This window comes from Ambystoma mexicanum, chromosome 2q (genome assembly GCF_040938575.1).
Source record: "Ambystoma mexicanum isolate Mex_15411 chromosome 2q, UKY_AmexF1_1, whole genome shotgun sequence".
Lineage (NCBI taxonomy): Eukaryota > Metazoa > Chordata > Amphibia > Caudata > Ambystomatidae > Ambystoma > Ambystoma mexicanum.
Window position 1 is genome coordinate 1,349,399,051 of NC_090924.1, and position 144,179 is coordinate 1,349,543,229.

The following is a 144,179-nucleotide window of genomic DNA, read 5'->3' on the forward strand; positions in this document are numbered from 1 at the left end:
TCTCACCTCAGAACAGGTTATCATGCCTTGTTCTTTCTGGAGAGGAGCGCCAGCTACCTTTTTTGAAATACTGGAAACAGCGAATGTTACACTCGCAAGAGTGCACGCGGAGATCCGGGATGAAAAGGAGGGCAAGGGAACGGGAGCTAGGTGGAGGGTTCAATGGAGCCAGGAACCAGGAACAAGAAGTTAACGAGAGCGAACTTCAGCAGCACACCTCAACCACAGTAAACAGTAGCGTTGAGACACGCAGAGCCGAGGGGGCGTGGCCGCTTCATAGAACGTGATGCGTGTGACACGGAAACTGGTGAGCAGCGTTCCGTGGTCGGTGGCCATGTTGGATGTACTGCTGCGTGAAGGCCTCTATGGGTCAGGGACCAGGAAGTCCAAAAAGGACGAGACCGATGGTTCATGACAGCATGCCTCCTCCAAAGGCCTGTTCCTCTGGGTTTGCCCGGGTGTATAAGATGGTACCTTTTGAGTAATCTGGGTGCCATGACCCACAGGACGCGCCCCTTTTGGTCTTCCTGGTCCTTATCGCAACGGGCCTTGCATTCCCTGACACCCCCAACATGGCCATCCAGCGTGACACGCCTTTGCGGTCTATATGTTGGACGTAACGTATTCTACTAATAGACCGCACCACCGCGGCTCCGCGCGTCTCAATGCTATTGCCAAGTGGCGATCAGACGTGTGCTCCATAGTTCGCAGTATTGCTTTCCTGGTTCCTAGCTTTTCTACTTCCATTTCTTGCCCCTTTCCCTTTTCCTCTTGCTTCCTGGACTCGTGCACCATCAGCACGTCTTCTTCATTTCCCGGATCCCCGGATTGCTGAGCCCGGAATCTTAAATGCATGCTGGAGTCGGAAGAGACTCGCTCAGCCTTATTCAAGTCCAGGTCTGTCCACAAGAAGACACCGCCCACGCAGTCCAGCAAGGATCGGTCTCAAGTGAGAAGGGGGGAACTCCGTGACAGTTTGAGACGCCTACCGACCGCACTCGAAGTCGACATGGAAGCGGCCGTCCAGGACCTGATGCGAGGTATGCAAGAATTAACCACTGAGAATTTAAAGGCGGAAAACGCTGCTCTCAAGCAATTAGTTCTATCCCGTGATTCAGCCGCAAAAGAAAGTGTGTTACTGGGCAGCATTGTTGACAAATACGATGAGTCGGTAAAAACCCTTCGTGGATTCCTGGACTCATGTTTGGTTCACTTTACATTTAAGCCCTATTACTTTTCCACTGCCAGGGCTAAAGTGGGGTCCATAATCTCTCACCTTTCCGGAAATGCTTTAACCTGGGCTACACCCCTAGTTAACTCTGGCGACGCTCTCCTAGATGACTACGATGGTTTCATACGAGCCCTAAAGACCATGTTTGATCGCCCAGAGCAGGTCTTTAGTGCCCAGGAACGCCTCTTAGACTTTCAGCAGAGATCCCAGGATGTGCTCACCTATGTAACCCGCTTCAAGCAATTGGTCAAGGAAGCTGATTGGTCTCCGGAGGCAAGTTTTACCCTTTTCAGGAGGGGACTACATGAGGAGATTAAAGATGAGTTAGCCAGAGTGGCCCGACAAACTCATTCCAGGCTCTTATGGACCTTGCCATGCAAATAGACTTTCGCATGCAGGAAAGGAAGGCAGAGAAGAAAAAAATCTAGGGGAAACCCTCCAAAGGTGTCCTTTGAGAGTACCTCCAAATCTGACACAAACCCTGGATCAGTCACCGAACCAGAACCCACGCAGATAGGAGCCTTCCGTGGACCCATATACCCGCAAGAAAGGATGAGTAGGATTATTACGGGGTTGTGCATGTATTGTGCCTCAGACAAACACTTGGTTAGAGAATGCCCTTTGGCCCCTCCTCAGCGTTCGGGAAACGCCAACTCCCGATCCTAGATGGAGCAGGGCTTCGGGAGAGAGATGTTTGCTCCACATCAATTCCATCCTTGAACTCTCCTGGACAAAACAATCTAGTGATACTACAGGCTTTCCTATCAACCTCCGGGAATAAGACCTATCCTTTTTTGGCCTTGGTAGACTGCGGGGCTATGGGAATATTCATTGATCAAGATTGGGTTTTTAGTCACCACATCCCATACGAAACAAGAAGCATCATGCAGCCGGTGGAAGCGATCGATGGAAGACCCCTCACTTCGGGGCTCATAAACCTGCAGACCAAAGAGATCCAGCTTTCAATTAACCACCACCAAGAGCGGATTCAATTCGACATTATTAAGTCAGCTCATTACCCCATGGTACTGGGCATGCCCTGGTTACAGAAACCCAATCCGTATATCAATTGGACAGCAGGATCACTATTCCTCGGCTCAGAGTTTTGTATGTCTCACTGTCTAATCCTGGATCCCTCCTTGACCCCCTCCAAAGAACCACCAATAGACCATCAAGCACCTCTCATGGTTCCAATATCGTGCAGGTCCCTAAGGCCTATCAGGGATTTGTTGATGTGTTCTCAACTGCCATAGTCCAGGCCTTACCCCCTCACAGGCCTGAAGACTGCGCCATAGACATGGATCCCTCAGCAGTGATTCCTTTTGGCAGGATGTTCATCCTTTCTGAACCTGAGAAAAAGGCCCTCCGAGAATACTTGGATACCAACCTTGAGAATGGCACCATAAGACCTTCAAAATCTCCAGCCGGAGCTTCATTGTTCTTTGTTCCTAAGAAGGACACTAAGGAACTCAGACCCTGCCTCGATTATCGTAAATTAAATCAATGCACCCTCAAGGACCGGTACCCTTTACCCTTAATCTCGGATATCCTGGAAGCAGTCAGAGGCGCTGTGATTTTCACGAAACTGGACCTCCAGGGTGCCTATCATTTGATTCGTATCCGGGAAGGAGATGAATGGAAAACAGCATTCAGAACACCCTTTGGTCTCTTCGAATATCTGGTCATGCCCTTTGGATTAGCTAATGCCCCAGCAGTCTTTCAACGTTTTATGGACAAGGTGTTCTCTGACATGCTATTCCTCTTCATCATCGTCTACCTGGACGACATTTTGATCTACTCCAAGGACCTTCTAAAGCATGAAGAGCACGTAAAGGCAGTACTACAACGACTCTGTGAACATAAACTCTTGGCCAAACCCGAGAAATGTCTGTTTCACGTTGCTTCTGTTCATTACCTAGGATTTATCCTTACTCCAGAGGGAATTGGCATGGACCCTTCAAAGGTAAAGGCTATATTATCCTGGCCTGCTCCCACGTCCGTGAAACAAGTTCAATCCTTCCTGGGGCTTGCCAATTTCTACCGGAAGTTTATACCCACCTTCTCTGAGATTGTTCAACCGATTGTTGCTCTCCTGAAGAAAGACACCCCCTTTGTCTGGTCTATTCCGCAAGATAAGGCATTCCAACTCTTGAAGACAAGATTTACTCAAGCTCCCATTCTGGCCCAACCCGACATTGATCGACCATTCCTTGTGGAAACGGATGCCTCTAACTATGACATTGGAGCGGTGTTGAAGCAAGAATTTGAGGATAAACTACAACACCCCATTGCTTACCTTTCCCGAACCCTGACTCCCAGTGAGACACACTACTCTGTCCTGGAAAAATAACTTTTAGCCATCCGCCAAGCCTTCACTGAGTGGCGACATCTACTCCTGGGAGCAAGATATCCAGTCCAGGTCCGCACGGACCACCAAAATATTCAAATTCTACAGTCATTAGAGTGTCGGAGTCATTAGAGTGTCGGAACAGTCGTCAGGCTCGTTGGGCCTTCTTCTTTGGCCAGTACCAGTTCCACATCACTCATGTTCCTGGGTCACAAAACTTGATTGCTGGCGCCTTATCTCGACGGCCTGACTATGAAACTACCGAAGATAAGGCCTATCCTAAGATGTTTCCCCACACGATTTTTGTAGCCCAAGCAGTCAACCTCCTGGAAGAAATCCGAGTACATCCCCCAATCCTCTGAACTCTGGAAGTATATATTTCAAGAAAGAATCGATGGAACCTGAGAGTCAAGGAAGGATATTTGTTCAAGGCCAACGTTCTGCTCATTCCTACACAAAAATTACAACAAAGAATAATAAACCTCTGTCATGATAACCTTCACTCCGGACATCGTGGCATCACCAACACCCTCCACCTCATACAAAGACAATTTTGGTGGCCTAAAATGAAGACTGACGTACAACTATGCGCCCAAGCCTGTGCAATCTGTAGTCAGAATAAACATGACAACAAGAGGCCGGCGGGTCTTCTGCTACAACCCGCACTGCCAACAAGGCCATGGGAATTTATCGCTACAGACTTCATTGTGGAATAACCGCCTTCCAGAGGGTATACCACCATCATGGTCACCATTGACTTGTTCACTCATATGGCTCATTTCACACCCCTCAATAAGCTACCATCCTCATCTGAACTGGCTGGAATCTTCCTGGAGCACATATTCCGCCTTCATGGACTTCCTTCCAAGATAATTTCCGATCGAGGACCTCAATACATCTCACAATTCTGGAAACACCTCTGTCAAATAATAGGAATCCAACGTGCTCTTTCATCAGGTTATCACCCTCAAACCAACAGGGCCACAGAACGTGCTAATCAGACTCTGGAACAATATCTTCGATGTTTTGCTACTAAGGTTCAGGATGACTGGTCGCTCTTGATACCCGTGGCTGAATTTGCCTATAACAATTCTGATCATTCAGCAGTTAAGACCAGTCCCTTTTATTGCAGCCAAGGATTCCGTCCATCAGTTCTGCCCTCTGTTCTTCCACAACCCACACCGGTACCTACTGTCGACTCCTGGATTGAAACGCTCATCAACATACATAAGGAGACCAAAGAACACTTAGAGAAGGCCAGAACACAGACCAAGAGATATGCGGATTCCAAAAGAAGACCCAGGCCTTCTTATTCAGTTGGAGATCAAGTCTGGTTGTCCTCGAAATTACTACCCCGACATCTACGGCCAAACAAATTGGCCCCCCGGTATTATGGTCCGTTTTCCATCAAGGAAATTATAGACCCAGTCTCATACCAGCTCAAGCTACCAGAATCCTGGAAAAAGATTCACCCAGTTTTTCACACCTCCTTATTAAAACCTTACATTCAATCCTCCCGGAAATCCTGCAGACCCACTCCTGTGGTGGTGGACAATCAACGGGAATATGAAGTGTCCCGGATATGCGACTCCAGGTATAAACGGGGTCAGCTTCAATACCTGGTTGAATGGAAAGGATATCCCCCCAGTGAAAGAACTTGGAAACCACTTTCTAATCTGAATACCCCTCGACTGCTCAGAAGATACCACCTCATACACCCAGGCAAACCTGGAGGAAAAGGTTTTCGGAGGAGGCATGCTGTCATGACCCACAGGACGCGCTCCTTTTGGTCTTCCTGGTCCTTATCGCAACGGGCCTTGCATTCCCTGACACTCCCAACATGGCCGTCCAGCGTGACACGCCTTCCGCGGTCTATACGTTGGACGTAACATATTCTACTAATAGACCGCACCCCCGCGGTTCCGCGCGTCTCAATGCTATTGCCAAGTAGCGATCAGACGTGTGCTCCGTAGTTCGCAGTATTGCTTTCCTGGTTCCTAGCTTTTCTACTTCCATTCCTTGACCCTTTCCCTTTTCCTCTTGCTTCCTGGACTCGTGCGCCATCAGCACGTCTTCTTCGTTTCCCGTATCCCCAGATTGCTGCATCTCAGAATCTTAAAGGCACGCTGGAGTCGGAAGAGACTCGCTCAGCCTTATTCAAGTCCAGGTCTGTCCGCAAGAAGACACCGCCCACGGAGTCCAGCAAGGATCGGTCTCAGGTGAGAAGGGGGGAACTCCGTGACAGTGGGGGCATTAAGGTTTGTGAATGGTTCCCAGGTGCGTTCACTGGGAGGGTATCCTTTCCATTCAACCAGATATTGCAGCTGACCACGTCTGTACCTGGAATCACATATTGTGGACACTTCGTGTTCCAACTGGTCATTGACAATCACTGGTGTAGGCCTTGGAGCAGTCCTGGAGGACTGGACGTATGGTTTCAGTAGACATGTATGAAACACTGGGTGGACTCTCTTCCAGGAGTCTGGTAGGCCGCAGGGTTAAGGATCTCCTTTATGGAGAAGGGACCCTAGAACCGGGGGGCCAACTTATTTGGTCGTAAATGTCGGGGCAGTAGTTTCGAGGATAGCCAGACCTTATCACCTACTGCATAGGAGGGCCCTGGTCTTCTTTTCGAGTCTGCATAAAACTTGGTAGTAGCTCAGGCCTTTTCAAGGTGTTCCTTGGCTTGTTTGTGCACGTTGATGAGGTTTTCAATTCAAGAGTCGAGTGTAGGGACTGGTGTAGGATGTGGAAGCAAGGAGGGGAGAACCGCAGGATGGAGCCCTTGGTTACAGAAAAAAAGGCTGGCTTTGACAGCCGAGTGATCTGAATTGTTACAGGCAAATTCAGCCACAGGTATCAAAAGTGACCAATCGTCCTGGACCTTGGTGGTGAAACAACGAAGATATTGCTCCAGGGTTTGGTTCACACGTTCAGTAGCTCCATTGGTCTGGGGATGATAACCTGAGTAGAGGGCCCGTTGGATTCCTAGTATATGGCATAGGTGTTTCCAAAATTGAGATATGTATTGGGGTCCCCTATCTGATATGATTTTGGAAGGGAGTCCGTGAAGTCGGAATATGTGTTCCAGGAAAATTCCAGGAAAATTCCAGCAAGTTCTGAGGAAGATGGTAGTTTGTATAAGGGCGTAAAGTGAGCCATATGAGTGAACAAGTCGATGGTGACCATGATAGTTGTGTATCCCCTGTAAGGTGCCAATAAAATCCGTAGCAATGAATTCCCAGGGCCTTGATGGTAGTGTTGGTTGAAGCAGGAGTCCCGCCGGTCTCTTGTCATGCTTGTTTTGATTGCAGATTGCACAGGTTTGGATATAGCGTTGGACATTGGCTCTCATTTTAGGCCACCAAAACTGTCTTTGTATCAAACGGAGAGTATTGAAGATGCCACAATGTCCTGAATGGAGGGTATCGTGGCAGAGGTTCATGATCCTTTGTCGCAGTTTTTGTGTGGGAATAACCAGGTCATTGCCTTTAAACAGATACCCATCCTTTGTTCTGAGATTCCACTGATTCTTTCCAGTGAATTCCTTCAAGACCTCGGAGGACTGGGTTTGAATTCAAATATCTTCCAGGAGGCTGATTGCTTGGGCTACAAAAATTGTGTGAGGAAACATCTTGGGAAAGGATCGATCTTCAAGAGTTTCATAGTCGGGACGTCGGGACAAGGCATCAGCAATTATGTTGTGAGTCCCAGGAACATGTTGTATTTGGAACTGGTACTGTGCGAAGAAGAAGGCTCAGCGGGCTTGACGACTATTCCTACATTCCAGGGATTGTAGCACTTGAAGATTCCAATGGTCCGTACGGACCTGAACAGGATGTTTTATCCCCAAAAGTAGATGACGCCACTCTGTAAAGGCTTGACGAATGGCTAATAGTTCCTTTTCTAGGACAGAATAATGAGTCTCGCTGGGATTTAGAGTTCGTGAAAGATAAGCAATGGGGTGTTCTAATTTTTCCTCAAGTTCCTGCTTGAGAACTGCTCCGATGGCGTAGTTAGAAGCATCTGTCACCACTATGAAAGGTCGATCGATGACTGGTTGAGCCAAGATGGGGGCTTGTGTGAACTCCAATTTTAGTCATTGGAAGGCTTTATCTTGGGCTGCTGACAAAAGAAAGGGAGTATCTTTCTTCAACAGTGTAATGATTGGCTGAACTATCTCTGAGAAGGACGGTTTAAATTTCCGGTAAAAGCTGGCAAGCCCTAGGAAGGATTAAATCTGCTTCATGGTGGTTGGGACTGGCCAGGATAGTATGGCTTTTACCTTTGAATGGTCCATTCCGATTCCTTCAGGACTGAGGACGAATCCTAGATAACGAACAGTAGAGACTTGGAAAAGGCATTTCTTGGGTTTAGCCAGGAGTTTATGTTCACGTAACCTCTGTAGGACTGCCTTAACATGCTCTTCATGCTTGAGATGGTCCTTGGAGTATATTAGAATATCATCCAGGCATCCAGGTAAACTATGACGAAGAGAAACAGCATATCGGAGAACACTCGGTCCATGAAACGTTGGAAGACTGCCGGGGCATTGTCTGAAGGGCATAAGCAGATATTCAAAATGTCCAAAGGGTGTTCTAAAGGTTGTTTTCCATTCGTCACCTTCCCTTATACGGATTAGATGATAGGCACCTCTGAGATCCAGTTTCGTGAAGACTACCGCTCCTCTCACCGCTTCCAGGATGTCCGAGATTAAGGGTAACGGATAACGGTCCTTGAGGGTACATGGTTTAGACCACGATAATCAAGACAGGGCCTAAGCTCCTTGGTATCTTTTTTGGGAACAAAAAACAACGAAGCTCCTGCCGGAGACTTGGAGGGTCGTATGGTGCCATTTTCTAGGTTGGTATCCAAATATTCTCATAGGGCCTTTTTCTCTGGCTCGGATAGTATGAACATCCTTCCAAAGGGGATTACTGCCGTAGGCTCAGTATCTATAGCACAATCTTCTGGTCTGTGAGGGGGTAGAGACTGAACGATAGCAGTTGAAAACACATCTGTGTAATCCTGATAGGCCCGAGGAACCTGGATAATATTTGAGACTGTGAATGGGCCTTGCTGTTTTGTGGGCGGCCATTCTGGGGAGGATGACGAGGAATCCATGGCTAGACAATGAGATTTACAATGTTCAGAACCAAGAAACAAGGACCCTGCTGCCCAATTGATGTATGGGTTGTGCTTCTGTAACCATGGCATGCCCAGTACCATAGGATAATGGGCAGACTTTATGATGTCAAATCTGATATTCTCTCGATGATGGTTTATGGAGAGCTGGATCTCTTTGGTTTGCAAGGTGATGGGTCCTGAAGAGAGGGGTCTTCCATCGATAGCTTCTACAGGCTGCATGATGCCCTGAGTTTCATATGGAATGTGGTTGGTAGTGACCCAATCCTGCTCTATAAATATCCCCATGGCCCCACAATCCACCAATGCCAGAATAGGGTAGGTTTCTTTCTTGGAAGGCGATAGGAAGGCCTGTAAGATCACTAGATTGCTTTGTCCAGGAGAGTTCAAGGATGGAATAGATGTGGAGCAAACGTCTCTCTCCCAAAACTGCGCTCCATCTAGGATCGGGAGCTGGCGTTTCCCGAACGCCGTGGGGGAGCCAAGGGACATTCTCTCACAAGATGTTTGTCTGAGGCACAATACACACACAACCCAGTGTGAATCCATCGCATTCTTTCTTGCGGGGATATGGGTCCACGGAAGGCCCCCAATTGCATAGGTTCTGGGTCTGTAGAGGGAGCAGAAAATGCCTCAGGTTTAGAGGAAGGTTCTATGGAGCCTTTTTGGCAAGTCATCTTAGTCTTCTTTTTTTCCACCTTCCTTTCCTGGATATGGAAGTCTATTAGTAAAGAGATATCCATTAGAGCCTGGTAGGAACTTGGGCGAGCTGCCCTTGCTAGCTCATCATTGATTTCCTCATTCAATCCTCTTCGAAAAAGGGTAAAGCAGGCCTCCGCGGACATGTCACATAGGTCACATATCCTGGGAACCTTGTTGGAAGTCCAGCAGCCGCTTATGAGCACTATAGACCTGTTCTGGGCGGTCAAACATGGCCTTTAAGGCTTGTACAAAGCCATCATAGTCATCCAGGAGGGCATCTCCAGAGTTAACCAAGGGCATAGCCCAAGTTAGTGCATTCCCTGAAAGATGCGAATCAAGATAAACACGAATCAAGGAATCCGTGAAGGTTTCTTGATGAGCCATCATATTTATCCACAATTCCGCCCAGCAGTACACTTTCTTTGGTCGCGGAATCACGTGATAGGACTAACTGTTTTAATGCGGCATTCTCTGCCTTGAGATTCTGAACTTCTGTTGTTAACTCCTGCATGCCGCGCATGAGGTCTTGCACAGCCGCCTCCATGTCTGTATCACTGTCGGTTTGTTGGCGTCTCAATCTGTCACAGGTTTCCCCCCTTCTCACCTGTCTGTGTTCTTTCTTCGATGGAGTCTTCCTGCGTACGGTACGGGTCTTATATAAGCCCACGCGAATGTCCTCAGCTTCCAGCGTGCGTTCTGCGATCCGAATCCTGGATCGTTCAGAATGTCCAGGAATTCCTGGAAACAGCGAAGCTTACACTCGGCAGAGTGCACGCAGAGATACAGGATGAAAAGGAGGGCAAGGGAAAGGGAGGTAGGTGGAGGGTTAAATGGAGCCAGGAACCAGGAACAAGAAGTTAATGAGAGCGAACTTCGGCAGCACACGTCAACCACAGTAAACAGTAGCGTTGAGACGCGCAGAGCTGCGGGGGGCGTGGCCGCTTTATAGAACGTGATGCGTGCGACACGGAAACTGGTACGCAGCGTTCTATGGTCGGTGGCCATGTTGGATGTACTACTGCATGTAGGCCTCTATGGGTCAGGGAAGTCCAAAAAGGACGAGTCCGATGGTTCATGACAGTATTGAATCCCGCTCTCCTATATTGCAGACCCATCTTTAACCAGAGGCCTTACCAAGGGACCGGGAGAGGGTTCGAGAGTGAAAATCATCCAACCAGGGCTGGGTGGCGTCCCCGTGGATACCAGGTGAGCGTAACAGGACGCAAAGCCTCAATAATATTATCCACCTGGGCGTCATGGAGACTTCAGAGATTGACCAGTTAGCTCAGTTGTTGGGGCAGTTACGTGCTGAAGTACATTCAGCCAGGCAAGAAACCAATGCTCTTAGGAGGGATTTGATTGTTACTAAGGATCATACCGAAGAAATAAGTAGACAATTGCTCCAATCACAGGCAGAACAGACCCCATTGCCTGGTAACATTCCACCAGCACCTGTACGAACTTCTACCAATCCAGTGCAAATAACCCTTCCTGGGGCAGTTCCTTTAGCTCCACCTGAATGATTTACAGGGGACCCCAAGAAGTATGCAACGTTCATGAACCAGTGTCGTCTTCATTTCCTTTGCAGACCTGGGGCTTTTCCTAACGACCAAGCGCGGGTTGCTTTTGATTTGTCATATCTGAGCGGCAGTGCTGCGGATTGTTCGGTACCATTGGCAAGTCAGGATGACCCGTTGTTACATGACTTTGGGGGTTTCCAGATGGAAATGGAAAAACTCTTTTCTCATCATACCCAAGGCCAAGCATTAGACAACAAACGTTAGTCACTCCGTCAAGGAAGTCAAGACTTGCTTACATATATAGCAACATTTAACAGACAAGTCGTTGAAGCTGGATGGTCTGAGGAAAAAAGTACCACACTATTTCATCGGGGTCTACGAGGGGAACTAAAGGATGTCCTTGCTCAACTGGTTAACCCACCTAAAGACTGTGCAGAATTCGTCAACCTTGTGGTGCAATTAGATCACAGATTACAAGACCGAAAAGCGGACCAGATAAGGTTAGACACTCGAGCAGTGTATGTCCGGTCAAAGGATAATGTTCCACGTACTTTGGAAAACAGGGTAGAACCCATGCAAATCGGAGGTGTATGGCCCCCTTTAACTAAAACTGAAAGAGACAAGAGAAGGCAACGGCAATTATGCTTATATTGCAGAAAATCAGGCCACTTGCTCAAAGAATGTTCAGTGAAACCACCAAGGAGAACTGTTGGAGCCACAGAGAAGGAAGATAATAACAAGGAGTCGGAAAACTACCAAGCCCGGCAAGCGTAGAGGTCTGCTTGTCGAGGGAGAAGGATGAGCCACAGACCTCAAACTTTGCATTACCAGTAATTTTGATCAATCACCAACCACTGTCTCGGATGCATGCTGTCGAAGCATACATAGACAGCGGACCAGTTGGGAATTATGTAGACCAGGATATGGCAGCAAAGATGGGGCTTCCCTTATGCTCTAAGTCGACTACTGAAAAAGTTACTACTGTTGATGGGACAGAAATAGCTTCCAGACCAGTAACCCAATGTACAGCAGCACTAACCCTACTGTGCCAGGATGGACACCGAGAATCTATTGCATTCAATCTCATCAAAGCTCCTCAGTTTCGAATAATCTTAGGGATGCCATGGTTGGTAGCTCACAACCCTCTAATAGATTGGCGTGCCAAGAAGTTGGCCTTTTCCGATGATTGTGCTTGCACCTGTTATTACCAAGAAAAGGGGAAAACAGGCTTATGTACATCTGCTACTCCCAGTACGCCAGTGATTGTACTAGGTGTGACTAGTACTCTACCAAATGAATACCAAGATTTTCAAGACATGTTCCAGAAAGAACAAGCCAATACTCTACCACCGCACAGGCCCTACGATTGTCAGATCAACCTCATACCTGGTACGCAAATTCCTTATGGCCGAATCTATGCACTTACTGAACCAGAAAACCTCCATTTGAAATCTTATCTTGATCAGTACCTGGCAAATGGATTTATGCGCCTCTCTAAATCACTGGCAGTCAGTCCCTTAGTCTTCGTACCTAAGAAGTAAGGAGATTTGAGTACTTGCATCGACTATCACGCATTAAACCAGATCACAGTAAAATAACGTTATCCACTGCCCCTTATTCCCAAATTATTGGATCAAGTCAAAGACGCCCAAATCTATACCAAACTGGACCTTAGAGGGGCGTACCATATTGTTCGAGTGAAGAAAGGAGACAAATGTAAAACTGCCTTTCTTACCAAATACGGCTTGTATGAATACCAGGTAATGCCTTTTAGACTTTGCAACGCCCCGGCTGCATTCCAGTACTTTATGAATGATATTTTGCGGGAGTTCATTGACTTTTGCGCCCTGGTTTACATTGATGACATCTTAGTTTATTCTGCTACAAAAGAAGACCATGTCAGGCATGTCCGCTCCGTCCTTACTAAACTCCGCCAATATCAACTGTATGCTAAACTCGAAAAATGCTCTTTTCATGTCACCGAAGTGGAGTTCCTCGGTTTTATTCACACACCAAAAGGTATCAGAATGGATAGGCACAAGGTAGATGCCATTCTTAACTGGCCGTCACCAACTTCATTTAAAGGAATCAAGAGTATGTTGGGCTTTGCAAACTTTTACTGCCGATTCATCCCAGATTTTTCCCAAATAGTGCATCCAATTACATCCCTATTGAGAAAAAACTATAAAAAGTTCCATTGGACCGAAGAAGCAGAGAAGGCCTTAAGAAAAAATTCACTTCTGCTCCAGTTCTACGGCATCCTCGCCCAGACCTCCATTATATAGTTGAAACAGATGCCTCTAGCATGGCTATGGGAGCTGTTCTCTTGCAAAGGGACCCAGGAACTGGCCAGTTACACCCTGTGGCCTTCTGGTCACGAAAAAATTCTCACCTCCCGAACTCAACTATGCTATCACAGACAAAGAACTCTTGGCTATAAAATCAGCTTTCAAGGCATGGCGACACTATCTCCTTGGTGCTAGACATACTGTCACGGTCATAACTGATCATCGAAACCTGCAGTACCTAAAAACAGCAAAGGCTCAATCATCCCGTCAACTGCGGTGGGCTCTTTTCTTTGCTGAATATGACTATGTGATCACCGACCGGCCAGGAGACAGAAACGGAAAGGCAGAGGCCTTGTCCTGCATGGGTGTTGATGAAAAGGTATACATAACTCCAGATCCAGTAGCCATCATTCCAGAAGACAAACTCCTGGGTCTTACGACAACATTGACACAGGGTGAACTCCAAAACGAGATCCAACTCTTAATGGATCCCACTCTCTCACAAGAGTGGTGTACTCAAGGAGAACATTACACCATTAAAGACCAGTTGCCATATTTTAGGAACCGTCTATACCTGCCAATTAAAGATTTGCAAGAGCAGGTTTTTTGGGGTTATTGCGACTCCCTGATTGAAGGTCCTCCTGGAATTGCCACAACTCTAGCTAAACTAAAACAAAACTATTAGTGGCCCACATGGCGTAAAGACATCATCCAATTTATCCAATCTCGCGGTGTGTGTGCACAAAACAAGTCCCAAAAGCAGAAACCAGGTGGTCTTCTTCAACCATTGGAAATTCCTCCCGCACCATGGCACACACTGTCCCTTGATTTCATTACAGATCTACCTTCCAGTCAAGGATTCAACACCATCTTAGTAATTGTAGACTTGCTCTCTAAAATGGCACACTTTATTCCTTTTAAGGGTCTTCCAAATGCATCTAGTTTAGCAAAAGTATTCCTGGAGGAAATCGTACGGCTACATGGCTTTCCATCGGTCTTGATCTCAGATCGAGGTAGTCAGTTTATATCCAACTTCCGGAGGAAATGCTGTTCAATGGCCCAAATTGAAATTCGACTATCCACAAGTCACCATCCGCAAACAGATGGCCAAACAGAACGAACAAACCAAACCCTTGAGCAATACTTACATTGCATGTTACATCAAGTGGAAAGAAATTGGAAGTACTTGTTATGGATAGCTGAATATGCCTATAATAATTCATTACACACAAGCACTGGACAAACCCCTTTCTACACTATATATGGTAGACATCCACGTTCTTCAGAAGTGGATCTCCCAACCCCTTTGGAAATGCCAGCGGTTAAAACCTTACATACGACTATTTCCCAGGCCTTCAAAGAAGGAGCAGAACATTTACTCCAAGCCAAGAACAGACAAAATAAATTTGCTGACCAACATCGTAGTAAAGCCCCTGACTATCAAATTGGAGACAAGGTCTGGTTAGCATCAAAATATGTGCCCATAAAAGGGACTCAGACCTTTCGTCCCTGATATCTGGGACCTTATTCTATTGGATCCATAAAAAAATCCAGTGGCAGTTAAATTAGCCCTACCACCCACTATGCAGATTCATCCTGTGTTTCACGTATCACTCCTGAAACCGGTACAACCTGGTACTCGGGTTACAACACCACCAAAACCAGTATTAGTTGATGGAGAACCAGAGTTTTAAGTAAAGGATATCCTAGATTCAATATACACCAGATCCAACCTATACTTCTTAGTTGATTGGAAGGGATACAGCCCTCAAGACAGATCATGGGAACCTAGTGAATACATCCATGCACCTCGCTTAATTAAAAGGTTCCATTAGAATTATCCAGCCAAACCAGGATCAGGCAGAAGTGCCAGCTGCGAGGGGCTTTGGGGGAGGGAGGGTGCTGTCATGACCCTTACCCCTGGCCCTCACTGGCAAGTCAGCCTTCCAGTTAGGGCCAGGTCAAAGGCGTTAAAACCTCATCCAAGACTCTCTTGGAGTCAGCCCTGGCACCGCTCATAACTGTAACTCACCACCAGATGGACTGGCCGGGGCGTTGAGAAGACGGAGTACCCAATGAACCGGGAAACTTCTGTCACTGCTGAGAATAGTCCAAAAGGACCACTCAGACTGGACTACCTCACTTGAGGCAGCTCTTTATGATAATGGACCCCCTTGACTGTACAAATAGAACAGGCAGGTTGGTGTATTACCCAAAAGAGTGGGGAAAACCACGCCGCAAAACACAGAGCTGCAAGAAACAAGATAACAGGTTATGCTGGAATAAGAACCAGAACTATAAGAGGTCTAGAAAGTAGGAAGTACCTGAAAAGGATTGGCAGCTAGTTGAATAGAAGAGATCTCAAAGAAGGAAAAGAAGAAAAGGTCACACAATTGAAGTTCTGTTCAATGGATAGATTAAATAGGAGAATATGGAGAAGCCTTACCCCCCTGGTTGATGTGAATGTCCAGAAAGAAGACAACGGAAGTATAAAATAATAAACAGAAAGGGTTAGTAGAGGGTGACTTCCTGAACGGCACGAGGGTCGCAGCTAGAGTCGGGATGGTGCAAGGAATACAGCAGAGCGTCCAACTTGCACTAGCGGTAGGAACCAGAAAATCCAATTAACTCAAACAGGTTGCTGTCATAGATGACTGAACGTAGAGGAACACAAAAGTCACAGGTGGCTGACTGTTCTTACCGTGGAAGTATCCTTGCAGATATCAGGAAGATGGCCAGTGGAAGCGAAACTTCAAAGAAGTATATGTGAAGCACCACCAGGAGTCTGGGAATGCACAGCCACACAGAAGAATAGTGGCAGAGTAGCGAGTTCAGGAATCTTCGCGATTGGAATCCGCTAACCGAGAGGGAACAAACAAAGGCAGGTCAGAAACGTCGAAGCACAGCCGGTGGATCCAAATGGCAGATAAGGGACGCGCGTTAGCAAGGTCGGTAAACAATTCCAGGATCAAAAATACAGGAGAGAGTTTGATTCAGCACCAAGGGAAGGCGGTGAAATACAAACGCTAATTAGAAGCGCTGAGCTTTGTGTCACGTGGTTATTTATGCGGAAGAGGGCGTGAGCTGCCTACGCTCGTTGGTCCACTGAGGCAGGCATCCGTCAGCTGATCGGGGGACTGCCTCTCAGCCGTACGACGTGGTTTCCCCAGCAACCGCCAATGCTGCCAGAACGGGGAAGCTCAAAATGACACCCGATCCTTCAGGCGTCAGCAATGCTGCGGGCCGAGGCCTGTGGAACGGCGCCTACGTATAACAAAAACCATCATGAACACCAACATTATAATGGGACTATTTACTTGGGACTATCTAACTTGGGGGGGGTTCAGCCAACATGGAGGCACACACATAGCTCAGTTACAAGGAACTGAGCTATGTGGTCTCGTCTTTTGGGTGTCGCAGGCCTGTAACTACTTTACCTGGACTACTTTGGGTGTGGCAGGCCTGGGACTATTTTGCCTGGACTACTTTACCTGAGACTATTTAAACTGCACCCAAACAGCAGAACATGCTTCGCGTTATTCTGCTGTGGGCAGCGTAATGCTCACCGTGTCCAGTTCTTTGATGCCAGCTTACCTGAAACCAAGGACCTGCAGAGAAAGAAAGAACACTACGAAACTTACCTGGAACAGTATCCCGTCTTTAATCCATCGCCGACTTCAGTTCCACTCACCTGAAGGTACGAACTCCATCATCCGGCACCGCATGCATCCTGGAATATCATAACCTGGAAAGAGGAGAAAGAAAGACAGCATTATTAAGCGTTTACTCACGTTTCCTCCCAATCGAAGAAAGCCACACAATTCTTACCTGGGTAGTCATCTCCTGGTCAGTATCATCGCTGGAACATTACGGCGCTCGGCGAGGAGCATCGCAACCTGCAAGGAAAGAAAAGACACAGGTTAGCAATATAAAAGGCGAAACAGCGCTGCACATCGGGTATTACTCACAGGACAGCATCATGCACACCGCGCTTTCGCCTACCGGCCCATGCTCATCTTCAAACTGCATGACAACACCAAAATATCTTTCCGTCTGAAAGGAAAGAAGCAAGACATTATTATTCAAACTAAGAGGAACATAAGAACTGCATATAAAGACTGTAAAGCAGCAAACCTACGGAGTCACTTCAGGTCTGGATTCCCACAGAGGGGCTTGCACCAGTTAAGTAACTCGGTCGCTGCTCGCCCCCCACATCGATGCGCCCCTGCCATGAGGAGCAGGATGGAGAATCCGCCTTTTGCAATATTAAGGTGAGGAGAAGGCCCAAGGGGAGGAAGGAGTTGAGGCCAAGCCAAGGGAGGTGGGAAAACATAAAGACAATCTGGTATTGAATCCATCTCTCCTATATTGCAGACCCATCTTTAACCAGAGGCCTTACCAAGGGACCGGGAGAGGGCTCGAGAGTGAAAATCTTCCAACCAGAGATGGGTGGCGTCCCTGTGGATACCAGGTGAGCGTAACAGTCCCACCCTCCTTGTGTTCTCGCAGAGGAGCTCTCTCTAGGTTCGCCCTGCTCTCGGTTCCCCGCTGTCTCTCCCCGGCTTCCCGCTCTGGGCTCTCTCTTCTCACCTCTCTCTCAGTGGTCCATCTCCCGCTGGCCTACTGCTTGGTTTCTCGGACTGCTATTGTGGCTTTTTACGTGTCACTCGCTCCTACTTTCCTCTGGGCATATTACCATCAGAGCGGATTCTCCCTGTCATCCAGACTCCGGAACTCCCAGTATGGCCAGACCTGGAACCTGCCCTCTCCTATTAGGGCAGACATTGTAAAACACTCCTGTTGGGTCCCCTGGTTTACCCCCTGGTCATCAGCCTGCAAAATCTGGAAAGGAGACTGCTTCACCACTCAAAGGCAATTCGACAAGGGTTTTTTTGTGCCAATTCAGGCTTTTTCCCCTTTCTTTTGGCTTTCGCGGGAGCGGGGTCAGTGGCCTGCTTACTCCTCAAGTGACCACTGTGGCATCTTCCCGAGGCAGATCATATTTCCACAAAAAAAAGACTACCGCAGGCGAGGAAAGAAGAAGTCAACTCCACTTTGGTCCAGCAGCTCAGGTGAGGAGGTGGGGGAGTGCACTGAATCTAATAGCGAGTCCGACAGTTTGCAATACCTGAAGTCAGTAATGGCCACCGCAGAACAACTACAGGAACTGGTGGCTGCTGTACAAGGCCTCTCCTTAGAGGTACAGAACCTCAAGACTGAAAACACAGTATTACACCAGTTCAGCCCTCAATTCCCTCAAGCAGCAGGAGCTCCGTCTCCTTCACATCCAGCAAAGGATGAACCTATGCAGATTGGCCCTGACCAAGCTCTCTTAACTCCGGAAGAGCGAAAACATAGGAGAGACACAGGGCTTTGCATGCATTGTGGGTCAAATGACCATCTGCTCCGGATTTGCCCCAAGGTACCTCCTCAATGCTCGGGAAATGGGCCTACTCTGTCCTAGAAGGGACGAGTTACCGAGGTCGTTCCGGAAGTCCCTATGTCTCCTTGGCAGTTACACCATTCGAAACCATGGAAGATTTGTGACTTATGGTAGTTGCTTTGCAGATATTGGTGAAAAGGCAGAAGATCGACATCCTCGCTCTTACTGATTGTGGAGCTGCAGGGAATCTTATAGACACCCAGTGGGCTGCCAAAGTTGGCATACTTTTCATCGAGAAAGAGGAAGATCAGAAGGTAGAAGGGGTCGACAGTAAACCTCTCAGCTCCAGGCCCATCACCCACACCACAGAGGTTCTTCAAGTCACCGTCTTGCAACACACCGAAAAGAGGACCTATGATCATCCGCGCAGCCCACTTTCCAGTCATACTGGGCATTTCATGGCTGCGCAAACACAATCCGACAATCGATTTGGCCAATAACGTTCTTGGGTTTCACTCTTCCTTTTGCCGACAACATTGTCTACCAGACTTCCATTACGAAGTGGTTACAGCGGTGCCGGTCAACCCTACAGGTGCTTAGGCAGTACACTGCATACCAGCGGACCTCAAAAATATGAAGAGGTATTCATTGACAAAGTCACCCACGACCTCCTTCTTCACCGTCCAGAAGACTGCTCCATCGACCTGATGCCAGGAGCTTTGATACCATTTGGCTGCATGTTCTCCCTGTCATTGACCGAAAAGAAAGCTTTGTGTAAGTACTTGGATTCCAACCTAGAAAACGGCCTGATCCAGCCCTCCCGATCACCAGCTGGAGCGTCTTTGTTCTTTATCCCCAAGAGGGACTCCCAAGAGCTTAGACCTTGTATTGACTTCAGGGGACTCAACAAGGTCACAATCAGAGATGGCTATCCTATGCCCCTTATCTCTGATATTCTGGAAGCAGTCCAGGGGGCCACCATTTTTTCCAAACTGGACCATCGAAGCACCTATGTAATGCTTGTGCGAAAATGTGAGCCAGAACAGCATGGCGTCGATGCACAGCCGTTTTGGACACTCATCTCCCATCACAGTAATAAAACCTGCATTTACGCTGGCCTCACAGAATAAACGAGCAGCAGCGAAAACAGAGCAAGGTGATATAAACATTATTGCCGAGTGGACTTACTGTGGGGAATAGTTATTGTATTGTCTACTGAAGGACGAATATAGAAAGGGAGTCGGAGCTTCCTCCAGGTGCATGATAAGAGGTTCTGGGAATTAATGCAAAGAGAGGGGCGCTGGGTTTTTCCACTTGTAACTGTTTTTTTTCTACCCTCTGTCCCTTCGACTTGTGATCTGCTTTTCGGCCGAGTGCGAACACAACTGAGGAGGGTGGGGAAATGCCCCCATAAAGGAGAGTGCATTGCATGGCAAAAGTTAGTTGGAATTTGAACCCGTGGGTGATGCAGTCCCGCTGAGAGGGAGGACGCTCCGCCTCAGACCCCATTAGAACCAGTGATCTCTTTGCTTTCCTGCTGAGGAACTAAGCAGTGTTGTGGTGGCCAAGATGAAGGTGTCTTCTGCTTCCTGTCGTCTCTTATATCTATATCTTATATCCATATATTTATATATCTAAGTGTATGTTTGTTTATCTGTATATATAACGTGTGAATAAAGGGCCTATAACAAACCATTTGTTTTATGGTATTGAATAGTTTATGTGTGGTCTTTTGCTTGTCTGAGTCCAATAACTTGCTTTTGCTAGGGGGCCGGGGAAGCACAAGTGTAAGTGCTCACATCTCGTGGCCAAACAGGCGCAAAACATTTTGGTGCTGTGAGCAGGGTCTTTGTGCTGATAGGATGCCAAAGTATCCTGCTAATAAATTGAAGTTAAAGTTTTTGGACTCGGAACAGCATAAATTATTTTTTTTCCCTCCCATTTCATTTCTCTTTTTTGTCGAGAGGAAAAGAAAGAAAACCTTGGTATATTAGTGTGTTTTTGTTGTGGTATTGACGTTAGGGAAGTGAAACATCCATTCAAATACAATGACTTCCCTGCTTAGGAAAAAGGTGGCTCCGCTGGCGGAGATTGTCCAGAGGTAACTATCCTGGTGGTCTAAGTGGTCTAAGAGATTGCACAAACTTGGGCATGTGGTGCAGGATTGAGTGAGACCTGGGATACTAGTATAGGATAGGCAAGTCCAGCCGAAGGGATTAAATGTTTACAACAGGTCCCAATAGAAAAGGGGAAGGAGTGTTTGGCTCTCGGGAGAAGAGGCTGGATTTTGTTGCATGCTTTTCGAAAGATGCATCAACTGAATATAATATTGCAAAATAATGTTCAGAAATTAGAAAAGGAACTAGCTGCTGAAAAACAAATTGCGTTAATGCAGCAACTTCAAATGAAATTATATCACGATATAGCAGATAAATATCAAGCTGTGGCTGAACGGGCTGCGGTAAGAGTAGCTTGCTATAAATATCGGAAGAGAAGAGGAAGGGTCAATTCTCGTAAGGTCGCAACTGTGATTGCCTCCGCAGGTGTGGATTGAGACGCCGATCAGTGGGATGGTGATGTTTTTGATAGCACTACCACTAGTAGTGATTCCGAACCAGATCCTGTAACAAAGCCTAAACCGACATGTAAAGAGGTGACAGTTAATCCCGTAATATGCAGAAAATGGGGTTGTCACCCATTGAATCCTGGAGGTGGTGTAGTAGACATGACTGCTCTTGAAGATTATTTACAACAAGAAGTCAGGGAAATAGTCAACAGGCTGAAACAGATGGCGGGTGAATCTTTGCTGGCTTGGATCGTCAGAATGTTTTATGGAGGGGCTGCGGGTCTTCTGGTAGATACAACAGATTCTGCTAGATTTTTACCCTTGTCGAATGATGTTCAAATACAGGAGATGGTAACGGTGACGGTGGGCAATTGTCCCTTCTGCAACTAGCAGCGCAAGGATGTAATCACAAATATCCTATTACGTCGGATTGGCCGACTAACGATAAAAAGTTTTACACATTGAGGGAAACTATTCAGAGAATTAGAGAACATGCTATGGAGGAGGCTATTCACCCAGAGCATATGGGGTTGGTGAACTTGTCAGTTTCTGCTAGAAACCCTTTAGTTCAGACAGCCCCTCCCACATATAAAAACGTCATAATGATCTTACTAGTGGGTATGACTGGTAAAGTTACTGATAAAGGGATCAATGCAATTAGACAGCGTGCGGATTTAGGTGAATGGGAAAAGCCAGAGGAATGATCTCGGGACAGGGAGGGGTGAAATGAAAAACACACTCCTGGCAGGAGGTTTAACAGCCGAGATTCTCATGTATCTAGGAAGGATACGTTCCTGGCTTTGTTGAAAGATGGTGTGCAGCAAGAGGATATTGATGGAATTGAGCAGCGTGATATGTATTTATTGTATATAAAACGAGGTCTGGATGGGAAGAAGAGTTACAAACAAGTGAAACGACAAGATGTACGTAAACCAAAAAAGGAGGCGTCCTTTTGGATCGTCTCCTGAGGGGGAAGACGATGAATCCTCCAATAAATCGATGCCTTCCCAACCAACTTATGCTGATTTGATGAAAATGGTTAGTTCCATGGTAGAGAGAGAATCTAAGGGTTCACACTCTAAAGATGAATAGGATGGGGGTCAAACTCTGGTAACAACAGCCCATGTTAAGGTAGTCAGACAACCTCATGTAAAAGTGAAACTGTTTTGGCATTCGAGTAATAGACAGGAGGTTCGAGCCTTAATTGATATGGTTCCATGTGATTTAATCGCCTGCAGTTTCATCGCAGGATTTTTTACCGCTGATTTTTTTTCGAAAAAATCATCTATTTTTTTATTTTTGGGGGGGGTTATCCCCCTAAACCCCCGATCCCCTTTCATTATTTTTATATCCCCGTACACCCACACCCAATTTATATAATTTGTTAACCCTCCCAAAAAATGTGATGAATTTTTTCCCCAAAAATATCTGCGGTAAAAACCCCCGCGAAAAAACATCCGCCGATGAAATTACGTCGTACCAATTGATACCGTGGCAGAAGCCTCTTTAATGCATGGAAACCCTTACAGATTTAAAGGAAAACAATTTATGATTATGGGATTAGGAGGTAAGGAAACCTCAGCAGTGAAAACAGAAGTCGACATGAAAATTGGGCAATTAAAAAGAGACATATATTAGGTGTTAAGTGTTCCCCTTACAGAATATATTATTGGATTTGATATTCTAGAAAGATTAACCCTAGGATTAGGAGGCAAAATGTACCAATTTGGGGTGAGTGCATTTACTTGCACGCCTGTAGTGGTTGGTCAGTTGAAGATGCCCCCTGTGCAGGTTCCGATAGCAACGATAGCAACTAAAAGAGTATCCATGAAACAATATTGGATTCCCGGAGGGCAGACATAAAGTTCAGAAACAATCAAAGGATATGTTGAGGCAGGCGTATTATGTTCTGTAAATACGCCTTGGAACAATACCATCTGGCCTGTTAAAAAACCAACCAGTAGCTTCAGAATGACAATTGATTATCGCGAGTTGAATAAATATACTCCTCCTCGGGTGCCGGCGGTACATGATGCCATAACATTGGTTGAAAATGTACAGAAATTTGAGGGTACTTGGTACGCAGTGTTGGATTTGCTAACGCCTTCTTCACCGTACAGATTGCGGTTGATTGCCAAGAGCAGTTTGCATTTTCGTGGAACGGGAGGCAGTATACGATCAATCGTTTGCCTATGGGCTAAATGCATAGTCCAACAGTTTGTTACAGGCTGGTGGCTGTACACTTAGACAAAATTCCATGCAAACCAGATTTACAGATTGTGCATTATACCGACAACATATTGATTCAAGCTAAGGAAGTAGTTGACTTAATCCATATGTTTGGAGATGCTCGAAGATACACATTTTTTGGTCAAAAATCAAACAGGTATGAACAAATGCTGGAGTCACCAGGTATGAATGGTTCCCGAAGGAATGTCTCCTGGGCACTTACCCCAGACTGAGCAAAATAAAGCACATAGTGCAAAGCATGGGTATGGTGTGTATACTAGCAATGAGGGCAATAGGAATAGGGCAATTCCACAATATGCTAGGTGGAAGTCAGAAATGGAGAGATGGGCTGCAGCTGAAACAGAGACCTCAGGGTGTGGGGACTGTTGGAAATGCTGATGATATTAGTGTCACATTTAAAGCATGGAAAGCCCTAATAAGAGACATGTTGGGCCTCATTACAAGTGTTCAGGTCCAGAATTAACGCAGCCGGTATAACCATACCGGCACCGTTTCCGCATCCGCCTAATCATGAACTGCGAACCCGGAAATAGCACCACCTCCAACCGCCACCACGGAGTTAAAGCTCCCAAAAACTCTGCCTGCACGGAAACTCCTCCGTTGCCGGTAATACGCAACACTGCGAGCATCACAACTAGCGCGGACATGGAAACACCAACAAAAAAATGGCAGTAAAAGCGTGATCACGGTGGCGGTACCGCCGCCACAGCGAACATGACGTTAAACTGTGCCTGGTGTCCTGAATCAGGCCACAGGTGCACCAAATCAGCCCAGCTGGACCCAGCAGGCCACTGGGTGCGTACAAAAGGGCCACACCCAGCCCAACTCAAAACAGAACCATGCAGGCAGCAGCTCTAGTAGCATTGGGACTGGGCCTACTCAACCAACAGGCAGCACAGCACATGATGGCAGTAATGTTGCAGAGGAGGAGGAGGTGGAGGCGTAGGAGGCGCAGGCGGCAACCAGCTAACCCTGTACCCATGGCAAACCCCATTGTCCAGCCGGCAGCACCCTGCAGGCAGCCAGCAATACCACGCATCAAGGCCTCACCCTGGAACCTCACCCCAGGACAGATGCACACATTATACCGGCTGGACCGTCCAACAATCCTGTTCATCACTGGCCTGATAGAGGACGACATCAGCAGCCACATAGACACCCCCACCGCCACCCCCCCCTCCTGAAGGTTGTGTCTGTACTGCACTTTCTTGGCACCGGTACCTATCAACACACAGTCGGTGAGCTGCACAGCCTATCACAACCCTGTTTCTCAATAATCCTGGTTCAGGTACTGGATGCCCTGTTGCGCCATGTGTCTGAACAGATTGCCCTACCCCGTACCCTCCCCCAGGTGATTGCCACCAAGTTGGCAATCACTTCATAGCAGGCATGCCAAATTGCATAGGTGCACTCGACTGCACCCACGTTGAGCTGACAGTACCACGTGCAATTGAAATGGTGTTCCGCAATAGAAAACAGTACCACTCACTGAATGTACAGATGGTATGTGATGCGACGCTAGTGATTACACATTGCTGCGCACGTTTCCCAGGCTCAACCCATGACTCAATGGTACTGCGGAATTCAACATTGCCACGGTACATGGAACGCTATGCTGGACAAAGCACATGGCTATTGGGTGAGTACAGCTGCCAATGCTCCGGACCTGTGTAAGTGGTGTGTGTGTGTGGCCAGGACAATGAGCTACGTGAGTGGGCTGCTGCGACTGCACATGCATCACCCCCCGCCCATCCACTGAATAGACAGCAGAACCCAAACTTCACAAAGCAACACATGACAGGTAGCCACAGTGTGGCCTTACACACCCTGCCACCTGACACACACAGCCTGAACTCCCGCTGGGACACACACTTGGAGCCACAGCAAACCCCCCTCCCCCATAATATGCAACACAGCACTCACAATGCGAATGATGGCTGTACATGAGACGTCCTGAATCGCTTAATGCCATACTCACAAGCCACATGCACCCCAATGCATTGGTCAATGGCCAGCTGCCAACCCCCACTATGATGGCCATAGAAGATTAACACCCATCCGTGAAAATACTGCTTGACACATACGCATGAATGAACAATGACACAAGATTGCACTGCATCTGATGAAGACATTATACTACCAACACTGACATGTCTCCCACATCTACATCCCATGTAGGAGATTCCAGATATGCACTCACGCCATGGCTGATGACACCTGTACGGAGGCCAAGGAACAGGCATGAGGATGCGTACAACAGGGCACATGTCCACACACGTGGCATGATTGAGAGGACATTTGGACTACTGAAGGCCCGGTTCCGCTGTTTAAGCAGATCTGGCAAATCACTGCTGTACAGCCCAGTGAAGACGGGTAAAATTACGCTTGTTTGTGCCATGCTGCACAATCTGTGCCAGCGCAGGAACATTCCAATGCCCCCAGACGGAGATGATGAAGATGGGTATGGTGACGGAGACGGAGATGGGGATTGGGATGGGATGGCACAACCACCTCCTGGGGGTCCACTAGATGGACAACGAGCACGGGATGCACTGATTCGCATTTACTTTTGAGGGACAGCACATCCACAGCATTTCAGGGATATGGTGATGCCACTAAAGGAATAAAGGGTATTTCCGTGACCAAATTGTAATTGTCCCTACGGGTTGGCCATGTGTTTTCAGGCATGGATCTGTCGATCGTAGAAAATTTCCTATGGACCTTACCCTTTTTTTCGTCCACTAAGCAATCGATAAATCAGGCTGCTGTGCGCCAACATTATGTGATAATCCTATCACTTGCCCCATCGCCCTGGCTGACTTGCTTTTGCGGCACTAAATCATATCCCCCGCCCCCGAGCCTGACATCAACAAAGCATTCATATTCCCTGCCTCTCTCCGTGACGTTACTGGGCTGCGTAGCCAAACGCGCCCAGTCGACTTCTACGCGACTTCACACAGAACCCGTAAAACAACACAGATCAGCTCACAACACAGCGCGCCACAATTTGGAATATGAAACTGTGGTTTAAAAGCAAACAGTAAGATTGTACAATTGGTAAAGTACATTTATTTGACGTCAAATGTTTAGAGAATATTCAGCGATTCGCATTTGTCTTTGCTCTCGATCCGCAAAAGTTCATCTTGAGTCACGCGCTGTTCCTTTGCGGTACACAGGATGTTGCTTTACGATAAAAGAAGCACTATGGACGCACTGATAATTGCAAGGATGTTCCAACAACGAGGCACTACCCCCACCGTAACGGTTGGTATGTTGCTTCTAGCCTCTAGTACCGCGTAAGGGCATATTGGTCCTTGCCAATCGTCCCTTAAAATGGTCAGGTTGGTGAAGTTGTTGACATGGAGCTGCACCTGGCAGCTGAAGAACCCGTCGGCCGGGGTCTGGAAAGGATGGCATTGGCAGTATGGAAGGATGTACCTGTATTAAAAACATGAATTAGTCTCTCCAGCCGATCTTCATTAAAATTATTCATTTCATTTATTGGGCCTGAAACTATTTGCTAGCGAGGATAGTGCAACGGAGTATGTTACGTTATTCCCACTAACCCACCCCCTCTCCTCTGCCTTTTTCAGAGCCGCCTGAGCGCCAGGGGACCACTTCGGCGTTGATAGTGCGTGGTACAAAATGCCACATTGAACAAACAAGTCCAATTTAACCGGCCTTTAACGCTACGCTATTGTTAATATATTCCGGGATAAAATCATCTAAAGGGTTACTTACATTAGATTTTCATTTTCCATTGTCTAGGCGTAATGCAGTCCCTAAATACCACTCCGTCTTTGCCAACGATCTTTCTTATAGTGAACAAACATGAAAATCGGTCTCGTTTCTGAAATTTCATCCTTATCATCTCTTACGTTATTGCACCCCTCCTTCAAAAGAAGTCTTTAGGCACGGTGCCTGTCTGTCAAGGTCAAAAAACAATAGAACCTTATACTGCGAGTCATGGGCCACTCCGGCCCACGAGCAATAAATTGAAGCAGCTGACCTTCACTGTGAACGTGCATACATTCTTACTTTGCAACATCCTGTGTAAAGCCATCCCTGAGAACTTGAATTCTACACTCCATCTTTGTATATTGTCCGCATGCTTTGCAGCCCTAGAGAACCATAGATATGGAGATAATTGTCTATTTATGTAAAAGTGAGATTTATCGTTTGTTTAGTGGACGAAAGGTCGGGTCAGGTCCATAACAAATTTTACTGCGATCGACCGATTAATGTTTAAAAACACATGGCCGACCCTTAGGGACAATAAAAATTTAGGACCGGAAATACCATTTAATTGTACTGCATATGAAATGAGAGATGTCCACTCATTATGGTACTTTTCAAAGGTGTTGTATTTTCGATAAACCAGGTAAGAAAATGCATTGTGTAGGTAAGCTGTACACCCGTGCCCACCCACCACCCAAACGTACGCACCCCCAACCAGGCCCCAAACAACTAACCCCCTAATGGACCTCCCCCACCACCCAAACGTACCCACCCCCCTACACCCATGGTGTCCCCAAATGTCATGTTGACTGGCATCCCCTCATGCCACTATTTACGGGTGCGCTTATGCGGTGCCGTGTCCTTGCTGGCGGCTCCAGTCACCCGACTAGAGTGCCTCTGTGTCCTGGCAGTGGCAGAGCTGGATGGGGGGGTGCTGGCTGAGGTGACCGTCGGTGTGACTGTGGGCAAGCGCCCTTGAAACGCCTGCTGGGCTACCAACATTGACTGAGCAATGCTGGATTGCACACTGTTCCCTTCCCTGAATGGCGTGCCAGGGTGACAATGGTGGCCGCAAATCGTCCAATCGACCTGGAGAGCCGCCGCACCGACGTAGTATTGCTCTCACGCTGCAGCCTGGCCTCCTCCCGCTGATGCACGGCCTCCTCACGCTGCAGCCTGGCCTCCTCCAGCTGACTTTCCACCAGCTGCGTCAGGGTGGCCTGTTGTTGCTCAAAGTGCTGCAAGCGTGTACTGAGCTCAGCCATGGAGGGAGTTGGGGAGCGCATGGGGCTGTGCAGTTCTTGGGGGCTGAACTGTAGGCCATGGATGGGTGACACCTCATCCATGTTGTCTCCCTCACCCTGTTGTACTGCTTCGGCCTGCATGGCCGGGCTACTTCCATCACTTGATGCTGCCTCCTCAGCTGTGCAGATGGGCTGCAAATCATCATCATCCGGGGCTAGGGTGGGTGCCTGCATGGGGATGGTGGCGTATGCTGGTGTGCCTGATGTAGCCGGTGTGCCTGATTTAGCCGGTGTGCCTGATGCAGCCGGTCCTTGTGTGCTGGAGCAGCTAGCATCATCCTCCTGGGCAGAAGTGCTGAGTTGGGCGCGTGCAGATGGCCGCTGCGTTGCCTCTTGGCCGTCGCTGTCACTTGTCTCGACTGTGGGGATACAGAGGGCATGCTGTTAGTTGTGTGATGTTACTAGATGTGTCCATCACATGCATCCGACATGATAATCCATGAACACTTGCATGTACACACTTGTGACTATTGATGCACTCAGGTGTGTGTGTGTGTCTGCTTTCAGTCAGGCACGCACTGTGTGCATTTCCAGGGTTCATGCTTTGGGGATGTTTTACTTGTCATCTGGCCAGTCAGTGGGTCCATTGGGTCACTCCTGCCCTGTTGGGGGGGGCATTGTGAGTGGGTCCATTGGGTCACTCCTGCCCTGTTGGGGGGGCATTGTGAGTGGGTCCATTGGGTCACTCCTGCGCTGTTGGGGGGGGCATTGTGAGTGGGTCCATTGGGTCACTCCTGCCCTGTTGGGGGGAGGCATTGTGAGTGTGTCCATTGGGTCACTCCTGCCCTGTTGGGGGGGAGGGCATTGTGAGTGGGTCCATTGGGTCACTCCTGCCCTGTTGGGTGTGGGGGGGCATTGTGAGTGGGTCCATTGGGTCACTACTGCCCTGTTGGGGGGGGGGGGGCATTGTGAGTGGGTCCATTGGGTCACTCCTGCCCTGTTTGGGGGGGCATTGTGAGTGGGTCCATTGGGTCACTCCCATTCAAACTTATGGCTTTGTACTATGTGCACTTACCAGCATGTGCAGGTGGGCTCACTCCTGCCTCTGCCTCTCCTATGCCGTGGATGCCTTCGAGGTGCATGACACTGCTGCAGCGCTCCTCCCACGGTTGCAACTTGAGAGGGGATGCAGGGCCTCCACCAGTGCCAGTGCTGTGTTGGCGGTGTGCAGTCATGAGGTTGCGCACCCGGAGCCTGAGGTCATCCCACCTCTTATGGCAGTCCTTCACAGAGCGTGTGGTCACACCGACCACTGTGCACTTGCGTGCTGCCTCCGCCCACACCTCCTTGCGCCGTTGCTGAGTAGCGCGCTGCTGGTCTGCACTAAAGAGCATTTCCGTATGCTCAACAATGTGGTCCACCAGAACTGTGAGCTCAGCCTCACTAAAGCGCGGCTTTCGCTGTCTGCGTGCTGGTATCCTTGATGTCATTCGATGAGTTGTCAGTCTCAGGGAGGTAATCTGACCTGTGGTGTCTGAGGATGGCAGTGGATTATGCTTTGTATAATGGCCGCCTCTCTGTTTCCGTTTTTTTCCCGCGGTCATGCTGTTTCCGCTTCCGGTGTTGGTGTTTCCGCTTCCGGTGTTTCCGTGTCGGCGGGGGCGGACACGGGTTTAGCACAGTTTTCTGTGGCGTAAAGTCCATGTGCGTGGGTGTTTACATGACGGCGGTGACTCTGTTTCCGCCTCGGTGTGTTGCGCGCGACCCAAGTGCCGTAATCGGCCCTTATTTCCGCAACCTTGCGGTCGCGGAAGTGGAGTAACCGTCGTCACGGAATCACCGGATTCCAGCATAGCCGACTCGTAATGAGGCCCATGTTCCTTCCGTCTGACGATAAGCCCCCCTGAACACATGGATATGAACAAATGTATATTTGCCAATGCAAAGGCATGAATAAGGCGATAATCCGACTAAGCTGTCACCCTTGCGCCTATTAAAGATGGACTGGAGATACATCCCCATAACTACAAAGCGGATAAATCAGCCTGCTATGGTAGAAGAAGACAGTTATTGTTTATTGTTAATTTTTTGTTGAAACTCTATTACACAGTTGTACTGTAATGATGTTTATGGTTAAAGAGCAAACTGCACTGTACAACTAACAAATGCCAATAAAAAAAGTTTGAAATAAAAAACAGTTTATTGAGTTGTTCGGATTTTGCAGGCAGCACATTACACATCTGGGGAAGATTTTAGCACCCTTTTACAAGATTACACGTAAGAAGTTTGATTTTGTATGGGGTGAAGAACAGGAAATGGCATTTGCATTGGTGAAAAATACCATTCAAAAGGTGCTTGATTTGTGGCCATTAAGGGATGGTGAGGTGGAATTGAATGTGTCCACACAAGATTCCTATGCAAATTGGAGCTTATGGCAAAAACAAGACAGAAAACGAGTGCCTTTAGGATTCTGGAGTACAAAATTACCCGATGCGTGTGATAGATATACCCCCTTTGAAATACAATTATTAGTGTGTTACTGGTCACTCATAGACACTGAACAAATGACACTGGGTCATGATATAATCATCCGATCGGAAATACTGATTATGCAGTGGGTATTTAGTTCCCCAAAGACGTTCAGAATTGGTCATGCACAAGAAGCTAGTGTTATCAAATGAAAAATTGTACATTCAAGATCATGCCAAGCCTGGTAAAAGTGGTGTAGCTAAAGTGCATGAACAAGTGGCAGGTGTTCCACTATTAGATCTTAAACCGGAGGGTGAGAGGATTACTGAAAAACCTCCAGTTGCATGGGGTATCCCATATGGAGAATTAACTATTGAACAAGTTGAACATGCATGGTGTCACGACCCGGGTCCCTGATACATCCCAGGCCTGCTATTCAGCGGATCCCTGGTACAGACGGTTGCATAAGAGGCCCCACCCACTGTTTCTTTCATGGAAGGCATTGTGGTCGGTGCCATGGAGATGCTGGGTGCCGCGCACCATGCCCACCCGGGCCGCGTCCTTTGTTCATCACGTGTGCGCCGTTCCTCAGTACTAGCGTATCATGTGACCACTGCACCCGCGGTCCGGCGTAACAGACGCATAGTGATTGCCCAATAAATAATGTTTCCGGCCACGTGACTGCCCTTCTAATTGCATTTCCCTTCTCGTAAGTTGGAGCTCCGTGACTTGTGTTTTGTCCTTGATTCCTTGATATCTTTGGACATCTGCTATAGCCCCAAGACCCGCCTCAGTCCTTGCCCTCTTGGTACTTACTCTGCTCAGCTGTTGCCGAATTCGGAACACTTCCTGGATATTATTTGCCTCGTGATTTTGGTCTCTGGTTTGCCTGACTGGTTCTTCGACCCGGTACGTCCCTGGGACTGCTTCTCTACTTGAGTCTGCTCTGGTGCTGTCTGTTTGTGTTCCCAGTGTGTGTCTGCTTCTGGATTGTTTCTCCAGTCCTTAACCGGGGTCCCGAGTTCCCCATTCCTTCCTTTATCCACTACCCTTCCCCAATACCCCACCATATTCTACCAGAACAATAACAACAACACCTTTGGACTTTGGACACTTTGCTTAAGTGCTGCCTCCCGTACCCAGCACGAACCTCGTTCTGTATGGGTTAGAAGTCCCTACTAACCTTCCCTGTGTCCCGTCGTTTTGGCCATCTCTGGATTCTGGATCAGGATTGGACTTGGGCACCTGCCTTCCCCAGCATTGGTAAATACCCAGTGTGTTCAGCCAATATAGTCTAGACTTTCAGGGTAGCACTGACCCAGTGTTTTCTGCTCCCCTCAGTGGAAGCCTCGCTGCAGAACCACAACAGATCCTCGCTTAGGTAGCGGCCCGACCAGGAGTGGGTGTCCCAACGCTCCATACACCAGGTGGGTACAGACTACATCTATCCATCCTGAGCCTGCTTGTATGGTAACGACATCTAACCAGCTGCCTTGTTCCCATACAGCCTGGTAGTCCTCCTGGGTGGTCAGGTCATACAACCTTTCAAAGAATATTTCTCTCTGGCTCTGGTTTCTTGAGCAGTGAAACGTATTGTTGGGAAGGTTTCTCTCTGTGAGGGAGGCCTTGTATTGAACGGTGAAGAGGAGATAGGAGCGAGAGAGTGAGGGGTCTGTGAACTTCCTTTTCTGTAAGTACTCTCCGTGTATCCTTTGAAGAGTGTATTCCGCTTGGGGTTCCAACACATGGTTTACTGATGGCGCAGCTAAATATATGGGAATTGAACAATATTGGAAAGTGGTGGCGATCCCAAGATGAAGAAGGTGCTCACCACCTCAGGAAAGGGCAAGAGTAGCCACTTTGCAGAATTGTATGTCGTATATCAAGCACTGAAACAAGAAACGCCTGGCAATTGGCATATTTATACTGATTCATGGTCTGTTGCTAATGGGTTGGTAGTTTGGCTGCCAACTTGGAAAAAGAATGGATGGAAATTTCATGCAAAAGAAGTGTGGGGAAAGGAAGTATGGCGAGATATTGCTGAAATGCTAACGCATACTACTGTGACGGTATATCACGTGGATGCACATTGCGCAACAGACTCATTAGAACGTTGGTTCAGTTCTGTTGCAGATGAACATGCAAAGATTGAAATCATGAACTTGAGGGGCGAGGAGGATGATTTGGAGGGAAATGCCAAATGGGCCCACCAGAAAAAGTGGACATCTCGGAGAGAAGGCTACTATCAGGTGGGCACAAGACAGGGGAATCAGCATCCCATTAGAAATCGTGAAGACTGTGATTTTGCAATGTCCTAAATGCCAACATCAGAAACATCAATCTATTCCACACATAATTCATGGTACATTGAAACGTGGTAAATTGCACGGACAGATTTGACAAAGTGATTATATTGGCTCTATGCCCACAAGTAAGGAGTACACATTTTATTTATTTATTTATATTTGTAAAGCGCCTGGCAACCCCGTGGCATCACGGCGCTGTTTCAAGAATGTGACTTAGTTACAAAGGGTGGGGTTGATACATATGTTATGCATTGTTTACAGACAGTGTTACAGTGGTCGTATACCTTACAAGTTGGCATGACGAGCGGGAGCACAAAGAGGAGTCTGAGCATGTAGTACAGATATTGTGGCGGTTTACACAAACAACAATGTTTTTATTGCTTTTCTGAAGACCCTGTGGGATTCAATGCCTCTGATAGCGGGAGCTAACAGGTTCCAGTTGGTCGCCGCTAGAACTGGGAAGCTGGAGCCGCCTGCTCTAATCCTGAGGCTTTTAGAAATGGAAAGTCGGTTAGTATGGCTGGATCAAGCCGGTCTGCTTGATGGGGGCGCAGAGAATCTTTGCGCGAGGTAACGAGGTGCTGTGTCATGGCGACATTTGTGGGTCAGTGCAAGGGATTTAAAGAGGATGCGTTCTTTATCGGGTAACCAGTGGACGGATTTCCTGGTAGCTGAGATGTGGTCTCTTTTAGAGATCCCTGTGGCTGCTCTAAGTGCATTGTTCTGCACTGTTTGAAGTCTCTTGATGTTCCTTGCTGACGTGCCTAGTAGGAGTGCGTTGCGGTAGTCTAGGCGTGATCCTATGATTGCTCTGGCAATGGTGAGGGAGTTTTGTTGCGTAAGGAAGGGCCTGGCAGCAGTGATAAATTTCCAGTGGTAGGCTGCCGCTGACGAAATTGCATTCACTTGTCTTGTCATGGTGAGATTGGAATCCAAGTAAACTCCCAGCGTATTGACTGACTGGGATACAGGGATACGAGAGTTGTCAATGAGAAAGGAGTCATATTGGGAACCCATATTTTTGATTGTGGTTGGCGAGCCGATGATAAGAAGTTCAGTCTTTTCACTGTTAAGGCAGAGCCAGTTTTCAGCCATCCATGTCTGGATGGTGGTGTAAATGGAATTGAGGGTTTTTTGGTCGGTCTCATAGTCGCCCGTAAGGGGGGTGAGGACCTGTGTATCGTCGGCATGATTGGTGTATGTGATGCCCATCAGGTCGAGGTATTTGAATAGAGATCTAGTGAATAGGTTGTACAGAGTGGGTGAGATGCAGGACCGTTGCGAACCCCACACTTAATTAGATGTGGTTGTGCGCAGGCTTGGTGTGAGAAGACTTTCATTGCTCTACCACTGAGAAAGGATGCGATCCACGCAGTGGCATTCAGTGAGAAATTGCCAGCCATTGAGAGGTGGTGGCATAGGGTGTCGTGGTCCACCAGGTCGAATGCCGCAGAGAGGTCGAGGAGTAGTAGGAGGGCCGGTTTGCCTGCATCTCTGAGGTCATCAATTTGGTTCTTGAGATCCATTAATGCGGTTTCTGTGCCATGGTTGGGGCGAAATACCCGACTGTCGCAGGCCAAGCAGATGATGAGTTTCTAGGTATTTCTGGACTTTGATGTATGCTGCTTTGTCCAGAATCTTCAGAAGGAAGGGGACCGTCGTGATGGGCCTGTAGTTCCCTGGTGATTTTGGGTCAAGTGTAGATTTCTTCAGAAGTGGGTGCACCCAGTCTTCTTTGAGGCAGGAGGGCACTTGGTTTGATTGGAAAGAAGCGTTGATGAAGGCAGTGAAGAACGGTAATAGAGTAAGGGCGCTGTCCTTGATGAGCTGGGCAGGGCATGAGTCACCCTTACAGTTGGAAGGCTTGATTGAGTTGAGTATGGTTAGGACTTACCCTTCTGTCATCTCCTGGAATGAGAAGGCTGGAATTTCGGCTGGGGTGTTCTGGTGAAGGTCGGAAGAAAAGTTGTAGCGTTAAGGCTTTTTGCGTCTGCACATATGGGATTGATTGCTCCAAGATCTGGCTTGGCCCTAAAGGGTATTAAAGTATTGGGAGGGAAACGAGATTTGACTTTACGCGGTGAGTCAATTAAATCCTGCTGGGACATATTCAAAGATAATAAGATGGCATATATACGTTCTTTGAATCCACAATCGAGACGGGACACTCATTGGCAAGCATTGACTTAAAATCCTCATACAGGGAATTTGGAGGAGGGGAAATCATTTTACTAAAGGTAGTAACCATCCGCCAGAGATATTTGTCTGCTAAAGGATATAGGCCTAGTTCATGTAAAATGATTGCATTTGGTAGATAACCTGGTAAACCTAGGATCTCTTTCCAAAGTTTACCTTGTAGAAGATTTAATAAAGGCCCCAGCTTCATCAGACACACGTCGACGGCATAAAGTAAGATGGGCTCTACTTTCATGGTGTAGTATTGTAAGAGGGGTATAAGTGAATATCTACAATACCTTCGAAAGATAATTCTCATTTGGGTAGCCAGTGGGTGGAGCTTGGAATTCAACACTAAGCGCCATCCATCGATAGACATCCTATTCGATAGGTGATAACCCAAGTAAACAATCTCTTCTTTTCTCGTGATAGATTGTGTGCCAATCACAAAGTTAAACCTGGGTATTTTTTTTTTTTGCAGCAAACACAATAATATGAGATTTAGCTGTATTTATAGTCATATTATTCAACAAACAATAATCATGAAAGATCTTAAGTTTATTTTGGAGGCCAAAAGGAACCCTATCGAATAGGATGACATCATCCGCAAAGTCCAACCAGTCAAGACGTAGTTTGCCCAAGACTACCGGAAAGGAATTAGAGCCACTCCAAATTTTGTCTATATCGGCCAGGTAAAGATTAAATAATACCGCCGCCAGATTACATCCCTGTTTGACACCAATGCATGTGGGGATGTTGTCAGTTAAGAGCCCATCAGAATTACAGAGAACAGAGAAACGAACGTGGCGCGGGACGACAACGAGCGCTCTAGGGAAATCCAGCAGCAGGAGGCACACTACAGAGGTTTGGTAGTTAAAGGGCTGAATGAAACTTCACAAGCTTTGACTGAATTATTGTTAGACAATAAACATTTTTGGAAAGCTATTTTGCAAATCAGGGCAGCTACTATTTGTTCATGAAGCATAATTTGGGTTGTGAAACAGTGGAAGACATGTGTTATTTTGACCTCGGTGACCATTTCAGTTCTTTTGAGAAACCTATTAAGGGTATAAAAGATCTGGTGGCCTAGGTGACACAAGATCAAGAAGGAGATTGGTGGGAAAACTTGTTATCATGGATTCCTGTAGCGCTGCGTTCTGCATTGCTTTGGCTTTTTCGGTTTGCTATAGTAGTAATTTGCTTTTGTTATTGTACTTTATGTATTCCTAATTTATGGAGAATGATTCAAAGGTTTTGGGTATCCTTTGAACGCCCATCAGGCTATGGGAGTTGAATGTACAAGTTGTGGAGTGTAATGCTTGTGCAGAAATGCGAGCCAGAATAGCATGGCGTCAATGCGCAGCCATTTTGGACACTCATCTCCCATCACAGTAATAAAAGCTGCTTTTCTGCGGGCCTCACAGAATAAACGAGCAGTAGCAAAAACAGAGCAAGGTCACATAAATATTATTGCCGAGTGGATTTACTGTGGCGAATAGTTATTATATTGTCCACTGAAGGACAAATACAGAAAGGGAGTTGGAGCGTCCTGCAGGGGCATGATAAGGTGTTCTGGGAATTAATGCGAGGAAAGGGGTGCTGGGTTTTTCCACTTCTAACTGTTTTTTTCCACCCTCTGTCCCTTTGACGTGTGATCTGCTATTTGACCGAGGCCGAACACAACTGTGAAGGGCGGGGTAATGCCCCCATAAAGGAGAGCGCATTGCATGGCAAAGGTTAGTTGGAATTTGGACCCACGGGTAATGCAGTCCCACTGAGAGGGAGGATGCTCCGTCTCAGACCCTGTTAGAACCAGTGATCTCTTTACCTACCTGCTGAGGGACTAAGCAGTGTTGTGGTGCTCAAGATGAAGATGTATTCTGCTTCCTGTCTAACGGTTACGTCTCCTATATCTATATTATATATATCTAAATGTATGTTTGTTTATCTGTATATATAACGTGTGAATAAAGGGCCTATAACAAGCCATTTGTTTTATGATATTGAATAGTTTATGTGTGGTCTTTTGCTTGTCTGAGTCCAATAACTCGCTTTTGCTAGGAGGCCGGGGAGACACAAGTGTAAGTGCTCTACCCACGTGGCCAAACAGACGCAAAACGCCTACAATCTGCTTAGAGTCCAGGAGGATGATGAATAGAAGACAGCGTTTAGGACTCCCTACGGGCACTTCGAATACAAAGTCATGCCCTTTGGATTAGCCAATGCCCCAGACATATTTCACATTTTATGGACAGAACTTTTTCCGACCTCTTATTCCATTCAGTCATAATCTATTTAGATGACATCCTGGTATTCTCTCACTCCTCACAGGAACACTCAAAACATCTACGGGCTGTGCTCCAACATCTGAAAACACACCATCTACTCATCAAGCCCGAAGGGTGCCTATTCAGAGTGTCCACTGTGCCATATCTAGGTTTCATCCTCTCCAGCCAGGGTATTATGATGGACCCTAAGAAGGTCTTGGCGATTCTCAGCTTGCCTGCTCCGTCCTCCGTAAAAGAAGTACAGAGATTTTTAGGCCTCGCAAACCTTTATCGCAAATTCATTGCTAACTTTTCGAATGTGGTCCTACCTATCACGGGGCTATTAAAGAAAGCCGCTAGGCCGTTCCGGTGGTCAGAGGAAGCTGAGTCAGCGCTATGACACCTTAAAAGTCTGTTTTGTTCCGCACCCATGCTATGCCAACCTGACCAGTCCAAGGCCTTCATCGTAGAAGCCTACGCCTCTGCCAGTGCAGAGTCTTTATTCAAGCCCGCATCTGCGCACCATCAAACAACGCGGCCAAACCTTTCAAAATCAGTAAAGACCTGGCCAATCCTGCAGCAGCCTCCTCTTCTGTCACACCCACCCAGGTCCTTTGCACGGCCCTGGCTGCACACTTCACTGCAAAAACCCAAGATATCCTTTCCACTCTCACTTCCACACCACATCATACACCAACACCTCTGGAGCTTCTCTTGGCCCCTCCACCACTTCTCCTCTCTTCTCTCATTCCCATCACACCTGATGAGGTCACCAGACAGGTACAGTCTATGAAGGCCTCATCCAAACAGATGGACCCCTGCCCCTCCAAAACCATTAAGGACAACATCGACTCTCTCACTCCAGCCTTGGCTGATCTCTGAAATCTCTCTTTTGCCACTGGAGTTTTCCCAACTTCTCTTAAGCACTCATTTGTGCACCCATTGCTTAAGAAACCCTGCGCCGACCCCTCCATTCCGGCAAACTTCCAACCCATCTCTATCACCCCTTTCCTGAGCAAACTCCTGGAGAAGCTGGCTATCTCTCAGCTCACCCTCCACACTGAATCTGCTGTTTGCTTCCACGACCATCAGTCTGGCTTTACAGCATCCAGAGGCACATAAACTGCTTTTCTGAATGCCTGTGAAGACCTGTTTTCAAATCTTGACACTAACACTCCCTCTGTCCTCATTCTTCTTGACCTCTCGTTTGCCTTTGACACAGTAAAGCACAACATCCTGATGGCACGTCTCTGTGACATCCTGGGAATCACAGGTCAGGCTCTGGCATGGTTAACCTCCTTCCTTTCCGACCTCCCATCCGAGGTGGAACTTGGGTCCTTTCTCTCTACTATCACTTTTTAAACCTGCAATGTTCCCCATGGTTCTAACCTATCCCCCTGGTTCTTCAATGTCTACATGGCAGCCATGGCATGCTTGATTGACACTTTTATCTCTAACTTCCAGTGTTATGCGGATGGCACGCAACTCTCCTTCAGGCTACCCTCAGCCACCGCCTCTACCTCGCTCATATCTGACTGTCTGCCTCAACGTCAGTAAGACTGAGATTGTTTGCATTGGGACTCCTGCTCCCGTTTTCCCACTGTCGCTCTGGCCAGCCTCCCTTGTCCCTGCGCCCACACCCTCCTGCGAGGCAAAAAACCTTGAGGTCATCTTCAACTCCACTCTCTCCTTCTCCACTAACATTTCGGATATTTCCAAAAAGTCCAACTACCAGCTGCACCTCCTCAGAGGTACTCTTCCTTTTCTCAGCTTCCCGCTTAGGAGCTGTCTTACTTCAGGAACATGATGGAGTGGAACACCCTGTGGTGTACTTGTCTAAGACCCTGATCTCCAGCCAAGGTAATTTCTCCGTCCTAGAGAAGGAGCTGCTCGCCATGAAGACAGCCTGCGAAGAATGGAGGTATCTCCTTCAGGGTGGTACACACCCCTTTGTCATGCGCACAGATCATAAGAATCTTAAAACACTACTACGCTTGGAATGTGTCAACTCCCGTCAGGCAGGCAAGATGGGCCAATTTCTTTGCCCAGTACGATTTTGTGATCACGTACTTACCAGGTAGCCAGAACACTGTAGTGGATGCCGTATCACACCGTGATGCAGTTGATCGCTCGTCAGAGACCAAGCCTCATAAGTTCTTTCCCAGAAACAGAATAATCCTCCAGGTATCCACTTTCTTCCAGGAAGTCAAAGAGGCCGTCATCAGTGCTAAGCCAGCACTGCCTAGTAAATCCGGTTTACTCGTGGAAGAGAAGGACGGTCTTCTCTTTGTTAACCACCGGCTGTACATACCCAGTGAGAAACTTCGCCTCACCATATTGTCGTGGTGTCACGACCACAGCACTGCTGGGCATCGTGGCAAGAAGGGTAATTTGGAACTAGTCACGCACTCCTTCTACTGACCTGGTCTGTCTTCTGATGTAGGAAAGTACACTAAGTCCAGCCTGATGTGCACAGAAGTAAACACTGCATGCAAAGACCCATCGGCCTGCTGGAATAGGCTCCTCCGCCTACTAAACCCTGGAGCCATTTATCCACCGACTTCATTGTATAGCTCCCAGCCTCACAAGGCTGTACGTGTATAATGGTCACTGTGGATTCATTTTCCAAATTGGCACACTTTTCCACCCTACCTGGCATTCTATCCGCCTCTAGCATGGTGGAGGTGTTCATCTGAGACATCTATCACTTACATGGGCTCCCAGAGAAGATCATGTCAGACAGAGGCAGGCAATATACCTCCAGGTTCTGGAAGGCTCTGTGTATCAGACTTGGCATTGAGAGGGCTTTATCATCTGGTTTTCACCCCCAGACCAACGGCCAGACCGAACGCCTCAACGGAACTCTGGAACAGTATCTTCAATGTTATATCAACAAACAACAAGACAACTGGGTCTCTCTGCTCCCCACTGTAGAATTTGCTTATGATAACTCTGTTCATTCGGCCTTGGGGATCAGCCCTTTCTACTGCACCTATGGGATTCATCCACGCAGTCTGTTTCTGTTTTTTTCAACACCCACCAATATACTCTCTATTGAATCCACTTTAGCAGCTATCTCGGAAGCTCACCACACAGCTAAGGACAGTCTTTTGGACGCCCAACAAAAGTATAAGGCCCAAGCTGACCGTCAACGTTCTAAGGGCCCCGCTTGGAGTGTGGGTTCCAAGGTCCAGTTGTCCACCAAATATCTTTCTCGCTGGGTCCGACACCCTAAATTGTCTTCTCGTTACTTGGACCCTTATGAGATCATTTTCAGGATCAACCCAGTGGCATACCGACTTAGACTCCCCAAGAGTCTAGATCGCATTCATTTAGTCTTCCACTTTTCCCTCCTACGCCCGGCTGAGGCCGAAGTGGCCTCCTGGTCCATTCCCCGACCCACATACCAGTCTGCCCCAGTGCCTGAGGAATACAAAGTCTCGCAGATCCACTATTCTCGTTACTGAAGGGGGCGCTTGGAATACTTGGTGAACTGGAAAGGTTATCCGGACTCCGAAGACTCTTGGGAACCCAGGTCCTTCGTGCATGCCCCTGTTTTGCTCCGTAAGTTCCATCGCGCCCATCTGGGTAAACCTGGGAATTCCTGGGGTGAAAGAGGGCATACTGCCACGCGCTGGCTCATATGGGATTGTTGGCAAGCTTACCACCATTAATCTTTCCCACCACATTCCTCAGCCCGCACCACTTCAAGCGGTCTAGTCTTTCCCCAGCATGGCCACCGCCAGGAGGTTATTATTCCCAGCCCTCCCGGCGCGTTGCAACCCTGCGCTTTTTCTCACTCCTGTGGGTTTACATGCTGAGTATCTGTTCTTAGCTCTGCTGAGCTCATCTCCCTCTTTTCTCTCTGCCGTACCCTTACAGCTCTCTCTCTCGCTCCCCGTGAGTTCCACCCTCCTCTCACGGAGGAGCTCTCTCTCTCTCTCAGGTTCGCCCTGCTCTGTTCCCCGCTGTCTCTCCCCAGCCTCCCCCGGGCTCTCTCTTCTTACCTTCTCTCTCTCGCTGGCCCGCCTCCCGCTGGCCTACTGCTTGGTTTCTCATACTCCCACTATTGTGGCTTCTTACGGTCACTTGCTCCTACTTTCCTCTAGGCATATTACCATCGGAGCAGATTCTCCCTGTCATCCAGACTCCAGAACTCCCTCCAGTATGCCCAGACCTGGTTAACTGCCCTCGCCTATTAGGGCAAACGTTGTGAAGCACTCCTATCCCTTCCCATGGATTACCCCCTGGTCATCAGCCTGCAAAATCTGGAAAGGAGACTGCTTCACCACTCATAGGCAATTCGAAAAGGCTTTTTTTGTGCCAATTCAGGCTTTTTCCCCTTTTCTTTGGCTGTCGCGCTAGTCGGGTCACTGACCTGCTTACTCCGCAAGCGACCACTGTGGCGTCTTCCTGAGGCAGACCAAATCTCCACAAAAAAAAGACTACCGCAGCCGAGGAAAGAAGAAGTCAACTCCACTTTGGTCCAGCAGCTCAAGTGAGGAGGTGGGGGAGTGCACCGAATCCGATAGCAAATCTGACAGCCTTTCACTCACTGTGACTCATTCCCATTGTCAACAACTACTGGACTGCTGTGCTGCACTTTCTGTGCCGTTCCCCCAAGTCTGTTCCTGTTTAACTGAAAATCGTTTTCAACTTGCATCCTTCCTGCATTGAAAGTGCCTGTTTGTTTGAAAATCATATTTTAGCAGTGCCTCAATCCTACTGTTGACCTTACATCTATTCCCCTTTGGCCTACTGTGCCAAGTGGATAGGTTCAGAACTGTACTTTTCAGCATACTTTCTGCACTGTATTCTTTCTGCTTCAGCAAAAACTCAAACCTGGCTGTGTGCACTTGTTGCAATGTGTTTCTTTCTGCCTTATCTAGGATTGAACTTGGCTGTGTACTTGCTGTTACCATTCTTAAAATCGCTTCTTGCTGGGTGCACAACTGTTACTTATTACCTTTTTGCAAACAGCGGTTGCTGATGAGTACATCCTGCATTAGGTCCTGCATGTCCTACCTTGTCCTCAGTGCCCTCTGTACCCTCTTTTACCCCAACCCCTGTGTTTGTTGCCCCGCTCCGTCCCCAAGGTGCCTCAGTATATCAGCCTGGTAAGTGTCCTCCTCACCATTGCAGCTAGCTATGTCACCATCTATCTCGGCTATCTTTTCTAACTGCTTCTCTATTTCCTATCCCTCTCCTATCACTAAATCTGGCTGGAAGAAATTTAGCAAGGACATACTGGGCTCTAACACAGGCCTTCCTATTGCAGATACCTATGTCACGGCTTCCACCAGAGAGACTCTCACAGACATCCTCTTTGTTGTTACCTCACCCGACCTATGGACCCGGCACATGGTCGCCTTTCTCTCTCCTATCGCCTCTTCTCCCATTAATGGTGGCACCCGCTGGGAGGTCCTCCTTAACCTCTTTGCCATTTCCAGTGTCATCATTAATGTTTATCTGAATGGAACCATATTGGTTTCAGGATCCTCAACCCAACCTTCCTCTCTTTGACAGGCTCCTACCTCACCTCTCAAAACTTACCTCTCCCCCTAGACAGGCTCCCTTGCCTGCTGTGCCTTACTCATCCTCTGCACAGGCTCCCTCGCCCACTGTGCCTTCCTCCTCCTCTGCACTGGCCCCCTTGCCTACTGTGCCTTCCTCCTCCTCTGCACAGACTCCCATACCCTCTCTGCCTTCCTCCACCCCTGCACAGGCTCCCTTGCCTCTGTGCCTTGCTCCACCCCTGCACAGGCTCCCTTGCCTGCTGTATCCGCCTCCTCCTCTTCACAGGCTCCCTTGCTTGCTGTGCCTTCCTCCTCCTCTGCACAGGCTCTCTTACCTGCTGTGCCTTCCTCCTCCTCTGCACAGGTGCCCTTGTCTTGCCTCACAGTCCTGGCTCCCTTGTCGGCCTTAGCTCCTCCACCATCCTCAACTATCCTTCTGGCTCTCTTGCACCCTCGGGAGGGACCAATGTCCCCTGCGCCTCACCCGTGGAAGACCTTCAAAGATGGCAAGATGCTCCATATTGCCACGCTTAACTCTCGCTCTGCTGTCAAACACTCGTCTGACATCTACAGCCTAATTAAATGCATGGATCTAGATGTGCTCGCCATCACAGAGACATGGTTCAATGACAGCTCTGTCATGAGCTTTGACACACTCCTCCCTGAAGGATACAGGATCCTCTCTGTGCCCAGGTCCAAGGGGCTAGGAGGGGGAGTGGCATTGATCTTCCCAGAATGGATACCTGTGTCCATCATCCCCACTCAGACCTACTCCTCCTTCGAGTGCCTAGTCTGCAGGCCCTCACTCTATCCTAAATCTTCTCTCCATATGGCCACCTTCTATCGGCCCGCCAGGGCAGTCCACTCTCTTCCTCTCAGCATGGGCTGACCTGGCCTCCTCTCTACTCTCCTCCTCCTCTCAACTCCTCCTGCTTGGTGACCTCAACATCCATCTGGACTCTCCTGACTCCTCAGGACCTTTCTGCAACCTCTGCGATTCTCTCTTACCTTCTGGCTCCATTTACACAGCGGGCCACACTTTGGATGCTCTCATCTCCACTGACATCCCCCTCTCTATCACTCTCACTACCTCTCTCTCTCTCTTAGACGGACCACTCTCTTCTCGCTTCACACTTGAAGCTCTCCTCTCCTCTTGCAACGACACACCCCGGTGCAGCCACTAGGTTTCAAAGTCACCAGACCCATGAAAAGAGTGACAGCGGCTGCCTTTGTCTCCCCCTACTCTCCACCTCCTACTCCAGTGGCTGACTCCCACCCTGACACAGCCCTCGCTAACTTCAATCTCTCTATCTCTAACACCCTTAATACTCTTGCTCCTGTCATGAGGGTCTGACTGCAACCTTCCAAAAAGTGCAACTCTTAGTACGACTGGCTGCCCTTAAACACAAGTGTAGGGAAGCTGAGCGGCAATGGAATTTGTCAGACGGACCCTCTGACTAACTGGCCTGCCGCCTCCTTCAAAGGCGATATCGACTCTGCATCCACACCAAGAAAAGAGTCTTTATTCAAGCCTGCATCTGCGCGCCATCAAACAACGCGGCCAAACCTTTCAAAATCTGTAAAGACCTGGCCAATCCTGCAGCAGCCTCCTCTTCTGTCACACCCACCCAGGTCCTTTGCACGGCCCTGGCTGCACACTTCACCGCAAAAACCCAAGATATCCTTTCCACTCTCACTTCCACACCACATCATACACCAACACCTCTGGAGCTTCTCTTGGCCCCTCCACCACTTCTCCTCTCTTCTCTCATTCCCATCACACCTGATGAGGTCACCAGACAGGTACAGTCTATGAAGGCCTCATCCAAACAGATGGACCCCTGCCCCTCCAAAACCATTAAGGACACCATCGACTCTCTCACTCCAGCCTTGGCTGATCTCTGAAATCTCTCTTTTGCCACTGGAGTTTTCCCAACTTCTCTTAAGCACTCATTTGTGCACCCATTGCTTAAGAAACCCTGCGCCGACCCCTCCATTCCGGCAAACTACCACCCCATCTCTATCACCCCTTTCCTGAGCAAACTCCTGGAGAAGCTGGCTATCTCTCAGCTCACCCTCCACACTGAATCTGCTGTTTGCTTCCACGACCATCAGTCTGGCTTTACAGCATCCAGAGGCACGTAAACTGCTTTTCTGAACACCTGTGAAGACCTGTTTTCAAATCTTGACACTAACGCTCCCTCTGTCCTCATTCTTCTTGACCTCTCGTTTGCCTTTCACACAGTAAAGCACAACATCCTGATGGCACGCCTCTGTGACATCCTGGGAATCACAGGTCAGGCTCTGGCGTGGTTAACCTCCTTCCTTTCCGACCTCCCATCCGAGGTGGAACTTGGGTCCTTTCTCTCTATCACTTTTTAAACCTGCGATGTTCCCCATGGTTCTAACCTATCCACCTGGTTCTTCAATGTCTACATGGCTGCCATGGCATGCTTGATTGACACTTTTATCTCTAACTTCCAGTGTTATGCGGATGGTACGCAACTCTCCTTCAGGCTACCCTCAGCCACCGCCTCTGCCTCGCTCATATCTGACTGTCTGCCTCAACGTCAGTAAGACTGAGATTGTTTGCATTGGGACTCCTGCTCCTGTTTTCCCACTGTCGCTCTGGCCAGCCTCCCTTGTCCCTGCGCCCACACCCTCCTGGAGGCAAGAAACCTTGAGGTCATCTTCAACTCCACTCTCTCCTTCTCCACTAACATTTCGGATATTTCCAAAAAGTCCAACTACCAGCTGCACCTCCTCAGAGGTACTCTTCCTTTTCTCAGCTTCCCGCAGCGCCTCGCTGTCTCCAGAGCCCTGGTTCTCACAAGGCTGAACTACTGCAACAGCCTCTTTCTGAACCTCCCTGCCTCAGCTTTGCACCTTCTGCAACTCATCCAGAACAGAAATGCAAGACTTATCCTTGGCTTCAAGCCCAGGGGCTGCATCTCTCAGATGCTGAAATCCCTCCACTGGCTCCCTGTAGCTGCAAGGATCAAGTTCAAGACCCTCTGCATTGTCCACAAGGCTTTCTGGGGCTTGGGACCTACCTATCTGCAACAACGCCTACCTAAATACTGTACCTCCCGAGCCCTCTGTTCATCTACCTCCAACCTTCTGCGAGTGAGCCGGCTCTCCAAGCACCAGTTCTCTGGAATAGCCTCCCTGCCATCCTCAGTCTTGAGCCTGATCTCCTTAAGATCTGGAAACTCCTCAAGCCATTCCTCTTCTCCTCTTCCTTCTCTCTCCCTCTACCCTGCTAACCTCTCTCACCGACCTATCCCTCTCTCCCTCCTTTTTCACACAGCTTGCTGACTGGCCGCCGGGTGTACTTCAGAATCTCACAGGTCCCTGGCACCCTCACCAGTCCTCTTGCACTTGCCTCATCTCTACTGCATTTGGTCAATGACCCATGAGAGTGTCATCCCTCAGCACTTAACCCAGTTTATTTGACTGACTGGGCGCACTTGGATTCCACCCCCCCTGCACTTGTCCCCTCCTCTCCTGTACAGACTGTGCACTTGCACGATCTGATCATACCATGTCTTGAAAATCGTCTATCTTCCCTGTCTCCCCTCCTTGCATGGTGACGCCTTAATGCACTTGGAAAAAATGCAGAATCATCGTCGGACCTATTTGCTTTTATCTACACTGTTAATGGTATTATATGCACTTACTCTGCCTGTGCAGACTTGTATCTTTCAGAAATTCAGGGGCCCTGAATAACTGTTGTTTTTTCCCCCTTGTTCCCTCCCTCCTTGAGCGCTTTGAACCACTTGCCTTGTGTATAGGCACTTTACAAATAAACATTACCATTACCATTACCCATACACCATTCAGCTCCCATTGATTCCCCACATCAGCTGATCCCCAGGGACAATCTCTATCTGATTTATACCCGGGGAGACCAGAACTTGCCATGGAAATCTTCAAAAAGCTCTCTAGCCTACCCCCTTCTCAGTCTCCATTTACCTGCACCCAGCCATACAGTCAGAAGGGATTTTCCCCTGTCCTGGCTGAGTCTCTATTCAAACAGGGTTTGGGGAGTATTCCTGGCTCTCCCCTTTTCCCAAGTAGTTCCTTGCCAGTTCCAGGTGTTCTGCTGCTGCCCCACTGCTCCCCTGTTGGTAGGGTGGGAGTTTGATGTTCCATTCAACTTTGGAAGGGTAAAGGCCAGTCCATTCCAATTTGGGTAATGAATCCATTTCCCTTGCTCCAGTCGGGGTCTTCTCCTTCGGGCACCAGTGCACTGTGGTACGTGAAGTCCAATTTTTCCTTTGTTTTACACTACATCTCAGATTCCACGATCTATGCTAGGTTTCTGAGGAGTCTGCTGCGTGCTGGTCTTTATATTATCTGCAAGAATAGAAAAAGAATCCTGGCCAAGACAGAGGCTAATAGGGATTGTTTCAGAAGGAAGGGAACCCATTGACATACATGGCTCAAGAAATACCAGGGTGCACTGGGTCCCCCTCAACTCCCATGCTTCTCTGGCAGGGTCATGCCCATGGCCCTGTCATAACATCTAGGAGGAACCATGGAAGCATTCCTATACCTAGGTTACACCACCAAAGGCAAGGTAAGTGTAGCTGTAGGGAAGGTCTTTGCATCTAATGTCAGGTAATGTGAACCTGGGCAACTTCAAAATGGATATGCAAATCATCCCCACAGACCCCAATCGAAATGGACATGGCCCTACGTAAATCCAGGCCTTTGATGACAGCTGCTTTCCAGGGAGGTTGTAGCATTGGAGGCCCCGGGGTCGCAGTTGCAGAGCGTTCCTTGTTTGACATCTTTGACATCTAGGTCTGGTGGTTCTGTGCTGCACAGGAATACACCTAAAATGTGCACAATAAAGGCACCACTGCCACCTAGCTGTCTGCGCTACACTAAGTATGGGAGAACTGCCCAGAGAGTGAAAAAAGAGAAATCATGGTTCGCCTCAATGGCGGACTCAACGACTCACCAAAATGAAGTGAGTTAAGCAAGAGTGAGGTTAAAAATATCCTCACTACCAGAAATCAGGTCATGGTCTCAAAACAGCACATATGACGGCGGTCCTATTACAGTACACAGGGAAGCTGCAAAAAGAAAAATATTTTCTGACACCTATTTACCTGATTGTGTTTTGATTGCTTGATTACTAGTACTCTGGGCGAATTTCTAATCACCTACTGACATCTGCCCTATGAAGACTTGAACACTTAAAATCATCTGTCTTCCTACAACAGCTTGCTTGGTTTGTTCAATTGTTGGGGCTTCTTTCTGTCTGGATTGTCCCAGAAAAGCTATGAGGTAACTGAAGGGACTGCTTGGTTAAGTGGGAGGACTTTAAGAGCTAATAACTTGGGAAACAAAAGGGGTGGCGTCCTGCCACTGTCATTTATGGCTTTACTCAATTATTCTGAGTAAAGACTTGCTGTTTATCATGATTTTTTGGCTGTAGAGAAACAATTTACGTTTGCAATCTTACAGTACTAGAAGAGCAAAGACACTATATTGAGTACACATAGCTTTTTATTATTTAGCTAGTGGCTGGAGTGCAGATATAACCCAACATTTAGTTTTTTGTGCAGGTCGAATCTGCATTTTTGTCATATACATTTTGTAAATTATACAAATGAGAAGAACAAGGACATGGTCAGTCCAAAACAGAGTGGACAAGACAGGTACACAATTAAATACATATGTGGAACAATTGTTTAGACAGTGTGAGCAATTGCAGTGCATCTTTCTTTCAACAGAAAAAATATTTGTGCAAACAGTATCAGGAAAGGCACAGCATTGTTAAATACATTCATATTCAGAAGGTTGACATTCATAAGTCCTTCAATTAGGTTTCTTTGAAAAGCAGAGAGCATAAAATGGTCAAGAGTGTTTTTTTTTACGTGCAGAGGGGTGACCTAGTCATCCAAAGCTATGAAGCATGACACCTTTTCTGATTTTCTCATGGTTACATGAAGGATCGTTTGTGGGTGCCCTCTTCTTTCACCTACCGCGGTCATGCCATTAAGCAAACTCTCTTCAGGCTCCCTTCTCTGCAGACAATCTCAAACCAACTCCACAGAGGCTGATAGGCTAGCCACCTGGATCAGCCTTCCTGTTTTTTTCTAGGGGGATGGTTCCATGGTTGACACCATTTGGGGTCCAGCCTTCTCTTCCCACAGTATTGCTTTTTAGTATAATCATCAGACAGAGGAACCTGGAGGATGGAGCTCCAGTGCATCCCTACCATGGAGCTGCGCAAAGAATCGTGAGCTACGTAGTAACCCAGCGCCCTTCCTTTAATACCGCCAGGGACAGCAATCTCTGACAGCCTACTGATGCCTAGGTCAAACATCCATAAAAGCATAATAGGGTTAATCATATACTAGCGAACGGGTTCTGTAGACAGACATGACAACACTCTCATTAATTGCTGGAAATGAATGATTCTGTAGGTCGCTGTTCCGCCTTACACTGGTGTGGTGCAGTTTGTTGCGGTGCATTGCGGTGCAAATATCTCTGAAATCGTGCCTTGAAACGTGGTTTTCGAGGTCAAACAGGGACGTTGAGTTTTGTTCCTAGTGTCGGGACTGATTGAGAAACAATATTTTTTCGTTCACTTCCCAGTGAACATGGTTTACGGCTTTGTCGGCAGGCACCCTCTCAATAATCCTCACGAAAAGTAATTTCACCTGATGCAGCAAAAATGTGGAAACGTATGGAATGCAACCGGTTTATAGTCTTTACATCGAGACTGTAGCATCAAAATGCCACAGCATCTAAACCAAAGCATTTAGATGCTAAATGCTTTTAGCATTTAGCATCTAAAAGCATTTTAGATGCTTTTCCAAACCAATGCATCGACAGGGTATCTATTACATGTAAAAGGGCTTTTCCATCTAAACCAGTTCATCAAAACTATAAATGGACTGGTTTCAATGGAAATTTACTTTTACATGTAAAAGATAGCTTTTCAATGCATTTTTTGTAATGTTAAAACGTCACATGGAGCTGTCCCGTCCCGAAATTTCGGCACTGGCCAGCTCCTTGTAACATTTTTATGTTTTTTTTGTATATTTGGGGGTTCCCCCAACCCTCCCAAACCCCCACACCGACCCCCCCAACCTTAACCCTAACCCTAATGTAACCCTTAATCTAACCCTAGCCCCAAACCTAACCCTAGCCCCAACCCTAACCCTAATGTAACCCTTAATCTAACCCTAGTCCCAACCCTAACCCTAATGTAACCCTTACTCTAAACCTAGCCATAGCCCCAACCCTAACCCTAATGTAACCCTACTGCAAAAAAACAAATATTACTCATTTCGATGCTACCATCGAATTACAGTCAACGAAAGAGTCTTTCGATGGTAAGGATTTTCGTTGCATATAATTTGATGGAGTGGTGTTAGATGAACTAGCATTCAATGGAATGACTAGATACCAATGCAACCTGCCTTCGCCTCTCAGGTCCATTTCCTCTCATAAATGTATTGTTTCCCTTCCCGGTGAACATGGTTTACGGCTTCGTCGGCAGGCCACAAACAAATTTGAACTTTTGCAGAAATTTGGGGAAAGGGGTGGGGTGTCCAAATGTCACGTAGCCAGTAATGTCCTGAGGGTCCTAGCAGGTATCTATGCAAATGTGGGGGCTGATTGGTGAAACGGTGTGGAATTGTATAAGGAGCAACGCTTTGTGCCACAAACCCACACACCACTTTTATATATATATATATATAGAAAATAGACAGCCTTGCAGAATCCAATGTGAATGCACACTTTTTCAAAGACAAGAGGATACAATTAGCAATGGTCTCTTTTCGCCTAACCTGGCACCTCCACGTTGTGAAATAAGTGCATGTAGATATATTGATATATAATCAGGGCAAACCATCCCTCCATAGAACTAGCATGTCTTTTGTTTGCACTGTATCCATTTACTGCCCCCTCCCACTTTGCAAGGCAGCAAACCAGCCTAATTATCTATCCTCTTAAGTATGCTTCTGTCTAAAGCCCACGTGATAATCAGGGGATTAGTCTTCTTTGCCCTGATCTAGAAAGAAGCTTCCAATCAGGGATCAACATGTTCCTTGGCCTTTGTCGGATGCCCAGCCACGCATCCTATAGCCCCACAGAATGAAGCTGACAGAGGCTGAAAGTGATTGGCCGCGACAGGGAATTTTGTGCGCTCTCGGGAACAGCTTCACAATTTCACCAGTAAACTTGAAGAGGGATAAGGAAACGGATATCGGTACGAAAATAGGGGTAATGTTCTTACACACTCGCAAAGCCACAGGCATCACGGAACCATCAGGTTCGAGGTAATTCCTCACATTTTATCCCCCACAAAGGACTCCCTTCCGCACAGTGGCGTGTCCAGACTCTTTTGACTGGCGTGGCTCAAGTGGGGCGCTGACTTATGCAGGGGTGGCATGAGATTTGCATGCAGACACACATAATGATCATAGTTTAGGATAATGGGGTTGCACCTGTGGTGGCCAATCAGATTCCAGGGGTAGCACGTGCCACCCCAGGACACTCCCTGGACACGCCACTGCTTACGCAGTCCCAATGGCAAATAAATCTCATGCATTTTAGGGGAATTCTTGATTGAGCGTTATATCCCCAGAACTACTTTTGTTTAGCCAGTTCTGGCCAAACCCTCCTTCCCAACACAACAGTATTGATTTTAGATCTCTCTCTCTTGCTATGTACCTACCCATCCATCAGTCTAGCTAGCTGTCCTTCCATCGAGTTGACATGCAGAGGCAAAGAGTACTGTCATATGTTGCCATTGTTGCTGGTCAGGAGGCAGCGCCTTGAGTGACGTGTGATGCCACTCCCCAGGAGTCATAGTCAGGATTGTCTAACAAGTGGGGACCAATACAGTGACATTAACATCTGTAAACGCCCACACAGCGCTGCAGAGTGGGCACTTAGAGAAGTTGGGTGGACCAGGCCCCTGCTCAGGCCGTACCATGTCTACGCCTCTGCCACTCACTTCCCTCAGTGATGGTAATTTCTGTGGTTTTTGCCGTGATCTCGGGAGACTCTTTCCCATGTCCTCCCTTCCCATGAGGATATTGTTAAAGACTCATTGACAAAGCCACATGTTTTGGTTGTTTGTGAAGGCATTTGCCATCTGCCACCTGTTGCCATCATATTCATGGGTCCTGTCATCCTTTACTCCTTTACTCTGGTGCTCATGTTGTATGCCAGTATTTTAGTATTATTTTAAATTAATATACTTTCAGCCAATATGACTTTGTATATACATATTTAACATACGAATTAAATACACATAAAAACCTTACAGCATAAATCAGCACACAATATATCTCCGTCCTTGTTAAAGACAAAACATATAAAATCTCCAAACACTTCTGATAAAATTTGATCAAATGAAAAATACAGTTCATGTCATTACCTTCTATTAACATATTCCGTAATCGTGGCATATCCTCTCCACGCAACATGTTACTATATGATGTGATACACTGAATCCTTAGGGTACTCAGACTTACGCAGTCCTTCATGATGTGCTCAGATGATTCCATTATCATTTCACCACATAGGCTACATAATCGATTAGCCCTTGCTATTCCGATTTTACCACCTTCAATTTCCAACACTCTAGTAACATTAAACTAAAAAAACAAATATTGCCTAATAATAGTGCTGATATGCATCTATGTACAGTGGCACCTGCTTAGTGCCATCCCACTGCGGATGAAAAAAACACTGTTTACATTCGATGCCAGGCGTATCATGTCTACCTCTTTACTGTAATCAGTTAGAAGTCACCTCACCCACCATTTCTTTTGTGTTGACATGGTGACTCCGTCTGTGCTTACTCCAAATTCAGCCACCCACCTTCTGTAATAAGACAAAAGCTTCCCCAGGATCCCAAACCTCTCATAGTTGCCTGTATTTCTAACAGCAGAGGAGTACTCAACCATTATGGTGTTATTGTCAAGGCTCATACATTTTGCATAACACATAACAGCTTTTTTTCTCCAATACGGCAATGACACTTGTGAGGTCGAATTCCAAACGTATGTATTCAAAAGGTAATGATTTAGGCATTATGAACAACAGTCGAGTATTGCAGCAAGATGGTCGTGATCGAACAACCACCCCGCCTACCAATGAATTTGCTTATCACACGTGCAATTCTCATTCAATTGGCCTGCGTCTCCTTCACCTGTAAGGCCCAATTTAGCTTGTCATCGACCACAACACCCACATATTTATAGTTGTTAACCATGTCCACAGGTGGGTTATTTTTTTTTATTAGCAAATCACAAGAACAAATCACAAGGGAACAGAAAATCCTGTCTCCTTCTCGTATAGTCAGCCACTAAACGTCATTTTGTCCGTAATTGGCCTTACATTGTTCCCATTGAAGAATATGTGAATCGCAAACAGTTTCTTATTTCAAGATTATTTTCTCAGCATCTAAGCGTTTCTTTAAGACTTGAAGGAACGTCACCAATGGAAATGACACTTCTTTAAGTGAACTCTCAAACAGGGCTTTCCACCACTCTTCAACAGTCAGTGTTTGATGCCTACTGATAATTGAGTCAAAGGAAGTTTTTCTGTGTTGAAGAAACATCAGGCAGAACATTGTTAGGTGTTTTAAAGTCTCTTTCAAGTCACCACAGAATCTGCATATTAAAGACATGTCAGCAAATTTCATCCAGATGCTTAGGCGTTCTTTAGTTGCCATTACGTTGAGCCTGAAATGCATATAGAGTTCTCTCGAGTACTGGTCAGGAAAACAAGTCAAATAGGTTTGCGTCTGTCCATAAGCTCTTGCTTCTCCAGGTACATCTGACATCAGTTTTACTTTCATTCTTAGATCGCAAGTGTTTATCCAGTCTGCCCGCCACAGTTTTTTTTTTGCTAGTTCCGGATTGTCGATCAAGGTATCTAAGGTGATGTCGTGCAGTTCCAAAACCTTAAGGCAGAGTGCATTCCATTTTGAAAGGATCCTGTATGTTTTGTCCAAGTGTGGTCTGTGTAGTATTTGAATTTGTGGTGCAGGAGTTTCTAACATCGTTTTTCTAAAGAGACTCAACAAGTTCCACGAGACTCTTGCTTGTATCGAGATGTAACCCAATTCGTATCTTATACAGACCGTTGATAGACCCTTGGGCAAATGTAACACTCTTGACCAGAAGATATTTTCAAGAAGAACTCCATAGTGAGTTGATACATCCAAAAGCATTTTCTCCACCATAAATCAGGGCCGGAATAGCTTTTTGTTGGAAAAACGTAATAGTTGGCTTCAGTGAAAATTTCCCATATTTTTTGTTTATCAGACTAGCTTGACATGCTAGCTGACGACATTTACTTTTGGATGCCTCGGCCCATGGAGCATCATTTCGGCTTGCATTTAGCTTCATTCCCAAATAAATTGTGTTTTTCACAATCTTGAACTGTTCGTTGTCAAGATACCAGTTGAATTTTCTTCTATTCATTCTGTTAGTTGTCAATTTTTCAAGAATTAGCACTTCGCATTTTTGTTTGTTTATATTCAGTCAATTTTTTGTTAAGATAGGTTTCAAGAATCATAAGCTTCCGTTGTAGACCTATTGGGGTGGTGTCAATTAAGATGAGGTCATCCGCATATGCCAGATAATTGATGTGAGTACTATGAATTCTCGCCGGGAACACATTTGCACCGTTAAAGATGTCAGTAATATCTGATATAAACAGGTTGAAGATTATAGCTGCCAAAGGGCATCCCTGTTTGACACCTTTAAAGGTGTTAATTGGAGCTGATAACGTGCCCTTTCTGTCCAGTCTGATTTTAATGGTAATGTTGAAATGCAGCTCATGAATTGCAGCTAGCAAACAGGGTGGACAATTCCATGCATGTAGTTTTTTCCACAGCAGCTCTCTATGCTGTCGAATGCATATGAGAGATCTATTAGGGCTAGGTAGACTTTGGTGTTAGTCCTATGAGCTTCTATTTTCAGCAGATTTAAAAGTAGCAAATTCACTCTGCATCCTACCCCCTTTACAAATCCTGGTTGCCTTGGGTCCACGTGATTTGATTCTTTGGCCCATTGTAGTTGTTTTTGTTGGAGGAGGTTTGCATACATTTTCCCCAGCACATCTAGCAAGGCTATCGGTCTATAGTTTTTCGGATTTCTTCTGTCGCCTCTCTTAAAGATTGGAACAATCACGGCGCTCTTTCATGATTTTGGAGTGGTACAGCACTTAACTATTCTTTCAAACAAGATGACACAAAAATCAGCCCATTGTTCTGGATGACGCTTGATGGTATAGTTTGTTAGGCCGTCTGGGCCTGGTGCTCGAGAGGCATTTGCGCTTTTAATTACTTGTAAGATGTCATCTCTTTCAAACACCAAGTCCCAGTAAGACAGGTGTGGTGCTTTCCACGCCTCAGTTGTGTCATCCTTACTGAAAAGGTTAGTGTAGAACTACGCCCATTCGGCTTCTGAAACTGCGTTAGACTGTAATGTATTTTGTGGGGCTAAATTGTTGTTTATCAGTCTCCAAAAATCGGCAGTGTTTTTGTTAGCCATTTTCGACATCAGTTCAGAGTCATTTTGTAGCATGATGATTTTGTGCGACTTGATCCAATTTTTGTACACTTGTTTAATCAATCTTTTACATTCTGTGATGTTAACATTCGACATTCCTTGAACTTTTCTTAGATCGTGCCGCATAGCTCTTTTGCGTTGTAGAATTTCGAGGTCAAATTTATGCTTCGGAGCAAAGTCTGCTTGTCTTAGGATATTTGAGCGTTCTTTGAATTGAGACAGCAGATGTTCGTATTCGATAGACTGCCCACTCGTTTGGAGTTCAGATGCGATTGTATTTACTTCGTCATCTTGTAAACAAAGGCTAAGTCTGCCCGCACCGGTTCTAACAGCGTGCGGCCAAGACTCCTCTTCGCGTTGTGTGTGGTGAGTGAATCTTAATTTCACCATGTCATGATCACTATGTAACATTTTGATGACTTCAAAGTGAACAGTTCTTGTATGAATGGTTTCTGAGACAAATATAAAGTCCAATATCGAACTTTGTTCCATTCTACGCCAGGTCGCTTGAGCTGGAATGTCACCGGTTGTATTGCCATTCAGCATCATTAGTCCACGCAGATCCATTTCCATGTGCCATAACTCTGATAGCTGAAGATGGTGACTGGACAATTTCCTAGTTTCACTTACTTGATCCTGCTGAATAGTACAATCAATGTTCAGATCGCCACATATAATTAGCTCATCTAGATTTTCTTTATCCATCAGATCATCGATCGTAGCTGAGACTTGGTCAATAAAAGTTACCCCTCCTGTTGCCGAGTGATTCCAGTATAGGTTTATAATATAAAGTAGTGGAGCTAAAGAATTCTCGAAGTGGAGTGAGCTGATGGCGGATACCTAAATATATGGTGAAATGTTCGTAGATCTTAAAATCCTGAATCCAGAGGTTTTCCTCACGGCCAATATCAGGCCGGCCATATGTCTGCCCTTTGCCTGCTTAATTGCTGGGTTCAAAACTGTCTCGAACCCTTCAATGTTTGGGATTTCACATAACAAGGTTTCCTGTAAACAAATTATATCGAGGCCTTCTGCCCATGCAGTGGAAAAAAGATGCAAGAAGCCTCTTGTGTTCCAGGAACCCATTGTGTAGTTCTTAGAACCACCGTTGGCCTGGCGTTATTTACCCTGGTTCGTGTTCAGAGTCCCTGCGACCCAGGTCCAATCATTAGCCTTTTCGACTAAGGTGGGTTATCCATCGGCCAGACTTTATGAACTTTACATTTTCTATTACCCGTGAATGCCATTATTTTGGTTTGACCAATATTGATGCGAAGGCTGTTTTTCCTAGAGAATGTAGCGCATCTAGCATATGTTGTCCTCCATGTGGTGTGTGGTCTAATAATGGCAGGTCATCTGCATAGCCGAGCCAACCTATGCTCATTGACCAGACTTTCACTGGGGTAGCAGCACAGTTGAGAAAGGCTTTGGCTAAGTCAGCTAAATAAAGATTAAGTAGGGTGGATGCCAAGATGCAACCCTGTTTGACACCCCTAGAAGTAGGGAGCAGACAGGATAATCTACCTTCACCATTCAATCAGACTCTGACACTTGTATCACAATGCAGCTTCATGATCATGGTTAACAGGCCATGAGGAATGTTCCATGCAACCAGTTTGGTCCATAGTCGATTCCTCATGACCGTGTCAAAGGCTGCACTGAAGTCTATATAAGCTCCATATACTGGCAGATGCTGTCTAGACCATGCATATTCAAAGCCAATACCAATATTATCAAGTTATGGAGAGTGCTTGAACGAGCTACGAAACCAATATGATTAGATGGTAATATCTTAGCCTCAACTATCCCTTGGTTTAGCTCATTTAGCAATATTCTAGCAAATATTTTTGCTGGGATGTCCAACATTACAAGCATTTGTAGTTGCTCGGATCTTTCCAGCAGCCTTTTTTATAAACAGATAAGATATTACTTTTTCTCCACGTAGTAGGGACTTGACCATATTTACCAATGTGTTCAAATAAATAGTACAATGCCTGAGCCCAATAACCAGGCAACATCCTTACTAGACCATTACATGTTCCATCTGGTCCGAGAAGTATGTAGCTTCTCAATGATCTTCGTGATGTCTGCCACTGAGGATTTGCATATCCATGTCACCTTAATATTAGGATCAACAGAATCTATTGGAACTGCAGATCCCAGTGTATTACCCATGTGGGTACTCCAGACCTCCTCAGAAACACTATTGATTGGGAGAATCTTTTTCACTGTCCCCTAATTACTTGTCATATACCTGTATTATTATTATCGTTTTTAGCATGGATTGCTAGTTGCATGCAAACCTCATGTTTGAAGCTTATGCAGTGACCTCACAGCCATCTGGTTTTCTGCCACTGAAAAGGCCACAGGCAATTCCCTCTCGCAACCCTTTCTGGTCTTGCCGTCTTTCTCCTCGTATTAAACTGCCATCTAGGAATGTCCCCCTAATTACTTGTCATATACCCATATTATTATTGTTTTTAGCATGGATTGCTAGTTGCATCCAAACCTCCTGTTTGCAGCTTATGCAGTGACCTCTCAGCCATTTGGTTTTCTGCCTCTGAAAAGGCCAAGGGCAATTCCTTCCTTGCAACCCTTTCTGGTCTTGCCGTCTTTCTCCTCGTATTAAACTGCCATCCAGGAATAGCTGCTTCTTTGTGCGTTTGGTCTTGCTCAGACGGTGCTTTCGTGCTCTGCCTTTTATCCATGTGGGGAATTGTGATGGAAGTTATGTGTGTGTAGTTAGCAGTAATTGCCTGACCCTTGTGTTGGGACATGTCAGGTATATGACTCTGGTGTTAGTCATTAGTCCATTATCAATCACAGTGAACTGCCCATGAGAAAGAGTTTGTGTTGGATGGGGAAAAGGTGTCATAAGGAAGGGGATACTGTGTCTCACCCTTCAGTGTCCCACTTCCACTCCCCAAAGACCTCCCATCCAGGTGATCCTCCTGCACTGGTCCACCCCAGGAACTGGATCCAATAGCGATGGCCATGTCGTGGCCACCTGGATGACAGATCCCCAGGGTCTAGCGGGTGAGACACCTTCAGGTTTCTCACACAACCCAGATTGGAAGGCCTTGATCAAGCTTTTCCAATAATGCTTTTAGTGCTGCAACATTGCTCTTATTGGCCACTGCATTAGGTGGATCATAGATGTTAATGATCACCATCTCACTAGTACTCGGGAAATCACAAGTAATCTTACCCAATTGTACCATGGGGGTAGGCCCACTAGATTCAACTATTCTCCATGGGTCCTGAACAGAGACCAGTAGCCCCCCTTTAGGTCTCCCAATGAGGCCTTTTATGGCCAAAATTTGTGACATACTTCTAACATCTATCTCACATGTTTCCTTCATCCAAGTTTCTTGGAGCACAACCATGCTGAACAAGTGTATGTTTTCCAGCAAACCCCCAGCACTCGAAGGATGTGCGAACTCCCTAATGTTCCATGAGCACAACAAACTATTGTCATCGTAACGTTTGCACAAAGTGAGATTTAAAGACCGTTGGCAGTCATTGCCAGTACCCGTCACACTTCACAATTACATTATCATTCCATTCTTTACAGCCACTTTTTGCTCTGTCTGTCATCATGTTTTTTCCTCTGATTAAAATCTGATCTCAGAATATGTGTTTGACCCTTACGAGCCTCAGGCCCTTACTTCTCTTCAGGGCGCATTCTGTTTTTCACAGTATTAATGTCTGTGCTCTCACATTTATACGCATATCTAAAGATGTCATTTTTCATATTTCACAATGTATTCCAGTATTGTTTCAGACGTAAACCAAATATTAGAAGTTGTCATGTTTTCACCAACTAATTGGTCTACAATTCGAATATCTTCTGTGGTTATACTTCTAAGCGGAATAACACAATCTAACACTCTCAACACAGCTGCTCTGTTTAAGGTAGGATACCATTCAGGCTCTCCAATGCCTGTCAATTGTAACACTTTGACCCTTTCAACTTGAACATCCACAGCTGTATACCCAATATTTTTGGTCTCGTGGTGTCAACAGGCTTTTTGGCATGAGTTTGCCGGATATTGTCCTCAACTATCTCCACACCATCTCTGTGGTATATACGTGCACAATTCGTTTCCACCACACCAATTGGGCCCTGAAAGAGGCAATGTACGTCTTCCAGCACACAGTCTTTTACTCCTGCACACGGTCTTTACTTTTTCTTTTTCCGTGCTTTGCACACGGCTACCACACTTCCTTTTTTACCATTCTCACTCACTTTCCCACACTCATTGACCAACCCAACCATATACTTTTGGATGTCATTGGCTGATTGCACTTCACTCATCTCAATCACATCATGTTGGTCTGCACACTGATGTTTTTGTTTCTTGAACATTATTTTGCGCACACCTCTTTATTTTTCGCTTTGGTCCTCCTTCCTTAACCATTTTATTTTGTCACCCCCTCACTATTCCGATTTTGTGCATAACTAATGGCTTCAGACTCAACATCAGTTTGTTCCATGTCACTCTCATACTCAATACACACATTTTGGATCCTAGCAGGGATCCTGTTGGTATACATTATAGCCTGTGAAATTTTCTTTTTTTTCTATTTTATCTTATGACCCCAAGTCACAGCCACTTTCCTCAGTTCCACCACATCATGCACATTGGAACAAGCTGGATATTTCTCACTAGCTACACTCCCCACCTCACCAACCTTCAACCGGCTCAGACTCACTCATAATGATCCCAACATTAACATTGGGTGTGTTGGTCCCTTGATCTCTGAGTATCTTTCTTCCTTTATTAATGCTTTTGTGCAATAATAGTGATTGTACATCTATCTTTTTCTCAACTCTCTCACATCTTTCGACTAGTGTGGTGAGCAGCTACAAAAACAGCAAACATGGCCGTGAAAGTGATACTTCCATTACTCCCATAAATAGTGTCCAATTCTGGTCGCCACCGCTTGATTTTCCTGCAATGCCCGCTTTTCACAGCCTCTCTCACCCACATAGTATGGTGACATCAAACCCTCACCATAAACAGTTTGGGTTCCTACGTTGGTCTCTACTGCACACTTCCATTGATAAGGGTTACTCACATGTTGTGCGTCTTGCTCTGGCAGTGGAGTAGATGCTTGTATTATTGCTGTAGCATGGTTCTGTATCACCCGCTCCGTGTCACGCCTCTACGTTCCATGAACACATCTCACAATACAGCTCCCACTATCTCCACCAAAATACATGCCAAAACACACTCTCCCCTGCAGGCCTGCCGGCAAGGAATGGGACAAACTCAACCACGCCGGCCCTTGCCATCTCAGCGTTGGTTTTCATTCCGGCGGTGGCGGTTGCCATGGAGACGTGCCAGGGGCATTCTACAACGTCTCCGTTGCCGGCACCTGAGAGCTCCTCCTTCAGCACGTTCCATCACGTGACGGATGATGAGAGTCATGTGATCATCAGTGAGCGTTCAAAAGGGAAGGCGCTGACTGCCCTTCAGCGCTTCACAGCTGATCCTGTTGGGCGCATTACGGACTACGGATTCAGATTACTACCACTGACCTCGGATTGATCTTGGACTCTGATTTTGGGCTTCTTCCTTCACGGTACCGTTGTTTGGAACTATTTTTTACTGGATTCGACCACATTTCCGTCCCTGGATTGCTATTTGGATTGCCCTTTTGTTATGAACTATGTTCTTGGATTATGCACTTTTCAACTGATTGACTTACGTTTTCTGGCTTCTACGTAAGGTGGTGATTTCATTCATACTAAGTACTTTACTAACCTGCCATCTGGTCATCACCCTTGCTGGCTGCCTCCGACAAACATCTTTACACCATTATTAAGTCCCAACCAACTCCTAAGGGTAAGCCTTATTGTAGACTCATTACACATTCATATACAAGTCTGGGGTTCTGTGTTTATGACCTAACTTCGTGTTTGCCTTACAGTGGTCATAGGGGGCACCTTCCGGCATCTTCAGGCATTCCTGGTTGCGGCTGACGAAGATCACCACCTGTGGCCTCAAGGACTGCTCGGGCAGTAATTTCTTGTTTGCTCGAGTGGTACTTGGGGACGGAGGTTTCATCGGCTACACGACCATCAAGTCTTGACAGACTGTGAAGCCATTTTCTTTTGGTCATCTAGATGATGGAACCTGCTGCCGGGGACCCTGTGGCTGCTCTAATGCAAGCTGTTGCATCTCTTAGAACCGAAGTAGCGGCTGCCACAACCGCAATACATCATCGCTTAGATAATATCCAAAGTACCCGCAACCATTTACCGGCAGATGCTGAGATTGGCGATCAGGCAACACCACCACCGGTTCCCTCTGTACCTCCTACACCACCTACTCCCGTGATGTTACCTACTCAGTTTCCATTGGCACCTCCTGAGAAGTTTCAGGGTGATCCTAGAAAATATTGCACTTTTATTAATCAGTGTAAACTTCATTTTCTTTGCCGACCACTGGTGTTCCATGATTCCACCACAAAAGCTGCCTTTTTATTATCCCATTTGACTGGGGTTGCAGCTACCTGGGCTAATCCTTTTCTTGACAACAACCACCCAGCCCTTTACGATTTCGATCTTCTGGTGAGCGAGTTGGCCAAAGTATTCGATACCAGGTACAAAGCCCAGTCTCGGGATCTGGAGCTCCTAGAACTATCGCAAGGCAGACAAACCTTAATAGAATACATCACACGCTTTAAACAATTGTCAGCTGAGACTTCATGGCCTGAAAACAAGAAAACTTTGGTATTTTACAAAGGTCTGCGTAACACTATGAAGGACGCCCTTTCTGTCATTCCTTCCCTTCCTGATGCATATCCCGAACTAGTAGACCTAACTCTTCCGGTAGACGCTCGGAAGACCGAACGTCGGGCGGAAGCTGGCTTTTCAGGTATACCCTTACCCTCTCCACCGGATGGTGCAAGTGAACCCATGCAAATTGGTGGTCTACGAAGTCCCATCAATCAGACCGAAAGGGAGCGTCGGAGAACCGACAATGCATGCTTCTACTGTGGACTCAATGGTCATTTTGTCAAAGAGTGCCCAAGACGCCCGAAGAACAAGTCTTCGGGTTTTCAGAAAGCTCGTTCTTGAGTATGGGGGACAAGACGAGCTCGACTCACAACCCCAGGGTTCCTACTTTCGGCCCAGTAAGACCAGTGGTCGTTCAGGCAGTGCTTCATCCTGATAGGGAATGTTCACACACAGTACATTTAGTTATTGATTCAGGGGCTACTGGTTGTTTTATTGATATACCCCTGGCCAAAGCATTGAACCTTCCACTAGTGACCAAGACACATCCCGAACCAGTCCAAACTGTGGACGGGTCCCCTCTCATTTCTGGTCCGATTAAACAACAGACCGCCCAGATGGGCGTGATTATTCAGGGTAACCATAAAGAACAGTTGTCCTTTGATTTGATATCCACACCACAGTTTGGAATAATCCTAGGCCTTCCCTGGTTAAAGAAGAATAACCCACTCATCGACTGGGGTACGGGGCAGGTTTCTTTTGAATCAGACATTTGCCAACACTTTTGTTTACTGGAAGATGATTTAAACAACCCTGCGAGGGCACTTGGGGCCCTATACTTAGCCCCTGTAGGGGAGAACGACCCACCCGAAACAACCCACACAGTGGGAGCCACTTTGTCAGGGTACCCCCAGAATACCATGATTCCCATTCGGTTTTTGATAAAACATCTGCCGAGATACTGCCCCCTCACAGACCGTATGATTGTTATATGGACCTAATTGATGGGGCATCACTCCCCAAAAGACTCATATATTCACTATCACCATCTGAAGAAACGTCCCTTAAAGAATACATCCGCCACGCCCTACAGTTAGGACATATCAGGCCTTCTTCATCACCCGTGATCAGTCCCATTTTTTTGTCCCAAAAAAAGAAGGCGATCTCCGCCCCTGTGTAGATTACAGACGCCTGAATGCGATTACCATAAAGAACCGTTACCCTATTCCACTCATCTCTACCCTGTTAGACAAGTTGACCAATGCCTCCAACTATACCAAACTAGATCTCCGGGGGGTATACAATTAAGTTTGCATGCGACCTGGGGATGAGTGGAAGACTGCTTTCTGTTCTCGCCAAGGATTGTATGAATACATGGTGATGCCTTTTGGCCTCTGTAATGCCCCTGCCATTTTCCAACGATTGGTAAACAATATATTTAGTGATATTCTGGATGTTTATGTTGTGGCGTACCTGGACGACATACTGATATTCTCCCAAACATTGGCCGAACATGTCATTCATGTCAGAGAGGTACTCACAAGACTCAGGAAGAACTCACTTTACGCTAAACCTGAGAAATGTCTGTTTCATACAGCTGAAGTTGAATTCCTGGGTTTCCATATTTCACCAGGGGGGCTAACAATGAACCGATCCAAAGTCCAGGCTATCACAAATTGGCCAGTACCTGTTACATTGAAACAATTGCAATCCTTTCTAGGGTTCGCAAATTTTTACCGGAGGTTCATTGCGAATTTTTCCTCCATTGTGGCACCATTAACCGCATTGACCAGTCCTGCAGTACCATTTATCTGGACCGATGCACATCAAGCAGCCTTCGACTCCCTTAAAACCTCGTTCACCACGGCCCCAGTCCTGCAGCATCCTGACCCAGAGCTTCCGTATATCGTAGAAGCAGATGCTTCTTCCTTTGCCTTAGGGGCCGTCCTATCTCAGCCTTGTCCTACCACCGGAGCATTACACCGGGTGGCCTACCATTCCAGGAAATTCACACCGACCGAAACTCACTACACGGTCACTGAAAAAGAGCTCCTGGCCATCAGAGACGCATTCTTGGTCTGGAGACATCATCTTCTGGGGGCAAGACATCAGACTATCGTCTACACGGACCATAAAAACTTACAGGACCTAGCGTCTCTGAAATGTGCCAATAGTAGACAGGTTCGTTGGCACCTCTTTTTTGCTGCATACGATTTCCTTGTCAAACACAGACCGGGTTTGTCACATGGTAAAGCGGATGCTCTGTCCCGTTCACCTGGGGGAATACCTCTCCCTTCATATCCCGAAACTCTCTTAGGTAAAGGCCATGTTGTTTGTACCTGTACTCCATCTCCTCCTATGATAATGGCTATACGCCAATGGGTTATACAACATCCCCAAGTATTGGATGATTGGGATACCGTTATGCAGGATGGGTTGCCTTTTGTTCAAGGAAAACTGTTCCTCCCCACCAGTGACTCTCGCAACCAGGCCTTAGAGTGGTCCCACAATGCTCCTATCAATGGCCACCCAGGTCAGCGACGTACTCTAGAGTTGTTGAAACGCTGGTGCTGGTGGCCATCGATGCGGCGAGACGTTGAGACATTTGTTAATAACTGCTCTATATGAGCACAATGCAAGACTCGGAAGGGTCGTCCGCTAGGACTGTTACAACCATTGCCCATACCCCCGAAACCATGGCATACGGTATCCATGGACCTGATAACTGATCTACCACGAATACAAGGCTATGACACGATTTGGGTGGTAGTAGACTCATATGCAAAAATGGCCCGTTTTTTACCATGTAAAGGCATTCCTACTGCTCCCTCATTGGCCCGTATGTTTTTTTAATCTGTTTTCTGTCTGTTCGGTTTGCCGAGTGTCATTGTGTCAGACAGGGGGTCTCAGTTCACCTCACGTTTCTGGTTGGCTCTTACCAAACTACTAGGTATAGATGCCCGTTTTTCTTCAGCTTACCATCCAGAAAGCGACGGCCAAACTGAGAGAGTAAACCAGGTCTTGGAACAGTACTTGAGGTGCTTAACTTTGCAATTCCAGAATACCTGGCTTGAGTCTCTTCATTTTGCGGAATTTGCATATAATAACGCCCTGCACTCGTCCACTGGGTTTTCTCCGTTTTTTTTGCTCTATGGCCAACGTCCACGTACTTTACCCTTTTCTGATTCGAATCCTGTCAATGCCCCTGTATTGAGTACCAGTACCCCTGCGGCAAATGACTGTGTCAGAGATCTCGCATCCGTCCATGCTCAAACCCTTGTCCATCTCCAGGAGGCCCAGGTGTCTATGAGTACTGCCGCTAACAAAAAAAGGAAAGAGGCCCCGTCATATAAGCAAGGCGATCGGGTATGGTTGTCTACACGGCATCTCCATATACCGGGTTGTCGTAAACTGCTGCCCCGTTTTGTTGGCCCGTATAGAGTTTCCAAGGTCCTGAACCCGGTGGTCTATAGACTCGCCGTCCCTGCTTCATGGAAATTACATCCTGTTTTTCACACATCTCTCCTCAAGCCTTGTCATGATGATACATGCATTGCTCCCGCTCCTGGTCCTGTTCCTGTAATTTCCCAGGAGGATTATGAAGTTAGCGCTATTCTGGGATCGCGGGTTGTTAGAGGGAGGTTACAATACTTGTGGACTGGTTGGGTTATGGTCCTGAGGAGAGGTCCTGGGTCCCATCGTCTGATGTACATGCCCCGTAATTGGTGTCCAGGTTCCATCGGGAGAACCCTTCTAGCCCACGGGGTCGTGGGCCTTTGAGGGGGGGCTCTGTCACGCCTCTACGTTCCATGAACACATCTCACAATACAGCTCCCACTATCTCCACCAAAATACATGCCAAAGCACACTCTCCCCTGCAGGCCTGCCGGCAAGGAATGGGACAAACTCAACCACGCCGGTCCTTGCCATCTCAGCGTTGGTTTTCATTCCGGCGGTGGCAGTTGCCATGGAGACGTGCCACGGGCATTCTACAACGTCTCCGTTGCCGGCACCTGAGAGCTCCTCCTTCAGCTCGTTCGATCAAGTGACGGATGATGAGAGTCATGTGATCATCAGTCAGCGTTCAAAAGGGACGCGCTGGCTGCCCTTCAGCGCTTCACAGCTGATCCTGTTGGGCGCATTACGGACTACGGATTCAGATTACTACCACTGACCTCGGATTGATCTTGGACTCTGATTTTGGGCTTCTTCCTTCACGGTACCGTTGTTTGGAACTATTTTTTACTGGATTCGACCACATTTCCGTCCCTGGATTGCTATTTGGATTGCCCTTTTGTTATGAACTATGTTCTTGGATTCTGCACTTTTCAACTGATTGGCTTACGTTTTCTGGCTTCTACGTAAGGTGGTGATTTCATTCATACTAAGTACTTTACCAACCTGCCATCTGGTCGTCACCCTTGCCGGCTGCCTTCGACAAACATCTTTACACCATTATTAAGTCCCAACCAACTCCTAAGGGTAAGCCTTATTCTAGACTCATTACACATTCATATACAAGTCTGGGGTTCTGTGTTTATGACCTAACTTCGTGTTTGCCTTACAGTGGTCATAGGGGGCACCTTGCAGCATCTTCAGGCATTCCTGGTTGCGGCTGACGAAGATCACCACCTGTAGCCTCAAGGACTGCTCGGGCAGTAATTTCTTGTTTGCTCGAGTGGTACTTAGGGACGGAGGTTTCATCGGCTACACGACCATCAAGTCTTGACACTCCGCCACATATTCCTGTACACTGTAAGGGAGGCATGGTATCACAAGTATGAAACTGACACAAAAGGTACAATTTGTAAAACCTTTATTAAATTTTTGAGGTTTGAAAAAACTCCTACTTTGCCTGATTGCTAGGATGGGAGTAGTCTCTGCCGTCAAATAATAAATAAAACAGTCCTAGTTGAGTTAGTCAAATCAAAATGGCCTACACTAACAAAACCTCTTGCACAAAATGTGTGTAAAGGAGAATACGTATGTAAAGAAAAATAAGTGTTGGAATATAAAGAATAAATGTGGCTGAGCCAGCTCTCCTGCCCACGTTGGACAGCACGGAGTAAGGTGGCCCCCGTAAACAGGATGAAACACTCTGGCTCAGGTTCTCAAAACAAAGGTAGTTCAAAACCATGGATTGAGGCCCGCCTGGCCTTCCATGTTAAAGTCTCTGTTTCCAGCTTTCAAAACACAGTTCAACAAAAAAGTTCACGCCGGTCTCCCTCAGTTGGGCTCGGACCTTTCAAAGAAAAACGTTCACGTAGGTCTCCCTCAGTCGGGCTCAGACCTTCCAAACACAACACTTGCAGGGGTCCCCTTCCCCAAGCTTAGTTCACATCCTTTAGGGGTTCCCTTCCCCTAACTTATCACACCTCTGGTCTCCCTCAGTCAGGCTCTGACCTTTTTCTGATGTCGAAGATTTTCGAATGTACGTGGCTTTTGCTATAGACCTCCACAGGACCACTTTGACTTTCCCTTCAGCTCAGTGTTATTTGCCCAGTGTCTCTTGGTCTGGGTAGTTTGATGTCATAAGCACAAAAGTTCAACGTTCATCTTTTTACCCTGCACATTTTGCCGGGGTTAATTTGGATCACTTTGCTTTTTAGAGTTCATTCATTTTATCGCTTCATGTCAAAACATTTCACCTTTCACTGAGACTTTCGAAGGGCTACTTCCTTTCGCTGGACCACTCCACTACTAAGTATCACTGGTTTCACAGCTATCAGTAATTCAAAGTTCATCACAGGTCTGCCTTCCTTCATGTGTCATTCACACGCGTACAGCCTTTAATTGTATGATATACTCTTGCAACTTCAATCTTTCCTTAACACACACAGGACTTTCATGTCGCTTGCCAACTCACTGGCTGTTTGCATTTCTTTCTTGTCTTTGCAGTTTTTCATTTGTGAGTTAAGGTTAATACTACAAGCTTGGGCTTGCAACCCCAACTCTGCCGTTCACCCGGGAGGGTCTGTCAGACTCGCTGGTCTCCTTCCCCCCTTCCTCTTCATCGTGTTCTTCTGTGGGGCTTTCTTGGGTGTCTGTCTTACTTCTTCTGCGAGTAGCTTTCGTTTCTCCTACCTTTTTCTTTATCTTCTTGTCATGCAAATAAGGACGGGCTCCGTTGGAGGCCATGTTGTCTGGGATCCCAGCATGAGACCACGGGGTAGCCCGGGAACCAGTCCTCAAAACAGAGAAAAAAACCTCCAGGCTATAAAAACTGGAATAGTCTCTCCTGAGTGGAAGGTAGCAGATGGTGAAATCCCCGTTCAGGAGCAGGTTGTTGAATGTATACAAATAGATGACCCGTCTTTAACGTAGCTGAAGTCAATTCCAATGAGGAAAGATCGGGTGTCCGTGAAGATAGGATTGAATGAGGCTACCAGCGAGAATGGTAAGTACTTGGTAATGGGAGAAATAGAGATGGTCTGAAAACAACAGGAAAGGCAGTTTATGTGGAGCCGAGAGTGGCTGCATGGATCAGGGGTCACGGGCCAGCAGGGAGAGCAAGGCGGGAGAAAGCGTGAGAACAGGATGAGACCCGGTGAAACAGAGAAAGCCAGAATGAGAGAACGAAGGAAATACAAGGAGCGCAGAGGGCGTGCAGTGGACGGAAAGAAAAATACAAAAGGAGCGGTCAAAAAGACGACCGCACAGAAGAAGGCAAAGAAGACAGAGAAAGTAGAGGACGGAGCGTTAGCTCAAAGGATGAAAAAATACTAGTGTTGCCGATTCCGGGAAAAACCATAGGTGCAACGCACCGGACCGTGGAACTAAAGCCAGTATAAGGAGGTGGCGTCCATCTTGAGAGCAACAACTAGACCGCTCAGAAAACATAGTGGCAAAGTCAATGGAGTCTCCATGAATGCCACAGTTTCCATTGGGATGCATGACACTATGCCACCTCTTCACCGGGGGACCCCCCGGTTTACCCGGATGGAGTTGATGGAACCTCCGGGCGACCAGGGGAGCATGGACGTGATGGTTCTGCTTTGGAATAGCCCTTCCAATGTAACAGATATTGGAGACACCCTTGGCGGTAGCTTAAGTCCACTAGGTGAGAAACCTCATACTCCTCTGGTTCAGTTGGCACGTTGTACTTAGGTCAGACATTCTTCCGCAGGTAAGTGTCAGGCTTCACCCCTGGAAGTTATGGCAGGCTTGGAAGCATTAGGTATACCTAGTGAGGAATCGGCGGTGCATTCTAGCCTTCCCCCAAGATGGCCGCCGCAGGTATATCTCAGGGCCACACCCCCTCTGCAGCGCATTGTATCCGTCTTTTGACTTACCAATGCTGCTGTGTCTCACAAAGTTTCCTTCTCCCTTAGCTCGTGTTGCTGAGAGTTTTCTACCTGATCTCTGCCTTGTTTTTCCAATTCTTTTTGTCGGTGTTCTCTTCCAGTACTCCTCTCCTCTGAACCTCTCCTTCTCTTCTAGTTTCTCTCTGTGTCCGTTGTTTTCGTTTCAGTTTCGAGGGCGGACTATCTCTGTTTCGTTTTACTGTCCGGGGAGGATAGCTCAGCGGCAGCGTGCGCGACTTGGAAGCAAGACGACACGAAGCAACAACAGGTTCGATCCCTGGGTCCGCGCTTAGAAACCTCTGGGTGTTTAAGCGGATTATAAATACGTAACTAAGACAAAAAAACAAACACAATTATGCAACTAAGAAAAACAAACAATTCCTGTAACAGCGCCTCGATGCCTGCGGGCTGTGTGAGCGCTTTATAAATGTTAAATAAATAAATAAATATCCTCTCTCTTCCATCGTTCGCTGCAGACTTTTGCTCGCTAGCTCCTCCTTTCTGTCTGACTCTTGCTGCGAAGTCTGCCGCTCTGCCTTCTTTGGGCTTTACACCTTTCTATACGCTTGCCCTGTCTTTTTCCCAGCTGACTATTACCGCAGTGTTCTACTGTTCTGTTTCTCTCTTTTCTGTTCCGTTATCTCCCATGTACTAGCACCTCACCCTTCCTCTGCCTTCATCTATCCTTTCTGGCCGCTTGCTTACCAAGGTACTTGCGTTAACTTACCTGGTCATTCTTACCTGTTCTCAGTAGTCTTCTGCTGTGTTCTGCTACCCTCCTTTCCTTTCTGTACTTTGGCCTTCGCGCTCTCGCATTTCTTTCTGATCCTTTCTGGAGGGCTGCTGTCTGCTTCTGCATTTGGGCATGACAGCCTAGTCCACTTACTGTGTTTGGTTCGTACCCACCTATTGGCGACGGACAGGCCGTTCAACGGCCCTATTCTCTTTCGGCAATCCGCAGTCTTTGGCTATCTGAAGCAGTACCTGGTGGTCATTGATTCCTGCCTGAGCCACTGGAAAGCATCCTCTTCATGGTTTTGGACTACATCTCCCAGTGTTCAGTGGGCTTATCATCCCCTTGCCTTCTGTGGAAGCCATTATAATACTTCACTCAAGAACTGCATCATCCACAACAAGACCAGAACAATACAAGAGTCCTACTACCAGGGTTTTTTGTTGCCAACAGGCTTTTTCCCTGGTCTGAGGTTTGGCTCCTCGGAGACCTCAGATGGCAGGTATCAGTCTCTGCCAAGGTGGCCTCTGAGGGAGCCATATCTTACTTGCATTACAAAAAATATAGGAGATCCAAGGACAAGAAGGACACTGACGCCAGGAAACCTTGCCAGGAGAGTACTTCTGAATGTAAGCACAGTACATCTGAAGTATTAGGTGAGGAGAAGGTTTGGGAGGGTAGGCAACATCCGGACAGAATACAACGCCCAGAAACCCAAATGGCGACATTGGAACAATACCAGGAGCTTGTAGCCGCCATGCAGAATCTCACAGCAGAGGTACAGGCTTTACGTACTGAAAATGTGGCACTCCGCCAACAGGTTGTGGTACGGGATGAGAACAGAGGAGATCTTCCCCCTATGGCTTTGTCTTTAGGGAAGTATGATGGTAACTCTGGGGGTCTAAAGGATTTTACGGATGCCTGTCAGATTCACTTTGCCGTTAGACCAGGCACCTATGAGACGGCACGGTCACGAGTCGGCTTTATGATTACCAATCTACAGGTAATGCCTTGGCTTGGGCAACTCCATTGGTGACTGTGGGAAATAACCTTCAGGAGACAGGCAGGTGCTGAAAATTATATTTATTCCAACTGGATAAAGGGTCCTTAATAAAACAAAATATAATGTCCTCTGGTTCACTTCACCAGTGTTTGATCCCTTCAAAATACGGTGAGGCAGTCCTCAAGCTTATTCTATATCGTGGTGTCTGGATAGGCCCACCACTCTGGTCTTCGTTCCTCCTCTTCTTCCCTTCCCTGTAAAATGAGAGAACTCGTCAGTTTCTTCTGGCGGGCTTTTATGGACTACCTTAGCATCAAGCCCCCACCAATCGCCATCAGCCATGACCAGCTGACATCCTATTGGCTGCTGCCGTGTTGACCCGCCTCCCATAAAGGCTGCCGTGCCTGCATGATCCCATCCAATCTGAGGGGAACTGCTGAGGCGATCACGTGACCAAAAACGTGGTCGTGTTGGGTATGGGTGGCCCCTGGCTCCGGGCGTCTTCCAGCCGCGATCCGCGGCACGCTAAGGGCTGGTCGCCCCCCCTCCTTGTCATGGAGGGTCTTCACTCCCCTCCCGTCCCTGGGTCTGGGACCTCCAACGGGCGAGTGCGGCAGCGACGCGCCGCGTCCCTGAGCAACGGCCCGCCCTCCGGCAGGTAAGTGCATCTCTGAGCATCGGCTCGGGCTTCCCCGCTGCCGGCGCAGGCGACCGCCGCGAGAGGAGCGGCCGGTCCGCTGCCTCGGCTCTTGGTGCCCCCAATCCCAGGTGCGCCCATCACCCCCTGCGGGTGCCGATGCGCATCCCCACACATACCCACCCCAGTCCCAGGCCGATCGGGCAGGGAAGATCACCTATACAGGTAATCAGCCACCATCTGGAACCGGGCCGGTTTGTGAAGCGTGAGGAAGTCAAAAGGTTGGAGAGACAGAAACCAGCGGAGCACTCTCTGATTAGTGTCTTTATGCTGCGCAAGCCATTGCAAGGGAGCATGGTCCGTGTACAAGGTGAACCGGCCCACTTGATCGCCAGACATTCCTTCTCTATGGTGGAATATGCAGCCTCATGTGGCAGCAGTTTCCGGCTGATGAAGCATACAGGACGCAGATCACCCCCCTGGTCCTGCGAGGGCACAGCCCCCAAACCCTGGTTTGAGGCATCCGTCTGCAGATAGAAGTGTTGTTGGAAGTCTGGGCAACAAAGAACAGGGTTTGAAGAAATCCTAAGTTTCAGGTGTTCGATGGCGGCCAAGGCGTCCTTGTTGTTGGTCAGGTTTGGAGCACCCTTGAGCCTCAAAGCATCAGTCAAGGGGGCGGCCACAGAAGAAAAGTCAGGTATGAACCTTCTATAATACCCAACGAGCCCCAAGAAAGCCCGGATCTGCTTCCTATTGGTGGGAGTCGGAATGTCAAGTATCGCCTGAGTCTTGGATAGTTGCGGTTTCAGGACACCCCCACCTACTATATGTCCCAGATACTTGATTTCACGAGTTCCGATCGTGCTTTTTTTGGGGTTTATATGTAAACCCGCCTTGTGCAGATCGGTCACTACCGCTTCCAGATGACTCAGATGAGCTTCCCAGGATTCGCTGTAAACCACAATGTCGTCCAAATAAGCGGCCGCATATCCGTCGTGTGGTCGTAGGACGATATCCATCAGCCTTTGGAACGTGGCGGGGGCGCCGTGTAGTCCAAAGGATAGGACCTTGTAATGATACAGTCCCTTCGGTGTGGAAAAGGTAGTTTTCTCCTTGTCCTGGGAGCGCAAGGGAATCTGCCAATATCCCTTGGTTAGATCTAAAGTGCTTAGAAAGAGGGCCGCTCCGAGGCCTTCCAAGAGATCGTCCATGCGCGGCATCGGATACGCTTCGTACTGAGAAATAGAGTTGAGTTGTCTGTAGTCCATACAGAAGCATGTGGATCCGCCCGGCTTGGGAACCAGCACTATGGGGGAGGACCATACGCTGTTGGATGGCTCTATGATGTCCATCCGCAGCATTTCGTCTACTTCGGCAGTGATGATCCGTCGTCTGGCTTCGGGGATCCGATAGGGCCTAAGCCTTATAGTACGTCCGGGCTCTGTGTTGATCCCGTGTTCTAACATACTGGTGCGACCGGGCAGCGTAGAAAAGGCATCGGCGTAGGGAGATAACTTGTCCATAACGTCTGATTTCATGTCCGGAGAGACGACGTCGCCCCAATTGATGGCTCCGAGGGTATTAGGAACGGTGTTCACGGTTTCCTCTGAACCTGGTTCCTCGGGTTCTGTGAACGCACTCATACTTGGTTCGTTCCACTCCTTCAACAAGTTGACATGGTATACCTTGTCGGTGGTGGTCCTATCGGGTTGATGCACCCGATCTGTGACTGGGCTGAGTACGTCGGTGATCTCGTATGGACCTCGCCATCTGGCCAATAACTTGTGGGCAGAGGTAGGCAAGAGTACCAGTACTCTGTCCCCGGGTTTGAAAGTCCTCATCCGGCTTCCCTTATTGTAGTTCTTTTCTTGGGACGATTGAGCCTGGTCGAGGTTGGCTTCGGCCAAGGCGCGTAGAGCCGTCAGATGGGTTTTTAGCTCCTCTGTGTATTCAGTGAGTGACATCTCCTCGCTGGCTTCCCATTCCTCCTTCACCAGATCCAGTATTGTCCTGGGTTGCCTTCCGAATAGAAGTTCGAAGGGGGAGAAACCAGTGGACGATTGGGGTGTGTCCCTTAACATCATCAATACCAGAGGCAACACCCGATCCCAATTCTTGGCGTCTGGTCCTGTCACTCTCCTCAGCATTTTCTTGATGGTCTGGTTATACCATTCGACCAGCCCATCTGTCTGGGGATGGTATACCGAGGTCCTTAGGTGTTTGATCTGGAGTCGTTCGCATACCTGTCTTAAGAGGACAGACATGAAATTCGTGCCTTGGTCTGTGATTACTTCCGAAGGCAGCCCCACCCGAGCAAAAAATAAGTTGGTCGCACAGTACCCTGGCCGATGTCCCTTTTAACGGAAATGCTTCCGGGTATCGGGTGGCGTAGTCGACGATCACTAACAGATATTTGTACCCCCTGCTAGCGGGTTCCAAAGGACCGACGATATCCATGCCGATCCTCTGGAAAGGAACCGCTATGAGAGGCATTTTCTGCAGCGGCGCCTTCGCTGGTAGGACACCGCTGGTCAACTGACATGTAGGGCAGGTTTTACAGAATTGGGCCACTTCCCCATAAATGCCCGGCCAGTAGAACCGTTTCAATAGGTTTTGCTGGGTCTTGAGGGAAGCCATAAGCCCGCCGCAAGGATGGTTGTGAGCCAGTTGTACCACTATGGCACGATGTTTTTGAGGCAGCACCAACTGCTCCTTGGCGACCCCGTCTTCGCCCTTATATCTGCGATATAGCAGACCCCGGCGTAGTAGGAACCCCGGTCCCCTGGCTAGATCTGGTTCCCCTTCTTGCCTTGCCCTTTCTCGTGCCACCCGTAGAGTCGGGTCGGTTAGGGTTTCCCCCCAATGGTGTCTTCATTCTCCTCCAAACTCCAGTTGATGGGTCTGGTCATGTAGCTAGCCTGACACCATTCAATCCGGGTTTGCCTTTTCCGTCCCTGCAAGGGGCCCCGGGAAGCGGATTCCGTCCCTGGGGTATTGGGCTCGGGCGGAGGGTCCTTCCTATCCTCCAGAGCCTTCAAGGCCTGTTCAAACCCGGGTAGGTCAGTTCCTATCACCACCGGGGCAGGTAGACATGGCAGGACGGCAGCCCTCAAGGGAGTGGTTGTGTTGTTTAGTTCTACCACCACCTTCTTCATTGGGTAACACTTTACATCCCCGTGAATACACCTAATAGGCACTGTTATGTTAGACAAGTATGGTGTGCTACTCACGGTTGGTGCAATGGCGGTCTGTCGGCTGCCGCTGTCGAGTTGAGCGCGCAATGGTCTGCCATCCACCCTAATGTCCACCACGTAGAGTCCCGGGATGCTCTCCTCCGATCCAGGATTCAGGTATCCGATGTCCATCGGTTCGGCTGTTCTCCTTCTGGGGCAAAACCTGGCAATATGCCCCCATTCGTTACACTCGTAGCATTGTGGTTGCTTATAACCTGGCGCTGCCAATGGATGTTTTTCCTCGACTCCTGTCTTCTTGTCTTCAGGCCTTCTGGGGATGTCGTCAGCGTGTCTCCATCTCGTGGTCAGGGTTCTGCCGCCCCTAAACGCAAGGGGATCGGACATCGGGATCGCTATCCGGGCTGTCACCGAAGTTGGCTGTATCTTCTGGTGACCCGCCTTCTGGTATGCCGAGGCAATATCCACTGCCTCAGTCAAGGTGGGTCGGTGGTGCTGCCTGACCCACCTCTGCATCTGTCCTGGTAGGGCTTCGATGAACTGCTCCAGAATTATTTTGTCAAGAATGGGTTGATTAGCTGGGGTCGGAGGAAGTAGCCATTTCTCGACCAAGTCCTTTATCCGGTAGTACAACTGGCGCGGGCTTTCCCCCACCCTGAATCTGGTCTCTCTCAGCTGTATCCGGTAGGCTTCTTCGTCCAAGCCTAGACGATCCAGGACTGCTGCCTTAATTTCCCCGTAAGGTGTACTGCCGTTGGGGTTCACCGCCTGGTAGGCACCCTGCATCACCCCAGAAAGTAGGGGGGCGACGTACTGTCCCCAACGGTCGGGAGGCCTTTGGGCATTCCTGGCGATCCTCTCGAAACTGGTGAAAAAGAAGGCAGGGTCTTCCCCCTCCTTGTATTTCTGGAGCAGAGCAGATGGCACCAGTGGTTGGTTTCTGCCATTGGCCACCACATCCGTGAGGCGGGTGATGGTCTTGTGTTGTTTGTCCTGGGCTGTGGTTTGTAGGGAGCCCTGTAACTGGATGGCTTGCTGAAAAGCTTGCCTATCCGCGGCCGCTTGTAGGGTTTGCAGTTGTACTAATTGCTGCAGTTGCTGCTGCCCCTGCGATAGGGTCTTGATCAGTACCTCCATGTCGTTGTCGATCCCACCTTTGTCGCCAGTGTGGGAAATAACCTTCAGGAGACAGGCAGGTGCTGAAAATTATATTTATTCCAACTGGATAAAGGGCCCTTAATAAAACAAAATATAATGTCCTCTGGTTCACTTCACCAGTGTTTGATCCCTTCAGAATACAGTGAGGCAGTCCTCAAGCTTATTCTATATCGTGGTGTCTGGATAGGCCCACCACTCTGGTCTTCGTTCCTCCTCTTCTTCCCTTCCATGTAAAATGAGAGAACTCATCATTTTCTTCTGACGGGCTTTTATGGACTACCTTAGCATCAAGCCCCCACCAATCGCCATCAGCCCTGACTAGCCGACATCCTATAGGCTGCTGCCGTGTTGATCCGCCTCCCATAAAGGCTGCCGTGTCTGCATGATCCCATCCAATCCGCAGGGAACTGCTGTGGCGATCATGTGACCAAAAACGTGGTCGCGTTGGGTAGGGGTGGGCCCTGGCTCCGGGCGTCTTCCAGCCGCGATCTGCGGCACGCTGAAGGGCTGGTCGCCCCCCCTCCTTGTCATGGAGGGTCTTCGCTCCCCTCCCGTCCCTGGGTCTGGGACCTCCAACGGGCGAGTGCGGCAGCGACACCCCGCGTCCCCGAGCAACGGCCCGCCCTCCGGCAGGTAAGTGCAGCGGTGACACGCCGCGTCTCTGAGCATCGGCTCGGGCTTCCCCACTGCCGGCGCAGGCGACCGCCGCGAGAGGAGCGGCCGGTCCGCTGCCTCGGCTCTTGGTGCCCCCAATCCCATCCCCACAGTGACCAACAACGATCCAGTACTAAATGACTATGACTGTTTTCTAGGTTTATTACGAGAGCGCTTTGAATGCCCGGAAGTACTCTACACTTCGTTTGAGGCAATGCTTGATGCACGCACCTCAAGGCAACACTGATGTCCAGTCCTATGTCTCTCGTTTTCAAAGACTGACAGCCAAGGCAGCATGGCCAGATACCGCACAACAGATGATTTTTAGGCGGGGATTGCATGAGGACATTAAAGATGAGCTGGCTAGAATCGCTCGACCTGCCACGTTTCAAGAGCTGGTAATGCTGTCTCTGCAGATTGAATACTGAATAGGACAGAGACGGCAAGAAAGGAGAAGATCTCGCTCCTACCCTCCTCTGAACCCTTTCCTGCAACCCATCAAGGAATCCCATCAACAGAAGAGCCTATGTAGATAGGCACAACACGTGGGCCGTTAACACCTGAGGAACGCAAGAGACGTAAGGATGCAGGTCTGTGCATGTGCTGCGGTTCCTCCAAACACATACTCAGGAATGGCCCTGAGGTCCCACCTAGGCGTAAGGGAAACGCCAGCCCCTGGTCTTCTGCAAGGGAGATATCGGGGGAGAAGCCAGCAGCCCTTGCAACCATACCAGACCAGTAGAAGACACTGAGGACAATCGTTTGATGGTTTTTCAAGTTTGGTTATGGATAACCGATTCTGAACCCTAGGAAGTGATGGCCATGATAGACTGCAGAGCAGCAGGTACTGGGTAAGGAAGAACGAGGTACCATTATGATCTAAACAAAGACCGATTCCTGTAGAAGGGGTAAATTGAACTCTGCTGTCCTCTGGGCCCATTGTCAAGGAAGGTATCCCCTTGAGGATGATGATAGGGGAACACCAAGAACTCTTGTCATTGGATGTTATAAGAGCTGCACATTTCCTGCTTACTTGGAATACCATGGTTGCATCGGCACATCCCTCACATCAATTGGGCATCAAACCATCTGAGTTTCAATTCTCAGCATTGTAGATTTCACTGCATGGAATCATCATGTATCAAGGTGGAGGTAGAGAAGACCCACTCTACTCAGACTCGGACCATCTCTTCGATTCCCGTACAATATCAGGAATTTGCTGAGGTCTTCAAGGACACTTTACCCAGACAACTACCTTCTCACTGTTCAGAGGATTGCGCTATCAAACTAGTACCAGATGATACCGTTCCATTCGGACGCATGTACCCTCTATCATTACCAGAAACAAGAGCGCTTAAGGAGTACCTAGATGCCAATCTATAGAACGGCCTGATCTGGAAATCCAGATCTTCTTGTGGAGCATCCCTTTTCTTCATCCCCAAGAAGTATTCTTCAGAACTTAGACCATGCATAGATTATAGAGGTCTCAATCGTGTAACTACCAGAGACAGATATCCTATGCCACTTATACAAGACATTTTGGAAGTGGTACAAGGGGCTGTGTACTTCACTAAATTGGATCTCAGGGGGGCTTATCACCTTCTAAGAATAAGAGAAGGGGACAAATGGAAGACAGCCTTTCGGACTCCTATGGGCTTGTTTGAATACCGAGTAATGCTGTTTGGTCTAGTGAACGCACCTGCTATATTTCAGAGGTTCATAGACAAGATATTTGCTGATATGTTGTTCCTGTCGGTAGTGGTTTATTTGGACGACATCCTAATCTTCACTCAGTCACTACAAGATCATCATCAGCAGGTGAAGGAGGTGTTATATCGGTTACAAAGGAACCATCTCCTGGTAAAGACTGAAAAGTGCCAATTCGAAGTCACTTCAGTGTCTTATCTGGGGTTCATCCTCTCTCAGGATGGAATTAGTATGGACCCTAAGAAGGTTAAGGCAGTGTTGGAGTGGAAGGAGCCACAGAATGTGAAGCAAGTGCAAAGATTCTTAGGTTTGGCAAACTTTTACAGACGATTCATCCCAAAATTCTCTAAGATGGTATTGCTGATTACTGGCCTACTTAAAAAGGGAACCAGGTTTGTTTTTGGGCAAGAACCCAGAGTAGTCTTCTGGCTCTTGAAGGATTTGTTTACATTCGCCCCGGTCCTGGTACAACCAGATCAGGACAAACAATTAATTCTCGAGACAGATGCCTCTGTAGGGGAATTAGGGGGTGGTTCTCCTTCAGAAGACAGAAGATGGATTGGAACACCCTGCGGCCTATTACTCAAGGACATTGACGTCCAGTGAGCGCAACTATTCCGTCCTTGTGTAGGAATTATTGGCTATAAAACAGGCCTGTCAGGAGTGGTGACATTTGTTCCAAGGGGCCACTCATCAGTTCCTGATTCGTACTGACCACAGAAACCTGCGTGTATTACAGCAGATGGAATGTGCCAACTACTGTCATGCCCGTTGGGCATACTTCTTCTCTCAGTACGACTTTCTCATCACATATATCCCAGGTACCGAACACCAGGTAGCAGATGCATTGTCCCGTAGCCAAGGGGAAGACACAGGGCTCTACCAAGGTCAGGAACGCATTCTCCCTCAGATGAAGACTATTTCAGCAATTACTCCTTTCCTGCAAGATCTCTTACAGAAGTATAACCAACCGCCTGGTACGCCGGATGGCTGATCACTGTGTAGGGTCAAAGAGGGACTTTATTACCAAGTTGAGGCACTGAATCTTCCATCAGAGTTGCTCCGCAATCAAGTTATATCCTGGTGCCATGACTCTACTTTGGCAGGACACCCAGGGATTCAAAAGACCCAGGAGTTAGTCAGTCGCCAGTTTTGGTGCTCCTCTTTACACAAAGATGTTACAAGATATGTGCTCACATGTCCCACCTGTGCTACCAGCAAGACGGCTACTGGTAGACCTATAGGTCCATTGCAACAACCACAGTTACCGGGCCGCCCATGGGAACATATCTCAACTGACTTTATAGTAGATCTTCCGAATTCCAAGGGCATGACCACTATCATGGTAACCATAGACTCCTTTAGCAAGTTGGCTCATTTTGCGGCCTTAGCTCATCTTCCTTCAGCACCAGACAGATGCAGTATTTTTGCGAGATATTGTCCGTCTTCATGGCCTGCCTAGGACCATAGTGTCCGACAGGGGCTCACAGTTCACCTCCAAGTTTTGGTCCTCCTTGTGCCAACAATTAGGCATCCACCGAGCACTATCTTCAGGGTATAACCCACAGAGCAATGGCCAAACGGAGAGACTCAATGCAGGCTTAGAGCAATTCCTTAGGTGCTTCTGCAGCTCAGAACAGGATGACTGGGCTTCCTTCCTTCCGCAAGCAGAATTTGCATATAACAACACCACTCATTCATCCATTTGCATGAGCCCATTCTTTTGCACCTATGCTTATAACCCACAGCACCTTCCGTTGACCGGTTTCACCCCTACCAGCTCACCCACCATTGACTGTTTCCTCACAGAACTCCAGAAGGTGCAAGATACCGCAATCAAGTCTTTGGAATCTAGCAGACAAGAGCACAAGAGAAGGGCTGACCGCAATAGAAGACCTAACCCAGATTGGAGACCGGGTAATCTTGACTGGCTGTTAAACAAGCTCCTATCTAAGTGGGTTCATACAGGCAAGTTCGCTCCTCGCTATATCGGACCTTTTCCGATACTAGCACCAGTTAACCCAGTTGCTTTCCGTTTGAGATTACCAAGAAGTCTTCACCGGGTGCACCCGGTATTCCACACCTCCTTACTTAAGGAACACAAGGAAGACCCCTACCACAGAAGGATTAGAAGAGTGAGGCCCACACAACCCAACATTTGCAATGAGTATGAGGTCTCTTATCTGGTTGATTCACGCTATCGGAGGGGTCGGGTTCAATACCTGGTGCATTGGAAAGGGTACTCAGCTGAAGAAAGGACTTGGGACCTCAGGACCAGGACCATATCCAGGCCTACAGAGGTTTCATCAGCTACATCCAGGCAAACCCGGGGGTCCCCCGAAGGGAAGGTGGTATACTGTCAGGCTTCGCACCTGGAAGTTATGGCAGGCTTGGAAGCATTTGGTATACCTAGTGAGGAACAGGGGGTGCATTCTAGCCTTCCCCCAAGATGGCCACCACAGGTATATCTCAGGGCCACGCCCCCTCTGCAGTGCGTTGTATCCGTCTTTTGACTTGCCAACGCTGTTGTGTCTCACACAGTTTCCTTCTCCCTTAGCTCGTGTTGCTCAGAGTTTTCTACCTGATCTCCGCCTTGTTTTTCCGACTCTTTTTGTCGGTGTTCTCTTCCGTTACTCCTCTCCTCTGAACCTTTCCTTTTTTTCTAGTTTCTCTCTGTGTTTGCTGTTTTTGTTTCAGTTTTCGAGGGCGGACTATCTCTGTTTTGTTTTACTATACTCTCTCTTCCATCGTTTGCTGCAGACTTTTGATCGCTAGCTCCTCCTTTCTGTCTGACTCTTGCTGGGAAGTCTGCCGCTCTGCCTTCTTTGGGCTTTACGCCTTTCTATACGCTTACCCTGTCTTTTTCCCAGCGGACTATTACTGCATTGTTCTACAGTTCTGTTTCTCTCTTTTCTGTTCCGTTATCTCCCGCGTACTAGCACCTCACCTTTCCTCTATCCTTTCTGGCCGCTTGCTTACCAAGGTACTTGCATTAACTTACCTGGTTATTCTTAACTGTTCTCAGTAGTCTTCTGCTGTGTTCCGCTACTCTCCTTTCCTTTCTGTACTTTAGCCTTTGCGCTCTCGCATTTCTTTCTGATCCTTTCTGGAGGGTTGCTGTCTGCTTCTGCATTTGTGGCGTGACAGCCTAATCCACTTACTGTGTTTGGTTCGTACCCACCTATTGGCGACAAACAAGCAGTGCAACGGCCCTATTCTCTTTTGGCAATCCGCAGTCTTTGGCTATCTGAAGCAGTACCTGGTGGTAATTGATTCCTGCCTGAGCCACTGGAAAGCATCCACATCATGGTTTTGGACTACATCTCCCAGTGTTCAGTGGGCTTATCATCCCCTTGCCTTCTGTGGAAGCCATTAAAATACTTCACTCAAGAACTGCATCATCCACAACAAGAGTCCTACTACCAGGGTTTTTTGTTGCCAACAGGCTTTTTCCCTGGTCTGGGATTTGGCTCCTCGGAGACCTCCGAGGGCAGGTATCAGTCTCTGCCAAGGTGGCCTCTGAGGGAGCCAGACCTTACTTGCACGACAAAAAAGATAGGAGATCCAAGGACAAGAAGGACATTGACACCAGGAAACCTCACCAGAATAGTACTTCTGAACGTAAGGACAGTACATCTGAAGTATCAGGTTAGGAGAAGGTTCGGGAGGGTAGGCAACATCTGGGCAGTAAGGGTCCGGGTGATAATCCTTAAGCAACGAGGAATGAAACACAGGATGAACCCTGCTGAATTGTGTGGGGAGTTCGAGATGGAAAGCCACTGGGTTGATCTTCCTCTTAATCCTAAATGGGCCTATGTACCTTGGAGCAAACTTTCCGGTGTGCACCCACCGAGGTAGAAATGTAGTGGCTAGCCAAACCTTAGAACCTTCCTTCCACGGTGGGTTGGGAAGTCTCTTCTTATCAGCCCATTTCTTGTAGTCCCTGCGACTGGCCATCAGGGAATCACACGCGTGTTTATGAGTCTCCCTAAGGGACTGAGTAAGGAGTTCAATTGAGGGGAACTTGGAAGGATCGAGTGACCCCAAAGGCAGATGACGAGGATGATATCCATAGGTACAATAGAAAGGACTCATCCAGATGGCAGTATGGGAGGTGTTATTAAAAGCAATCTCTGCCATTGGAAGGAAAATACACCAGTCTTCCTGTCTTTGACAACAAAAGCAACATAGGTACTGTTCCAGGGTGTGATTCAATCTCTCGGTCTGCCCATTACGTTGGGGGTGATAACTTGAAGAGAGAGCACGTTGAATCCCCAGCTGTTTACATAGAGAAGCCCAGAACAAGGAAGTAAATTTGGAGCCTCTATCCAACACAACTGTCTCGGGGAGACCATGTAACCGAACAATGTCTCTGTGGAACACCCTAGCCGTCTCTGATGCCTAAGGCACCCCTTTCAATGGTACAAAATGAGCCAGCTTGCTTAAAGTATATACGGTGACCATAATAGCACTCTTGCCCTGTGAAGAAGGAAGTTCCACTACAAAGTCCATAGATATATGGGTCCAAGGTTGAGATGGAACTGCCTCTTGTTGTAGAAGACCTATGGGTCTAGAGGTATGGTACTTACTGGTGGCACACGTGGGGCACATAGACACGAAGGTCTTAACATCACGAGGACAGTGCAGCCACCAGAAATAACGTGACAACAGCTCTGAAGTAGCTAAGTCCTGTTGCTTCTTGCTGGGGCGATGCAAGGCATGTTGTTTGAAAAAAGTCCTGATCTTTCCTCCAGCTGTGTCCTTAAGACCGGAGAAGGGCTGTCTAGAGCTAAGCTACACTTAATGTCCTTGAGGAAGGTCTTGGCGATAGTCTGAAAGTCTTTACCAGCCAATAACAATTCTGGTTCCAACTTGGCTTTGGTCTCTGTTCCTTGGCTGCGAGATAGAGCATCGGCAAGAACCTTCTCCTTCCCCGGAATATAAGTAACATCAAAATAAAACTGTGAGAAAAAAATATGCCCATCTGGCGTGTCGGGCGTTCCTGCACTCCATCTGTTGAAGGATTTTCAGGTTGCTGTGGTCAGTACGAACCGTGAACCGATGTAAGGCTCCTTGTAACAGATGACACCACTCTTTGCATGCTTGTCTAATAGCCAGCAACTCTCTCTCTATCACAGAATAATTCCGTTCACTGGGCGAAAGGGTGCGTGACAAGTATGCCAGCAGGTGTTCCTGATCGTCTATATCCTTCTGTAACAGGGCGGCTCCTATAGCTCCTCCTGAAGCGCCTGCCTCGACAATGAAAGGACAGTCTTGGTTGGGTTGTATCAATATAGGTGCTGAGGTAAAGGCTTGTTTTAGCGTAAGGAAATCCGGCTCAGCTTCTGGAGACCAGACAAACTGCACACCCTTCTTGAGTAGAGCCGTGATAGGAAGCACAAGGTTAGAGAAACCCGAGATGAATTGCCTGTAAAAGTTGGCTAGGCCCAAGAAACGCTGAATGTCCTTCATGTTCTTGGGTGCTGGCCATTGCAGGATGGCTTTGATCTTACCAGGATCCATGCGGATCGCATCTCCTGAGAGAATAAAGCCCAGATAGGAAACGGTGGGAGAATCGAAAATACACTTCTCGGGCTTGGCGTATATCTGGTTCTGTAAAAGCCTCTCGAGAGTTTCTCAGACATGTTTGCGATGGTCTAGGAGTGAGGTGGAAAAAACCAAGATGTCCTCTAGGTAAACCACCACTATGGAATATAACAGGTCAGCAAACAGTTTGTCAATGAACCGCTGGAACACCGCAGGAGCGTTCACCAAACCGAAGGGCATCACTCAGTATTCAAAGTGCCCAAGGGGTGTACGAAAGGCGGTCTTCCATTCATCGCCGGCTCTGATCCTGAGCAGATGGTAGGCCCCCTTCAGATCCAGCTTGGTGAATACAGTTGCTCCTTGAACAGCCTGGAGTACTTCCTTTATCAAAGGCATTGGATACCGGTCCTTCATGGTTAATTGGTTGAGCCCTCAGTAGTCGATACAGGGTCTTAATTCTGAAGATCCCTTCTTCAGTATAAAGAACAGAGAGGCTCAATCTGGAGACATAGATTTTTGAATGAGGCCATATTGAAGGTTGCTATCAAGGTACTCCTTGAGTGCCTGGCGTTTGGGTAAGGAGAGAGGGAACATCCTGCCAAAGGGTATGGAAGCTCTTGGTATGGTCTCAATAGCGCAATCTTCATTCCTGTGAGGAAGAAGGGTATGGGGTTGACGCTCCAAACACACTGCAAGGAAGTCCTGGTAATGCGGAGAAACCAAATGTACTGACGCAGCAGATAAGGACTTTTCTGGATTGGACAGCGGATGGGTTTCCATTTGTTGCAAACATTCCTCCGAACAGAACAAGGATTGAAAGTGTATGGTATTTGCTGACCAGTCTATGGTGGGATTGTGGCAGTGCAGCCAAGGAATCCCCAGAAGGACAGGGAAGTGTGCTGCTCGGATTAGATCAATTACCGCTACCGCATGATGTTGGAACAGGTTGACATGGATGGGTTCTGTTTCATACTGAATGGGACCAGAAGACAAAGGGCTACCGTTTACCCCTTCTACCGGGACTGACTGGATATTCTTGTGGAAGGGTAGGCTGTTTTCCTCTGCCCAGTGTATATCAATGAAATTGCCGGCTGCTCCGCAATCTAGCATGGCTATAACATCCCTAGATGCTGAGGCACCGACCGCGAGACGTACTTGGAAAACCATAAGTTGCGTGTCTTCCTTTGATGAAACTGGCAAAGTATTAATGCAGGGATTCTGACACTTCTCCCCGGACCTTTCCCTGTTCAGGTTCGGTGTGTAGCGTTTCCCTGCCGACGGGGAGGGAGTTCCGGGCAGTTCCGTAAGAGATGTTTCTGTGACCCACAGTACATGCAGAGACCAAGTTCCTTTCTCCTCCTTCTTTCCTCCGCAGTCAACGGGCCTCTTATGGCTCCTATTTGCATTGGTTCATCTCCCTGTTGAGGTACAGCATGTTCCCCCGAGACAGGTGTATTCAATAAGGGCATCTGCGCAGAACAATTTCTTCTCCTTTCCTGCTGCCTTTCCCCTAGACGGAATTCAATTTGTAGAGCGAGTGAAACCAGTTCTTGAAAGGACTGAGGCCTTGCGACCCTGGCTAACTCATCTTTTATGTCTTCATGAAGACTTCGGCGAAACAGCGTCTGTTGAGCAGTGTCCGGCAAACCAGAATGAGTAGCCAGCCTCATAAAGTCCAATACTTATGTCTGCACATCCTGAGCCCCTTGTTTGAGATCGAGTATTGCTTCATATGAAAAGAACTGCACATCTGGACGTTCGAAGCGTGCCTTGAACAATTGTGTAAAGGCGGTGTAGTCATTAGTTGCAGGTTTCCAACTGGGTTGTAAGGAGGGGTAGCCCATGCCAGGGCATTGCCGACCAGATTTGACACTAAGAAACCCACCTTCGCTCTGTCTGAATCAAACGCCTTTGGGCGGAACATATAATATACTGAACAAGAGTGAAAAAATTCTCTTAACGTCTTCGGGTTCCCATCATACTTTCCAAAGAGTAATGGAAGTGGAGGCAGATCTCCCTTACTCCCATCCCGGGAGTTTACCCGTTGTCTTAATGTATGATTCTCATTGTGGAGGGTCTGCACTTCCGCGGTTAAACTCTGTATAGCTCCAACCAGTTCTTGGTATTGTTCAAGAGATGCCATAGTTACTTCCTGGCGTTGCATGCTGTCAGACCCAGTGGTCTCCTTCCCCCCTTCCTCCTGGCCTTGTTCTTTTGTGGAGCTTTCTTGGGTGTCTGTCTTTCTTCTTCTGCAAGTAGCTTTCGTTTCTCCTATCTTCTTCTTTATCTTCTTGTCGTGCAAATAAGGACGGGCTCCGTTGGAGGCCACGTTGTCTGGGATCCCAGTACCAGACCACGGGGTAGTCCTCAAAACAGGGAAAAGGCCTCCTTGCTAGAAAAACCTGGAATAGTCTCTCCTGAGTGGAAGGTAGCAGATGGTGAAAGCCATGTTTAGGAGCAGGTTGTTGAATGTATACAAATAGATGACCCGTCTTTAACGTAGCTGAAGTCAATTTCAACGAGGAAAGACCAGGTGTCCGTGAAGACAGGATTGAATGAGGCTTCCGGCGAGAATGGTAAGTACTGGGTAATGGGAGAAATAGAGATAGTCTGAAAACAACAGAAAAGGCAGTTTATGTGGAGCCGAGAGTGGCTGCACAGATCAGAGGACACGGGCCAGCAGGGACAGCAAGGCAGGTGAAAGCGGGAGAATGGGCTGAGACCCGGTGAAACAGAGAAAGCCAGAACGAGAGAACGAAGGAAATACAAGGAGTGTGGAGGGCACGCGGAGGACGGAAAGAAAAATACAAAAGGAGCGGCCGAAGAGACGACTGCACAGAAGAAGGCAAAGAAGACAGAGAAAGTAGAGGACAGAGCGTTAGCTCTAAGGATGAAAAAATACTAGCGTTAGTGATTCCGGGAAAAACTGTAGGAAGCCAGTATAAGGAGGTGGCGGCTATCTTGAGTGCAACAACCTGACCACTCAAAACGAACGGCAGATAACATAGCGGCAAAGTCAATGGAGTCACCATGAATGCCGTAGTTTCCATTGGGAATGCATGACAGGGTCGCTGGCATCCTTGAAACACAACGCAGTCTTCTTGTCTGGGAGTTGGCCTTCTCCACGTGTCTTTTGCTGCCTTTTGGGGGCAACAACCTCCTGCAGGGAACTCCTGGGGTTCTCTTCCCTTTGCTCTCTCGTCCCTTGGTCTGTCGCTCTGCTCCGGTAGGTTTGCCTTCCCCCTGGAAGTTCTGCTCTTGCTCGTGTTCCACCTTGCTCAGAGTGTGTCTCTATGTTCCGCCTTTTATTCGTGTGAGGAGAGCTAATTGGTATCAGACGAATGCACTTAAAGTCAAGTGTCTGACTTTGCCAGACCTGATTAGCGGGACATGTCCAATGAGATATGTAAGGGATAGCCTCTTTACTCTCAGTCACCCTCTTCCTCGGCCCAGTGTTTGTGTAGAAAGGGGGGGAGTTGCGACATTGTAGAATAGGATGGATCATGTTTACGGGAAAGGGGGGAATAGATCATCTCACCATCGGTCGCATCACCCCCACTCCCCACTGCCATTCTCCACACCCCGAAGACCCCTGAACCAGGTGATCCTCCCTCATTGGTCCACCCCCAGGGTCTGGATCCAAAGGTGATGGCTGTGCCCTGGCCACCTGAGAGAGAGATCCCCGGGGAGTAATAGGTGAGATACCCTTTGGTTTCTCACAGCACACCTACTTCCAATATGGCTACTATGGACCTGTTTCGTACCATTCAGATCCATAGCAAGGTTCAAACCAGGACAACTCGTACCATTCAGTTGAGGCATGCAATTTGCTGATGTGTATCCATTGTCTCTTGCCTCATTCATTATGCAGGCACCACTCGCATCGGCACCTGCCTGAACGAGGGAGTCTTGCATGCAATTCATAGTTGCATCAGGCTCACTATTATTGTTACTCACCACCGAGCAGACAGACCGGGCGTTGCTCAGAATTCGATGTGAGACAGCCTCTCACGCTTTCCGTAATTCAGCCAATGCTGGGATAGTCTCCCATCAGGGATTACCCAGAACCAGGCCTCCTCAACCTGAGGAAACTCTTATTTGCAATAGACCCCTCTGCTGTTATGGTAATAACAGACAGAGTGGTTGATTACACAAAAGAGCGGGGAACACCCCCACCACCACACCAGTACTGCAAAGAAAACATAAACAGTTAACACAAGAAATATACAAGGTACTAGTATTAACCTAATGGTACAATAGATACCTGGATGGCGTTAGCTGGTTCAATAAGGTATGAGCCTATGGGAAATGAATATGATACTAATATTAACTCTATGCTCTTAATACTGATGGCTTTTAATATTGGATATAAACTATAAACTAATGGTATGTCTTACCCCCCAATGAAAAAGAAGTACTTGAATGAAGGTCCAGTCATTTGAAAACGACAGGAAAAAATAACAAACAGGAAATTTAGTATGGGAAGTCTCCCCGGTCAGAACGAGGGTCTCAACTAGATAAGGGGCGGTGCATTAGTCAGCAAAGTGTTTGGAGAATGTACTGGTCTAGTTCCCAACCTTCCAAAGTCCAAATGTCTTCACAAGAAAGTAGGCTCAAGGATAGTGGATGTCAAGGTTTCACAGAACTAATACAGTTTACAGAAATGCAGAAGTGTCACTTGTTAGGCTTACCGGGTAACCGGGATTTGTAGCGCAGAGTGAAGTTCCAGAAAGGCGACGCGGCTGCAGGTTGCAACGGGAACAACATGCGAGATCAGAGCCGAGCCCCGCTTGAAACGTGAAGGATGTTACTGGAGAAATGCAGGTATGCTATGTGTAGCGAAATACAGACGCCCGCACTGAAAGCAACAGGAATACCAGCTAAAAAGTACACAACGTTAGGAGTCAGAGGATCGGTTCAGCGTTCCGAGTCGACAACATCAGCATCAAGATAAATCCAATGGGAAAGGCGAAAGCAGGTCGGTTTGGAAATCCGGGTTCAGGAACGTAGGAAAACAACAAGGAAGTAGATTTGGATCGGAGTAATGCAAATTAGAAGCATCGCCACAAAGGCTCAGGAATCTTTTATGACTACAGCAAGGAGTGGAGTCTGGAGACCTGCGTCGCGGTCAGCCGCTGGATCAAGTGAAGTGATTGACGCTCAGATACCAACAAACGTCTCCTAGGCAACCTCCAATGTTTCCAGAAAAGAGACGCCAGATGCTTATAGTAGAATACACGTTCCTTAACAGGACCGCACAGATACCAACAAACATCTCTTAGGCAACCTCCAATGTTGCCAGAAAGGAGACGCCCGATGCTTATAGTAGAATACATGTTCCTTAACATGAGGGGACCGTAAGAGACGAGGAATGGAGCAAGCTCTGGCTATAACAGCACCCGGCCCCAACAGCAGCGGCAACCCTCTGCGGCATTGAAGGCGTGCAAGAGATCAGGCGAATGAATGTGAGCCAAAGGCTCCCAGGTGCAGTCTTCCGGGCCGTAACCCTTCCAGTCGACCAGATAGAAAAGCAAACCCTTGGAAAGTTTGACATCCAGAATGCGTGACACCTCAAACTCTTCTTCCCCTTTCACCAGAACAGGAGCTGGATGTGTAGGAAGACGAGTAGCTGTTGGACAGGGATTCAGCAAAGAAACGCTGAACACCGGATGAACACGCCATGAACCAGGTAAGGACAAGCAAACAGCCACTGGATTCACCAAGGATTCGATCCTGTAAGGACCCACAAAACGAAGTAAGATCAATTTCTTTCCAGGAATGCGTAGATGGCATGTAGACAACCACACTGACATCCCAGCACGGTATACAGGAGCCGGAGAACGATGGATATCGGCATACCTCTTAGCCCGTACTTGAGCGCGTAACAGGTGAGATTGGATATCCCGATGTAATTGGTCCAAGTCCCGCACAGGCAACAGCAGCAGGATTGTCGGCAGGCAAGGTAGGGTCCAAAGGTAGAGAACGCGGATGATGGCCATCGAGTGCGTAGAATGGAGAGACCTTTGTAGCGAGTGCATAGAATTGTTATACGCGAACTCAGCCTGTGGCAATGCCGCCAACCAAGACTGCTGGAATTGCAGACACAAACAGCATAGATATTGTTCCATAGTGAAATTGGTACGCTCAGTTTGGCCGTCTGTCTGTGGATAAGAGGACGAGAACTGATCATCAATAAGTAGAGAAGCAGTAAAAGCCCTTCAGAACCGAGCGGTGAACTGGGTACCTCTATCAGAGACTATGATGGAAGGTATACCAAACCGCTTGAATATGTCAACCAGAAAAAGATCAGCCAAAGCAGGTGCTGAAGGAAGACCTGAGCATGAGATGAACACTGCATATTTAGTGAAGTAATCGACCACCACAAGGATGGTGTCGAACCCCTTAAACTTAGGCAATTCAATCACAAAGTCCATCACAACCATCTGCCACGGCTTGTAGGGAACAGGAAGTGGTTGTAGTAAGCCCATCGTTTTTGCCCTGGAGGTTTTACATTGGGCGCAGATGGCGCAGGAGGCTAGGTAGTCAATTACGTCCTGTGATATGAACAGCCACCATGACCATCGTTGTAAGGACTCAATTGTCTTCTGTAGGCCAGGATGAGAAGCGATTACAGAATCATGAGCCCACTGTAAAGCATGGGTACGTGCCTGCCCAGGCGGTATGAATACTCTTCCCTGGACAAAAGGCAAACCGTGTAAGACGCTGAGATTGAGATTTGCAACTTCGGCTGGGTTCGACAAGACCCATTCCTCAATGATAGAACGTATCGAAGGTTGGACAGAACAACCACACACCACATTGTTAGGAAGAAGAGGAATTGGTTTATTGAGCGGCCGATGTTCGTCCCTGTGTAAACGGGATAAAGCGTCCGCTGAGACGTGTAGCCGTGCAGGACGGTATGTAATTGTGAACTGGAACTCAGAGAAAAACAAATGCCAGCGAGCCTGTCGAGCAGTGAGGCATTTCATGGATTTGAATGCTAAGAGACTTCTATGGTCAAAGTACGCCATAACCTGATGTTTTGCTCCCAAAAGATGATATCTCCATCCAACAAAGGATTCTTTGATCGCCAGCAGTTCTCTCTCAGTGATCGTATAGTTCTTCTCATATGCAGTGAGTTTTCGGGAAAAATAAGCAACTGGATGTATGTCACCGGATTGTGGGCAAGACTGGGATAGAATTGCACCTTTAGCAAACCCGAAGCATCAGCCTCCACAAAGAACGGCTGGTCTGGATTGGGATGCTCTAACACCGGTGCTGAAGTGAAAGCGGCTTTCAATTGATCGAACGCTAATTTGGCCTCCTCAGACCAAGTGAAAGGAATCTTAGCACTGGTTAGTGCAGTAAGAGGGGCTAGTATAGAAGAAAGTTAATGTATAACGCACCTGTAAAAATGTGCAAATCCTAAAAAGGACTGTAAGGCTTTGACTGTTTTAGGAACAGGCCAATCTATTACCGCTTTTACTTTAGGTGAGCTCATTCGGATACCATGATTGGTGAGGTCAAAGCCTAGGAACTCAACCTCTGTTGCATGAAGGATGCACTTCTCTGCTTTCACAAAGTTGATTATCCCTGAGGCGTTGTAACACAGAAGACATGTGTTGAACATGCTCTGTCATGGTGGAGGAATAGATCAATATATCATCCAGATATATCACCACATATGTATCTAGAATATCATGGAATACGTTGTTCATGAACACCTGGAATGTCACTGGGGGCATTGCAAAGCCCAAAGGGCATCACCAAGTATTCAAAAAGATCAAACCGAGTTTTGAATGCAGTCTTCCACTCATCACCGCTTTTAATGCGTACTAGGTTGTACGCCCCACGGAGATCGAGTTTGGTGAAAAATGTAGACTTCCCCAATTGATCGAGCAGTAACGAAATCAATGGCAGGGGGTATTGGTTTTTAATGGTTACCACGTTAAGGGCTCTATAGTCAATACATGGCCTGAGATCACCCTCTTTCTTGTGCACAAAAAAAGTGGAGAGGCAGCAGGTGATTTGGAGGGACGGATAAAGCCCATAGCCAAAGCCTTGTCCAGATATTCCTTAAGGACCTTGTCTTCCTTCAACGACAATGAATACACCCTCCCTGACGGGATCTTTGCCCCAGCTACCAGATCTATCGGACAGTCATAGATGCGGTGTGGTGGTAATGTCTCAGCCATTCTTCTGTCAAATACATTGGAAAAGCGATAGTACTCAGGAGGAATGTGTGTGACTGGTGCAGCCGATAAGGCCCCAATACAGGATGAAATTGTGGCTAAAGCTTGGCAGGGCGTCCCTGTAGTAACCTTGTGGGATGTCATACACTGACTATTGCAAATAGCTGAAGGGAATTTTATAATACCCAAAGCCCAATCAATAACGGGATTGTGATGTTGTAACCAGGGTATCCCCAAAATGACTTTGTAAACTGGGGCTTTGATGACATCGAAGGTGATCTCTTCGGAGTGCCCATCTGAGGTGCACATAGTAAGAGGTACAGTGTGTTGTGTCACCAGACCAGAAACAAGAGCGGACCCATCTACCGCACTGACCGTCTCAGGCTGGGGCTTGGAAACAAGTGTGATCCCTGAGGTGGTGGAAAAATGTTGATATAGTTATTCCCTGTAGCTCCAGAGTCGATGATAGCAGATGCAGACGCCATTGAAAAAGTAACTGGTAGATGAAACAGAACGGGTGGACTGGCAACAAGTGAGTCTAAAACAGGTCTTCCCGACAAAAGGACTCTGTCTATTGTCGGGATTTGGCGTTTCCCGCCTTCTTCTTGGGTTTCTTATTACAATCAGGAAGGAGATGATCTGAGGACCCGCAATACATGCAGAGGTTGTGTGTTCTGTGATGTTCCCTCTGCGCTGGAGTCAGTGGACCCCGAATAGCTCCTATTTGCATAGGTTCTGGAACTGAGCCAGAAAGAGCCGAAGAGTCAGAGACCAATGGAGGCAGTGTTGGTCTTTTCTAACCTCTTCTTTCTGCTCTGCGGGCATCTATCTGGAGCACCAGATACAATAGTTCCCCGAAAGCGGTGGGAACAACAGGGACTGTAGAAAGCGTATCTTTTTTCCTCGGATAGTCCCTGGTAGAAAACGGCAGACTTCTTTTCTTCAGGCCAGTCAGTTTCAGCTGCAAGCTGATTAAAGAGAGCCAAATAAGTCAGAAGAGTAGAATAACCCTGCCTGTGTTTGAGGAGCTCTAGATCAGAGGCCTGAGTGGTATAATGCGTATCAAATACTCTACTCATTGCTGAGTTAAGAGCGTCACAGTTATACAATACATGACTATTCGCCTCCAGGAGAGGGTTAGCCCAGGCGCAGCTGTACCCCCTAAATGAGATAAGACAAAAGCAGCTTTGGTAGTGGAAGTGGGAAATGAAGAGGGTCGACACAGAAAATGTAGTTTGCATTGATTGACAAATATTCTATACTGTTTCGTGTCCCCCAAGAAACGTTCCGGAGGAGTGGGTTCCTGCCTTGGTGGTGGGAAATCTGAGCCATAGTCAGTGGCTCCTGATGCCTCCGCACCCTGCAACCCCAATGTAGTCACCATGGTCTGGAGGTCATTGATACGTTGACGGAGGGTTTCCTGTGTCGTGGTCATTTCTGGCCTTAGATCAGAGGCCATTTTCATAATTTGTGCCTAAGGGTCCATTGGGTCCATTGTCACTTTGTATTCTTGTGGCTTCTAATTCTGTTACTCACCACCAAGCAGACAGGCCGGGGCGTTGCTCAGAATTTGATGCGAGAAAGCCTCTCAAGATTTCCGTAATTCAGTCAATGCTGGGATAGTATCCCGTCAGGGATTACCCAGAACCAGGCCTCCTGAACCTGAGGAAACTCTTATTTGCAATAGACCCCTCTGCTGTTTAGGTAATAACAGACAGAGTGGTTGATTACACAAAAGAGCGGGGAACACCCACACCTCCACACCAGTGCTGCAAAGAAAACATAAACATTTTACACAGGAAATATACAAGGTACTAGTATTAACCTAATGGCACTATAGATACCTGGATGGCGTTAGCTGGTTCAATAAGGTATGAGCCTATGGGAAATGAATATGATACTAGTATTAACTCTATGCTGTTAATACTGATGGCTTTTAATATTGGATATAAACTAATGGTATGTCTTACCCCCCAATGAAAAAGAAGTACTTGAATGAAGGTCCAGTCAGTAGAAAACAACCAGAAAAAATAACAAACAGGAAATTTAGTACGGGAGGTCTCCCCAGGCGGAATGTGTGTCGCAACTAGATATGGGGTGGTGCATTAGTTAGCAAAGTGTTCGGAGATTGCACTGGTCTAGTTCCCAACCTTTCAAAGTCCAAAAGTCATCACAAGAAAGTAGGCTCAAGGGTAGTGGATGTCACGTTTTCACAGAACTAATGCAGTGGTGTCACTTGTGAGGCTTACCAGGTAACCCGGATTTGTAGCGCAGAGTGAAGTTCCAGAAAGGCGACGTGGCTGCAGGTTGCAATGGGAACAACACGTGAGATCACAGCCGAGCCACGCTTGAAACACGAAGGATGTTACGCATTTGGATGGTAGCAGACGTCCCACTGGAGCAATGCAGATATGTTATGTGTAGTGAAATACACACAGCCCACACTGAAAGTAACAGGAATACCAGTTCAAAAGTACACAACGTTAGGAGTCAGAGGATCGGTTCAGCGTTCTGGGTCGGCAACATCAGCATCAAGATAAATCCAATGGGAAAGGCAAAAGTTGGTTGGTTTGGAAATCCAGGTTCAGGAATGTAGGAAAACAACAAGGAAGTAGATTTGGATCGGAGTAACGCTAATTAGAAGGATCGCCGCAAAGGCTTAGGAATCTTTTATGACTATGGCAAGGGGTGGAGTCTGGAGGCCTGCATCGCGGTCATCTGATGGATCACGTGACGTGATTGACACTCAGATACCAACAAACGTCTCCTAGGCAACCTCCAATGTTGCCAGAAAGGAGACGCCCGATGCTTATAGTAGAATACAAGTTCCTTAACATGAGGGGACCGCAAGAGACGAGGAACGGAGCTAGCTCTGGATGTAACAATTGTTTACTCCCACATCATTTACTATAGCCATCTCCTGGTGTAATACACACACAGGTCTGACCTGACACACAATCTGTTTCAGTACCAGCTTTCTCAACAGACCTAGTACCACTATTCATAGATTTAAAAACTCTTTCCAATAATTTAGTATCCACGCATAGTAGGGATTCATTCAGGGCTTCCACAATCTCCTGTGCAGCAATGTCTTCTTCTATTGTATTTAGCCCACACTGCTCATTTTTCTAACTCTTGCACCATCACGTTTAGAGTAGTAATAAGTAATCTTGGTGGCCTTTGATGTTTTTTCATCCCCTAGTGTCACAATGGTATTTGGAGTGCAGGTCCTACGATGGCGCAGTGGATAAACACTGAAGGAGCACCCACTGTGGCTTGCTGTGTTCAAGACCCCATCTCAATCCTACTTGTGTTCGCAAGATCCAGCACCATGTTGTGCACCATGTCACTGGTCTACACAGCAATCGCAGCATTCTCAGCAGTCATAGAATTTATGGGCAACGTGCACTCTAATTCGGCACTTCAGTCCGATGGACACTCAGATGTGTCTACCTCAGGGTGAGTGGGCGGCAGCTTGGTGGGACATGCCAGACAGTATAAAATCTCAGTGTCAGGAATCAGGGGTTGTGGTGCAGGAAAAGACGTTTATTGCCTAGATAGGGGAAAACACTACAATTCCCAGCAGGAATGGGGAATGGGTGTAGTTTTCTGAAGCGCGCTGGTAACCAGCTGCAGGCACTTTGCATTAGGAGGATGTGCTCTTAACGGATGCCCGCCCATGCTCAGGTGCTGATGATTGATGTTGGAGAGCACGGGCGGCGGCAGCAGCAGTGGAGCAGCGAAGTGAGAGGCGGAGGCGGGCAATTCGAGGCAGCTGAAGAACTAACGCTGGCCATGCGTGGCGGCATTCGCATCTCCCGAGCTGCGGCGGTGAACGCTGGCTAATGTGTGATCCGCTCTCTTCCGTCAGGTACGGGGCAGCCGCAGGAGGAGTCTGGACACTCAGTTAAGTGTTTATGTGTGTTCTGTGTCCTCCTGGGCCGCGGCGCCGACATGTATTGAGCAACGCTTCAACTCGTTGATGTCCGGACGTTATGAGGAAACGTCCGGACCATTAGTTAAGTGTGCTTTCTTGAAGTGTGCCCTCTTAATAGTATTTGTTGTGCTACTTGCTACTAGGAACCCTATGTTTGGATGCTACGGTCTGAATTACGGCATGGATATGATTGCTAACCAGAAACGACCAAAAGCCTGCTAAAGTCTGCTTTCCTCAGTCACCTTGTTTTCTCCACAAGGGGAAAGCGTTGTGCTATGTACAGGAGTTTGTGTCAACCCATAACTGGGGCATGTTGTTGTGTCAGTGTCATTGCTTGCTATACGTTTGATGTAGCTTTAGGTCATTGCTTTGTAAATCATGGTCACTAACATTCGAAAAGGTCATGTATATTGCTCCATGTGTTTGTGAAATTGATGTTATGTCCTACTAGTTTATGTAGTGAGAGTCAGGTTAGGTTTCCAGGGTATTACAGTATCAAGTCAGGAATTTTATGTGATTTTGCTGTTTATGTCTAGTTGTCTTCCCTTGCTTACCTTTATTATTCCATCCCTTTTCCCTAACTCCTTCTTCCCCCCATTGGCTGCCACGTGGCTACCTGTACTTCAAAAATCCAGGCACCCGTGCCAACCACGGTGGGAGGGTCGATCCATTCCGCTTCTGTGGTTCGGGAGAGGGGATTGATATCCTCCTCCCTTAGTTCTATTGTGACACTCGGGCTCCCAAATGAACAAATACACCAACCCTCACCAGCCCATCACAGCAACACAGTCTAAATGGAGCCTATCTTTGTATTAGAACAGCCAACAGTCAGTCACCTTAAGTGTCTGTTATAACAAACTAATGTTCTAACGTGATTTAGTGCTATTGTCAGCACCAGTCAGCACCAGTATATACCGTTACCCCTTCCTTGCCTCGTCGCTCCTTGAAACACTTGTGTTTAGGTGCCATAAACATACCATCACAAATAATAATAAGGCAGTCTTGTCAAATAAAAGAGCCTACACTAAAAAAAAAACGATTGCCAATCCTTACAACTAAATACAAAAAGAATGTGGGATAGGGTTCACAAGAAAGAAAGAGGTGTTCACAAATGATAAGTCAGGATGTGGTAGCCGGGGGTCTCCCTTCCCCACGCTTTGAGCACAGGACAAGGTGGGACTCCAGAGCACAGCACATGCTCAAGTTCCCCAGCACGAGACTACAGTTGCGTTCTCAGGTATCAGGACCTCCGGTGGTTAAGTCTCTTTTCTGTAAAAAGTCTCTTGCCTCTGAGTTCCTTTCCGTATGTACATTGGGTGATGACTTTTTCCCCTGGGTCCTCCTCTTCCGGGCTCAAACCCATCTCGAATATCAGCCTCTCTCCGTCGGGTTCACTATAGCTTGTATTCTAACGGTTTTATCTGTTACATTCAAGTGTCGATGAATGATGGCTTTTCACCCCTGGATCCCCCTCTTCCGGGCACAGACCCTTCTCGAATGTTTGTCTCTCTCCGTCGGGTTCACTATGGCTTTTGTTGGTGTGTGATGGCTTTTCACCCCTGGATCCCCCTCTTCCGGGCTCAGACCCTTCTCGAATGTTTGCCTCCCTCTGTTGGGTTCACTACGGCTTTTCCCAAAAGAATAGCCCCTTTCGCGCTTGACAAGTCTTAATGTATTTTTAAACAATGCACTGTGGACATCCCTCTGTTGGGCTCACTCTTGTCAACACAATGTTCATTGGGGCATCATGCTTTACCCCGTTCTGCAGGCATCCCTCTGTCGGGTTCACGTATGCCAGCCTCGCAATTCCTTCTAATTTCTCACATATGCGGGAATCACTCCCCTTTAGTTGTTCCACTGGTTTGCCGGTCAAATATTTTGACTGTACAGGGGATTTTGCAAGACCCCTGTATGACCACTTTGACCTCTGCCTTGCGGATCCCCTAAAAGCCTTCTTGTATCAGTAGTTTCTTCAAACGGGGGATCAACCAGAGTCTCTCGAATGAGCACCCATGTGGTGCCAGACCCCTCTGTAGATGGTTTTCCTCTAAGAGTTTAACAGTTCTTTTTAACTTTCCTTAATTTGCCATTTGTAACTTTTTTTCAACACAGTTTGGATTCTTATCAGTTCTCCCCTCAACTCACCGGCGGTGATGAAGCACTTGGCTTTTCTTGTTTCTGGAGTCAAGGACGGTACCATGGTAGAGATCATCTCTCCCTGTCCTGATTATCAGTGTAGGCATGCTCCGTGTACCGTTGACATCTGTTCCAACACGCCCTGGCTATTGTTTGAAGTGCTATGATTCCTTGCATGGAGGCTTTGCGGCTCTGGGTCAGAAATGGCAAGGTCGCTTCTCTCCTTGTCACCCATTCGGTTCTCGACGCCTTTCTCCTGCTCTTGAATTACTGCCCTGGGATGGCTGTGTCGTTGTGCGGTTTGCCTTGCTCGTTGTGTGCTCTCGTGCTCCACCTCTTGTCCTGGATATATAATCGTCCTTGAAAATATGGTAGATTGTTTTCGATGGTATACCGGTCTCCCTTCAAAAGCCATTCCTGTTGTGTTGTCTGATTCATTTGGGACTGCAAACTGGTTTTTAAGTCATGTATAGACGTGGTAGCAGCATTCGTGGTTTGGATTCGTTCTTCGGGAATAATGGCCACGGGATTGGATGTTGTAAAGGCCTCTTTTTCTTCACTCATATGTGATAGTGTGTCTGCTTTCCCATTCCGTACTCCAGGTCTATAGGTGATAATGAAGTCGTATTCTGCGGAAAAGAGCACCCAGTGAAGCTTGCGCGAGGATTGCGCCTTCAAGTATTGTAAGTCACGGTGGTCTGTGATAATGGTGACTGTGTGTCTTGCCCCAAGAAGATAGTGGGCCTCATTACACGTTATGTGGTAAAATCCGGCCATTACCGGCATGGCGCTATTAACGTGTCCGGCTTTGCATGATGCCGCTAATAGCGTGGCATTATGAGTACGCGGACACAAGCACAGCGCCATTCCGGTAATGACCCTACCACCATGCCGCAAAAGAACCCATAAAGTACCTTACCGGCTTCGACGAAAGCGCTGATAGCACTTCCGACCTCCCGCTACTGTCAGACCTAGGGAGCACTTGATATGGAGCGACTTGCCTCGTCGTGTAGATGACGAAGTCTTCCAAATAATGTACCTGTCTGGCTATTAGAAATAACAACCAGAATGGTCTATTACTGGAAAGACAGGAGACCGATGACCCAGGCGCCGTAGAAGTGTAGACTTGGTATACAGGAGGACACACCACCAGCTGAAAACAAGGCAAGTATCAGACTTTGCATAAACAATAATGCCAATACAAACAGCATACACGGAATACCACTAACCTGCTAACTCAGGTAAGAAGTTAACCGGCTGGTAATGCTGACACCTGCAGTCTAAGCAAAGAATACGGCAATGAGTAACTTATCAATAAGCATCAACAGAATAACTAGAAGTCCCTAATTACTTTCATAGTCTTACCGTGTTGGACTCCTGTCCAATGGTAACAAGGGTCCGGATGGGCAGAGGAAGTTCGTAGCAACCTCAGTCGCGAGGCTTAAGAAGCAAACAACCCACAACGTACACCTACGGAAGTCTCTAGTCCGTGTACTTGTGAGGGACGAAAGCAAGGAAGTTCAAATACCAAAACGAAGCCAAAATCATTCAAGGTGAGGTAGCAGCGTGGAAGTAATCCAAGGCAAAGTCCAATAACAATCCAATGTCATGCAGGGAGCGAGCAAAGCAGACCAAATCAGTATCCAAGGCAATATCCAATGTCAGGCCAATGTCGAGCAGGGAGCGGGCAGTGCAGACCAATTCAGAATCCAAGGCAAAATCAGGGACAGTCCGAGTTCAAGAGGAGGAAGGCAAAAAGATCAAAAGGCAAATCCCAAAGAGCAACCAAAGCAGTCCGAAGTCAAAAACCAGGAGGACCAGGAAAAACTATGATCAGGAAACAGGAATCGAATCCAAAACGCCACCGAAGAAAGTTCAGAAGCGCCGGTGATTGTACAGGGAGGAGTTTATGAAGACTGTATCACGTGACTTGGTTTGCGTGATACCGTCACAGCAGGGCGAGTGCTCCTGTAGTGTAGAGGACGCCAGCGTTGCCAGGCTACCTTCCAGGCACCGCGCTGCATCCGGGGTAAGTGAAGCACTCGACTGCTAGGATACACTTTAGTTTTGCGCTGAAGTCTTTGATCGTGGATGCGCCGGTGAGCAAATGGCGACGCCGTGCTTTCTTTCCCAGCTAACAGACTGGAAGGGCAGAGAGATCTAACAGTATCCTCCCCCAAAGAGGCCCTCACCCTTCGGGCAGACCAGAACTGGGACACTAGAACTGGAGCATGTATATTACATGCCGGTTCCCAGGTACGATCTTCCGGACCGTACCCCTTCCAATCCACCAGGTAAAACCGTCTACCCCTGCGTATCCGTGTGCCCAAAATAGCGTTCACTTCATATTCATCTGAACCATGAACTTTAATAGGAAGCGGGTGAGATGGAAGCCTGGTAGAAGGATGGCAAGGTTTAACAAGAGAAACATGAAACACCGGATGGATTTTCCAGGTAGACGGGAGCTTCAACCGGATAGCCACCGGATTAATGACTTCCGAAATGACGTACGGCCCTACAAACTTAGGTGTTAGAGCTTTGCGACCTGGTATTCGCAGGTTACGCGTGGACAACCACACCTTGGTACCTATTTTGTATTCCGGGGCCGGAGATCTATGAGTGTCCGCCGTTTCTTTCATTTTTGTTTGAGCTTGGAGTAAATGTTGTCGAACTTTTCTGCGTGTTTCCGATAAATCCCTCACACAAGCCAGAGCTGCAGGGTTATTCAGTGGAAGCTCAAACTGTATAGGAACGGCTCTAGGATTCATTCCGTACATAGCAAAGAACGGAGAAACACCTGTCGCAGTATGTATAGAGTCATTATAGGCGTATTCAGCAAAGGACAGAAGCGAGACCCAAGGACCTTGAAGCTGACTGATAAGACAGCCTAGGTATTGCTCCATAGTCGCATTTACTCGTTCAGTCTGCCCATCGGTTTGTGGGTGATATGCACTGGAGTATCTACCATCAATACCTAGGGTAGAGGTTAACGCTTGCCAAAAGAGAGAAGTGAATTGTGAACCCCGATCAGTAATGATGATTGATGGAAGACCAAAACGCCTGAATACATGCTTCAGAAACAGGCTCGCCAGAATAGGAGCTGTAGGGATTCCTTTGCAAGGAACGAACAAGGCCATCTTCGTGAGATAGTCAATGATAACCCATATCGTGTCATAGCCTTCCACCAGCGGTAGTTCCACAACAAAGTCCATGGAAATCATGGTCCATGGCAGTTCGGGTATGGGCATAGGCCGTAACAAACCTACTGGTTTGCCATGAAGGGACTTGCACTGGGCGCAAACCGCAAAGGTTGACAAATGGTCTGCAACATCTTTTGCCATACATGGCCACCAACACCAACGTTTTAGTAAATCCAGAGTCTTCCGGATACCCGGATGGGCGGCAATAGACGAATCGTGGCACCATTGCATCGCCTGTTGTCTAGTAAGAATATCGGGTAGATAGACCTTCCCATCTTTATAAGGGAGGGACTGCACTATCTCCAGCCCCAGAGTGGTTATTTCCGTGGGAGATGTCTCCACCCAATCTCGAAGCTTGTCTATAAAGAACGGTTAGAGGGTACAACCACATACCACCTGGTTAGGTAAAAGTGGAACCCCATCCATGTTACTGGGCTCAGGACTACCATGGTTACGAGAAAGTGCATCAGCTTTAGAATGGAGGGCTCCTGGGCGATACGAGATAGTGAAATTAAACATTGAGAAAAACTTGTGCCAGCGAGCATGCCGAGCTGTAGTACACTTAACGGACTGGAGTGCAAGCAGATTTCTGTGGTCGGTAAAAACCTGGACAGGTTCTGAGGTACCCTGCAAATGGTGTCTCCATACCATGAAAGCATCTCTTACTGCCAACAACTCTCGTTCTGTGATAGTGTAATTACTTTCATATGAGGTGAGTTTCCTGGAGTGATATGCAACCGGATGAAGCCCGTTTGTCTCGGGGCATAATTGCGACAGTATCGCTCCAAGAGCAATACCTGAGGCATCTGCTTCCACAATGTAAGGCCTTGCCGGATTGGGATGCTGGAGTACAGGTGCAGTAGTAAATGCGGTCTTAAGACTTTCAAACGCCTTTTGAGCTTCCCCATTCCAGCAAAGAGACTTTTTGGAACTGGTCAAAACCGTGAGGGGGCAGCAATGGTTGAGAAATCCTTAATGAAGCGTCGGTAGAAGTTAGAGAACCCCAATAAAGGACTGAAGCTCTTTCAAGGTTTCAGGGCTCGGGCATTGCAACACTGCTGATACCTTAGAGGGACTCATTTGCACCCCATGGTTGGTAATGTTGTAACCTAGGAACTCCACCTCCTGTACATGAAATATGTATTTTTCCAATTTGGCGAATAAGTGGTTTTCTCTTAATCGCTGCAATACACTGGTTACATGTGAAATGTGTGTTTCCAGAGAGGGTGAATAGATCAAAATGTCATCCAGATAAACCACCAGATAACGGTCCAGCATATCATGGAACACTTCATTGATGAAATACTGAAAGGTGGCCGGGGCATTGCACAGCCCAAAAGGCATCAAGCAATACCCAAAAAGCCCGTATTTGGTTTTGAACGCAGTCTTCCATTCATCTCCCTTTCGAATTCTTACTAGGTTATATGCCCCACGCAAGTCCAGTTTAGTGAACACCACTGAACTTCCGAGTTGTTCCAATAAGACAGAGATCAGCGGGAGTGGATATTGATTTCTTATGGTAACCGCATTCAGAGCCCGATAATCAATACAAGGGCATAGGTCCCCCCCCTTTTGGGGACAAAAAATAAAGGAGAGGCTGCCGGGGACTTTGATGGGAGAATGAAACCAGTTTCTAAGGATTTCTCAATATAGTCTTTTAGGATTAAAAGACTATATTGAGAAATCCTTTGGGTGTCAAAAAGTATATTCGTCCGGATGGTATCTTTGCCCCAGGTACCAGTTCTATTGGACAATCATAAGTCCTGTGGGGCGGCAGAATGTCTGCTGCGACTGAATCAAAAACGTCCTTGTATTCTTGATATTCTTTTGGTAAAGCTGTGTTAATAACAGCTCCCACAATGGAGGCGGTATCAAGCAAGGCGCGACTAGGTTTCGATGAGTCGGGAGTACTTTCCAAGCAGCTGTTTTCGCAATGATCAGAAAGGAACATCACCTTCCCCGATTGCCAGTCAATTACGGGGTTATGTAACCGTAACCAAGACAGTCCCAATATGCACTTAAGCTGCGGAGCCGCAATGATATCAAAAGTTATATTTTCATTATGCCCGGAGCTAGTGGTCATTATCAACGTGGCTGTACACTCTGTTACGGGACCTGAAACCAATGAAGACCCATCAACAGCACTCACGGTTTCAGGAAAAGGTTTAATCACAATAGGCAATCCCAACTCTCGAGCATAATTCTCGTCCATATAACAGCCGGTAGCCCCCGAGTCTAGGACGGCCAGGACCTCTTTTGGACCACCTGTGTCAGAAGAGAGAGTAACCGAGAGGTAATAAGGGATGGAAGAATTAGAGTCCATGGAAGAAATGCCCGGCAGCTGGACCCCTTCTACTGCCGAGCTTTGGCGTTTCCCTGCTTCTTAGCTGGTTTCTTGGGACAAACACGCAAAAGATGATCTGAGGCCCCGCAATAGAAACACAATCCGTTCTTCCGCCTGTGTTCTCTCGTCTCAGCGGAGAGAGGTCCCCGTAATACACCTATTTGCATAGGTTCCGAAGGACTAGGCGCGGGAGCGGGGGGTGAAAAGGACGTGGGAGGAATACCAAATCAAGAAGTTCAGGGAAGGTATTTGGCACAACCGGAACAGTGACCAGGGTATCTTTCAGGGGTTCCGAAAGGCCTTTGTAAAACAGGGATGACTTCTTATCTTCAGGCCATCCGGTCTCTGCCACTAGTTGATTGAACTTGGCTAAATATGCAAGAAGAGGCATCTCCCCTTGCTTGAGGCCCAATAACTCTAGATCTGTAGCTTGAGTAGCATATCGTGTATCAAACACACGACTCATTGCCTCTATCAAGGCGTCACAATTGTACAGCAAATGACTGCCATCCTCTAGCAATGGGTTAGCCCAGGCGGCCGCTGTACCACCCAAATGGGAAAGCAAAAAGGCGGCCTTAGTCGTAAAGTCAGGAAAGGAAGCAGGTCTACAGAGGAAATGCAACCTGAATTGATTCAAAAAGGTCCTGTAAGATTTAGGATCTCCGTTGAATCGTTTTGGAGGCGCCAATGGGAACTGTGCCGTCATGTACACTGGCCCAGCCCCTGGTGCCGGTGGTCCTACACCTGACCCAGATGCCATGTCAGACGGTGGTAGTTGGGCGCCTGGGGATTGCATACCTGCTTGTAGCTCATCAATCCGTTGTTGGGTGACGGAATGGGCAGCAGTCATATCATTACTAAGGTCGGCCACTAATTGCAAAATAGTGGTCAAGGTCTTGTTCGCATCCATATTAAAGGCTTCTGAATCTGTCAGACCTAGGGAGCACTTGATATGGAGCGACTTGCCTCGTCGTGTAGATAACGAAGTCTTCCAAATAATGTACCTGTCTGGCTATTAGAAATAACAACCAGAATGGTCTATTACTGGAAAGACAGGAGACCGATGACCCAGGCGCCGTAGAAGTGTAGACTTGGTATACAGGAGGACACACCACCAGCTGAAAACAAGGCAAGTATCAGACTTTGCATAAACAATAAGGCCAATACAAACAGCCTACACGGAATACCACTAACCGGCTAACTCAGGTAAGAAGTTAACCGGCTGGTAATGCTGACACCTGCAGTCTAAGCAAAGAATACGGCAATGAGTAACTTATCAATAAGCATCAACAGAATAACTAGAAGTCCCTAATTACTTTCATAGTCTTACCGTGTTGGACTCCTGTCCAATGGTAACAAGGGTCCGGATGGGCAGAGGAAGTTCGTAGCAACCTCAGTCGTGAGGCTTACGAAGCAAACAACCCACAACGTACACCTACGGAAGTCTCTAGTCCATGTACTTGTGAGGGACGAAAGCAAGGAAGTTCAAAAACCAAAACGAAGCCAAAATCATTCAAGGTGAGGTAGCAGCGTGGAAGCAATCCAAGGCAAAGTCCAATAACAATCCAATGTCATGCAGGGAGCGAGCAAAGCGGACCAAATCATTATCCAAGGCAATATCCAATGTCAGGCCAATGTCGAGCAGGGAGCGGGCAGTGCAGACCAATTCAGAATCCAAGGCAAAATCAGGGACAGTCCGAGTTCAAGAGGAGGAAGGCAAAAAGATCAAAAGGCAAATCCCAAAGAGCAACCAAAGCAGTCCGAAGTCAAAAACCGGGAGGACCAGGAAAAACTATGATCAGGAAACAGGAATCGAATCCAAAACGCCACCGAAGAAAGTTCAGAAGCGCCGGTGATTGTACAGGGAGGAGCTTATGAAGACTGTATCACGTGACTTGGTTTGCGTGATACCGTCACAGCAGGGCGAGTGCTCCTGTAGTGTAGAGGACGCCAGCGTTGCCAGGCTACCTTCCAGGCACCGCGCTGCATCCGGGGTAAGTGAAGCACTCGACTGCTAGGATACACTTTAGTTTTGCGCTGAAGTCTTTGATCGTGGATGCGCCGGTGAGCAAATGGCGACGCCGTGCTTTCTTTCCCAGCTAACAGACTGGAAGGGCAGAGAGATCTAACAGCTACATGCAAATAGTGGTCACCGCTAATAGCGGAGACCGCTATTAGCGATCACCGCTATTAGCGGTGACCGTAAAATAGCGGAACCGGAAATAGCGTCATCGCACAGGAACGGGAAAGAGCATGGCGGCCATCTTTAAAAACACAATCCATTGCCATCCTCAGCAGCCAGGACCTGTTTCCACACGACTCCAACACCAAATCATCCCGGATACCCTGAAGATGCCAAAAGCCATCAAGAAAGCGAGGAGCCGATCATCTTAACCGAGACCCTTGCTGCAAATGCCAATGTTGTATTCACCAATGACATGAGGCGTGAGACCCTCGTGAAGAAGAAGGCCATCTGGGCTGAGGTTGGCCACAAAGTCAGTGCGGTGGGCACCACCACCCGCACTGTCAAGGACTATAGAAAGCGGTGGGACGATCTACGGCTCCGGGTCCGCAGCATTCTGGCTGCAAATCGCAACCTGGCTATGGCCACAGGAGGTGGGGCTGATTCACCAATAAAACTCCGGGAGTGGAAGGAGATCTGCGCCAGCACTATTGGCGTGGAATCGATCTAGGGAGTCAGAGATATGGAGCGTGGTGCGCCCACTTCATCAGATGGAGGTGAGTGTACACATTAAACAATGCACTGTGAAGGGTGAGGGTCCCAGAACCAGCCCATGGATCCAGCCACAAAGATACATGCACTCAACCCTGCCAATGTGAGTGTCACACCCCAACACACACACATGCACGCATCACCACATACACATGCAACACAGACCCATTCATGCATGACCCTCCCGACATCCCCATTACCGGATTCCCAACTAAAGAGGTCCCAATGCATAGAACGGCATGACATAATCATTCTGCATAAGGCACGTAGAACCATCACCAATGATAATCCCTATTTTTGTCCCCCACGGGATCACAGACAGACAGTGATGAACAGGGCACTGTGACACATGCTCCCCCAGCCAAGAAAAAGCCCAGGACACAGGAGACAGGGGACACTGCCACCACCTCAAGGGGCACCGGGAGTAGTGAGCACCAGCAGAGGGGTAAAGGCAGCAAGAGCGCCAGTTCAACACGGCCTTAAGCCATGGCTGCTACAATAGCTGCACCCACGGCAGTGTTCCCCCCGTCATTGGAAAGAAGCACGGAGGGCCCGCTCTCTGCTGCCACCAGTTCCACTGGTGAGGCAGCAGCCACCGCGCCGCTGTCGGACGTTGAGGAGACCATTGACCTTGAAACGCAAAGGCAGACCCCTAGCCCCCCGCAATCCATTGAGCCAAGCCCGCGGCCACCATCGCAATGAAGTAGCCATGGGCAATCTGGCAATGACACCGTGGAAGGGCGCTGGAGCCCTCAGGTGTCCTCACCTGATGGCCGAGGCATGGACCAGGGTGCAGCAGCCACCCCAAGAGCTGGACGCAGTCGCCATGACCTGTCAGCCATCAGCCAGAGGCAGGTGGAAATAACAGCGCTGGTTGGCCAGCATGTGGAAGAGGCAGCCCGTCTGAGGGAGGAGGTTAGGTCGAATGCAAGCCAGACAAGAGAGGGCATGGAGGCCTGCACACACCGGCTATGCGAGGAGATGGCCCAACTGAGGCAGGTCCTCACACGCATAGCGGACGCTATGGAGCGACAATATCACCCCCCACCACAGGATCAACCGGGCACCTCCTCCTCTGCGAGTTCTCGTCAGACAAGCCCCCACCGCCGGTCCTTGCGCACCATGAGGCGCACGCCATCCCAGCCTCCCAATGGCAGTGGAGGACATGAGAAGTAGGGCCAGCAAGAACTAGCTGGCACATGTGCTGCAGGACACCTACGCACTACAAGCCACACATGGGGGTGTTGTGGGAGGAGGGGGGAAAGGGTGTTTTTGGGAGTGTTGTGGGGGTACGGGGGAAAAGGTGTTGTTGGGAGTGTTGTGGGGTTAGGGTGGAAAGGGTGTTTTTGGGAGTGTTGTGGGGGGAGGGGAGAAAGGGTGTTTGCACAGTTGGGGCCATGCACTTTTTGTTAACAAATTAATCATAATACACTGTTGACAAGTTGAGACACAGGCTTGGTCTTCTTCATTGTGTATGTGTACTTTATTGGGGACAGGGTCCATTGTGCGCCTCACCACATACAGCAGGGCAACAATACCCATCTCCATCCAAAATCTTTGACCCTTGTCTCTCAGAATATTTAATAAATCACGATGCTGACGCACATCGTGTGTCTCCTGGCCATCGCCACTTGCATGTCCTGGTGGCCCATTTCCTCCATCATCATCCACATCAACATCATCTTCATCAGGTGGTTGCATGTCAATGTCAGGGGGCATAGACACATTCCGTCTGATACACATATTGTGCTGCATGACACATGCCATGGTTGTCTTCGGCACTTTGTCATGGCCGTACAGGAGAGCCTCACCCGGCCAGCTTAGGCACCGGAGCCGTGTCTTCAGAAGGCCAAATGCCTGCTCAATCACGACGCGGGTACGGTTCTGTGCAAGGTTCTATTCCTCTTCGTGCCTGTTCTGTGGGTTCCGTATAGGGGTAAGGAGCCAACTCTTCAGGGGATAGCCAGCATGACCGGCATGGCTGGAACAATGGGGCCTTGTTACTGGTCACCTCATTTGCAACCTGGACATTTCACACTAATTCTGTTAGCATTCTGATTAGCATCCACGATTCCCAGCATGCATGGAGACGATCAGTGTAACTGCAATGTGAGAAGGTAAGCTAGTCCCTGCAAGTGGACGTGCACCATGCCTGCCTCCAGCAGTATTTCCAATGTCCTGGGTGTGGATAGGTCCTTGGTGTTCCTGGGCCCAGGCAACCTTTGTACGACACCTCTAGTGTACTGGCATTATGATTCCAATGTCCCCATGCTGTGAAGCAGCACATCAGTAGTGGTGTATGGGTGTGGTTCTGTACAATGGCTACAGGTGACCCCTTTGCATGCACTCAAGGGCGCATATGTGTTGTGATGTTGTTCAACGCACATTTACATTATGCATATTGGCTGCATGTAGTAGCTTTGTGTCATGTAGGGTATGGTATGATGTGCATGTGGATAGATGTGTCATGTATTGCGTTAAGGATTGATGCCTTTGTTGTGCATTTTACTACTTGCATGTGGTTTCCTGTCCTCTCCATTGTGTGCTGCGTTGGTGGACATTGGTGTACATCTGTATGTCCCTTTATTGTACGGACGACAGTCCACAACCAGTTGGAGTATGCATCTCTCCCCCCCAAACATACCCCACATCACACTGCCATGTGCCTGCCCTGCTACTCACCAAGTAGCCACAAACTTTTTCCACCATGGCGCTCCATGTTGCGTGGTATCATTGAGTTTCGCAGGACCATTGATTCATGGGTTGATCAGGGGTATTGGTCACGACTGTTGTTCTCTTTTTTGAGTCACATACCATTTGGACATTGATGGAGTGGTAATGCTTTCTGTTTCGGTAGACAGGCTCATTGTGATGTGGGGGCACCATTTCCACATGGGTACAGTCGATTGCCCCAATGCTACTTGGGATGCATGCAAGTGAATAGATACCAACTTTGTCGCTGGAGATGTCGTGGTCTGTCTGTGGCAGGGATATGTGTTCACTGGTGTGCTTCACGGGGGCATCAAGCACCTGGGTCGGCGTGCGTGTGAATACTGGTTATGAAATGCCATGCATCTGCACTACCGTATGCTGGTAGGTGCTTGTGGCCAGGTAGTGGAGCACAGTTACCACCTTCAGTGGAGGGGGGATGGCAGTACGGATGTGTATGTGGCTCACTATGTCGTTGTGATTCATGTCCACCATGGTGGTGATGGTATCCCGGTCCAGGCGGCACAGGGTGTGTATCTGCTCAGGGGTTAGGTTGAATGGAATGGCTAGAATCCTGGGGATTGCTGGCTGCCTCTGTGGTATGACTGGGTGCACTGGTGTGGCTTGCTGGGCCAGTATCGCCATACTCCTCCCCCTGCGTCTCCTCTGTGCTGCCTGTTGTTGTTGGTGCTACAATGCAATCATGTCCTCCAGCCCATGCAATGCTGCAAGAATTGGAACCATCTAGGTGTGGTAAGGGGTGTGGGAAGGGGTGTGGTGTGCTCCTTTTGTGCTGCCCCAGTCTCTATTGCCTCCACCCGTGGTATTGTGGCCACCTGTGGCAGGTGGGGACACTACACAGCTCTCTTAACATGTGGTTCGCGATGCCGGTATTTCCTCCTTGCCGGTATGGGCTTCTTCGCCCAATACCATGCCACTATTAGCATGTCCGCATGCCTTGTAATGGCGTGCTATTAGCGCCATGCCGCTATTTCCGACATGAGGGGTCTCGCGCCCACGGACAGGCCGCTATTAGTGGCACCGTTCTTAGCGGTGCCGCTAATAGCGGCCTGTCCGGGTCATGATTAGCTAGGGAATTTAGCGATACCGGTAATCCCTTACCGGTACCGTTATTCCCTTACCGCCTAACGTGTAATGAGGCCCAATGTCTGTTAAGTGAAGTGTCTAACCTTGCCTTTCCTTTTTATTTGCAGGTGCCGTGGTCGCAGGTGGGGCGCTTTGTGCTGCGGTGTCAGGATGATGATTCCAGCATCCCGGAAGAATGGAGGATGAGCCGCGGTGCCAGGATGAAGATGTCTGCACTCCGAGATATTTGAAGGTGAGCCGCGAGGCCAAGTTGAAGATGCCTGCGCTCTGGCAGATGTGAAGGTGAGCCGCGGTGCCAAGAAGAAGATGTGCTGAGATGCACATGAAGACACACACAGGTGAGAGGAGAGCAGGATCCCCCAGGTATTAAGGATGGAGGCAGATGACAGGACTTCTAAAGGTAAGTTGAATCCCAAGCGGCAGTGAGCGTTACACTGCATGTAAATGCAGAATAACGCGAAGCGTCTGCCTCAGGGATCAGAGCAGTTTATATAGCTGTGATCGTGGGCACGCCCACTAGGCTTGGCTTGCCTGCCACACCCTGCCACTCCTAGTGAGTCGTCACGTGTCAGGTAACCCAATAGCAGCAGCCCCACCCAAGTGTGCACATGGGGCTGCTTTAAAGGGAAAGTTCCAATGTTAAATACACGGTGCACCCATAATGAGGTGCCATGTCCATAATAAAGGTCTTTTTTGCCACAAGTGAATGTCTTGTTTATTGTTCTTTATGAGCCTTGCGCCAAAGCTGCCAGGACTGTGTCCATCCGGGCCCCCTGTGTGTGTGACCCTGTAAGATCGGTGTCCTTGGCCCGATAACCACGACAGAGATCCACTATGAAATCTGTAGAAATTATTTGCCACAGTCTGATTGGGAGTTGCATTTGAACCAGTTCTCCGATGGGTGAATTTCGGGATGATTTGGTTTGGAGGCAAATGGTGCAGGAGGCAATATACTGCTGTACGTCCTTTCTGACAGTAGGCCACCAGAAATGTCTCTGAATCAGTTCCAATGTGTTTAAGACCCCTCGATGCCCGGCTGCTCAGGAATCATGACAAAGTCTTAAGGCCTCTTTGTGGAGATCCTCGTTAGGGATGAATACTTGGTTTTCTTTGAACAGAAGACCCTTACTCCTAATTAGAGTATACTGTGCCACTAAATCAGGATGTCTACAGGTCCAGTCTTTTGTCCTGGCTTCCACTTTTTGCAGAAAATTATGAACCACGGGCACAAATACCGCTTTGGGAAACATAGGTTCTGATTTCAAAAAGGTCTTTTCCATTATATCCCTTCGGGATAATGCATCAGCCTTCAGGTTAGTTCTCCCAGGGATGAAAGTGAAGATGATACGGTAGGGAGAAAAGAAGTGAGCCCATCTTGCTTGACAGTTGTTACAGGTCTGTGCGTAGTGGAGAGAGTGCAGATTATGGTGATCAGTCCTTATTTCTATTGGATGTTGGGCCCCCAGTAGAAGATGTCTCCACTCCTCGAAAGCAAGTTTGATTGTGAGTAACTCCTTTTCCAAAACTGTGTAGTTAGTCTCGGCAGGAGTCAGGGTTTTTGACAGATATGCTATTGGTCGCTCTGTGTTCTCGGTGTCTGGTTGAAGAAGTACCGTGCCTACTGCATAATGTGAGGCATCTGATTCTACAATGAAACGTAACCTTTGATTGGGGACTGCTAAGATGAGAGCCTTTGTGAACAAGGTTTTCAAATCTTCAAATGACTCTTGAGCCTCTGATGTCCAGACGAAGGGAACCCCTTTCTTTAGGAGATGTGTCAAGGGTAAGGTGAGAGTTGAAAAATGGGGAATGAAACGCCTATAAAAATTGGCGAAACCCAAAAATCTTTGGATATCCTAGACGGATCTGGGTGAAGACCATTCCAGGATGGCAGAAGCCTTAGCTGGGTCCATGGAAATGCCTTGGTGAGAGAGGATGTAACCCAGGTATGCTACTGATGATTTATGGAATTCACATTTTTCTATCTTACAAAATAGATGGTTTTGCTGGAGACGTTGTAGAACCTCACTTACATGAAGAATGTGATCCGATATGGTGGATGAAAAAACCTAGATATTGTCAGATATATGATGATGTAGTGTAAGGAAATATCTGCAAAAATGTGGTCCATAAATCTTTGAAATATTGCAGGGGCATCAGTGAGACCAAAAGGTATGACTCTGTATTGGTAATGGCCAAAAGGTGTTCTAAATGCCGTCTTCCATTCGCCGCCCGCTTTAACGCGGATAAGGTGGTAAGGTGGTAAGGCGGACTGCCTCCAATCTGTCAGGAATAAGAGGCAAAGGGTATTTATCAGGGACTGCAATTTTGTTTAGACCCCTAAAATGTATACAGAGGCAGAGTTCAGTAGTATTCTTTTTGGGAATAAAGAATAAAGAGGCCGCTGCCGGTGAAGTGGACTCGGTTATAAGGCTGTTTTGCAGATTCTTGTGTAAATAGTCTCTCAGTACTTCTTTTTCCTTAGCTGATGATGTAAGAGGGCTGCCACCCACACTTTCCACAGGGATTACCATGTCTTTAGTGACCCTAGGAATACCATGGTTCTGGGCCCAAGAATCATCTATAAAGTTGCCAGCGGCTCCCCTGCTGACCAACGCAGATACGTTCTCCAGGCGTAATTTGTTCCATGATAAAGACAAACCAAGCACTATCATGGTGTTCGCAGAAGACGAGGTAGCAGAACTTGGATGAGTAGTAAGTAGGGAACCTGTAACAGTATGAAAGCCCTGAACCGGCGTTCCCTTCTCGGTCGAGCTCTGGCGTTTCCCGCCTTCCTTGGGGGCCAACGGGACATTCTGTAACCGCGTGGGTATAGGCCCCGCAGTACATACATAACCCCATTGATTTCCGCCTAGCACGCTCTGCTGGAGAGAGGGGACCTAGGGTAAAGCCCAACTGCATAGGTTCTTGAGCAACTAATTTGTTAGGAGGAAGAACCCCTTCCAGATGAGGTCTTGTCTGTCGTCCCTTCCTTTTCTTGTGATGCCTTTCTTGGAAATGATAGTCTAACTGCATTACCAATGCTATAAATTCCGACATGTTATGAGGGCGAGGGACCCAAGATACCTCATCTTTCACTTCTTCTGACAGGCCCCTCCGGAAAATGGTTATAAGGGCGTCATCTGCCCAAGCGGTGTCAGCTGCCATCTGTTTGAATTTGGTGATGTAGGACAATATGTCATGATTGCCTTGTTTGAAATCCAGCAATCATTCTTGTGATGCAAGAAGTTACTTCTTGTCTCCCAAACATGTTTTTTACACTGTTACAGAAAGCAGGATAAGAATCCAGGATGGGGCCGTACTGGTGACTAATGGAATTGCCCAGGCCAAAGATGCGCCTGTCATTTGAGAAATCATGTGTCCCACCTTGTCATGGTTTGTCGGGGAAAAAGGCGGCTTTTAAGGCAAACTGGACAGTGCAAGATTCTAAGAACTCTTTTACTGAATGCAGGTTACCATCGAATCTTCCAGAAGGAAGGGGACCTGAAGGGACCTCAGAGCTCTGAGCAGAACGACCCACTTGAAGCCTTAAAGCTGCTTTTTCTCCTTACAAAAGAAGAGTGAAAGTGAAACTATAGAAAGAATAAGAATGTTTGTGTGTATGAGAGTAACTCTCACCTACCGGGACGGCGTCCCTTGAGGATAGAAGCATAAATGGAGGTATCTGCCAATATACCGCAGTGATTGCTGGATCTTGTAGTCTTGCGGAGGGAAGGCACCCGTACTGTCTACAATAGAAGATCACAATTTACCTTGGGCGGGCTATGATAATAGATTGGACTAGTGATGAAGATAGTTGTCCACCTACATTAATGAAAAAGGAGTGTCTGACTGTATGAAAGCCGGATCCATCGCAGAGCCGAAAGTCTTGCCGCGGTTACATGAAGAGTCCCTGGAGCAGAGTGGAAAAGGGAATAGAAATCTTTAGAGATGAAAGAGGGTCAGAACACATAGACGAAGTATTCACAAGGTAAGCGAAGACTCACGTAGCGCGACCACAATAAACAATAGCAACGCAATGCTGTGTCAATTCCTGGGTCAGAAGTACTACATCCGGGCGAGGAGGAGGAGGAGGCTCCATAGTCTCAGCATGTAGGACTAGACCGACACTGTGAGGTGAGGACGCCATCATGGGGGAACATATACAAAGGGACGACAGATGGCGCCAACGATGCCACAAGGACCAGCTCCTCCGTCCCTTCGTAACAGGCAATGTCTTACATAAATGCATCAGAGGAGTGTCTCCCATTGTGACGAGCCTCAATTGACTGTCATTACTGACCAGGTTTTGAAAATTACTTTTGACACTTTTCAATATTCTAAAAACAACAAGTATGAGCGCGCTCCAACAATCGCTGCTCAAACCTCTACCTGTCCAGCTATCAGTGTCTATCTCTGGATTGGTACAAACCACATCCCTAAATGGTCTTTGTATCTCCTTGAATTCGTTTCAATTCAATTTACAACGTGTGTTACTCTTCAACACCTTAACTCAGTACATAACACAGACAGACTAGTCGACTTTACACATTTACTAAAAATACTCAGTGATCACCCTTTTTCTCCTCGCACATATTCAAATATCCTGTCACAGGATTTAACTCATCTCCTTATGTGAACCTGTTCACACGTACCCTAGTGACTCCTGCTGGACTGTGAGACGACTTCTTCTTGAGCCCCTTGGGTCAGGCTTCTGGGCGATTCTATCTCTATCAACACCCAATATTTCCCATTACTTTTAAATTACCACAACCATGTCCCCTTAATTTGCCATTCCCCTCAGTCTTCTCCCCATTTGGTTGTTATTTGACTCAAGGCCCTCGGTATCGTCTCCTCCTCCAACCGACCACTTTCGCCTTCCATCCGCAGAGCGCCCGTGGAAACCAGATAGGGATTTCGTCAAAGAGGGACACTGCCCACCGTCTTGGCTTTTCTTACAATATTTCTATTTGTCCGCTCTCCACAGGAAACACTGCAATCCTCACGGCTAGATGGCAGAGGATGTCCTATCGTCCGAAACTCTGGAGCTAACTGATCGATGGGTCTGAACCATCCAACACTGCTACCACGTGTACTTAGGGCCCTGGCGGGTAGCGTGTCATGCAGTGGATGGGATGCAGAGTAACTCTTACACCAAATAATCAACTCAGGAAGACGGCAACGTTTGTTTACTGTTTTATTATCAATTGTCTAAAACAGTGAGTTACAAGGGACATCAACGGACATCGCACAGCATTCTCTCAAAGCATTTCATAAAAAACAATACTTTTATAGCAAAAAATGTGTCATACGTGACATCATACTATGTGGCAAATAAGAAAAAAAACCTACGGGGGTTGTAGTTGGCTCAAGGGGAACATCCAAGTATACTTTCTATAAGGGGTCGGGTTGGGATTGGGTCTCTACAGTCAGATGGACAACACATGCCCACCCCTAGTGCAAGTCATCTTTAATAGTTATTAGAAACACAGTACATCATTGGCCCCCAAAATATAAGGTCCTTCGTTATATGGCCCTCTACAATTGGTTGGCACACTCGTGCCCTTCTGGAACATTCGGCTCACTAGCAGCACGTAAGCTCATACCCGAGGTGCTAGGAGGTGGACATGACTTTATCTCCCCATGCAATTAGCCCAACATCTCTCATCACCCATGCCTTTTGGCATGAACATTGTCTCGTCTGTGAGAATATAAGGGAGTGTGAGTACATGCTTAACATAGTTCTGTAAATGCTTGGCCATCTCTATTTTCATCCTGGGCTCACGTGACAAGAGACCAATTCAGCCCATTTTGCAGCATTTAATTGTCTTGAATTAATACAACTCGGCACTCATGGCGTTCTTTCGTTGCACTCTCATGCTCTCTGCCATCAAGAATAGATAACCAGTCATAGCTGCCTTCAGTCTTGACACCAGGCCAGACAGCCCTCCTCGAAACTTCCATGCTCCCAGCTTATTCTCATCTGCGACACAGCTTTCAGCCCTTTTCTTCATGAGTTTGAGCTTACTGATGTCTACCTTCTATATAATGGCGGCTCTGCCTGCAGTCTATTCGCTACGTATAGCCAGCATCTATGATTACTTGATCTACTTGCGTTGCTGCATCTGTACAGTTATTGAATAATCTGCATTTTCTGCAGTGCTCTTCACACATGCAATCTTCATCTTGCATATGAAAGTTTACTAAATTCTTTACTTCTTCATCAGTTTCTATAAGGTCCATACATTCTCTTCTTCAGCCAGTCTTCTCAGTGTGCCACGCTCGTCTTTCGTGATGTCACCAGCTTCTCTTTCTCTCATTTTCATATTCCTTCAGGGATCTTCTCCATGAGATTGTCATCTCTTCGTGAATACATCTGCTAGGGTTTTCTTAGTGGATATCATTTTTCGAAGATTCGACGCGGAATAGTCACAACTGCCGATGTCAAGCATGGCACAATTTCAGGCTGACAGCATACAGGTAGAAGGGGGGTGGGACTTCCTGCAGAGGTGGTTGGCTGCTCCTCTACACCTTTGTATTTTCCACGAGGCTGATACCTGTCTACCCGATTTCACTCTAGCCGTTGGGGATGAATAGAGTAATGTCACACAGCGAATGAAACCATCGCCAAACCCAAAACCTTTTAAAGCTGCAATCATCCACCCCCAGTAAACAGAGTCAAAGACTTTGACAGCATGTAGGGATGCGACGACACAACATTCATCTGGGGTATTGGTTTGGTCGATGACATGCTGTAAATGGCGAAGGTTCATAGAGGTATTATGGCCTGGCACAAACCCAGTTTGATCGGCATGTATTGGGGAACTAATATTACTAAGTAACTGGGTAGCCATTATTGTTGTGAGTAGTTTCACATCACACGTCAGCATTGCCAAGGGGCGGTAAGGGTTGCACCTCTCTGCCGGCTTCTTTTGCTTAATAATAGGTATTACCAATGTTTCCCTCATGCTAGCCGGGAGTATGGCACTCTTGAACGCTTCCTCCAAAACTTTCAATAGGGTTGGGTCCAGAGCCGAGCCGTATTCCTTATAACATTCTGCCAGGAAGCCATTGCTTCCTGGCTTTTTAACAGTGGAAAGGGAGGCGATTGCTTCGCTAATTTCTGCCACAGTAAGAGGTTGATCTAGGGATGCATTCTGATCCACAGTAAGTATCGGAAGTTGGATCAGGGAAAGAGCATCAGATATCCTGTCCGGGGGCACCTGAGCATCATGTTTATACAATTGTGTGTAAAAGGTTGTGACAACATAATTGATTGCAGTCATCCGGCAATAGTGTAATCAGGGGCCTAGGCTGCTCGTGTTTGCACAACCAAGCCAGAGACTTCCCAGATTGGTCTCCCTCCACGTGGGCACGTGCTATCCTGGTAGCATAATCGAATTTAGACAGTCTCTCCCATGCCTGTAGGCAATGAGATCGTATTGGAGCAAGTTCCACCTCAGTAGATCGTAATCTAGGATTCACGGCCTCTAGCACCTTTATGCTAATCTCCATGTCCTCCAGTTCCTCCCTCTGTTGTCTACAAATTCCCCTTGCACTAGCTATAATTTCTCCCCTTACAACCACCTTCATGGCTTCTCAGATAGTACCGCAGCTGTTTACACTACCAATGTGTTCTTCTAAAATGTTAACTATGGTACCCCGCATGCTTTCCCTGAAAAGAACATCTCCCAGGGCCTCCGCCACATCGGAATAGAGGGTCTGGGACCTTTAAGATCTCCTTTTGACCATAGTACGTCGTTGTTAGGCAGGATCCTGTGCAGTTCTCTGACGGAGCACTACAGAAGATTAAGACTACAGGTATATGCAAGAAATCCCCTTCGGTATCAGTCTGTACCACAACGATTTAGTTGGTAGCTGTGGCTAAACAGTCAGACTTATCTCAAGAGGGAGATGAGCAGTATTCAGGGTTTACACATTGGGGCTTCAGAACTATGGAACAAGGAAACACTGACCAAAGCTTGGTATCAAAAAGAATATATATATTTATTTCATACACTCTGATGTTCACACACAAATCACTATTATTAAAGCAAGTTAAATCAGTCAAGAAAAGTATACACAACTCCCTAATTAAATAGTAGACAAGTTTGAGAAAGAGTGAAAACTGAGCAAAACGGCACAGTGAAAACCAAGCAGAAATGGCACCCTAACTATTTCTGAGAAGGGAGGGAAAAGACACGTTATACAGGTTTAGACCCTTTAACACACCAGCAACACTTCCCAAGTAGATTGTGAACAAGTTAGGCAAGGCAGTACTGAAGCATATGCAATACTGAGGTGAAAACCGAGCAAAATGACACTTCACAAGTTTAAAAAGGTGAAGGAAAAAGGTGGTTATAAGAGTTAGGTGCACCAACACATTTCTAGGTGAGAAGCAATCTAGAGAAGGAAATTGTTACAGATTTAGCCAGAGTCAATAGGCCTGTGCCAGTGTTAATGGTACAGGGCAATGTTCCCAGGATCAAACTGTTGTAGTAGCTGCAGTCAAGTCTTTGTTTAACAATTCGAAAAGGCGGTTTCAGAAGGTGAAAGACAATGTTAGATGATAGGCGCGGCCAACCCAGTAGGTAAGTAAAGGATTTAAAACACCTTTAGCGATACCCAATGAAACGGGAGGCCTGGCGGAACAATGTACCTTTAAAGTAGAAGAGGCTCCTGCGGTGGCGGTAGTTCCTGGCAGTTCCTGCAGTTCGGGAGATCCAGCAGAGGAAGAGAGGCTCTCGTTGTGGAGGAAGGTTCGAGTTACTGCACTGCCCAGGGATGAAACCAGCCACGGTGCTGCCAAAACGAATAAAAGGTACGCTCCTTTAAATCGCGGTCCTGGTGGACCGGTGCCTGGCTTTCCGGTCTCCGAGTGCAGGGCACTGGCGATTCGACCAAGGCAGGTCCTAGAAGGCGATTGGCGAACTGGTTGGCCCCACCAGCTCAAGGGAAGGAGACTCTTGCAGAGGAAGATCTTCTCAAGTCGTTGGAGAAAAGGGGTGTGGATCTGCAGCAGGGCTTCACCGGTGGTTCAGTCATTGCAGATGTCTTCAGCTTCTCACCTCTTCGGTTTCTTAGTTCCAGTGGCAACGTCTTGTCCTCCAGTCCTCAGTGCTTTTATGCAGCAAGACCCGCAGCAAGACCCCCATTCATACAAACAAAGGATCCCTGACCTGGGTTAGGATTACAGAGAAGGAAACGGGAAAGAAATGTTATTAAAGTTCTGGCAATAAAAACCTACCAGAGTAAAGTTAATATTAAAATAAACCGGCAGTATGTTAGAAGCTGTCAATAAAAAGTGGTAGCCTCGAATTATGGGAAAATCCCATAGGGAAATATTTGCGGTTGAATATTTACGATAGTAACCACTGCCACCGGCCAGAAACTTTTGAGAGAGGGACTGTATGGTACCCCCTCGAAAATGAACGTTAGGGAAAAACTATTAACCCTTTCCAGTACTTCCATAGTAAGATGGGTTGTACTGGTTTAGTTCATAATTATGGACTAGTAAAGTCAATGGGGACTTTACATGCCCTGGGAGACAGTAGTCAGTCCCAGGGTATGGAGTCTATGTTTGGGGGTCACTACGACACCCCTGTGGTACGGCATGTAGGGTGCTGTGTACCACACATGTTAAAAAGATGATTTCTATGAGGGTGAGAAAAACCCCATAGACCATAAGCACACAAGATAGCCTAAAAAAAACACTAGCAATCTGTCTAAGAGGGGAAAAAAGGGTCTCACTCTTAGCAGGAGAAAAAATAAACCCTTCAAATCCAGCGAAGCTGCTGGGGGACTCTATAGTTAAGGGAAATTAGCCTTAGAAGAGAATTCTCCCTAACAGTCGTAAGCCTCTCAACAATAACCAAAAGACAACCAGACAGCAATGCCCCACACTTGAGGACGAGAACCCCTGCGAGCTCTCTTGCATGGATGAAGCAACACAATAACACCATTAACAACATACCTTTAACCTGCAGCCCTGCAACCGCCAGTTGTCTTGGCTGTCCTGTACCTCCAAGGCCATGGATGACCATTGTGTACTAGGTAGGGGCGCCAGCCACAGGCCGGTGCTCAGTGTAAACTGTGAACGGGCAGATAAGACCAGCGGTGGGCAACTGGGTCTCACCCCACTGAACATTGGAAGCCAAAAACCACAGTTGTTGCTGCATACGGGGGAACCAAGAAGAGAATCAGGGAATTCCTAGCCTTCCCCGGCAGATAGTTTGGTTGTAGTATAGGCATCTGTCCTGGAGGATTTCCCAGGCGGCAGCAGGCGATTCCTTGCAGTCCGGTCCAAGGTTTTATAATGAGGACCAGTTGTCAATCTGGAAAAATGAATACCCTTCATTTGAATGATGGACGTAACTTGATGGCCGTGGGCCAACCATCTTATGCACCAAATTATAGAAATATAAACTGCTATGCTTGACCGACGAGCAGCCATTTTAAATGTAGCAAGAATCGCCATTTTGCTTGTTAACCATTGCTCATTGCATTCAGTCTAAAAACTGCTTTGCAGCTTGCAATTCTTGCGGATTCTGCTTACTCTGCTCAACTGTTAACATTGTTGTCGGAATATGAAAGGACAAGGTCGCGGGACTGAAGAGTTTGCTGAAACTCCTCATGAGTAGCCCAGAGAGGAAGGCCCACGCTCCCTCTCTGTAGCCTTGGGAGGAAGCTGCAGGGCATTTAATCACTTCACAGCTGCCAGCCAGTCTCGTACGATGGTAGAATATGTTAGAATAATACAGTTAAAGGCTTGAATTATGCTTTTCTTACGGCCCCCCTTCGCAAAACCCTTTAGAACGTGTCAGCTCCCAGGACACAAATAGTACCTCATAGATAGCAAAGCTTGAAATGTGGCTCTTCCCCCCTGTACAGATTGCTTCCAAGAACAGAACCACTGTGTTCTAAAAGATGCCTCTGCACTTTCTAAATTGTACTTTGTTACTAGAATAGACATCGAAAGCATTATAATCGTCATACTCGTCGGATATGTCCATCGTCATCCCGAGTTCAAAGGAACTTAATACAGAGGGGTGTTGAACATGACTTTGCTGATTGTATGATATGCATTTTGTATATATGTAACTGATGTACGTAATTCGCTCTCTTGCGTCCCTCGAGGTCTAGGAAACTCACGTCACGGGGCGTGAGATCAGAATTGGCCAAATTGATACTATCTTTTGCTTGCAATAAACCCTAGCATTGGGAATTTGAAACCTTGTGTCTGGCGCATCTTTTCGTGTATGGTCATTGCCTTGTTTCCATAGCACGAGGGACCCCTAGGGGCCCCTTTCAAGATGGCACCCGAATAGGGACCCTCCCTCACTTGCCCCATCGTATACACGTTGTAACGGAGTAAAGGCGGAAGAACGGCGAGGACGGGACGGTCGAGCCAGGATCAAGAAGTGTACGGGGCGCCCTGTAGAAGTGAGGAGAGATTCCTTCCGCAGATCTGCACACATCTGATCCCTGATCGACGTACCGGGCTAGAGGGCAAAGGAGGCGAGGGTCCCGAGATGAGGCAGAAGCCAGAGAAGCGCAGACACGACGTGGGGAGAGGTTGCGTTAGAACAGGCGACTTGTTTTATCAGGTGAGTCATTCCCCGATTCAAAGAGAAACCTGATTTTTGGTAGAGTGTTGATTTTGCAAACTCAAACGTCCAGGTAAAAGTGGCTACCCAAAGGGGAAGGTTAAAGAAACTTGCCTGGAGTACTGTCCACTTTAGCGGGGCTTTTCAGCTGCGGTAGACAGTCCTTGGAATATGGCCAAAGTGCTCCGCCTCGGGGAACGCCGGCTTATGATATGTATGCGAAATATGGTGTGGGTGCAATAATATTTTGTGAAATTTGGCATAGGCAAACTAGAAAGCAACCTGACCATCAGTGGCCGATTAATGGTAGTTTTGAGATGGGGAGAATAGATAACCTAGAGAGGGTGCTGATTAGAAAGAAAGCGCGACCTGCAGCTTTTGAGACCGTCAAAGATTGGAGGAGGGAAGCGATGCTCCGACTAAGGAGTAGAGAGAAGCATGCGCGCAGGCATAAAACGAAGCTTGAGATAGCAGAAGAGGAGGAGTGGACTGAGAGTCTAAGACGGGAAGGGAGACGGGACCAGATGAACATAGACAGAATATACCCGCAGCAGGAACTACACATAGCAGATGAATTAATGGAACATTTGTTAACTAACACGGGTCGAGGCCCAAAACCAGAATCGAAACCAAACACGCCAGCAGTGACTGCGCGCGCCCAACCAATAGCTCTCATACCCCCTCCCGCAGCCCGAGCACTTCCCCTCACGCAAGCGTTAACCCAAGCCCCGCCCACAGCACGAGCACTCGCACAAGCGCAGACCGCGGACACACAATTTCACAGCACCCAGCAAGGCCCTTCAGAGATGCCACCTGTGTCACTTGTTCCATCCGCACCTCCCGCTCTAGAGACAGATTCAGCACCATCCTCCCCTCCCGAAGTCGAGATTGAGACTGGGGAGGCAAGAGGCGGGGCTGAAGGAACAGGATTTGGACGGGTAACTCGAAGCGCGATCAACAAAGAGAGAAAGATTGAATTACGGCAAGAGGCAGAAATGTACATTGAAGGAAATGATGAGACGCCAGCATTGGCCTCATTGTATGGGTACCGAAGAAGAGACGAGAGACAGGTAGTGTTGGAATGCATGGGGAAATTTTTGGTGGGAGAATGGAAAAAGTTGCTTGACAAATTACCACCACAACAGTTTTTAGATTTGAACCAACTAGCATGTTGTAGGATAAAAGATGAAGAAGTGAAGGAACATGTGGATAGACTTTTTGATCTTAAAAATTAGTTGGATAATGAGTATGCCGAAATGTTTGTTGCGCCTGAGTACAGGGGTTGGGATATTAGAAGAGAGGGGAGAGGGACAGTAGAATCATACATAGAGCGGAGACATTCTCTACGTCATCTGTACAGAAGGGCGAGAAATTGAAAGTATGTATTCGAGAAGCAGTAAAATGGGTATCAAATCCTAGTATTCCAACAATGGTTATACATGATATATTTGATGAATATTCCATACCAATGAAAAGAAAGGCACTGCAATCGATGGCTGAACATTTGATGGAGAAGGATATAAAAAATAACAAGGCCAGCCCACCTGAGATAATAGCGGTATACAGGAGAGCATTCGAGCGAAGTACAGGAGAAACGGGCCTATCACTGGACTTAGGAATACTATTGAACCTAAGAGAAGGGGGAGGGATCGTGAGTGGGGCATTTCCAATGAGAGAGGTCCTGCCCACGTTTGTACCAAAAGTAGAGATCCCTGCGACGGGAACAGTAGGAGCGCAGGTAACACCAGCCCATTTCACCGCCCAGTATGTGCATGTCCCCTTTTCCAGGCAAGAGGTGAATACTATAAAACAGACGATTCCCGATATAAGAAAGAATCCAGCAGGGTTCTACAAGGAAGTAGAGTCAACCCTGAGATCAGCAGTGCTTAGTATGAGTGATATAGATTTGATTTTTCCAGCCATTTTGCCAGCAGATATATGGAAACAGATGAAGATGGTAGATGACGCAGGGGTTTTTGGTGCCACATGGGCGGAGTTACTACTGGAGGATAAAAATAGAAAAGTAGGGGAAAATCCGGGAACCCGCATGGGAGATCTACCAGAACGGATAATGCGGAGATTGAGGGAAATAATTCCAGAAAAAAGGATTCAGTGGGACAAATTAACTACATGTGTACAGGGCAAGGATGAGCCAGTAACGGATTATTTCAATAGATTTGAAGGAGTATTCACAGACTTCAGTGGGCAGGATGTGAGCACAGAGTCGGGGAAAAGGCTATTTGTTGATAAATATGTGAGGGGACTAATATCGCCAATTCAAGATATGTTAATGACGTCGGAAAGTTCCTGGGCAGCAAAGCCGGTGAGTGAGATATTACACATAGCCCAATATTACGAGAACAGGGTAAATGTGGCGAAAGAAAGAGAGGTAAAGGATAGAGTAAATCTAAAAACAAGGGTGTTACTGCAGCAGGTCATTGGATACAATAGAGGTAGAGGTAATGCACAAGGCCGGGGAAATTTGAATAATATGCATGGGGTGTCATTGGGATTAAATCAATGTGCGTACTGTAAGGAGGAAGGACACTGGCGAGCGCAATGCCCGCACCTACAGAATACAGGTGGGTTTGGTCAGAGAAGGCCTCATAGAGGACATCAGGGGTCGAACGGCCCAAGCAGAAATAACATGCAGCAGCAGCAGGGATATACCGATGGAGGTACTCAAACCCAATCATATGGCCAAAACCAAGCACAACAGAACCAGACATTGAACCAAAGTGTTTCGAACCAAAATCAGGGCGGGAAGGACCAACAGAGAAATGATCAGAGTGGAGGACATCGAGGGGGAAATGGGAATATTTTTGATACACAACCAAACACGTATTACAGCAGTAGCGGTGACTACACATCGGACGATGTGTTATTTTCGCGATAGGACAGCCCACGACAGGGGTCGGAACCAGTGTCTATTCCCGTGAATTAGAGAGGACTCTACGTAGAAATGAGAGTCGGGAATAAGGAGCACCGTTTCCTTGTAGATACAGGGGCACAGAAGTGCTCGATAGACCACCACTTGGTTCCGAAGATACCACTGTCGGGGCAGAAGAATGTTTCTGTAGGGTTCGCAGGTACACCAGTAATTAACCCCATGTCCGAAGCTGTCGCAATTACAATAGGACCATTTACGGAACATTGTCCATTTCATGTTGTTTCTGCTAATTTGACAGATAATTGTGGAGAGAACTTGCTAGGATTAAATTTTTTGAGAAAATTGGGGGCAGTCATACATTGTACGGCAGACGGGGTGTTCCTCACGGTGTGGCCTCACGATGCACCGGTGACGGAATTTATGTCAAAAGAGTTGCCAGAAGAGTTAAATAGAGTACCAACCTGTCTGTGGGCAATGCATGATAATGATGTAGGATGCTTGAAAATAGAGCCAGCAAAAATAACTCTGAAAGAAGGTGTAACACTACCACGAATTCCCCAGTATAAATTTTCTGTTGAAGGTGAGAAGGGATTGAAAAGCATTGTTACTGACCTGCTGAGATTGGGGGTGGAGGAAATCGCAGGTAGCACGTGGTAGCACGTGCAACAGCCCGATTCTTCCAGTTTACAAGAAAGGAGGCAATGAGGTACCCTATCGTTTCATAATTGATCTGCGCGCATTAAACAAAGTGGTAGACCCACAATTCCCTTTGGTCCCGATGTGACAACAATACTGACAATGATACCGGCCACTGCAGAATACTTTAGTGTAGTCGATTTGAAGAACGCATTCTTTAGCATCCCAGTGGATAAAAGCAGTAGATATCTGTTCGCGTTCACTCTAGGAGGTCGATCATTCACATTCATACGCATTCCACAAGGATATACAGAAAGCCCAAGCATTTACAGCAGAGCGCTAAAAGAGCAGCTAGACATGCTAGATCACCCCGAAGGTTGCGTATTCTTGCAGTACATAGATGACTTGTTATTAGCTGCTGACACGAAAGAGATCTGCAAAGAAAGTACTGTATTACTCTTGACACATTTAGCGACTCATGGTCATAAGGCAAGTTTGAAGAAATTCCAGTATAATCAAAAGGAGGTGTCTTATTTGGGATACCTACTTTCGAAAGAAGGGAGAAGACTAACACCAGAACGCATAGAAAGTATTTCTAGTATGCCTATTCCAAAAACTCAAAAAGGAGTGAGAGCTATAATAGGCATGGCCTCTTATTGTCGGCAGTGGATCAGTAATTTTGCGTTGATTGTGAAGCTGATGATAAAATTGACTAAAAAGGATGCAGAGATGCCTTTGCAGTGGGATGAGGAATGTCAGAAAGCGTTTGAGCAATTGAAAGTTGCATTGTGTGCTGCGCCAGTTTTAGGCACTCCCAACTATAAAAAGATCTTCAGACTATTTGTGAGTGAGAGTGAAGGATGTGCAATGGCGGTTTTGACACAGGAACAAGGTGGAAGAAATAGGCCGTGCGGCTATTTTTCTTGCGCGTTGGACCCTGTAGCACACGCACTACCACGATGTTTGCGATCCGTCGCAGCGGCTGCTGCATCAGTGAAACAAACGGAAGGAATGGTATTGGGGCACACTTTAATTCTGATGGTGCCACATGCTATAGACGTTCTATTAAATAGGACGCAGACGCAACTCCTCACCTCAGCTAGACTGACAAGATATGAGCTCATCTTGTTTGCACCCCACATCCAAATTATGAGGTGTAGCGCATTGAATCCTGCAGAATTAATGCCACTGCCCATAGCAGAAATTGGTAACAACGAATCACCATCCCATGATTGTTTAATGATCACTGAAGAAGAAACAAAGGGAAGGATTGATTTGAGCGATATCCCACAAAAAGAGCCAGATGGGGAGTTATTTTGCGATGGCTCTTGTTTTAAATTACCTGATGGCACACCAACGGCTGCATATGCAATTACTACCCTAAAGAGAGTTGTAGAGAGCAGAAGGATCCCCTACAATTCGGCACAAGCCGCAGAAATAATAGCACTGACCCGAGCCTGTGAACTCTCTGAGAATTTAAACGTAAATATTTATACTGACAGCCAGTACGCCTTTGGCGTGGGTCACAATTTTGCCGACTTTGGGCTGAGAGGGGTTTCTTGACATCACATGGAGCCAGGATTCAGCATGGCCCTTTGATTGTGCGATTGTTGTCTGCGCTCACGTTTCCACAGCGCCTAGCTATAGTGAAGTGCGAGGCGCATAAGAAAGTAACATGTAGAGTGGGAGAGGGAAACGTGTTTGCAGACAGGATTGCGAAGCAAACAGCCACAGATTTGGGGAATAAAATAATGACAGTACAGACTGAGGAAGTACCTTGTATGATAGAGAATGGAGTTGCCACAGTCAAAGAAATGCAGGTTGAGGCCACGACCGAAGAGATTCAGGGGTGGGCTGAGGGCTCTGCTGAGTTAGATTTGGAAGGATGTTGGGTGGACAAGGAAACAAAGAATTGGATGTTGCCAAATTGTTACGTAACTGCAATGGTTATAATGGCGCATAACCCTACCCACATTTGCGCAAAGAAAATGGTACAGCATTTATCCACAGTATGGAAGAATGAGCACATAAAAAAGAATGCAGAAAGGCTAGTGCGGAATTGTAACACGTGCCTTCAACACAATGTAGGTAAGGGAACCGTGACTCCAGCAGGTAGTTTCGGCCCACCCTCTATGCCGTTTGACGTGGTCCATTTTGATTTCATAGAAATGGAAAGGTGCCAGAACTACAAGTATGTGTTAGTGGTAATCTGTGCATTCAGCAAGTGGGTGGAGGCATATTGTTTAAAAGACTGTACTGCCATGTCCACAGCAAAAGTAATGCCGAAGGAGTATTTCTCCCGGTTTGGGTTGCCCCGTGTCCTGTGGTCAGACAACGGCCCCCACTTTGTGGGCGCAGTAGTGCTACAGATCTGTGCAGGACTACAAATAGAGAAGTGATTCCACAGTTCCAGGCATCCCAGTTCTGCCGGGCTTGTGGAGAGACACAACGGAATTCTGAAGTCAAAGATAGCGAAAATTTGCACTGGGAGCAAGTTGAGTTGAGTGGATGCATTACCCCTAGCGCTGTTGTGCATGCGCACGTCTGTGCAGGCGAAGACTGGGCTCTCCCCCTATGAGATTATAATGGGGAGACCAGCAAATGTATGGTGCGCACCGCAGCCCAAAAGATTATGTGAGGTCGAGCATCCTATGTTAAGCACTTACTGTGGACTTTTAATACAAAAGTTGCGTTTGATTCAGGAGGCGTTGCCGATGCGATATACAGGACCGGGGAACTCACTGGAGCCTGGGAGCTGGGTGTTAATCAAAAACTTTGAACGGAAGACAGCATTAGCACCCAGGTGGCGCGGCCCCTATCAAGTACAACACAGACGGCCATCCGAGTGGACGGACGGAAGGCATGGATCCATGCGACACATGCCAAAAGATTCCCAGGACTGCTGACAACTTCCGATGACCATAGAAAGGAAACGGTCTCGGAAACGAAAGAAACTGTTGCCAGTCCAGTGCCTCAGCATCAGCCTGAGCGAGAAGTGAAAGTCGAAACAAAGCGCAAACAACAAGTGAAATTCGAAGCAGAGTCTGAGGAGGCTGCCAGTAAGGAGGAATGGGCGGAAAGTCCCACAACGTTGCTTAGCGGAAACAACATCACTGCCGAGCGACACAAACCCTGCATTGCAAACACGAGCAGAAACAACGCGTGCACCCCTTTGGCGCCCACCAGTTCTCGCAAATGCACCAAAGCCAGAGAAAGAAACTACATCATTGCCACGACGCCCATCGCTGCCCATCATTGTGCCACAGGCTGACACTGAGCCTGATACTGGAAATGCAACAGCACTATTCACGGATCATACAATAGCAGGAGTGAATCGATATAATCTGCGGCCTCGACAGGCAAAGTGATCCACAGATCTTTGGTGCTTTTCTTTTTGGCCTTTGGTTCTACTCACGGACGGAGTAGGAACCAGGGGCGTAGAGGAGAGAAGTGTGAGAATTGTGTAAGTCGGACAATTCAAGACTCACGGCTCCTCGGTGCGCTTATAAAAGTACATGTGTCAGGAGCCAGAGCAGGACAAGCTGGACGCACATAAGTACTAAGGCTGATAGAGTACATCTGTCCTAAGCCAGAGTGGGACAAGCTGGATGCACATGGTACTCTATCAATAAAGAACTGTTCAGAAATCGTCTGAGCAGTGGGAGGAAGAACAACTAATCTTGCTCGGGAGTGGATAAATGATCCAGGCTGTGAAAAGGCTGGCAGAATTGAACTGTGACATTCTTCGTTGAACTTTTCTGGCATCAAGAACGAGAGACATTCACAACGAACTTTGCAAGCAAGAAGAAGGACGATGAAGAACAAGTCAAGACTGGTTTCAGCCTCCTCCTGCACCCCTGCTGAAAAAATAACAGATTTAGAGACTTTAAATTTCGGAAAAAAGCATGGTAAAAGGAATAAGGTACTGATTTGGACATTGGTCCTATGTTTCTTAAGTATGATAGTACAAACAATAACAGCTATTACACTATGGTTCCTGGAGTATGTACACCCATTAGAAACACTTTTGCCAAAAGCAGCTACTGAAAGCCCGGTTCATGTAATCACTGGTACTTTGCCCCCAATCGAAGAGAGACATAGAGAAGGATACGGCAACAATACATTGTTGCTCATCATGAACATGACCCATGCAGTGTTAAAGAAAAAAGATTGCTGGGTTTGCGCCCATTTACCACAGCGGGTACCACAAAGGGATAGGCTGGTATGCACAACCATTGCCATTGATTTATTCCTGTGAAGTAACGTTAAGTGCAATGTTCTTTGGGAAATGGAACAAGAGTAATATGGGTCAGCTAGATGAGACCAATATGAATGAATTTGAGGAAGTAATCATGAGACCTGTGGATTGTTCCATATTCCAAAAAGCTCACGTGTTTGCACTAGAACACGTGAGAAAGAATACACGAAAAATAACAAGACTAGATAGATTACATAGGCAGAATAGACCAACCCCGCCAGCAGAAAGAACATCAGTAATGACATTTCGGATAAGGGATGAATGGAACAAAGATGCTGTGCCCCCTGCCTATACAGTGGATCACAGCCCCAAAACTGCTCCCCTATGTCTACAGAAAAAGGGTTCCTATAAAGTAGGAACGTTTAGCAACAGCCTGAACACAGTTGTTTTAAAACATGAAATAGAACCCGTGTACGTGGGAGACCCTGTTTATTTTATATGTGGAGAAAAATCATATCCATGGTTAACTAGGAACTGGGGAGGTACATGCTACCTAGGTCTACTGTTTCCAGGAGTGTTCCTCTTGGAGACAGCAGAAGTAGCCAGACGAACAAAAGGTAGAACTCAAAGGAGTAGTGAGGATGGAATGATAGCAATGGATATAGCCAAATCATTTATACCGTTCTTGTCCCAAATAGAAAATTCTTACAATATAAGAAAACTGTCTGGAATATTACAAAAAACAATAGATTCCACAACTGATATTTTATTGAATATGACATTATAAGAAAAAGGAATAAGACTGATGGCACTTCAAAACAGGATGGCTCTCGATATAATATTAGTTGATCGTGGGGGAGTTTGCAAGCTCGTAAAAACTGCATGCTGTGTGTATATAGATGACTACTCCCCTACGATATTTAAAGCGATTCGGAAATTACATGTCATAAGTTCCACACTCTCTACTGAAGCAGGGGGTTGTGGGATAGAATCCTGGCTGTGGGGATTATTGCGGTCTTGGGGATGGAAGTTAATTTCGATACTAATGATGGTACTCAGGATATTCATAACATGCTGCTGTTGCATATAATGCTTACCAATAATATGCACTGAAATAACTGATGGATGTATTAAGGGATGTATGCACATGGTGTTGAGAGGAAAACAAACGCATGGCCGGAATAACAGAGACACTGAGGAAACAAAAACAGTAAAACAATTCATGGCGATAGACATTAATGATGGAGATGATTTAGATATAGCTACCCCAGACTCCTCCTCAGAAGAAGAGGATACAGTGAATAAATAAGACGTTTGGCACACGGACAAAAGGAGGGTTTGTCAATCTGGAAAAATGAATACCCTTCATTTGAATGATGGACGTAACTTGATGGCTGTGGGCCAACCGTCTTATGCACCAAATTATAGAAATATAAACTGCTATGCTTGACCGACGAGCGGCCATTTTAAATGTAGCAAGAATCGCCATTTTGCTTGTTAACCATTGCTCATTGCTTTCTGTCTAAAAACTGCTTTGTAGCTTGCAATTCTTGCGGATTCTGCTTACTCTGCTCAACTGTTAACATTGTTGTCGGAATATGAAAGGACAAGGTCGCGGGACTGAAGAGTTTGCTGAAACTCCTCATGAGTAGCCCAGAGAGGAATGCCCACGCTCCCTCTCTGTAGCCTTGGGAGGAAGCTGCAGGGCATTTAATCACTTCACAGCTGCCAGCCAGTCTCGTACGATGGTAGAATATGTTAGAATAATACAGTTAAAGGCTTGAATTATGCTTTTCTTGCAGCCCTCCTTTGCAAAACCCTTTAGAACATGTCGGCTCCCAGGACACGAATAGTACCTCATAGATAGCAAAGCTTGGAATGTGGCTCTTCCCCCGTGTACAGATTGCTTCCAAGAACAGAACCACCGTGTTCTAAAAGATGCCTCTGCACTTTCTAAATTGTACATTGTTACTAGAATAGACATCGAAAGCATTATAATCGTCATACTCGTCGGATATGTCCATCACCATCCCAAGTTCAAAGGAACTTAATACAGAGGGGTGTTGAACATGACTTTGCTGATTGTATGATATGCATTTTGTATATATGTAACTGATGTACGTAATTCGCTCTCTTGCGTCCCTCGAGGTCTAGGGAACTCACGTCGCGGGGCGTGAGATCAGAATTGGCCAATTGATACTATCTTTTGCGTGCAATAAACACTTGCATTGGGAATTTGAAACCTCGTGTCTGGCGCATCTTTTCATGTATGGTCATTGCCTTGTTTCCATAGCACGAGGGACCCCCAGGGCCCCCTTTCACAGTAAGCTCAACCTATCTCACGGGTCGATCTCACTCTTACTAGACAGATTGTTATGGTCCATCCACATGGACGCGGCCTCTGGGCTATTCAGGAATTGCACTCTGCCATTGTGTATGATCTTTAACCTTGCAGGGTATATAAGCATATACTTAATCCCCAGTTGTTGTAGTCTTACCATTATGGGTACAAATGTGTTCCTCGCTCTTTGAACGGCCGGTGTGTAGTTAGGATAGATAGAAATTTTCGAGCTGCCCCTCAGTATCTCACCTCCCACCCTGGAGTATTTCAGGGCCACCACTCTATCACAGAATTTGTCTTTTTTTTAAACCTTTATTTGTTGCTGTCATATGCATTACAACTCATAGCAAACATAGTTTACATTGTATTAGCTTATCGTCTCCAAGCAAGTCAAAGTACATTAAAGCAAGGGAACCGGTGCGTACGTAGTTGAGTGTTCCGGCGGTTTTGCTGATGTTGTCGCAGAGTATGGTTTATTCAGTATCTTCTTCTGACTCCCCCCCGTCGGTGTTCAGATATCGTCTAAGGGGGCTCCAAATGTCTTTAGGTCTACAGGAGGTAACTATTCCCCTTATATACGTTTCTTTGCAGTCTTGTACCCACATAAGGTATTTCAGCCATTCTTGTACCGTAGGAGCTGTTCTTGCTATCCATGCCCTAAGAATGTTCCTTTTGGCCACTGCGTTGGATATAGCGAATAATCTGCGATGTTTGATAGAGATTTTGCCAATGTCTCCCAACAAGTATTTGAGTGGGGTGGCCGGTATATGCCTGTCCAGTATATCACTCACCTTTTTGGCTACTTCTTCCCAGAATTTGTTTATGGGTGGGCATTCCCAGTACATGTGAATGTAATATTTTTTTTAATTTTATTTTTTTTAAAATTTTATTTACTTGTTTTTTAACCTAAAAGGTTTTTACAAGAAAGAGCGGCAGACTATGTCGTCAGAGACGATGGTTTAAAGTTTAAAATGAGGTCCAGAATTTTTGCCGCGGCTGTCACCCACGCGGTCTTTTCTCCTCCAATCAGCCGAGACCACCATAGTTCCTCCTCATGTATGTAGGCCGAGGCGAGAATGTTTTCCAAGTAGGGTTTTCTGATGTGATCGACCGCTGGGCATGTGAGTAGGAGATGTCGGATCTTTTCCACCGACGCCTGGTTGTTACAAAATCTGCATACGGATCTAGCGAAAGGACCTGGGAACCTATTTCAAATATCAAGGCTCCTCGGTTGCTCAGAAGATTTCACCTACTACAACCGGGCAAACCTGGAGGGAAAGGCCTTCGGAGGAGGCATGCTGTCATGAACTTCAGATCACACCCCTTCTGGACCTCCTGGTCCTTGTCTCAACGGGGCTTACATTCCGTACTACTTCCAACATGGCCGTTCAGAGCCGTAGCCCTTGCTCGCTCCATGCGCTGAGCGCGGCGTGATCTATTTATAGACCACGCCTTCCACAGCTCCGCGCGTCTCAATGCTATTGCAGAGTAGCCCAGGCGTGTGTTCATAGCTCGCGGTATTGTTTCCTTGTCCCAGTGCTATTACCCACTCCTGTCCCTTTCCCCCTTCCTGGTTTCGGGCATATCTAGCCTTTTCAGTCTCCCGGATTCCTGGACTCTGCGATCCCGGAACTAAACACAACCTGGAACCAGACGAGACTCGAGCAGCGCTGTTCAAGACCAGGAGCGTTCACAAGAAGGCAGCGATCGAAGACACCGGCAAACTCCGGACCCAGGTGAGAAGGGGGGAACTCCTTGACAGTTTGAGACGCCACCCGATCGAACCTAAAAACGAGATGAAGCCGCCGTGCAGGACTTAATGCGACGCATGCAAGAATTATCAACCGAGGTTCAAAATCTTAAGGCGGAAAACGCCACACTCAAACAACTGGTCTTGTCCCGGGATTCTGCTACAAAGGAGGGTGCCCTGTTGGGCGGTATTGTTGACAAGTATGATGGTTCGGCAAAAACACTTCGGGGATTCCTGGATCCATGCCTGGTCCACTTTACCTTTAAGCCCTATTATTTCTCGACTCCTAGGGCTAAGGTGGGTTTCATCATATCCCACCTTTCCGGCAACGCCTTAACTTGGGCAACACCGCTTGTTAACTCCGGCGATGCCCTCCTAGTCGACTACGATGGGTTCATACAGGCCCTTAAAGGCATGTTTGACCGTCCAGAGCAGGTCTATACTGCCCAAGAACGCTTGCTGGATTTTCAACAGGGCTCCCAGGATATACTCACTTATGTGACCAGATTTAAACAATTGGCTAAGGAAGCAGACTGGTCCTCTGAGGCTTGTTTTACCCTGTTCAGGAAAGGCCATTCTCGCCTGGCATATTGCCACGTCCGTGAAACAAATCTAATCCTTCCTAGGACTAGCCAATTTCTACCGGAAGTTCATAGCCACCTTTTCCGAGATTGTACAACCCATAGTGGCTCTGCTAAAGAAGGACACCCCATTTGTCTGGTCAACATTACAAGAAACTGCATTTCAGCGTTTATAGACTGAATTCACTCAAGCTCCCATTTTGGCTCAACCCGATACAAATCGACCCTTTTTAGTGTAAACGGATGCCTCTAATTACGCTATAGGAGCAATGTTGAAGCAGAAGATGGAGGACGATTTGGAACACCCCGTTGCTTATCTGTCAAGAACCTTAACTCCTAGTGAAACGCACTACTCCGTCCTAGAAAAGGAACTCTTAGCCATTCGCCAAGCCTTCACTGAATGGCGACACCTACTTCTGGGAGCCAGACATCCTGTCCAAGTCCGTACTGATCATCGAAACCTTCAGATTCTACAGTCACTGGAGTGCAGGAACAGTCGTCAGGCATGTTGGGCCTACTTTTTTGCCCAGTACCAGTTCCACATTACCCATGTCCCTGGATCACAGAACCTGATCGCTGACGCCTTGTCTCGTCGTCCTCACGACGTGACCACTGAAGATAAGGCATTTCCTAAAATGTTTTCTCCCATGATCTTCATAGCCCAAGCAGTTGATCTCCTGCAAGAAGTCCGATCGCAAACTCAATCCTCAGAATTATGGAATGACATTTCAACACGAAATCTCTGGAAATTAAGAGCCAAGGAAGGCTACTTATTCAAGGACAATGCACTACTCATTCCTACACGGAAGTTACAGCAAAAAATAATAAACCTTTGTCATGACACACTCCATTCTGGGCACCGAGGTATCACCAACACCCTCCGTCTTATACAGAGACAGTTCTGGTGGCCTAAAATGAAGTCTGACGTACAGCAATACATCCAGGCTTGTATAACCTGTGCCCAAAATAAACATGAAAACAAAAGACTGGCGGGTCTTCTTCTGCAGCCCACTCTACCCTCTAAACCATGGGAAGTCATCGCTACAGACTTCATAGTGGAGTTACCACCTTCCCGAGGATATACTACCATCATGGTCACCATAGATTTGTTTACCCATATGGCCCATTTTACGCCACTGATGAAACTACCCACCTCTTCAGAGCTAGCTGGAATATTTCTGGAACACATATTCCGACTACATGGGCTTCCTTCCAAGATCATATCTGACCGGGGTCTCCAATACATTTCACAATTCTAGAAACACCTCTGTCGGGTACTAGGAATCCAACGTGCCCTCTCTTCAGGATATCACCCCCAAACCAACGGAGCCACAGAACTTGCAAATCAGACCCTGGAACAATATCTCCGATGTTTCGCCACCAAGGTCCAGGATGACTGGTCTCTCCTGATACCCGTTGCGGAATTCGCTTACAACAACTCCGAACACTCAGCGCTACAGACCAGCCCCTTTTATTGTAGCCAGGGGTTCCATCCATCGGTCTTACCCTCGGTTCTTCCTTACCCTACACCAGTACCTACTGTTGACTCCTGGATCGAAACTCTTATCAACATCTACTGGGAGGCTAAAGGACACTTAGAGAAAGCCAGATCACAGACCAACAGGTATGCGGATTCCAAGAGAAGACCAGGTCCTTCCTATATGGTTGGTGATCGAGTGTGGTTGTCATCAAAACTACTTCCCCAACAGTTACGACCAAACAAGCTGGCTCCCCGCTACTATGGTCCATTTCCCATCAAGGAGATTATCAATCCTCCTGTCTCATATCGAATCAAGCTACCTGACTCCTGGAAAAGCATTCATCCAGTTTTTCACACATCCCTATTGAAACCCTACATCCAATCCTCTCGAAAATCCAATAGACCACCTCCTCTACTGGTTGACAACCAACTGGAATATGAGGTGTCCCGGATTTGTGACTCCAGGTATAAGCGGGGCCATCTTCAATACCTAGAGGAGTGGAAAGGATATCCTCCTAGCGAAAGGACCTGGGAACCTATTTCAAATATCAAGGCTCCTTGGTTGCTCAGAAGATTTCACCTACTACAACCGGGCAAACCTGGAGGGAAAGGCCTTCGGAGGAGGCATGCTGTCATGAACTTCAGATAACGCCCCTTTTGGACCTCCTGGTCCTTGTCTCAATGGGGCTTACATTCCGTACTACTTCCAACATGGCCGTTCAGAGCCATAGCACTTGCTCACTCCATGCGCTGAGCGCGGCGTGATCTATTTATAGACCACGCCTTCCGCGGCTCCGCGCGTCTCAATGCTATTGCAGAGTAGCCCAGACGTGTGTTCGTAGCTCGCGGTATTGTTTCCTTGTCCCAGTGCTATTACACACTCCTGTCCCTTTCCCCCTTCCTGGTTCTGGGTATTTCTAGCCTTTTCAGTCTCCCGGATTCCTGGACTCCGCGATCCCGGAACTAAACGCAACCTGGAACAAGACAAGACTCGAGCAGCGCTGTTCAACACCAGGAACGTTCGCAAGAAGGCAGCGATGGAAGACACCGGCAAACTCCGGACCCAGGTGAGAAGGGGGGAACTCCTTGACACTTCTGATCTCCAAGATTTCATTTGTGTGTAGAAGATTCAGTCAAGCTCTCAAAAATAAGTTTCTAAGCTTCCTGTTTGGGTATTTTGCCTGGAAGGATTGAGGCTCATAGAGCTTCCAGGCCTGTGGTGGTAGGTGAGCCGCTAGTTTGTATGATATGGCTTATTCTAATGTTGTAATCCAATCTTGCTCATCTAGCCTTTTTTGTGTTTTTGTTGGTTTGTCTAAAAGTTCCTTTTTCGTGCTTTGGATCTCCTCCAATTTTTCCTCCTGGGTTTTTATCCATTGGTTTAGATGAGGGCTTTGAGCGCCTATGTGTTCTTCAAATATTGCGTTCAGAGGTTTTGGGCGATCTTCTAGGAGGATTTCCCTATATAGCATCAAAGCGTTGCGTTCAATCACTCCCTTCAGTGAAAGTTGGCTTAGTTCTCGTCTTATGAGCACAATTGGAGTTGACTTGGGGAAGATAAGGACCTTTCTCCAGAAATAACTTTCTAGTTCTGTCCAGATCTGAGTTGGTAGAAATGGCATTGCTTCCGCTCCGTAGGAGATGGAGGGGACGACCTTTGCTTTATAAAAGTTTAGGACCGGAACAAAAGAGAAGCGGCTGAATTTCTTATCTACAGCCTGTGCCTGGGTAGGTAAACTTCTGATTTTTGTTCGTAGTGCGGTTTGCAAAGCCTTTTCCTGAGTTGAATTGTCCAGCGTCACTCCCAAATATTGGAATTCGGCTACACTTTCAATTGGTGCACCGTCGATTTGCCATTTAAATTTTTCCAAACTTCCTCCACGTTTGCCAAGGGTTAGTATTTTGGTCTTGCTCTTGTTGATTTCCAGATGGTTGTTGGTAATATATTGCGCCAAATTTGCCTGTTGCCTATGGAGACCAATAGCTGTTTGATCAAGCAGTATAATATCGTCAGCATAGAGCAATCTTGAGATTTTACTTTTGCCTAACTGCGGAGGAAAGGATCGCACATCTTGTTCCAAATCTTTAAAGTCTCCCATGTAAGACAGGAAAAGGGCTGGAGCCAAGGGGCATCCCTGTTTAACTCCATGATTTGTGGGTATTGGTGCTGATAATAGGCCTTGAATATTTAGTCGTACCTGCATTCTAGTGTTCTTATGTAACAATATTATCGGTTGCAGGATTTCTTCTGGACATCTCCACGCTCACAGTTTTTCCCACAAAATGTGTCTGTCGACTTGATCAAAAGCCTAGCTTAGGTCTATAAAAGCCAGGTAAAGTCGAGTGCCTCTTGCCATCACCTTTCCCTTTAGGATGCTGAGAATCAAGATGTGTATTGTGGTGCCCTTGTTTTTCTTAAAACCTGACTGGAAAGGGTCATCGCATTCTGCTTCTCGCAACCAGTTTTGAAATCGACGTAGTAGGAGAGAGCCATACACTTTGCCGATCACATCCAGTAATGCGATCGGTCGAAGGTTTGCCGGGTTTTCCCTACTTCCTTTTTTGTATATTGGAACCACCACGGACGATGTCCAAGAATCTGGGAGCAGCTTTGTTTCAGTACAACGTTCATATACCAGACTGATAAAAGATGACCATTCCTCCGGATGTTTTTTCAGTTCAACGTTTGAAAGGCCATCTGGTCCAGGAGCTCTAGAGTTTTTGAGTTTGTGAATTACCTCCAGGATATCCACCCTAGCGTGGAGCTTTACCCATGGTGCCTCCTCACTATGGGTATCATGATCGTTTTCTCCACTCCGGGGATCTGATTCCTGAGTCACATCTCGGAATAGATTCTTGTAGTGGGCTATCCATGCTTCTTCAGATATGGAGGTGGTTAAGATGTTATTTATTTGGCGGTCAGTGGATCTAATCAATGCCCAAACTTTATGAGCATTTTTCCCGCATACCTGTTTAAACATCTCCACCGAATCATTTTGGCAGAGAGTGAGGCGGTAATTTTTTAACCAGGATTTGTAGTTTTTAGATGCCACCAAAAGAGCTTTTCTGTTTGCAGGATTGTTATCTCGATCTGCCGCTATTTTCGCTGTTCTCACTAGTCTTTTTTTGGCTACCAAGATTGTCGGTCTTGGCCTGTTGGTTGCTGTCGGGTTTTTATATGTAGTATGGAGGGGGCAGTAATTCGGCTTGATGTTAATTTGGCTAGAGCGCCCCAACAAGGAGTAGTTGGTTGCAAGTTTGGAGATGTTGTTGGCACTCAGCATAAGGCGCTTTCGATTGTTGGTTACTTCCAGCACAAGGTCTGTTGATTGATGTGTTGTCCTGTAGCTAGTCCATGTTGTAGCCATAAGGTTGTGATCACTGGCTGCAGTTTGAATCACATCGAAGGAAGTTATTATCGGGATTAGAGTGCGGGAAGCAAAGATATGGTCAATTGTGGCTATTGATTTTACGCCTTCCCAAGTTGGCAGCCGACTTTTATTTGCGTATAGACTGTCCAAATTAACCAATTCTCTTGAGTCCATCAGAGTGAGCCACACACGACCACGGTCTTCTGCCAGAGTTGTTCGGGGTGAAGGATGTTTCTTAGTACAAACTGCGTTGAGGTCTCCAGATATAAATAGATGGGAGACCTGGTACTTAATGTAGGGCCGGTCTAGCTCATTTTCCAGCAAGGTAATGAAGCTGACATTTGAGATAGACTCTGGGTTCCAGTAAGTGTTAATGATGGTAGCTAGTACTGTTGTTATCTTCCCAGTGTCCATATTCTGATGGTTCCATGTAACTAGCACCGTTAGTAGGAAGAGCGACGTTAGGATTTCTTTCACAGTGATTCCTTTTCCCATCCGAATAGCTGTTATAAGACCGGAAAACAAACGTCCTCTTATTCCTTTACTTGCAGGTGCATGTGCGAGTACATAGCCATCTAGAGTTGGTTTCTCCATTAACCATGTTTCCTGGAGGCACAACATGTCAAAACTGGCCAGGTTTACATCGCCAGGAGCCGTCAGGTGGGAGAAGCCTCGAGTATTCCATGAGCCCAGTCGCATTGTTGTAGCTTCCAGCATTTGTTGCGTGGGTCGAACAGACGTCGGTGGAGTCACGGATTGCTATTTTTGATTCGCTGACAAAGCCTTTGGGATCCATGCCCACAATTGTTTTAACGAGGTCGAGTTGGTTTGTTCTCGTTCAATGCTTGCTATTGTGGCAGGGACCTGGACCAATGTTCTTTTGACTAAGGTTAGGGGTCCAAAAGGCTGTCTTCTGGATTTATCCTGAACTGGTGACAGAAAGGCGTCTTCGTCTTTGCCCCTCACTTGAGTTCTGGTCGATGTACTAGCTTGGGGGCTTGATTTTCTGTCCCTCTTTTCCCTTTCTGGTTTCTTCAAATCAGAGGTTGAAATTTCTGAGTGGCCCTTTGGATGCAGTTTAGGTCTGTAGGTACTGTTCTGGATAGAACATCCGGGCAAAGGATCTTCTCTTTCTGATGGCCTCCTCATGTGGTGGTGAGGGGACTTCGGGGTTGATTAAGGTGAGCACTCTCGCAAAGAGCTCGTAATTTCCATTAAGTCATAGCCCAGTTTGAGTAGTTTGTCTGATGCCTCTCAGTTTTTGTGTGACTCTTCTAGACGTAATGTGGAGGAGGGTTGTCGCTTGCTTCCCTTCATGGGTTGGTTCAACTCGGATTAAATCTTCTGTACTTATTGAGGAGAGCGTAGATACGCTGTTGAAGAGTTTTAGGACTGTGCTTCTATTTAGGATGACATATTCACGGCTGTCCCTCAATTGCTCTATTTTAAATGTAGGCATAGTTTTGCCCACCTTTCGTTGTAGGGCGTCTTTGCCTCTGCTTCATTTTCTTCAGCTTTAGGCCACCTGGTTCCGGGTGCCAGCCGCTCTTCCGAGTGTGAGTAATTACTATGCCTCCGTGAAGAGATGGTACGTCTGGTTTCCGTAGTGTCAATTCTGTCAGGAGACTTATAGGACATTGATGTCGCCGCCCAAGATCTGTAGTGCCGTGAAGAATCTTTAGAAGTTCGAGCCTGAAGTTTAGATGGATATACTATATGTCCCCACTCTTTGCTGTTTGTAGTCTTCTTACATCTATCCTCCAACGTGAGGAAAGATTGATCCTCGTTTTGCTCTTCTGTCAAGCTTGCATTTGGCGAACTTGTCAACGCCAAAACGGAATTTGTACCGGGGAGGGAAGCTAACTCCAGTTTATCAGAGGGTGGGTCGTCAAGATGTTGGCTTAGATTCATTAAAGCTTCTTCCTCCAGGAATTCCTCTGTCGTTTTCAGAGATCCGGGGGAGCTTGCAGTCGTTGTTAAATCGACATAGGTGTGGCAAGTTGGTTCATTGATCTTATTTTGTTGATTGATTTCCCGCATTTTTCTCTCTACAGTAGTTGTACTTGCAATGGTTAAGGAAGCCGGTTTGATCTGGGCTGTCTCCTCTGTAGGAGGCAGGCAAACAACCAGCTGCTTTTTTCTTGTCGGTTGTTACTTAGTTGTTTTCTTTGACTGGTCAAAAATAACAAAGTCCCTGCTGGTCGTGGTCTCTATCTCGTGTCCGGCAATTTTTTCCTGGACCAATGTAGATAAGGATGGTTCTTCTTCACTAACGCAGTTATTATTATTTGGCCGTTTTTTCTGCACTTCTGACCTCCTCTTAACGGTCAGGCAGCTAGCAGGGACGGTGCTCTTTGTAGGATCTTTTAACTGGGTGTTTACTCTACAATCAGTGACCAATTTGGTTTGAATTGAAGTCTCGGATGCTAAAACTTGAGGTTTTACTTCGAAGGCCTTCGGAGTTTGACAGGCTACTGACTTAGTTGTTATGGTCATTGCCGTTTGGTTGTACGGAGGGTCTTCTTGTCAGTAGGTACATGTTTCCGATGGTGTGACTTTGGCTTGTGCTCCTGTCTTTGGTTCCATCGCCATGATGTACCCCTCCAGAAATAAAACTTTGGTGAGCATCATACCTGTGATCCTTTACCGTGTCGTTTATAGACTCATATAATTTCGTGAACGGTGTGAGTGCTATACTGACTGCCGACATGATAGTAAAAATGTTGAGTTTCTTTTTTGGAGAGTATGTAGTTGCGCTAGACGAAAATTCACTCGGCCTTTGGGGTCGAAGGGGAGGGGCTGGTGTTGACAAATGCGAGTCTCATCTTGAAGGTCGCGTGTGCGGAGGTGTTTGCTCCTTTAAGGGTGTTGGTGCTTTGTGATTTGGTTTGTTTTGGTGATCAACTTGTGAGGTGTCCAGATCTGTAAGATCTACATTTCTTTCATTTTTGTTTTTTGCTAGCGAACCAGACTGTAAAATGTTTAGATCTGGTTCCTCGCTCACAGGTTCTCTCATAGGATCTATTTCCAGTTGAGAGTCAGTACTGGTAATATTTTCGCCATGCTCTGTATCTGTATTCTTTGGGATGGGTTGTTTTTGCGACTCCTTCTGCAACCGACCATTTTCAATTTGTAGCAGGTTATTGGTGGGTGACATTTGAGGTTTTTGTCGCTCCTCCGATAGAACCGATTGGGAACTTGTCGGCTCTATGTGTTCAAGATGAGCCGTGTCAGGGGCCAGTTGTAAGCCGTCAGTCTCTAGACCTGTGTCTTTGTATGTTTCAATGGCTTCAGTGGTAAACACTATCTCTAGCATTTCGCTATCAGTGATTTCGTTGATCCTGTCGAATTTGCATTTGTGCTGCTTTCCAAAGAAGTCCTTTAAAGTGTGTAGGGAGCTTATTTTCCTGGTGTCTGGATTTGGTCCTTTTGGTAGATGAGTGTTTTTTTTATTATGCGAGGGGTCGATGTGTTTAGATTTTTTGCATTCTGCTCCTGGATTTGTTGCTTTTTTGTTCCCTCACTCAGTATATCAGCGTGCCCTGCAACTCGGGTTTTCCATTTTTTCTTAGTAGGGCCCTCCTCCATTGCTGTTTTGTTTGTTTTCAAGTTCGGGAGAGTGAAGCATCCGAACAGCTGCTGTAATGGTCAAGGTCCCGCCAGGCATTTTCCTGGCCAGTAGTGTTCCTTTTACGAGGTTTGGGGCCTTGGAAGCTAGTGCTATCGGCACCCAGTCCCGGGGGGGGGGGCATGAACTTGGATGGTCACGTCCTGGGTCACGCGTTGAGGGAGTACGTTTCTTTTCAGACACTTCCCTTTTATCCAAAGGATCAATAATAGCTGCCCCCGGAGATTCAATGTCATCATCGAGACTCCGGTACGGAGACTCCGCACTGAGTTTTTCGTTCCTTTCACCTCCCCTTGCGTTCGCTGGATCCCCCAGCAGCTGCACCCCCCTCGGGTCTTGGGGATTGCTGGGTTTCCGACAAACTTCGCCGAGGCCTCGCGTCTCCCCACACTCTCCCTACACCTCCGAACTCGCAGCGAGCCCGCCCCCGACGCTCAACGCCCGCTGTCCTCCGACTGACTGGGCGGAACCTTTGGCCGTGGGAAGAACGTCCATCGGCGGAGACCCGCCACAGGACGGGTTCAAAAGAAGAGGAGGTAAGACGCTGTACTCCGCAAACTCTTTTGCTGGCTTCTGTCGTGCTGGTTGAGTCACGGGTTCCTCTGGGGATCTTGGCTCAGGGCTTGGCAGAGGGCAGATGTCCCGCGCCTCGATCCCAGAGTAGTTGTAGACGCTGGTCGTCCCGTTGGCCCTAGCGGCTTGAGAGAATAGTTGAAGGTGGAAGTGCCATGCTCAACCTGCGCTTTTTTGGTGATTTGTAGAGACTTTGAAAGGTCCCTCACATATCTGTTCTGGGCGGTGTGTGTCACAATCAGTGAGGGTAGGAAAGCTTGGCTGTCATCTGGCACTGCATTTCCCTTAACGGACGATGTTGCTGTTCTTTTATCACCTTTGGGTTTAAAGCTTTGGAATCTGCACCCTTCGGCTGCCGGGCTCAGCGGGGTAGC